This window comes from Oryctolagus cuniculus, chromosome 7, assembly GCF_051225735.1.
Source record: "Oryctolagus cuniculus isolate XC-2025 breed Fujian yellow rabbit chromosome 7, ASM5122573v1, whole genome shotgun sequence".
NCBI classification, from domain to species: domain Eukaryota; kingdom Metazoa; phylum Chordata; class Mammalia; order Lagomorpha; family Leporidae; genus Oryctolagus; species Oryctolagus cuniculus.
In genome coordinates, this window is record NC_142873.1 from 41,571,559 (window position 1) to 41,712,602 (window position 141,044).

Here is a 141,044-nt window from a genome sequence, read left to right on the forward strand (position 1 = left end):
AGAGGATTAGCCTATTGAGCCGCAGAGCCAGCCCTCCCCTGCCTTTTCAAAAGCCAGCCTGGTCCTTTAAATTTCAAGCCCCTAATTTTTTGTTAACGAGTAAAAAAGCCGCGAAAGTGTTTCCCTGCCCTGAGGGTGCTTCAGCACTATTGATATTCAGATACCTGAATCAGATCTGCACAACCAGCCCATGGGCTTAAACTGAAATGCAAGGCTTTTTCTCCTCAATCTACCACAATCCCAAGGGGCCCACATTTGCCTGCAGGTTCTTTTATATCTGTAGAGATCTGAAATGCAAGAAAAGCCGTGTCCAAGGGTAGGGGCCCGGATCCCCCAACAGAAATGGACCGATTGTCGAGAAATGAGGTCAGTTTTCCTTTTCCTGGCCCGCTAAGGAGGCTGCCCCTTGGGGAGTCCAGCTTCTTTCTTTGGCACATAGCCAGGACCAAAGGGATCGACATCAAAAAAATTGTTTTAATAAGTGAAGCGTCTGTTAATAGCCCTTTAGCTTCTCAGAAGGAGCGAGCTGGAGCCTGGGGGCTCTGAGCTGGGAAGCTTCTCGAAGTTTATTTGTTGAGCTTTCCTCCAAGAGGGGCCGCTGGGTGTCAGGAGTGGGAGAACTGGGGAATTCCCTTTAAGGTCCAACTGCAGAGCCCATGATTCCGTTTCCTGTGGCAGACCCATGTGGCAGACCTAGAAGAAGCTCCTGGCTCCTGACTTCAGCCTGGCTGAGCCCCAACCCCAGCCATTGTGGCCGTCTGAGGAGTGAACAAGTGGACAGAATTCTGTGTGTGTGTGTGTCCCTCTCTCTCTGCCTTTCAAATAAATAAATAAATCTTTTAAAAAATAGTTCCAGTAATGTGTCCAAGGTTACATGATTAATAAGTGGACCTTAGACTAGAACTCATATCTCAATTCTAAAGCCAGAGAGAAATCAGACCTAGACTCTGAGAGCAGGAAGGATCTGGGTCAGTGTGATGCTCGCCACACCCTTAAAACATTTCAACTAAGGGCTGGTGTTGTGGCGCAGCAAATTAAGCCACTGCCTACAATGCTGACATCCCACATGGGTGCTGGATCAAGTCCTAGCAGCTCCACTTCAGATCCAGCTCCCTGATAATGTCTCTGGGAAAGCTGCAGAAGGCTGCCCAAGTGCTTGGGCCCCTGACACCCATGTAGTAGACCTGGATTGAGTTCCAGGCTTCTGGTTCAAGGCTGTTGTGGCCACTGGGGGAGTGAACCAGGGGATGGATGATATCTCTCTCTTTCTCTCTCTCTCTCTTATTCTGTGTGTGTGTGTGTGTGTGTGTGTAACTCTACCTTTCAAATAAATAAATAAGTCTTTTAAAAAAATCCCAATTAGGCCCCTCACACAGAGCTTGGGAAACTCTAAGTCTTGGAACATCTCAAAGAACTCAGGTTGTGGTGCCTGTCATGGCCCTTGCTGAGCTGCTAGACCTGGGAACCCCTCTTACTCAGCTCTTTGGGATTTTTGCCTGAGAATTGGGAAGCAGCTTCTACTCCAATGGACTTTTCAGAGGTGAAGAAGCCACACTGCCTCCAAGAAGAGCCAGAAGACGGCGCTCATGTTTACTAAAGGAGGTAAAGGGCTAAGATGAGGAATTCTTCTTGAGACTAATGGGTGCAGAGAGATCCTGAATCTCCCAGTGTGTTCAAACCTCACCCAGAAGGCAAGTTCAGCAGGGTGAGGAAGAGTCAGGACATCCTGTCCTAAGAGAAATGGCCTGATATTCCAGAAATATTTAACCAAGAAGAGACTTCTCAGAAGAGACAGGACAGGGACCAGTATGTGCCAAGATGGGAAAGGTGCCGGCACCGCGGCTCAATAGGCTAATCCTCCACCTTGCGGCGCCAGCACACCGGGTTCTAGTCCCGGTCGGGACGCCGGATTCTGTCCCGGTTGCCCCTCTTCCAGGCCAGCTCTCTGCTGTGGCCAGGGAGTGCAGTGGAGGATGGCCCAGGTGCTTGGGCCCTGCACCCCATGGGAGACCAGGATAAGTACCTGGCTCCCGCCATCGGATCAGTGCGGTACACCGGCCACAGCGCGCCGGCCGCGGCGGCCATTGGAGGGTGAACCAACGGCAAAGGAAGACCTTTCTCTCTGTCCTTCTCTCTCACTGTCCACTCTGCCTGTCAAAAAAAAAAAAAAAAAAAAAAAAAAAAAAAAAAAAAAAAAAAAAAAAAGATGGGAAAGGCCTGCTTGTGGAAGTGGGGGCAGGCGACCCAGACTGCACGGTCCTAAAGGCAGAACCACAGCCCCTGGGTAAAGTGTGGACAGAGATGATTCAGGCTCACTGCAGGAAAGAAGCGCCTTCCCATCAACCCTGCAAAAATAATAGCAAAACCCATTTTTCTTTTTTGACAGGCAGAGTGGACAGTGAGAGAGAGAGACAGAGAAAGGTCTTCCTTTGCCGTTGGTTCACCCTCCAATGGCCGCCGCAGCCGGCGCGCTGTGGCCGGCGTACCGCGCTGATCCGATGGCGGGAGCCAGGTACTTATCCTGGTCTCCCATGGGGTGTAGGGCCCAAGTACTTGGGTCATCCTCCACTGCACTCCCTGGCCACAGCAGAGAGCTGGCCTGGAAGAGGGGCAACCGGGGCAGAATCCGGCGCCCCGACCGGGACTAGAACCTGGTGTGCCGGCGCCGCTAGGCGGAAGATTAGCCTAGTGAGCTGCGGCACCAGCCAGCAAAGCCCGTTTTTCTACAGGTGCTAATAATCAGTCAACAGCACTGCAAGTTTATGGGTATGAGGTCAAACCATGTATGATTCCTGCTGTCCGGCCATTTTTGACCCACAAAAACAGTGCTTTTCTATGACTTGACTTAAAACCTCTTCCCATCCCAGAATACTTTCCAGTGTTCTTTCAGGGGCCTACAGCGTCCTCACAGGATCTGTTGAACTCACTTCTAGCAGGATTTCCTATCACTCTTCTCTGCTCTTTCTGGGCCCACCCCCACATCTCTTTGTTGGTCCTTGGGCACTGGGAACTCACATCTGCCTCAGGGCCTTTGCAGTTGCTATTCCTCTGCTAGAACATTCCTCTCTGTAGACTTGAGCCCAGTTTACTTTTCCTCTTACTCAACATAAAATAGCCTTCCCTCTCTTCCTACTGCCCCTCTCTGGCCCACTTGCTCTGTCCTTTGTGTCTCCTTAGCACTTGCTGCCATCTGACATCCATTTGTCTGCTTATTGTCTATCTCCCACCAGTACAGCATTGGTTCCATGAGAGCAGGGACTTTGTTTTGTTCCCTGCTTTTTCCCCAGGGTTTGGAATTGTGTCAAACACATGGTAAGTGTTCGATAAATATTTATGGCATCAATGAATGATTTTATGGAGAGGAAACCCAGGCTCAGAGGAGTCACATGACTCTCCCAAAGGCACACAGCTGTGGTCTGGGGAAACTGGAGGTGGGAACAAAGCTCCAAAATTCAGATTGCAAAGTCTAGACCCCATACAAAGGCCCCTGCTTCCAGGTCCCCTGAGAGATGGAGTCCATGTGTCTGTGGGGCTAACTCAAGGCTCCTGCCCTGGATGCAAAGCTGCACCAGATGACTCCAGGGATTTCTTAAACTTTTTAGATTCTATTATACACAGTTGATATCTATTTTAGTGAGAGAATCATCGGGGCTCTGAGAAAAGCAAGGTTTGGTCACCCCTCGGGCTATAGCGTGACTCTGGGGAGCCAGCCTCTGCTCAGAGCATTGGCAGGATACTGTTTGAAAAGAAGTCTCAAGCAGTGTCTCTTTTGGAGAGAGGGAACATGAGTCTCAAAATATGAAATATCCCCCGTTTGCAAATGAATGCAGCCTGTGTTTGCATAGCGACCACCAAGAGAGCAGTATTGTGTGGAGAGGAGCACACAGAGCTCCCCAGTTCAATTCTGGGAGCTGATGGCAGTGCTCTCCCCAGGAGGCTGCCTGTGTGCAGCTAATTACAATGAGTAAAGGAAATGGGGAAATGAGGGCCACCACGGATGAACTGATCTTTCTCCTCCCCCAGGTTCCTGCTTGGCAAGGAGCTGGGCTTTGGGTTTCAGAAACCTGGGGGCTGGCAGGAGGGGCTCTCTCAGGCTCAGCTGGGGGAAGGGGACACAATCTCCTAAGATCAGTCACCGCCGCAGCAGTGTTGGTGGCATGGGATGGGTGCTACAGAGTGAAGATGGGGTAGGGTGGGATACCATAGTGTTAACAGACCAAAGTACTCACTTTCGAACAGCGTTTAGCCATTTACAAGAGGCTTTTGTACATCTCACCTCATTGAATGCTCATAACATTTCACAGATGAGGAAATGGGAGCCCAGAAAGGTGTGCGTTGGCCTGGCATGCATTGCAGAGTCAGGGAGGCTTTGCTGGGATTTTAACCTAAATCTTCTCATTCCAGAGTCTAAGCTATACTCATAACCCCTGGGCTGGTGCTGACATCTATCCTGACATCTCTAAGGAAAGAGGCACTGGAGAGAGAGGGACACAGACCCACTGCTCCCCCTCCCTTCTCTAGGTAATAAGAGCTACTGTTCACTGAGTCCCGGTGTTCTGGAACCCTGTTAAGCACATTCAAGGGGGATAGGAACCATTCATGACCAGTCCATTTCACAGGGAAACTGAGAGCTGCAGAGAAGTCACATAACTCACCCCAGGAGGGAATGGTGAGGGTAGGATTTTAACCCTCTGTTAACCAGGATGGGACATGCAGTGTTCCAATAACAAACAGCTATACAATTTCAACATCTTAAGCCAAAAAAAGAGGTTCATTTCTCTCCCAAACAACAAGGATTGGCAAAAGAGCTCTGCTTCAGACCCACTCAGTAACCCAGGCAGAGAATTCACTGTCACCGAGCTGCACCACCTGGGACACCCAGCTCCTGCCCCTACGGCAGGGGATTAAAAAAAAACAAAACAAAACAGAGGGTCTCATACTAGCAATTAAGTGTTTTGGTCTTAAATGACATCTCTCTTCTATAGCACCTTGTCTACAACTAGTCAGGCTGGCCTTTCCCAACAGCCAGGGGACTCAGAGAGAGAGAAAGAGAGAGAGAGAGAGAGAGAACCCAGAATCAGAGGTACTGGTGATGTCTACCTCCATGGCACACTGACTTAAGAGTACATGCTGGGGCCGGCGCTGTGGTGTAGCAGATACAGTCGCCGCCTGCAGTGCTAGCATCCCATATGGACACCGGTTCTAGTCCTGGCTGCTCCACTTCCAATCCAGCTCCCTGCTAATGCACCTGGGAAAGCGGTAGAGGATGGCCCAAGTCCTTGGGCCCCTGCACCCACGTGGGAGACCCGGAAGAAGCACCTGGCTTCAGATGGGTGCAGCTCTAGCCATTGTGGCCAACTGGGGAGTGAACCAGCAGATGGAAGACCTCCCTCTCTCTCTCTCTCTCTCTCTCTCTCTCTGCCTCACCTCTCTCTCTGTGTAACTCGTTCAAATACATAAATAAATCTTTAAAAAAAAGAGAGAGAGAGAGAGTCCATGCTTTTAATTAGCCTGCTGTCTGAGCTCCTGCAGTCTCCTTTCCCTTTTCGCGTTGTCTGTGGGTTTGTCTCACATCCCTCTTGCCTCCGCTCCTCCCTGCTTTCCTCCAGCAGCAACTGAGCAACTGCATGGCCAGAACCCTAGAGGGCAGTGGGGGTCCTAAGGTAAAAGATCCCTGGTCGCCACCTGCAAGCGCCCTCATTCCAAGAGGAGCGTGCTCATGCGTCATACACAAAACGCTGTGATCGAGGCCGGACAACTGCTCAGAGGCAGGAACTTGTAGCAGCACACTGCAAACACGGTGAATCCCATTTGGTTGTGTTGAAACGTAGGAAAGGGAGGGCTGACTCAATCTTTGGGAGAGTGCTTGGAGCCCTGTCACGGAGGACTTCATTCACACTTTGGTGTGCAAGTGCACATCAGAGCCTAGAAATCTGCTTCCTAGGCCAAGAGCTCCTGTTGTGAGCCAGAGGATTTCACAGGAGGGCAGTGGCTTTCAAAACTTCCCCTGGCGCAAAGCAGGTAGAGCCACCTCCTCCAGCATTGGTTTGCATCCTGGCTGCTCCATTTCCTACCCAGCTCCCTGCTGGTGTGCCTGGGAAGGCAGCTGAGGATGGCCTAGGAGCTTGGGCCCCTGCACCCACTTGGGAGACCCAGAAGCTCCTGGTTTCGCACCCACCCAGCTCTGGCCTTTGTGGCCATTTTGGGGAGTGAACCAGTGGATGGAAGATATCTCTCTGTCTCTTCTTTCCCTCTGTAACTCACAAATAAATAAATAAATGTTTTGGGGAAAAAAGAAAACTTCCCCAAAGCTTGGCCACAAAGGGGCTGTGTCCTTATTACTTGTCCTCAGGCTGGAGGGGACTTCAAGGGGCTGAGGTCCCTGCCACAGGAAAAGCCTGGCAGGGAACAGAAAAGCTCCTGTGGCTAACTGGGTGTAGGCATCTGGAGCCTCAGGTGGGGCCCTATCCACCAGTGTGTCCCATAGTGCCTGGCGGGCTGTGGGGACGCAGAGGTGAATAAAATGTATCGCAAGGGAAGGCCCAGCAAAGGGAGTGCCCCAACCACCTCTGCCTAGCGAAACAAAATTGACCTGGGCCTCCAGGTTTGCACAACTTTGTATTCTCCTCTCCACCAACCCCTGCTGTCCTGCCCTTTGGTTGCTTCTGGATCCTGACTATGTATGATAGTTTTTACCTGTTAGTGCAACTCACCTGACTGCAGCCTCTCACTTCACCCTGTACCTGGGCCTCTCATTCCCAGCCAGGCTGTCCCCACCGTAACCCACTGACAAGTCCTTGGTCCTCCAAATGGTGCGCCCTCTGCTCCCTGTCCCCTGCCTCAGCTGGCCCCAGCTTCTGGGTTGCAACCTCCACCCTCTTGGAAATGGATTACGTTCTCTCTCACGTATTTCTTCTTAGCTTTTATATCCTATCTCTGCCTCGCCGTATTCTGTGTCCCTTGTGCACAAACAAGCTGCTGTGAGCCACTTTGAGTCTGCTTGGTTGTTAACTGGATAGCAAAAACAATAAACCCTTGTATTTCTCCTAATGATTGACAGCCTTCCAAAACATTATCTGAAAACAATTTCAGGTGTCCTCAAACACTGCTGGGAAATGAGCTCAGCGGAATCCTTGCCAGTGCCACCCGACGGAGAGCATTTGGGATTCTCGGCAGGATGGTCTCTGTGTGGGCAGGGCTGCAACACCTGCTCTTCCCTGCTGCTTTACAACAGGTTCAAAAGCGTGCAGGTCTGACAACTTCGTTTTTAACCCAAACCAAATGAAACAAACCGGACTGTGTACCCACTCCCAATTCCTTTGGGATCCCAATCCCAAACTCAAGAGTCTCCCCTCTTTTCCTCCCCATAATCAGATTTGGCACACATGCCGATGCTATATTCCAAAAACAGGGAGCTTCTAGCTGTTTGTCCCTGGACTGCTACAACTGGCCTCAGGGTTCTGCAAGGCACAAACTGGTGAATAAAATGGTGTTTATCACACAGCCTGGAGGTGACACAGATTCCAGTTTCTGCAACCTTAACCCAAAATCTTTCCCCCAAACGTGGCCTGGTTTACTCAGAACCAGGCAGGCTTTTTTTAAAGCTGCTTATGCACCAAATAACACAAAACAGAGTAATTTTTAAAACATTTATATTTATATATATATAAAAATTAAATATATATAATATATAGTGTGTTTGAGACTAAAAATATAGTACATAATATTTAAAAAAAAGAAAAAAAAAGGCAGAATAGGAAAAGGTGTGAGGGACACACAGATACACATTGCTAAAAATCTACGATGGTTTGTCCTAACAAAAATAATATTTTTCTTCTCTCCTCTTATCGTCATGGATTCATTTATTATTGGGGTTTGGGTGCAGAAAAATTCAACTGGAGCCAGAAATAGAGGTTGTAATTCCAAAAGTGGCTGGGACAGAGAAGGCGACCACAGGGAGCTCTGGGCCTGCCTGGCGGAGCTGGAGGCAACAGCTAGCTGGCTCACAGCTGCTGACAGGCCTGTGCCGACACAGATTCGATCAGCGACTAGGGAATTCTGGGGGTAGCATCTGAAGAGTTCCAGAAGCTAACAGAAGAGCCTGGGGACCACCAACACTCGCAGAGGCCAGTGGCTGGGGACAGCAGAGAGGAAAAGGAGGGCAGGAAACAGCTGGTAGAAATGAGTGATCGTTCAATGCAGATGAAGTTATTATTATCATGACTCTGGTTTTTCAGGGCAGGCGAGTGCCAGAACTGCCCAGTATGGCCTGTGACTTCTGTGCAGCAATGATTTCTCCAGGGACAGGGCCTGGAGCTCCCTCACAGTGATGCAATAAAATGGGATTCTCCACACCCTCCCCCTCCAATCTCCCAAGTCCTCTCCACCAGCCGGGGTGGTGTCAGGACCAAGCCAATGCCTTTCACAGTCTGGCCTGCAGGAGACAGGGAGAAATACGGAAGTGGGGATTAAGGGAGGCAGAAGGGAATGGGATATTTAAATGCTAATTTTAAAGCCTCTTCACAAAAATAAATGCTTTGCCAGTGACATCCCTTGGTCTGTGCACTTGTGTTCCCATTTTCCTCCTTGCCAGGGCTTGGCAGGGCTCAGGGCTTCCCTGTTCCTTCCAGCGACTATCTCATACGGGGAACACAGAGCAGTGATGCGGCTTGGGTCACCTGCACCAGGACCAGAGAAGCCAGGGTGGCCCTGGAGCCCAGCCATGGGGACAGGAGAATGAGGCAGTGTGTCAGTCAGTTCACTCCACTGGGCTTTAACGTGGGTCTTTGAAACCCAGAGGGCTCAACATTGCCACATATGTGGGTGAAATCTACAGATTCTGAGACTGGGAGCCCAGCCCCCAGCTCCACTTCTAACCTGTCCCTTCATGGAAGGATCGGCTGTGTTCTCTCCCGGTCCTCTGGTTCAGTCACCCTGGACTGCAGGCTTCATGGTGCAATAATGAGGATGGTGGCCCTGGAGACCCGGGTAAGGGACAGCTGCTTCTATTTCCCACACACAGAAGCGGCTGCCTAAAACCTCAGCACTCGGTGAGACTCACCCAGCCCTGCCTGGGCCTGCGCCATGGATCGCTTTGCAAACCTGCCTGACCTGAGCAGGAGCAGCACAGATAACCCGATTGCCAAAGGATGACCCCGCATCAGTTCCATTCTGAGGTCTTGGGTGTGCATTTGTTGCTGTCTGGGATAAAAGGGTTCCTGATGGAAATTCACTCACAACACTTCTGACAGAATAGTGAAGCCCAGATTATTTCAACAGTTACCCAGCTCCCCACCCCAGCCTCAGCAAAATAACACAGCCAAAGCAGGAGAGCTCTGGGTCTGTGAAACCCTTCCCAGGCCACAGATCCGGGGGGCAGTGAGCGTATGGTTAAGTCAAGCCACTCAGCAAATGGCAGCTTCAGAACTGGGTTCCGGGTCTCCTGACCTCCAGGCCCTTGCTCTTCCTACTGAAACAAGAAAAGTCAAGATGACCAGGATCATCAAGGACAGACTGGGGCTCCAGCCTTAAACACAGCTCTGCAGCCAAACCACCTTCTGTGCCCTGGGAAAGAAAGCTGTTCCGTATGGCCTGGCCTCGGGTCCCGATCCAGATTCCAAACATACCAGAGTGCAAGCTGCAGACAGCACAGACTGTCTGGGCTGCAGATGCCTCCCTGTCCCCTGCCTGGCGCTTGTGACACCCAAGAGGTCCCAGCTAATCAGCTAAGGAGCTTCCTTTCTCTGCAAGTCTCCGCATTAGCTGAGTTACCTTGTGACCCTGGGTCCGTCCCCTCCATCCGCTCAACAGAAAGGACCTGATACTTAACCAGAAAGAGAGAAGTAAGAGAATCTGGCCAAACCCAAAATACAAACGAGTGTGTTTTGGAATATTCCTGTTTAAAAAGTTACCACCTTTAGGCTGTACCGGGATTACCCATGGCTTCCGGTTTTTGCGCAAACAATCAAAATTTGTATGAATTTGTCTGCACAGGGACCTGCTCTCTTAGCAGACCTTCCCAGGGCAAGCTCATGAAGGACTCTGCAGGAAGTCTGGGCTTCCAGGGGTGGAAGGCAGCTGGGAACAGCCTGAAATGCCCCCAGTAGGGCCGCTTCCACAGGGCTGCCCCAGAGGCTGGAGGCGGAGCTGCTTGCTCCCTGGGCATTATCCGCGGATCACCCGCAAGAGGATGGCTGAGAATGTCACCCCACAGGCCCATCCGTAAGGATGGTGATGGCCCGTGGCTGATGAGCATGTAACTCATTAAAGTGAACATGACTAATGAATGGTGACCACCGAGAAAGGGCAAGGAGCATTCTGGGAATTGCACCGCAGGCGCCCCCCTCCTCCCACTGGGCTGGCGGGCTGCACAGCCGGGGAGACGAAGAGACTCCAGGCGCTGCTTCCTCGGAAGCGAGGCAGGGGCAGCAGGCCAGGTTCTTTCAGAAGCCCGCGTTCTCTTTGGTCGGGTGGAATGTGTGCGGGCGCGCATGTGCAGAGGGCACGGACTGTGGGGCGCCTGCTTGCCCTTCCGCAGTGCCTTCTCCCCGTCAGCACGAGGTCCCCCCGCAGCAGGGCCATTTCCCGGCCCACTTCCTCTCCAGGCCCCCGCGCCGTGAGTCTCTCCCCTAACCCTATTAACGTCCCTGCTCCCCGCACACCTGCCCACACAGGGCCGGTCAGCCAAAGCTGGACACTCAAGGCACTGACAGTGGAAGAAGGAATCTGATTGGTCCAAGAAGACAACATAAAACACAAAGACATTAAACCAAAACCTGTCTCAAGAGAACATCTCCCATGTCCCCTGGAGGGTGGTCTCTGACCAGCTGGTGGGGTCTCAGGGAGGGCGGCAGAGCCGGAGACCCAGGGCCCCTCCCTCACCCGAGCCTCCACCTGAATGTATAAAAATGCAATCAAAGTGCTTGGAGACGGAAAGAGCAATGGAGGGAATTAGGAGCCTGGTGGAGAACAGGTGCCCCCCTTTCCTTTCCACTGGGACTTGTATTTTGGGTGGGGAAATCCCTACAGGTTTTTTTTTTTTTTTTTTTTTTTTTTTCCCAAATGAGGTTTTCATCGTTCAGTTTTCCAAATGAGGTTGTCTTTGCAAAATACCCTATAGCACAGCACGCCACCCCACACAAGCTCAAGAGTTAAAGCCAGGAAGTGGGGCAGAGAAGAGGGCTCCCCTAGGGTTGGTGCCACAAACCGCCGTGCAAGCCACAGCCGTCCCTGGCTGGCCAATCAGGTCCTGATCCTGACCTTTCTCTCTTCATGAAGATGCAGATGGGTCTGGTTGTCCCCAGCACAGCGCGGGAAGAAAAGGGGGCAGTGTGACTGGGGGCTCCTGGATCCACAGTGGGCAGCCAGGTTATTCTGCACTTTGGCCTCAGCTGCATGAGGGCTAGACTTGAACTCAGTACCAGGGCTGTTCTGCAGACAAGAGCTAAGTAAATCCAAGGTCCCTTCTGCAGTCTCCTAAAGAGGGCAAGATGCACTCTGGGCATGAATGCAAACAGGACTGGCCGGGGCATCGTACGTTCCACCTGTCTGTGCCCAAGCCACCCACTCCCCATACTTCATGTCTTCCCCGCCGAAGCCTGACCCCCCTTTCCCACTCACAGACGACCAGAGGGGTGGGACGGAAAAGGAATGCTAAAAAGTGCCCCCTCTGCTCTCCCCAACCTTCTCCTTCCCTGTCCCCATGCTGGCGTCAGGCAAGAGCACAGTTCAGAAGAGATACGTCCTCCCGAGGAAAAGGGAAGGGCAGGCCCAGGAGGCTGGGGCATGCACGGAGCACCATCCTCGGGACGTGGTGTTTCTGGGAGACCTGCTCCCCACCTGCCACGCGGGAGGAGGAAGGCTGGTCCGAGCAGGGAGCAACGAGCAATGCCCCTGAATATCAGGGAACAGCTGTGAAGCCTCCTCTGCCCCGCAGAGACGCCCCAGCCGGGCTCGGGCCCCTACACGTGAGTCTGCATGCGCTGCTGGAATCGCTGCCCGTAGTCCGAGTGCTGGGAGGTGTAGGAGAACCGAGTGGCCGTGGCGTACTTGCCAATGGGGTCGTACGCCTCATACGGGGTCCGCTCCAAGCCGGAGGTGGGGGCCTGGGGATAGCCCAGCCGGTAGGTGGGGTACCCGGCTGCCCCAGGGAAGGGGTGGGAGTTGAACTTCTCATAGTTCTCAAAGGACAGCTGGCTGGCTGTGTCGGTGCCCGCTGGGGCAGCAGGGCCAGCGGCGGTGGGCTCAGGGCCGTAGTCAGAGGCAGGGGCCCGGCTGTAGGTGTTGAGCTGGGCATAGCCGCTGGAGTGGGAGAGACGGGACGAGGGGCGGCCATCGAAGCGGGCAGGGCCAGGGGCACGGTAGTCAGCATAGAGCACCGCCCTGGAAGATGGGCGGTCCTCGTGGGCACGCACGTTGTAGTAGCCGTTGGTGGGGTCCTGGGGGCACAAGGAGAGAAGAGGATGGAGACAGAAGTTCCCTCTCAGGGGATCAGGTCTCCCTGTGGCTGTCCAACTGCCTCCTCTGGCTCTCCCCATGTTTCCTTCTGGTACCAACCCATGCCCCTGTTCCTTCAGTCACCCTCTGGACCCCTCCTCCCTGCCCTGTCCTCCCCTCCACCCCCAGGCCACGCACACGGCCCCACCTTCATCTCATACTCCTCCCGGGTGTCGATGGTGTCGCAGCGCAGGTCCTGCTTCAGATCCACATCATCCTTAAAGGACTGCACAGCAGCAGGGGTGAGGGGTCAGAAGACAGGGCCTGTTGTTAGCCCCCTCGCCAACCTCCTCCCCGTGCCCAGAGGCCTCCTGCTAACAGCAAGGGTCTGGGGTCAAGGGCACACTTGAGTTCTGCATCCCCCCGGCATAGGCTCTGGGATGTGATGGAAGGGGCCAGGGACTGGGTTCTAGCGCTAAATCTGTTGCTAAAGGGCAGTGTGGCCTTGGGTCTGTCTCTGCCCTCTGTGGGTTGGTTTGTTCATCTCAGCGAAGAGGCGTTTACGTCAGGAACACAAGTCCTATCTCCGACTCTGCGATGGAAAGGATGGATGTAGGGGCTGGCTCTGGGGCAGGGTGGGCTAAGCCTCCACCTGCAGTGCCAGCATCCTGTATGGACACCAGTTCGAGTCCTGGCTGTTCTACTTCCGATCCAGCTCCCTGTTAATGCACCTGGGAAAGCAGCTGAAGACAGCCCAAGTGTTTGGGCTCCTGCACCCATGTGGGAGACCTGGAAGAAGCTCCTGGCTTTGGATCAGCCCAGCTCTGACTGTTGCAGCCATTTGGGGAGTGAACTAGCCGATGGAAGACTTTGTCTCTCCCTGGGGTGCGGGTGTGCATGTGTGCATGTGTGCGTGTGTGTGTGGCAGGACCAGGGAGAAGAGAATAACAGCAGTGGTTAAGAGAGCTGGGGTGCAGCTGGTCCTAACAGCCTGAGGGAGGAGACCCTCACCGAGTAGATGGCCTTCATGACCCGGGTGGCTGTGGAGACGCTGGCCGTGTCGTCCTCCCGATCAGAATGCATCGTGAGTGGCTCTCGGTTCACCGTCTCTACCTTGATGTCCAGCTTCCTCAAGGTCACGTCCTTGCGACCTGGAACAGGTGGGGGCAGCCTGGACTAGTCGCTTTCTGCTGGCCTCGGGGCTGGGGAGCTCAGCTACATTCCTACCCAACCCCATCCTGGGAGGCGCTGCCTGCTGTGTGCCCTGGGATGGGAGGGGAGGGCTGCGGCCGCGTGGGGCCCACACTCACTGCCTTTGCGGCGCCGGTAGAGGAAGAACACCAAGGCGATGAAGAAGAAGATGAGCAGGATGCCCGCGCCGATGGTGGCCCCAGCGATGATGCCTACAGGCAGCACCTCTTCCGGTGGGGGAATGAAAGGAGGAGGGGTCATGCAGAGGCTCATGGGGACACGAGCTTCGGGCTCTGCACGGCGGACGGGGCTAAGGTTTCCTGATTTTGTGAGCCTTGTTAGGTTTAAATCAAGGCTGGATTTGAGAAGAAGGGGACGGATGTGTTTGCATTTGGGTCTGTGCTTCAGCTTGATGAGAGCTGAGCTCACTGTCTCATCCCTGCAGGGGAGGCATCCACGTGACCCTGGCCTCAGACCATTCCTCTTCTTCAGCCCACCTGCCGCGAGGGGCGGTCCCTCCTTCCCGGACGGGGCCTGTTTCAGCTGCAAACCCTCCCATTGGCCATCTGTGCTCTGACCCCCTTGCCCACTTCCCCATCTGCACCTGTTCAGCCAAGGCCCAGCCTTCCTTAATTCCCCGGGCTTCCCAGAGCTGAGCGGGAGCTCAGGAGTCCTGACTTCAGCCTCTGTGGGCCGGGCTCCACAGCCTGTCTTCCTCGCAGTCCTCATGGGGCCCAGAGCCTGCCTACAGTTCTTCCCCTCTGGGACCCCTCCCTGAGGAGCCCCCCATTGCTCTTCCACTGTCCTCCTGGTTCACCCTGCAGATCTCCAGCCGTTTCCCACAAGGCTCCCCAGCTCCTATGTCAGGTGGCTAGCTCTCAAGACATAAATGGACAAACCAAAGCTATCCCTCCCTCATCAGACCCGGGAGCTTCCAAAGGTTAAATAACACCTCCGTTGGGCTTCAAGTGCCCGGGGAGAGGGGGTCACGTCTCTCCCATCAGACTAAGAATTCCTGGAGCTGCAAGGGAATGAAAATGAGCACCTATCCTGCCCTGGGCACTGGGGCACCCTCAGCAACCCGGTGAGACGGGCAGTGGTACTCCCTTGGTTTTCCTCCGTCTGGGTTCATTTGTTGCAAGTTCCTCCTCCACACTGGACGCTTCTTGAGTGCAGGGGCTGGGTCTTGCTCTCAGCTGCCCCCTGCAGCCCCTGGTGTGGAGCCCGGCCCACAGAGACGCTCAAGAAACGTCCGTGGAGTGAGCAACCCTGCAGACCACTAAGAGTTCTTGCCCTTGGAGAACCGCCCCGTCCCCACCCCGACCACCAGGCTGCCCTGCACCCTGGCGGACACCGGCACAGCCAGTCACCTCGCTCCTCTAGCTGGATGATGGCCGTGCCGGGCCCGAAGCTGTTCCAGGCCGTGCAGTTGTAGTGCGTCTGGAAGTCGGCCTCCATGACGTTGTTGATGGTGAGTGTGGACAGCACGCCGCTGCCTGAGTTGGTCCTCTCCACTGTGTAGCGCTCCAGGGTCCCCACCTCCAGGAAGTTCTCCTTCCATGCCCAGGCCTGCAGTGGGGAGCGCACAGAGGAGTTAAGGGGGCAGGTGGCAGAAGCACATGTCTAAGGCGTCACCCTCAAGGCACCCTCACTCTCCAGTGCTGTGTGGGTCTTCAGCTCGACCCAACACTCACCCTGGAAGGAGTCTGTCCTATCTACCGCCTCAAACCCTCGGCACCCAGCCTCACTTGGGGGAGCAGTGGCTCTCACACGTGGCTGACGCCACACCTCCTAGGGAGATTCAAACGGGAACCGCCGGGGAAAGGCCGAGGACCGCTGTCTTTCTAATGACCCCATGTGATGTGGGTGCAGCTGGTCCAACGATCTGATGTCTGGGACCCCCTGGGTCTCCTTCCAAGTCCCTGTGGGGCCTCCCTCCCCTCTCCCTCTCTAGGCCACCATTCCTTTATCTGTGACATGAGAGAACCAGACTAGCACTGGACACTGCTCAAGGTTTCTTCTAGCTCGTCCGCTCTGTGATTGTAACTAAACACAACCCAACTCTTAGCCGCGCCTTAACCAATGCACAGGAACCTACTAGCCAGCTCTGAAGACTCATCCAAGGCTCTCAGGATGGCAGGGCCCAGAGAAGAGCCCCCTGGACCCACCCCCCCTCCCTGACTTCCCACTGCAGGACCCCCCACAGGGGCCCCCCTCAGAGTGTAGCCTAAGGGAGGGGAGCAGCTGAGAGCTGGCTCCTTTCCAGAGATCAATCTTCCCGCTCTGCGAGGAGAGCCCCCGGGGAGCCCAGCCGCCCGCTGCCCGGGCGGCCGTGGTAATGGAGTGTCCCTGGGCAGCCCTGGAGTTAGCCAAATGGTCATTAAATGTGATGAGGGGTTTGACGGTTAATGGTCACGGAAGGAATTAATGGCTCATGGTGTGGGGGAGAGGAGGGAGGAGGGAGGTGGTGGCGAGCGAGCTGGTAGGAAGGAGGAAGGCAGGAGGAAGGAGGGAAGAGCAGGGCAGGGTGGGGAGCGGGAACGGATGGGGGGAGCAGGCCGAGGTTGGGGGGGAGAGGGGAGATCAGGGGAAGGGTCAGGGGTAACCGAGTCAGGGAGGCGGGAGCAGAAGGAGCATTTCCAAGGGCAGCAGGGAGGAGCGGTGACAAGGAACCGAGTGCCAGGTGCCACACGTGTTGCTACAGGGACTTCTTAGCAACCCCGTCGGGCAGGGGTTACAGCCTCGGTTTTGCAGAAGAGGAAAATGAGGCTCATCACGCTAAGTCAAGTGCTCAAGGTCACACAAGGTGTAAGAGAGGAGGCGGGATCCGAGCAGGTAAAGGGACACAGGGGACGAAGGCGGAGGATTAGAAGTACAGACAAGGGATGTGGAAATCGGAGGTGTGAAGCCAGAGGAAGGGAGAGGCGGCTGGACAAGAGTGGAGAGTTGGTGGTGGTGGAGTGGGGTGGGGGTGGGGGGTTGCCAGCACTCACGATGCGGTCCGGGGGTGGGGTGCTCCCGATGAAACACTCCACCTTGCCGCCGTCACCCCTAACAGCGTACTGCACCGCCTCACTGGAGATGATGGGGGGCCCTGCGAGCGAGAAGACCCAGTAGGCCAGTCAGAGCCTGCAGCGCCACCCACCCAGGCCTCAGGGCCGCTCGGGCTACTCACCATTCACGTAAAGTGGCACCTCTCGCTCAGCCACGCCGATCCGAGGCACGATGGCCCGGCAGGTGTAGGTGCCAGCGTCCGCCTGGGTCACGGACTTCAGCAGCAGCTGGTTGCTGTTACTCAGGACCTGGGCAGAGAGAGCAGCCTCGGGTGGGGAGCCAGGAGGCCTGGGCCCCTAGGTCGGTGAGGGCCCCCGCATTGGAGGCATTGGAAAGAAAGCAGGAAGGACCACACGTGAATTTCCAGAAGGGAAATGGGGTTCCCGAGTCTGTTCAGTCCCCGCCCTGCCCCTCAACAGTTTGCAAGAATGGACAGGGGTGGCGTGGAGGCCGCAGTGGGCAGGTGAAGGCTGCAGTGTTTGTACAAGGACACGGCCTCCTCCAACCTGCTCTCCCGTTTCCACTGTCTAACGAGGCAGGGCACTTTCCCCTGAAATTTCTTCGTGTAACCCCGGACCACACTGACTCCGAGGGTCTCTCTCGAGCTACAGAATCCAAGCTCCTCGAGGGGATCGCCCCAGCTGCCTGCCTGTCCTGTGCAGCGTTCTCGTGCGTTTCACCCTGCAGCAGCCTCCCTGCAGCCTGCCCCTCCCACGGCCTCTGAACTGGCCAGCAGTCCTGTGACAAGGGGCGGAGCTGCCTGCAAGCACTGTCCTTGCCCTCAAAATCCCAAGATGTGAAAAAGATCCCAGGTTCTACCTGAAGAGGACGGACCGATCCCCGCCCAGCCCCTTAGCCGCCCCCACCCCATCCCCGACACCCACTCCGCTTCCGCCCAGCACTCGGGAAGAGCAGGACGAGTCTCACCATGTTGGAGTCCTTCTTGGTCCAGGTGAGGGTGAGCGGGGGATTCCCAACCCACACACAGGTGAGGGTCACGTCGGAGCCGATGTCTGTGGTTGTAGGCTTGGGGTCCACTACAATCCGGGGAGCAACTGAGGTGGACAGAGGCAACTCGTCAGGGCCTCAAGCTCACCGGGGGTCTCTGGCAGGCAGGGTCCTCCTCCTGCTCTGTGAGCCCCTCAACTCCACTCCTGTCTCCTCTTGCTACACAGGCCCCCCGCCACGTTCCCCCCAAGGCCCTGCTCCCTGCTCAGCCCTGCCTTCCAGCCACTCACAGTGGACGTTCACCAAGGTGCTGACGTTGGTGCTTCCCACTTTGTTGTGGACCTCACAAGACACGGGCTCCGTGAAGAAGGAATAATCGACATTCGTCTCGTAGCGACTCTCGTGGGCGTCCTCGATCAGGAAGCCCCCCTTGGCCCACCTGGGGAGGACAATGCCCAGAGGTGGGATCAGGGCTCCAAGCCACCCCCACCACCACCATCCTGGCCTCCCTGAAGCACTCCCACCCAGCCCCTTCTTCACCTGTAGCCCAGGATCTCAGGGTTGGCAGTGGCCTGGCACGTGAAGATGACACGCTCGCCCTCCTGCACTGTCTGGGGCTCGATGGACAAGGTCACTGTAGGAGGATCTGCAAAGCAGGCCACAGGAAGTCAGAGTCCTCCGTCCCTCCCTTGCACGCTCAGACCTCATCACTTGGGGTGATCTAGGAATCTGAGTTTGCAGATCAGCTCCAACAACTAAGCTGTCTTCCCTGCCTTTCCACGTGGAGCCTCTAGGGAGCCTCAAGGTAGGGGTGACCACCAAGGATGGTACTGAAGTCATCAACTGATCAACCGATGTAATGACCCGCTGTGGCCACTAGGCGTCAGTGTGGGCTCGCTGCGCTCACGGAAAGCATCTTCAATTGCCCCCCACCCCTACATTTGTTTCCCCGTGTTTTCCGAGAGTGTTGTTGAGCCCCTACACAGTAAGCACACTCCATGCTGAGTGCTCTTAGGCTGTTTAATGCTCACAGCCTCAGGAAGCAGGGACAGGTCCACAATCCCTTACTTTCTTTTTTGATTTTTAAAATTTTTTAAATTTATTTTTTATTTATTTGACAGGCAGAGTTATAGACAATGGAGAGACAGAGAGAAAAGTCTTCCTTCCATTGGTTCACCCCCAAAATGGCCGCTACGGCTGGCGCTGCGCCAATCCGAAGCCAGGAGCCAGGTGCTTCCTCCTGGTCTCCCATGAGGGTGCAGGGCCCAAGCACTTGGGCCATCCTCCACTGTCTTCCTGGGCCACAGCAGAGAGCTGGACTGGAAGAGGAGCAACCAAGACTAGAACCGGCACCCAAATGGGATGCCAGCGCTGCAGGCGGAGGATTAACCTAGTGCGCCATGGCGCCGGCCCCCTCACAATCCCTTACTTTCAACCCTTGGAATTGGACATGTTTCAGAATTTGGAATTTTTCAAATTTTACAAAGAAAATGCTATGCATAAGGCCACAGACACCCCCCCCCCGAGGTGTCTGGGGACACCCCACAGTCACACACAGTAATGCATCTGCAGTGACACATATGGCCACTATGCCAAGACTATGAAGAGCCCCAGCTCAGGTCTGCCCAGCACATCACTTTAACTATTATTATTTTTAAGAGATTTATTTATTAATTTGAAAAGCAGAGTGACAGATCTTCCATCCACTGGTTCACTCCCCAAATGCCCTTAACAGCCCAGGGCCAGGCCAAAGCCAGGAGTCAGCAACTCCATCCCCGCCTCCCACCTGGGTGACAGGAACCCATGTACTTGGGCCATCACCTGCTGCCTCTGAGACACATCAGCAGGAGCTGGACTCGATCCCAAGCACTCTGAGATGGAGATGGGGATGTCGGGGTCCCAGAGGGGGCCCAATCCTCTGTGCCACAACACCCAATTCCCAAATCGCTTTTTCTTTGGAACCATGGATCAGAGATTACAGGTCCACATTATACTTTCTCCAGGTAAGCAGAGTTGGAAACCGAGGCTGAGAGAGATTAAACCATTGCCCCAAATGACACAGTGGCTCAGAACCGGGAACCACCAGACTCCACGGCCGATGCCCCTTCTACCAGCCCTCAGCGTCCAGGGGGACGGCAGCCTTTGTCTTGGGGTCTCTGGCTTCTCACGAGGCCGCCGCGTTCCTTCCTCACCACCCTGTGCCCGCCTGCTCCTGGACCCCACTCACGGTGCACGTCGAGCTCCACAGACGTCTCCCTGCCGCTCGGGATGGCCTCGTTCACGCTGCGGCAGGTGAAGACGCGCCCGATGTCCAGGTCTGTGGGGTTAATGAGCAGCTGGCTGACGGTGGTCTCCCTCTTCCCATCCTTCAGCAGCTCCTGGGGCGGGACGAGGCGGACAGACAAGGTCAAGCTAAAAGCCCCCTCCCCTGCTGCCCAGGTGAGCTGACTCGGAGTCAGCTCCGGCTACAGGAATACCGTAACCTCAAGTTCAGCTGCCTCTGCTCCCCAACCTCTGCCCTGTGTGCACCTATTTTTTTTTTAAAGATTTTATTTATTTATTTATTTGACAGAGTTACAGACAGTGAGAGGGAGTGACAGAGAGAAAGGTCTTCTTTTCTCTGGTTCACTCCCCAAATGGCCGCAATGGCCAGAGCTGTGCCAATCCAAAGCTAGGAGCCAGGTGCTTCTTTCCAGTCTCCCACACGGGTGCAGGGGCCCAAGGACTTGGGCCATCTTCTACTGCTTTCCCAGGCCATAGCAGAGAGCTGGATTGGAAGATGAGCAACTGGGACTAGAACCGGTACCCATATGGGATACCTGCACCACAGGCAGAGGATTAACCTAGCGCATCTTGGCGCCGGCCCCATGCCTGACTATTTTTTAGAGCAGTTTAAAAAGTATACAGAAAAACTGAACAGAAAGTATGGAGAGTTTCCATATTTTCTCCTCTCAGGCTCACCACTCCCAGCAGTACTGGTATCTTGCATTAGATAACTTTGTTACAACTGGCAGACCAAGGCTGGTATACTGTTACTAGCTAAAGCCCAGAGTTGGCCTTAGAGTTCCCTGTTTGTGTTACAGTTTTCCCTCTGGATCTGAGTCTCATTCTTGGAATTCTCTGAGTCCAGTACAAGCCCCTCCTCTTCTGCAAAGACTTTCAGGGCTGAACCAGGCCTCATCACGACTCTCCCAGCCTGAACCTGAACTGGTACCCTTTGCAACCTGTCCTGGGCACAGCTCTCAGCACATCCAGCTGTGTTTGCTGTCCTGTGTGAAGGATTCAGTGTTTATATATAGAGAAAAGATTTACTTGATTATTTGAAAGTCACAGTTACAGAGAGGGAGAGAAAGAGAGAGGTCTTCCATCCACTGGTTCACTTTCCAGATGTTTGCAACAGCCAGGGCTGAGGCAAGCCAAAGCCAGAAGCCAGGAACTTCACCCGGGTCTCCCGGTGGGTGCAGGGGCCTGAACACTTGGGCCATCGTCCACTGCTTTCCCAGGCTATTAGCAGGGAGCTGGATTGGAAGTGGAGCAGCCAGGACTCGAACCAGCACTGTGATGCTGGCATCACAGGCAGTGGCCTCACCAGCTATGCCACAAAGCCAGCTCCAGGGGGTTTCAATGTTGAATCACAATCTCCTTGAGGGCGGGGAAGGGGCTCAGAGGCTCCAACTCTCTCACTCGATGCCGTCCAACCCAAGGTCCCTGAATACAGTCCCAGGAACCTTCCGGTTGTTTCACATATTGCAAACCGCCCAGGAGAACTATGCTGTGAACCAAAGTCAGGTCTGTGGCCTCATCACAGAGACAGGTGCATCTCTTCTGGGCCTGGAACAGGACCTGGCCATGCAGTAGCCCTGTCTCCCCCGTGCCACCCTGAACCTTTACTGTCTCAAATGGGCATGAAAAGGGGGGGGCATGCCTGCAGCAGAATCACGGGGCCTCTGTCCATCCGAGTGTCTGGCAGGACTGTGGGGGACAGCAGGCCCAAGTTTCCTCCTCTCCGTGAGCTGGAAGTAACACCTACTCTATGGGACTCTGGTGAGGATTAAGGGAGTCCCTCCCTAAGGTGCTCGTGCACAGCTAAGTAGGTTACTGTTATTACTTATTATTACTGTTATTCCTTAGTCTCTGCGTAGGGACAGAATGGTGGCGAGCCCAGGAACCAGTTCCTTGCTCTATGCCTCACGATGCCCAATGGTCTATTGGGAGGGTCGCCCCAGGCACCCTCTAAGACCCCTCCTCACGTCTGTGTCCCCCGAGCCGTGGTGGAACCCCTGTGGGAAAGAAAGGCAACTACAGGCTGGGCGGAGAGGAGCAGGGGGAGCGGGCAGAGTCCTCACCGTGCTGGCCACGGCGCCCTCCTGCTGCGTCCCGTCCCGGAACCAGATGATGGTTGCGGCAGGCTTGGCGTTGAAGGCGCGGCACGTGAGGTTGTGGGGGGTGCCTGCCTGCAGCAGAATCACAGGGCCTCCGTCAATCCGGGTGTCCTCTGGCGGGACTGCGGGGGACAGAGTGGCCAAGTCAGCCCAGGGTGTGGGCGGGGCGGTGCCACCCAGGCCTGCCTGCAGCCACTCTACTACTGCTCCCATGGTGGCTTCACCCAAGGTCCTGGGCTCACACAGCTCCCCAGGCCCTCAGGTTTTCCTGTCTTAGCTTGCTCTGTTTCCTGGTACTACACTCCCAACCACTGCTCAAGCCTCCTACTGACAGATGGGGTTCTGTGCTATCTCAGTATTTGGGCTCTAGGTGGCTGCCTCCACAGGTCTCTTAACGCCCATCCCTTCCTGTCTGCCTCTCTGCTCGCGGGCAGCCAGACAGGCGGGCCTGTTACAGCAGCTCCACTGTGCCACTGCCAGCACGTCATTTGCCTACAGCTCTGCTACGACTGGGCCACTCCTTCGCTCAGACACCTTCAGTGGCTACAGCTGCCTCAGGCATGAGTTCTGAGTGTTTGTACAAGGGTCCTGGAGCTCAGTCCTGCAGTTCCTGGCCTCCTCATCCTTGCGGATGCTGGCGTTTGCACATGACGTGCCCTTCCCCATAGCTCCTGCTAAAGAGCCACCCACCTGCCCAAGACCCAGTGATGCACTAAGGCTTTCCGGGCCGTGTCCCCCCTCCCCATCATGCTGGTCCCAGCCAGTCACTCAGCACTCTTTACACTATCCCCTGGGGATCTGATGACTATCTGTCCCTGCCCCAACCAGAACTGTTCCCACTGGACCTGTCTCACTACTGATGGTCTCCAGTGCCTGCAGTGTGGCCAATGTGAGCCCTTGCTAAATGCTGACGCTACAAGCAGGTGGTGGGGGGTGTTTCACCTGCCCCACAGGTGAATCAGATGGGAAGTTTCCGGAGGGCAGGGGCTGCCTACTCTCAACCCCAGTGTTGCCTTGACAGCAAGGGTATCTGTTGAATGAATGAATGGTGATGGGTGGGATAAAGGCAGAAGGATTTTGATCACAATCTTTCTTACCCACTCAGTGTTCATCAGCCAGAAAGGAGAAAGGATTTTGTTTGCTCCTTTCTGGGAAAGACAAAAAAAAAACTCGGAGGGAGTTTTCCAGGAGGAACCCTTGAGAGTGGGTAGTGAGAGGCCCTGGGAGCCCTGGGGGCGGGCAGGGCTGTCCTGCAGTTATTGAATTAAGGGGTTGCATGCTTGGGTTTCCAGTTAAAACAAACCCCCTGCAGCCTGGCCCAGGGATCTGTTCAACCCCCGTGTGCTGAGCCATCTCCTGGATGAGGTGCACAGAGTTTACAGCCCTGGTTTCAAATCCTATTAACTTCGCGTTGGCCTGCCCAGGGATCTTGGGTGAGTCACTAAAGTCACCGAATTGCAGGGGTTGTTAGTTTTGTCTTTGTTTAGACCAGAGAACAGTGCCTCCTCACTGCACCCCCGTGAAGGTCAGGGTGAGGCACTGCCCCTGGGCTGGGAGGTGCAGGCCCTGTGCAGTGGGTGGGGTGTGTTAGCTTCCTTGCCTGGACGCGGCCAGCAGCACAGCCGACCCCTGGCAGGTTAATCATCCTCTGAATCCCTTGTGCCTCCTCCTTACTCCCTGCTGTATCTGGTTCCAATGCCAGATGGGTTTAGCGATGGGGGAGGGAAGTAGCGAAGGAGACAAGGAGCTGCCGCCCCAGGTCCCTGGGTCAGTGGGGGGCGGGACGGACCTCTGTAAGGCCATACCTTGCTGCCGGAGGAGCAGAGTGCTGAGTGTCCTTGCCCAGAGACTCCGCCCACACCCAGGTGCCCAGGTGTGTGGAGTCCCCCGGGAGGGAAGGGAAGGCGTCTCCTGCCTGCCCCTGTCATGTTTCCTTTGCTCTGTTCAGGCAGAACACGTCCATCTGTCTCCTCTGCCACCAGCCCACCTTTCTCTAGAATGTCCCCACCATCATCGCCATCTGCACCTGGGGCGAAGGACGGCAAGGCTGCTGGGGCGTCTGCTCAGCCCGCAGGGAGAACGCCCGGGCAGGCCCACAACAAGTCCACGTGCTGATGGGCAAGCTTTTACCATCTGTGCCTTAATCGTGGATGTCCACATGCCCGTGTCTGTGGCCTCAGTTTCCACGTGTATAAAGTTTCAGCGTTGACACCGGCTCCCCGAGAGGTGTTACTGCGGTGGGGAACAGGATCGCATGGACGAGAAGTCAGCTGCAAACTGTAACGTGAGAGGCAGCCATTTCCACGTCCGCCCAGCTCAGCTGAAGCGCTCGTGTCTATGATTTCATTTAATCCTCACCACCAAGTGCATCTCATTAACCCCTTCACGGTAAATATCATTAACCTCAATTTACAGATAAGGAGCCCAGGCTCGGGGAGGTGACGCCCATCGCTCGGGGACAGCAGAGTGAGTGAAAAGGCAGAGCCGGGCCAGGAACCAGGCCGGCCTGACCCTAAAGCCCAGCTCCTCTATGCTGCACCCCAGGTGTTACTGCAGTGAGTAGTGAGGGCGCTGTGCACTCCACGTCTGCGGGGACCGGAAGTCGTGGTGGGCTGCACTCACAGTTCAGCTGTATTGGAAGCTGTTCAGGCAAGAGCCAACCTGAGGAGCTGGGGGACCAGGACGGCTGGGGGTGAGGGTCGTTTGTGAGGCTGGTGGTGGGCAGGGAGGCTGATCCCAGATCCCAGGACAGCCCACTCCTCTTTCCTGCCCTGCCGGGTCTCCGGGTCCCCAGGCTGTGACCAGCCACAGCTGCAGTAGGCGGGCAGACAGGTAGGCAGGGGAGGGTGTGAGGCTGTCATGCCTTCTCCTGCCTGTGTTTGGTGCAGGCAACAGGGTGTCCCAGGGCTTAATAGAGGGAGAAGAGTGAATGCAGAGACCAGGCAGGCTAACCATCCCTGTCTCCCTTCTTACTTTTGGGGGCCTCTCCCTTTACCTCTCATGCTTTCAGAGCGCCCCGACAGGCTCTATGAAGGCCCACATCCTCAACACCGACCAGGCCCTCCCAACAGCCAGTCGGTATCCAGCCCCCCCCCATTTGTGGAGCTCTGCCTCATTGACCTGCAAACCTTTAAACAAGGCATTCCGCCATCAAGGGTTCCCAGGACATTCTCTCCTCCCCCAAGAAGCCTTTCTTGATTGAGACAGGCCACTGGCCGCCACTCTGAGGCCTCCTCCTGCAGCATCTAGGAGCCTGTTGGATTTTGTTTCTGGGTGTGTCTGTGTGCTGAGGTAGAAGGGAGAAAGGAGAGACATCTATCTGGGCCCCTTGTTAGGATGCGCGCTCTCCTGGGCACACATAAGGAAGAAAAGGGGGGGGGGGTCTCCTGGGCTCCAGTGTGTGGACTCCACACTCCAATGAGGGTGTTGACTAATTCTTGCACTCTAATCCCAATCCTGCTCCTTGCTGATTCCTGCAATTTTAGTCCTACAGAGGAGAAACAAGGCATCCACCAGCCTTGAGTCCTAGTGCTTCAGGGCCTTCACATGCATAGAAATGGGCAGCCCGGTCCCCCAGCCTCCCCTGTCCTGACACTAGACACCAGCCCACACCTCTGCACCTGGCAGTGCCGTCTACAGGGAGCAGCAGGTGGTGCCGTGCCTCCAAGAAAACCTGTGTCCAGGGGCAGGGCCCTCTCAGGGCGGTGGTGCCCACATGGCTGGGGTGCAACAGGTGCCCAGGTCCCCGGGGTCCCTGCAGCTGAAGACTCTTCCTGCTGCACTCAACCTGTCACATGCTCACAGCCTCCTCTCGGACTGCACACTTGCCGGCGTCCATGCTCGCTCAGCTCACCTCCTCCCTCCCTTCTCCCATCCACCCTGAAGGCTTCCCCCACGGCAGTGATTTCGGCCAGAAGGAGGGAAAACAGGGGCAGCAAAACAGATCAAAGGGAGGCGGGAAGACAGGGATGGAGTCGATGACAAAAGAGCAGGCAGAGGATCACGGGTAGAAGAGTTCAGCTGGAGACTTGGAAAGCACAGGAGAGGCAGAGGCACAGCGAGTGACACCGCAGAGCTGGAGGCAGCAGAAAGACCGAGGGAGCCAGGGGGCCGCCGAGCACCAGGCCTGGAGACAGGCAGAGGGGCGAGGGGCAAGGGGCGAGCTGGAGCTGGCCTCATTCCGGTGCTGCATGCTGGAGCTGTCCTCTCATTATGCAAATGGCCCCGGGGGTTACCATAGAGGGACATCTGCTCTGTCCGCCCGCCCGTGGGCTGCTGCCAGGCTCGTGACTTCCAAGAGACAGGCCCTCCCACGGCTGACCAGTCACACAGGACCCCTGCTCCATGCCCGCCCCCCCGCCGCCTGGTCTCAGCCCTCCAGGCCTGCTCCCCCTGTTTTCTGAGGGGGCCCCCAGGTGGAATCTGAGCACTGAGGGAGGCAACCCAGGGAGGAAGGGCTGGAGGCAGTGTGAGCGAGAGACAAGTAGGGAGCTGGTTCTGGAGACTGAGAAAGGGGAGCTCCCTCCCCCGCCACAGCAAGCCTGCCGGCCAGGGAGCTAAGGAAAGGAGAGGCCGGGTCTCCATCACAGCTGTGTGCCTCCCAGTGTGAACGCCCACATCCCCTGCCCACTCTCCTCTACATGCACTTGACTTTGGAAGAAGTTAAAGGAGGAGTTGGGGAGGGGAAACCAGGGAGGTCACGGGGACAGTGGGGGCAGGATGGCGGCCAGAAACAGAGGGAGAAGCTGGGAAGTTAAAGAGGGGATCGGAGAGCCAGAGAGTCAGGGGCTTAGGGCACTGAAGGGCGTTGCGTCATTACTGAGCACGGTGAGTTTGGCCCGCCGGGAGCGCAGGGCGGCCTCCGTGGCCTGGCACTCGTAAGCAGCGTCGTCAGACAGCTCGGCGTCTGTGATCTCCAGGTTGTACTGCCCGGAGTCGGCAGAGCCCACGACCCGGTACCGCGGCCAGGCTGCGGAAACAGAAAGGGCAAAGCCCAGGGTGAGGCCCAGCCTGGGGGCCTCGGCTTGGGGACCACCCTGTGCCCTACCTCTCACCCCCAGGTATAGGCCCACACCCAGCCCGGCCAGCACTCCTCCCTCCGCCCTCTCTGGGGACAGCACGGGCAGGTGAGACCAGGGGGTCCCAGACACAGGCTCTGTGATGTCACAGCCCCCCAACTCTCCCCGCCCCGTGGCGAGCTGGGAGTGATGGAGCAGGAGGGGCGGACCGCAGGGCGAGCAGAAGCAGGGAGATGAGCAGGAGCGGACGAGATCTCCGAAGCTGTTTGCAGACAAATGTCTTTCATAATGATAGGAGAGAAAGGGGAAAAAAAAGGCAGACAGCAGGGAGGAAGGGAGAGGGGGAGAGAGTGTGGGCGCGTGGAAATTAGGGCATCGCAGCGCAGACATGAGCTCACTGGGGGCAGCTCTGTGGGCAGAGGCAGAGAGAAGCGAGGCAGCCTGAGGTCTCGCCCCCACCCACACGGGAGGGACAAGCGAGGCAGGGTCCTGCCAGCTCCCTGCTGCAGCCCCCTTCTGGGCCCCGTGCCTCTGGCCCTCTCCCATTTGGCCTCCCTTGTCCCCCTCCCTCCTCCTCCCCCGTCCCCCGCCATCAGCTCCCTCCCATTGTCTCCCTGTGTCCAGAGACTATCGATTCTTCTCACTCCATATCCATCGATCTCTCCCTCTCCTAGTTCCTCTCTCTATCATCAATACCTCCACCAGGCCCGTCTCCTTCCTTCATACAGAGGGCTCTCTGTTACCTGTGCAAACCTACGGAGCCCGTAGCAAATAGCCTGCATCCCCTCAATAGCAGGAATAAAAATATACAGCCCCCTTCCCGCCACACCTGCACCACTGCAGTGCTTCGCAGCCGTGTGCTTCCCGGTTCATCATGTCTCACTGGGCCCAAGATCCACCAATGAACTCCTATACAGCCAGGCCTGGTTCCCAGGTCAGTAATCCCAGGCTCAGAGAGGCCAAGTGGCTTTCCTCAGGCCGCCCAGCTGGCAGGCGGCAGAGGCGGGGCTAGAACCCAGGTGTCCTGACTTCCTGCCCACTCTGCCGGAGGCTTTCCAAGTACTTGCTTTAGGAGGTCGGTTTGTTTTCTGTTTCTGACTGAATCGCTGGGTTTTCTTCAGTGCCAGCTCCACAGTTGATGCTCAGTAAATGCTTATTAAATGAGTGAATAAGCAAATAAGCGCTCAGGCCGATATCAGACTGAGCTTTTGGCCTCTGAGCAGGTGTCGCCCCGGCAGGGGGAGGACAGAGGCCGGAGCAGAGCCCGTGGGACACAAGCTCTTGCAGAACATAGAAGGTGCCTGTGCCCTGTGCCCTCCCCAACGCCTGCAGGGGGCTGCCGGCTCCCAGGCCCTCCTCCTTGACCCCCGCCTGCCTGTAGGAACCCTCACAGTGTCTATCTCTCGTCTGAAGCTTTCTTCGTAAAGGTCTCTTGGTTTCCCTTCATCTCCTGGGCTCTGAGTTCTCAAGTCAGTCCACGGGGCAGGAAAGCGGTAGAGACAGCTCAGGACAGGGAGGGAAGAAGGAAGGCGGTGGGGAAACCAAGGGATGCTGAGTCCAGGAGTCCGTGCCGGGAGTGGGAGGAAGGGGACGAGCGTCCAACAGCCTGGGTGCTGGGGTGGCCGGGCAGCCCCGACTCACCTTTGAGGCCCTGGCCCATGCCCAGAGCCAGTCCGTCCTTGGTCCATTGCACGATCCCAGAGTAGTTGAGCAGCACGCAGGGCAGCACAGCCCGCTGTCCGGCCACCACGGTCTGGTCGGCTGGCTCCTGGCTGAAGCGGGTCTGGGTCCCTGGCAAAGCCAAAGCCGGCACTGGGTCAGGAGATGAGTGAGAAGAGGGGCTCCACGGAGAGGCCACCCCTCCCAGGCTCTCACCCCCAGCCTGCAAGGGGTGGGAGGGGAGACGGCCCCTGCCCCACTTCAGCCCCAACCCCTGCCCTCTAAACCTTTAGCTCGTTCCTCCCTCCACCACCCAGGGGAATGGGTTCCAGCAGCTGAAGTGCTTAGCAGTCAGGGAAAGTGGTGCAGTGTTACGTAAAGGCTTAGAGATGGGGCCAGTGCAAGCCTCTCATTTCACAAAGGAGGACACGGGGATCCACGGAGAAGACGAGGAACTTCCCAAGGGCAGGGCTCCGCTTAGGGCCTGAGCCATCCTGCCGTCTCACCCCCACACCCAGGCGTTCCTAACAGTGGCTGCTGGTGATGCTGCTCAGGACTGAAACGCACACACATGAAAGTGCCATGGCCCCTAGCTGGACACGCATCATGTGAGCCAACGAGAGGTAGCACCAGTTTGCATCTACACCAGGACGCTCCCCCATGGAGCATCCGGAAGGTGCACAAGGGCAAAGTCCGTGGGACAGGCATGTCCAACGTCCACATGGCTAACAAGCTTCCAAGGTGGGGACAGTATCCATAACAGAAGTGCTCTTAGTCCACGCACGTCCTGGCACGCTGGCCCTGCTCCAAGTGTTACCCCTTGTTCCCAAGTGCATGGGTGTGCATGCACTGACACACCTGCACACACGCGGCCTGCTGCACGGCGGGAGCTGAGGCCGTGTGACTTTGTTCCACTCTCCCCCATGGCTGTGAGCTACACATGGCTGCCCGGCTGGCAGCTCAGCCCGGGAGCATTTGATTAGAGAACTGCAGAGTAATTGCCTTTAATTGTGGAGCCTAAATGGAGCAGGGAATTGGATTGCGGCTTCTTCTCCCCCACCGCTCCCACCCACCCACACCAACCATCACTGGTCGGCTCCAGTGGTGGGGCAGCCTGGGCACTGTGCAGAGCTGGGGAGCTGCAGGTCTCCAGCCTGGGGAAAGGCGAGGAAGGGAGATAGGACGGGGGAGATGGTGGAGACGGGGGGCTTCCTTGCTATGCCTCCAGTGAATCACACCAAGGTAACCAGAGTCAGTTCCCCCCCAGGACTCAGGGGCTGTTCCCCCTTCTTCCCCTCCCAGCTCCTAAGCAGAGGCCACAGTCCCCAAATCTAATCATTTCCAAACCCAGCTTCCCCAAACGTCTCTGACCTGCCATCACCCGTGTGTAGGCCAACATAATTCAACCCTTCCCATCCCAAGACTTCCCTCTAACCACAGCAGAGGCTGGGTCCTGGTTGCATGCCCTCCCTTCTTTTTTTTTTTTTTTTTTCCCTTCAGCCCCACTTTTTCCTTGCTTCCCAAACCTGTCTCCTGCTCCCCTCTTCCAGAAAGTCCTCCTAGACTAATTCCTGGGCCCCTTGGGCCCCATCACTAAGCCGTGCTTTCACAGCTCTATTCACACGGTCTCCAGTCTCGAATCATCAGGGCTTACACCCATATTTTTCTTTGCTAGGAGAGGGCAGCAGGTGGGGCAGAGGGGGCAGGGCCGCTGCTCTGTCGCTTCCCCTGGAATGAGACCCTCTCCTCTGGCTGGATCTCTCTGGACCCTGACATCCATCCACGCTGGCTGCTGCACACAAAGGGGGCTGAGAAAGAGGCAGCAGGGGCCAGGAGTGGACTGATGGCCAGACAGGATACACTGGGAGGCAGGCAGCTTCTCCACCCTGGCCCAGAGTGCCGACTCAGCGCTTTGGGTCTGCAGGGGGTCAGGATTTTAGAAACCAGGACCCACTGTCATCCTCTGTGAATGGTTCCCCAATTCTGCTGACCTGACTTCCCAAGAAGGAAAGGGTAAGGCTCACCCACATTCTGAGGGATTAGGGTGGCAGGTGCTGAGATCCTGGGGGAGGAGAGGGTCAGGTGAGCAGCCGGCATTATTAATTCAGGCATTGCCCTCATTATTATTCAAATTTATTCATATCCTTGGCGCATTTCTCTAGTGCAGCTACATGCTGCAAACCCTCCACACTCACATTTCTCCTTCCCCCGGCCCCCCCGAGCCCAAGTCAAGGGCTTGAGAGTAGGGTGGCCTGCGAGCCCTGGCTCAGAGATGGAATTCCTATCCACAGCGTCCCTGCATGGAGCCTCTTGGTGAAGTCTCGAGAGTACAGTGAGCAGCTGGTTCCCCGTCCACTCGGAGTGCAAGGCCACTGACCCTGCGGCAGGATGGGGGTGGGCAGCATGGGGCGTCACAGTCTGCAGAGTGAAGAGCGCTGTGACCTTGGACTTGCTACTTCCTCCTCAGGGCCTCTGCGCGCACCTGCACCGTGACAAGTCTGGACTAAGGCCTGCAAAGATCCCTGTATGCTTAAATGTTTTTTAAAAAAAGATTTATTTATTTGAAGGACAAAGAGAGCAAGAAGAGGAGGAGAGAGAGAGAGAGAGGAGAGACCGAGATTTCCCATCTCCTGGCTCACACCCCAAAATGCCCACAATGGCCAGGGCTGGGCCAGGCCAAAGCCAGGAGCCAGGAACTCCATCGTGTTCTCCCACCTGGGTGGCAGGAACCCCAGGTGCCTCCCAGGTGCATTAGCAGGGAGCTGGATCAGAGACCCAGAGCAGCCAGGACTCCAACCAGGCACTCCGACAGGGGATGTGGGTGTCCCAGGCAGTGGCTTATCCCACTGCTCCACCATGCTTGCCCCTACACTCAAGTACTAGGGGCATCAGTTTCAGAGACAAAGGTTCACACTGTGCCTCTGCAGCTTCCGGAGTGACCTTGGCCAAGTGACAGGCCCTCTAAGCTTCATTTTTCTTCTTCATACATGGAAGAATGGGACGGGGGGAGCTGCATGCCTGAGATAGCCCCGTGTACATTCCCACTAAATGGAAGCTGGGGTCGTTATTTATACTCAGGGGTGTCTGTCTGGGGACTTTGGGGTAAAACTTTATCTAGGTGTAGGCCTGGTTGAAGTAGCTTAGTTCAGAGACAGGAGGATGGAGGCGATGTCCCTGCCGAGGGGTCTGGAGTAGCGGGGCGATGGAGGGGTCCTGGGGAAGGCAGTCTAGATCCTGGGCCTGCAAAAGCCACAGGCATTGTGTCCTGCTTCCAAATCAGCCCCCTGAAGCCAGGACAACATCCGAGATGGAGTCCGGATGCCCGGGGCTGTGCCAACATGGCTCCCGATTAGGGAAAAGCCCCAAGTCTGCCCTCACCAATGCCCATTCTCTTTCTTTACTCTCTAAGAGCACCTGTCTCTCCTCAGGCCCTTGTGCAGGCCTTTCGCTGGGGCTAGGGGAACCATACTGCTCCCTTACCTCCTTTGGGATTCAAACAGTCACCTCCTCTGGGAAGTCTTCCATGGTTGACCTGCACTTCCTCAAAGCCCTTTGGGACTCATTTCTCACTTCTGATGTGGTAGCAATGACACCACACCGGCCTCACGGCTCCCATGCCCGGCACCAGCAGTGACTCCTTGAGGCTGGACCATGCACTCACAGCCCACAACCCACCACCTGGCACAGGTGTTCCGAATGAGTGTTGAATGACAGACCAGGAGTGAGCAAATGCTGGGGTCAACAGTCCTGCCTTGTGAAAGCCCCCCCGAGAAAGGGAGGTAGAGTTCCACCCCCCACAGACTTCAGCAGTGGGAGAGGCAGGGCAGGAGGCTGAAGGGCTTGGGAGTTCTCGGTCCCAGCAGAGGAGAGCTGTGCTGGGGCAGAACTGGGTGCACTTCTGGGCTCAGGCAGGCGCTGACGCGGTGCTGGGGGGCAGAGGAGAGCTGCAAGGTGAGCAGAGAGGTGCAGGAGCGCAAGAGCTTCGGCAGAAGCAGTGCCCTGACTGCGTGACAAAGGAAAGGAGTGGGGGAGACTCTGGTGTGTCCTTGACAATCAGGAAGCCTAGCAAGTGGCACACACGTGACTGAGCAGGCACGAGCCTCCAGGGCCGGGGAACCTGGCCCCCCCAACCACTCAGCCGCATGGCAGACCTGTCCTGAGCTGGGAGTGAGACTTCAGTCCCATACCTGTGCCTGCACCCACTTCCAGGAAATAAAACCTGCACCAGACAGAAATGCAGAGGACTCGCTCCCTGCAGAGTGAGCAGCTAGGTGGGAGGGGAACCAGGAAGTGGACACAGAGCAGTGTCCCACCGCTGTATCCGCCGAGAGCTTGCCTCTGGGACCAGTCCATTCTGCATGTGTTCCTAAGTGAATTCCCACCTGCTTTGATCTAACCCCTCCTGGGCTTCAGACCCCAACAGAGATGTAGTGAACTCTTAAGCAGCTGATGAGAAGCGGACAGGAAAGAACGGGCTGTCTACACACCTGCAAGGGCGTGCACGCACGTACACACACACAGAGGGCGCTGAGAAATACAAACAAGACTGATGCTCCCAGAGAGGCAGCGGCAGAGTGAAGGAGACCAGCCAGGGGAGCAGGAAGCCCAGGGGAGATCTGGGTTAGGAAGAGCCCAGGATGGAAGAGACACAGACTGGGGCCAGCAGGGGTCCAGGAAGAGAAGCACCAGGGCAGACCAAGAGAGACAGTGCCCATGCACTAGCAGAGACCCAGGCCGAGAGACTGAGAGAGACTGAGAGGGGGGGTCGCTCCAGGGTTGGCGCCCCATCCCACCAGAACAGGTTCCTAGGAGGCTGAGGCTGGTGGATGGCTGATAAGGTGAACAAAGCATGGGTGCGGGGAGCAGAGAGGCCCTGGTGGGGAGCAAGGGTGCAGCCGGGCACAGCACGGGCTCGGGCTGTGCTTCCCGCCGAAGTGCTTCGAGATGGCAGCTGGGGGAAACCCAGCACCCCGCCAGGAATCCCGCCCTCCCGTCTCCCACCGCAGTGTGTGGGCTGCAGGCTACAGCGCTCCTCACACCTCTGCTGGATTAAAAGTTACTCCCTTGTGTGTCTGTCTCCCCCACTCTCCAGGGAGCCCTTGAGAACAGAGAGATGCTTCGGTTTACTTTTCTTGTCCCTGCAACCCCAGCGACGTTCATTAGTAATAAATACCTCCAGTCACAAGATGCGACCTGGAGCCAGGAGCGAGGCCGACCCTTGGCGGGCTCTGTTTGCAACATTCTGGTCCCTCCGCGGTGGCACTCCACAGGGGAAAGAAGGCTCTGGGTGCTTAAGGCCTGGCCACCGAATGGTAGAGACACGGCCTGGACTAGGGTGGCTCAGGCACCACCACCCTGCTCCTGCCGGCACAGGTGCAGGAGTGTCCAGGGAGAGCCACTCTCTGCCCTGTGGGGAATTCTTGGTCTCTAAGTCCTGCCCTTGTGATCTCCAGTGGACAGCACAGATACACATCTTCATCCCGTTTACCCCTTGGGAGGGCAGTGCTCCCAACACCTGGGACTGGCCCTGCACGAGGGGCAGAGTGGCACTCAAAGCCTCCAGAGATGTTTCACTGACTCCCAAAACGCCAGCCGTTAAGTCACCAATGGCCACCAGTAGGGGTGGCAGAACTGTAGACGGCCCCTGGTAACAAAGTGCCAGTGACTCTGCTGAACATCCCGCTGACGGGACATCACTGTGGGCACACTGCCCGCAGTGAGGCAGGCAGGATTAGCATCCTCAGTGGGGAAGCTACAGCTCAGAGACACCAAGCATCGGCCCTTGGGTCACACAGCTGCTAAGTTAATCTGACCCAGTAAGTGCAGCCAGGGTCCAGAACACCTGGCACCCCCTAGAATACCATCTCATCAGCCTGGCTATGCTGCCTTCTCGTGGGCTCTTGCAGCTCAAACTCTGGCCATCGCTCAGGCCTGTCCTCTTGATACTATCCTTCACCTGGGGCGTGCTCTCCTCTGTCCTAGCATCCCACCTGACTTTCTCATCACCGATGTTCCTGGGGCTGCCAGCCTCTAGTTCCTCTCTGCTTTACGCACTGGGGTCGGGACGCATCTCCCACTCCCGCTGGGTCTGGGGAGCCACCACGAAGTGACCTCTGCCCCCACCGCAGGGGCCCTTGCATATGCTCACACACCCCCAGCACTCACGCACTGCACTGTCACACACAAGCACGCGCATTCTCAGAGACGCGCGCACACACACTCCTGGCACCTCTGCATTCTATCTGCATTTGCACCCGTGGGTGCCTGTCTGCTCCTGTGTCCCGGTGCAGGGACCCTGGAGGTCCTATTCCCACAGATGGCCTGGCAGGCCTGCCCGGAGCCAGAGAGGGAGTGGGGCCAAGCACAGGAGAAGCCAGGGAGCGGGTGCAGGGGAGGGGATGTGGAGGCTGGGCCCTGTCTCCCCGGATTCATCAAACGAGCAGTAATGAACCCCCTGGGCCGGAGCAGTCCCCGCGCTCTGCACTCCAGATCTCGGCTGGTTCAAAGGGAAGCCTTTGATTCGCACCGACAGCTTTCAGATGGAACTGAATCTCTCCACACTCCACGCTCCCTCCCTCTCTGCTCTCAGGACTTGGCTCTCCCACCCCCACTGGACTCTCTCCCCCCACCTCAGCCATTCCCTTCCTGATGTATGAAAAATACAACAGCCAGACAGGCGTCCTCACGTTGGATTTCAATTCTCTGGGCTGGGCCAGCAAAGAGGGAAAGAGAGAAGAGAGGGAGAGATTGGTACTTTTGATAGTGGAAGAGAGAAAGCAGAGGAGGGGGAGGAGGGCAAAGAGAGGCAGAGACTGGCAAGGGGGGAGAGAAAGAGAGAGAGAGAAAGAGAGAGAGTGCTGGGCTGGGGCTGTGCGGTGAGGCATGGAAGATGGAATTCCTAGCCTGGCCAAGGCCAGAGCAGACAGGGGCTGACCCCCACTCCAGATGTGCCTGGGAGACAAGCTTTGTGCTCACCCATCTGCTTGGGTCCAAGGAAACTACTGACTTTGCCTTTTTAAAAGCTTATTAAAATATTCTTACAATTTTGTTTATCTTTGTTTATTTGAAACGTAGACAGTCAGAAACAGAGAGAGGGATATCTTCCATCTGCTATTTCACCCCCGAAATGACCACAATGGCAGGGCCCTAGCCAGAAACTCAGTTCAGGTGGCCCATGCAGGTGGCAGGGCCCCATGTACCTCAGCCACCACCTGCTGCCTCCCAGGGTGTGCATCTGCAGGAAGCTAGGATGGGGAGAGCAGTCTGGACTTGAACCCAGGCACTCTGACATGGGATGACGGTGTCCAAAGCAGGGTCTCAAGCTCTGTGGCAAACGCCCCCGCTCCCGTTGATTGTGCCTTGTACAGAGTCCAGCCCAGACTGCTAAAATGTCACCGTGACTGTGTGCTAACTGACTTGGGCAACTGCAGACCCCTCCTCTGACCGATGAGTCCTCAGGGGGTCAGAAGCCTCCTCTGACTTAGGGGAGTGACCGTGGGTGGATGTCCAGTGATAGGAAATGACAAGCTGCACCCCCCAAAATACCATCCCTCCCCCTGCCCCCTGAAGCCCACCAAAGCCTCTGTCTCCATTTCACAGGCGATGTGAAGGAGACACACTGAATGGCTGGAGCCTCAGCGCCTCATTCAACCACCTTCTCCTCCTGCCCACTTTCCGTCCTTTGCCATCCCAGGAAGCCAGGCCACAGGCAGAGCAACCAGTCTCTCCTCCTCCACCCCTTCCTGCCTGGCCACAACCACCCCAACGCCCATCTCAAAGGCTGGGGTATGGCAGCGACAGCCAAAGGGAACTCTTTCCAAGGACCAGATGGCATTTTACAAGTGGCCACAGCCTGGCCTGCTTTCCTTACATGTGAGCAGGCCCCAGGGCCTGGCTGATGCTCACAGCAACAGGGCAAGTGGGCTCACTGGTGTGGGCTGGCGATACGAAATGACCCAAAGAGGCAGGAGCAGAGCCCTGAGAGAGGCCAGGGACGGGCCCAGCATGGCCGTGCCAAGAAGAGGCTGAAGCCCTCTGGGCCGTAAACCTGGAGCTGTGCGTGCGCCTGTTCCTGGCTCTGCCCCCAACCAGCTGTGTGACTTTGGGGAAATCATGTCCCTTCTCTGGGTTTCAGGAGGCAGTTCCGATGTTCTAAGACTCTTCCCATGCCTCCTGCTATCCCGGGGCCTCAGCCAAACCTTGACGACTCAGTCCCGTGCCAGTACCTCCTAAACTGGCAAGGGAAGCTGTGCATGTGGGGCCCGACGTGGCATTTCCTCTCCAGCAGGGGTGTAGATGGAGGGCTGTGGGTTGAGGCAGTGGCAGAGAGGACCCAGACAGGCATCCAGCACAGAAGAGAGGCTGTCCTTTCTTCTCCCCCATACAGAATTTCCTAACAGCGTTCTGTCCACTCTTTCCAGTGGGCTCAGAGTGGGCGGTCAGAGCAGAAAAGGGCTGGCCAGCCAGGGACCAGGACCAGGAAGGGACCTGCCAGCCCAGGCTGATTCACAAGGACTCTGAGCTCCAACTGAAAGAGCCTGGCAGGTGTGGCTGGAAACTCTCCCATCTGCCCCATTTGGGCCTCTAGCCCTGAGGCACCTGGGCCAGACCAGCTCTGACAACTTTATGCAAATGTGCGCTGGCAGGGGGCTCTGGAAGGTCTTCCTGGGAAGGACAATGACGTGGGGAGCCCAAGTGGGGTTGGCTGTGGCAGGTATGACAGGCGGGAGCAGGGCTAGCGGATGGTTCTGCGCAACAATCGAATTCCATCTGGCTTTGGTGGGAAGGGCAGGGGGGTGGGGGAGAAAGAAGGCAGGTGGCAGGCAAGGACTTAGCTCAGATGGGAGACAGACGCGAAGAGGAAAGAGCAAAAGACAGATACAGAGGCAAGGAGGAGAGCGACCAGAAACTAGGGCAGAGCCAGAGGAGGCTGCAAGAGATGAGGGGAGGCACCGGGAGCTGGCAAGGGAAGGCAGGGGACGGAAGGCGGAGCCTCTGCCCTCCACCCGACCCAGGCTCCACCTCCACCTTCCTCCGAGCCCCAGCAGCAAATGCCAGGGTCCCAAACACCAGGGTCCCCCGCAGCCCTAGAGTCCACAGGCAGGGGTGGTGCGGGGGGAGGGGATAAATGGGGACAGGACACTGAGAGAGCAGCAGCATTATGCAAAGATGAAACACAAACACAGAGAAGGATGGGAAGGAAGAGTGGCAGACAGAGAATAGCAAAGCAGATAAAGAGAGGTGGGTGGCCGAAGTGGGAGAGGAAAGCTCCAACCTGGTTTCGTGGCCAGGTAAGGAAGGAGCTGAGGTGACACTGTGCAATGAAAGAGACAGGAACGGGAGGAGAGGAAACTGAATTGGGAAGAGAATCTGCGGCTCACCCTTTACTTTGGAGAATCAGAGGGCCTGCAGGGGAGGGAGTGTGGGGTGTGCATGCCTCCAAATTCCTGGTGGCTTCTGGGCCTGCTCTTCCTGCGTGGACAGTGGGGACAAGCTGGGGTGAGGCGCCTCCCCCCAGACACCCTCCTTCAATAAAAGAAGGAGCAGTGAGAGGAGTTTTGGAGGAGGAGGGGAAGGTGGATAAAAAATGAGATGTGAGGGCTGGAGTTGTGGCCCAGAGGGTAAGCCTCTGCTGGTAACACCAGGCACCCACATTCAAGCACTGGTTCAAGTCCCAGCTGCTCCGCTTCTGATCCAGCTTCCTACTAATGCCCCTGGGATGGCAGAAGATGGTCCAAGTGCTTGCACTCCTGTCACCCACATGGGTGGAGCTCCTGGCTCCTGTCTTCAGCCTGGCCCAGCCCCAGCTATTGCAGGGGAGTGAACCAGCAGACAGAAGATGGATTCTCTCTCTCTCTTGTTCTGTTTTTTTTTTTTTTTTTGACAGGCAGAGTGGACAGTGAGAGAGAGAAACAGAGAGAAAGGTCTTCCTTTGCCATTGGTCACCCTCCAATGGCTGCCGCGGCCAGTGCGCTGCGGCCGGCGTACCGCGCTGATCCGATGGCAGGAGCCAGGTGCTTTTCCTGGTCTCCCATGGGGTGCAGGGCCCAAGCACTTGGGCCATCCTCCACTGCACTCCCGGGCCACAGCAGAGAGCTGGCCTGGAAGAGGCGCAACCGGGACAGAATCCGGCGCCCCGACCGGGACTAGAACCTGGTGTGCCGGCGGCGCAAGGCGGAGGATTAGCCTAGTGAGCCATTGTTCTGGTTTTCAAATAAATAAATAAACCTTTAAACGAGAGACAGAGGGAAAAGTAAGGAGACCATCTGGGAGGGGAACATGGGAAGGAACTCAAGGACAGAGGGGCAAGAGGGAAGACACTGGATAAGGCCAAGGGGGTGGGGCAGGGAGGATTACCAGACGAAGGTCCTGAGCTTTTAGGTCAAAGCAGAGGAGTGCAATTCTTGAGAAATGGAACGGATTTTTGAAAGGATTAGCCAAAGAAAGGGTGGAGGAGAGGAAGGAGTGGGCTGTTCCTGAGGCAGTGCAGAAGGTCCTCATCCCTTCCATGGACTAAGCTCCAGCTCCCCTCCCTGTCACAGGCATCCCTGGGGGCTCTGAGCCTCACCCTCTGAGGAGGGGCTCCACCAGTTCCCCTTATCCTATCTCCCCCCAGGGTCTAACCCCGTACCCTCTTCTCACATGAGAGCCACCCCTCTGGCCGGCCCGTGAGCTGGGACAGACCCCGCCTTCCGGGCTCCAGCACTGGGAAGTGCATGTTCCGCTCTGATGCCTCCTTCTGCCCGCTTCAGCAGTCTTAGTTACTGCTGTGAGGGAGTCAGGATGGTGCCTGGGGTGGGCGGCCAGGCTCGAGGCCCGGAGAGAGACGCAGGCGGGTCCCCAGACCCTGCCTACAAAGGCCCCCTGGCGAAACAGTCTCGATTCTGAGAAACCCAGAAGGAGCAACAGTGAGGAGGAGAGCATTCTCTCCTTTACCCTGAAGCCAGAGCCATCAGACAGAAATTCAGGTCTTCTGATACCAGAGAGAGGCTCTTGAGTTTATGTATAAATTTAATAAATTTATTCTATTTGCATATCCCTGCCCCCACCTCCTTTGAAAAGAGAGGACCAGCAGGTCCAGGTGTGGGACAATCTTCTCTTCCCAGCACCGGGGAAGCCACATCACGAGTGATGCAGGCTTTTCCAGCACTTCCGGATGGACCGGAGTCCAGCAGTCAGGTGAGCAGCGTGCACAAGGTGTTCTCTCCATCAGCACCTGGCTCTCCAGGAACGCCCTGAAGAGGGCTGACTCGGCAGACTCACAGTGACCCCCATTACAACAGGGGTGTCCACGGACCCCACTGCAGCACTTTCCGTACAAATTCCAGGCCAGACATTAATGACAGTGGATCCCAGGGGGCACAGCTTTTGCATTCATGTAAGAACTTTCCGATCGCACACAGGGATTCAAGATGAGGCTGGAAGACCCCTGGCAGCAAAGCCTCAGAGGGCTCTGGGTAGCATTTGGGATCCCTTCTGATTCCAGCGCTTTATGATTCTATCTACACACCTATGTATTTCTTGTGTTTAAGAAATGCATATTCTTTTTTGTATTTTCATCTATTTGAAAGGCACTGAGATCTTCCACCCACTGGGTTACTCCTAAGTGCCTACAATAGCCAGTGCTAGGCCAGGTCAAATCCAGGAGCTCAGAACCCTATCCTGGTGTCCCTCGTGGGTAGCCGTCACCTGCTGCCTCCCAGGATACATTAGTGGGAAGCTGGAGGAGAGCAGAGCTCCCAATCGGTGGCTTAACCCACTGTGCCTCAGAGCCCCTGTTTTCCTTTTCCTTTGTACATACACCTATCAATCCATTCTAACAAATGGATCACAGCGGACTAGAAACGTGACGGAAGGAATTCTAAACAGAGCCACCTAAAGGGGAAAGAACGGGTCAAAAACCAATCTGGGAGGGCAGTCACAGGAGAAGTCGTAAGTCAACCTTCATCCCACACAGTCACCCAGTGATGGGACTCGAACGTAGTCACACTGACCCAGACCTGCAGTTGGGTCTGTAGCTGAGCTGTGTTTTATCCTGGCTCCCTTTTCAGATGACTGGATAGTAAACTCCTGGAGGCACTATAAGGATGCTTCCCAAAGTTCAGGGAGCATGCACATGACACTTGCATGTGATTTTCCCGCAAACTTTGTCAAGTACCATCGTAGACATGCTTTTGGTTGCATCTTCCAAAATGAGTAGCTCAGCATTACCACAGCTGCTTAACAAATGCTCGCTGTCCAGGTATGTGAATGAATGATTATTGATTAAAACACCCTCTGGCCCCTTCCTGAAAAAGCCCAGGAGGAGCAACATACATTCATCCATATTTACTGAGAAGCTGGCGTGGAGGTGTAGCAGGTTAAGCTGGTTTGCCTTTTGGTTGCTCCACTTCCAATCCAGCTCCCTGCTAATGCACCTGGGAAGGCAGTGGATGATGGCCCAAGTGCTTGGGCCCCTGCCACTCATGTGGGTGATGTGGACAGAGCTCCAGGCTTCAGCCTGGCCTAGCCTTGGTTGTTGGAGCCATTTGGGGAGTGGAACATCACTCTTTCTCCCACTCTGTCACTTTTGTCTTTCAAATAAATAAATAAATCTTTAAAAAAATATTTACTGAGTGCCTACAACCCACCAAGCCCTGTCTGGACTCTGGGATGACAGCCCTGGCCCTGCCACCACTGAGCCTAAAGCCTGGTAAGATACATCCATGCATCCAGGAAAGGCTGGGTGGTGAGTGCCGTGTTGGAGTGATAAGGCCAAAGCTACCTGCAACAAAAAGAAGCACTTCTAGAGGAAGTGATGTCCACGCTGGGCTCTGGGGGGTGAGTCGGAGTTGTCCCCAGGAAGCAGAGAGAAAAGGGAGAACAGGAAAACAGAAGACCTGGACACTGGTGTACAGCTAGGAAAGTGTGGTCTTTCAGGATTCTAGAAACAGTTCAGCCCAGCTGTGTGTCTCCTGGAAGCAAGATTCTGAGCAAATCTGAGCAGTTGTCTCTCACATTCTACCAGGGAAGACAAATTAATTAACAACCAAGTAAGTACTGAATCATTCTCTCAGTGCTATGCTATGGAGGAGTGACCACACTGGTGAGATCGGGGTCTCCCGTGTGGGTGGCAGGGACATAGGTACTTGGGCTATCCTCCGCTGCTTTCTCAGCTGCATTAGCAGGAAGCTGGATAATAAGTAGAGCAGCTGGGACTGATAGAGGGGTGGAACTGACACTCCAGTATGGGATGTTGGTGTTGCAAGTGGCAGCCTAAATCACAGTGACACAACGCTGGCCTCTGTGGGCCCTTGCTGTAAGCCACACAGGTTGGATATCGGTGGCCTTGCTTGCCTACGGTAAAAAGTCAATAAATACGCATTCACGGAAGAGAATTACACTGAGCCTTGAAGACGAGAAGGATTTCAACAGCTAGAGCTGGGGGAAGGGTATTTCAGACAAAGGGAACAGCAGGAACAAGACATGGGGACATAAAAGTCCAGTGAGCAGTTGGAAGTGGCTGGGATTCAGGCACATAAAGAAGCTGGAACCAAGATCAGACATCTTTAAACACTGAACATATCCTCCCCTTTGGGGCATTCCTCAGTCTCTGCCCTCCAGAAACTTCTGGGCAGTTAAGGGAAAATGTACATAAGCCAAAAAAGAAAGAGGTACGGAGTCAGAAGCAGAGAATCTGATCCACTGCCAGGCCCGACCCAAGTTGCACGGAGCCAGGTGCTGTCAGCAGGGTAAGGCTTGGGGACAGGCTTGAGCAGAATCAGAAAGAACGTGGCCGCATGGGAGTGTATGCTCTGCAGGTGTCGGGGGGCGCACGTGTGTCCCTGTTTGTGTCCACCTGTCTGGCCAGACTTGTGTGTTACTGCACATCCACAGATAAGCATGGCCGCCAAAAGGGAGAACCGGTCAGGCTTTTCCAATTAATCTCCATTAAAAAGATTTCCCGCAAAGGCGCTTCCAGGAGCCCCAAGTTGGGGTCATCTGGATCAATCCTGCGTAAAGTAAAAGCAGCTCCGACCGGCTGCAGAATCGATCCATCTAACTTGGTTCATTCTACACGTGCAAGGGGCATGGAATGTTAATTTGCTGCAGGGAGCTGAGGGGGCCTGGAAGTAGAGGCTTCGTCATCAACAGCTGTAGGCGCAGGGGCTGAATATGGCGGCACCAGAGAGGCAGCCAGAGGGAGAACGCTGCGGCTGGGGGCCAGGGCTGGGAATTCTGGTCTTATTGGGTCTGATGCTGATCTTGCCTGTTGGCTCTGACTCTGCTTCCTTATGAGAAACAGGAATGTCCCAGGAGCAGAGGAGGCCCACAATCATCCTACTGCGCTCAGAAGCTTCCAGGAGTCGGGCAGGGGCCTTGATGATGGTGGCCACTTGGGAATCCACGTCACGGGTGCCTGGGGAGGCTTTCCCTTCAAGGCTATGCATCCTGATGACGTTTCCTGGAACCCCGAAGCCTGGGAAAGCCGGGGATGCTGCCATGTCCGGGAGGGAGGGAGAGCAACCTGCTGTTCCCTTGCCGGCCACCTTGCCATCTCCCAGAAAACCTACCGCCGTCCTGTCAGGTCCTCCGCTTCTGGGCAGCCTTGCAGGAGGAGCTGTCAAGGAGATGCTGATTTTCCTTTACCAGTCCATCCAAACCGCACACTCTATCAGGGGCCCTCAGCAGCCCCACTCCCGGACCGTTCACCAAAAGCTCTGCACCAAAAGCTGCGTGGAGAAGGGGCTGGTGGGAGCCCTGGCAAGGAGGAGGCAGACACCCAGGCAGCAGAAACCTTGAGAAAGCAGCAGCCTCTTCCTTCATACTCCTCACTGCATGTTGGGTTCGGGTTCCTCCCTTCCCTTTTGATCTCCCCATGCTGCCCGCCCCACCCCACTCCCCGCAGCAGAGGGGAATGGGGAGGAGGGTCTCTCCTTCCTCTCCCTCTGTTGTCCCTGGTCTTTGCAATAACCTAATGATTTCTCATTTAGCTGCCCATCCCTCCACGCGGACGGGCTCCCTCTGATTGCTTGTGACACCAATCTCACAACAAATTTAGCACCTCGTTTCCTGGACGAGCCGATATTCCCCCTCGATTATCTCCCGGCAAGGGGGACGGGGCGCCGTGCATTCCAACGAGCAGCCTATGCCTTCCCTGATATCAGAGTCAATCAAGCTCACAGTCCTCCCACTGATGGGTGGGGTGGTGGAGGGTGCGTCCATGGGAGCACAAGAGGGCTCCAAGAGCAAGGAAAAGGTGGAAGAGGGAGCAGGACACAGAGGAGCCTCCGGAAACCCAGCCCTCGGAATTCTCTGAAATGGGAGATGAGGATGGGAGCAGCTTGACCTTCGCTCGGACAGCTCTGGAACTTCCTTCCCAAAGCACTCCTGGAATCCTGGTATCTCATCCAGCCATCCCCTACAGTCCAGGCCTGGGGACAACCCTGGAGCCATGCCCCTTCACCTGGAATGAGATGAGGGGGGACACATGCTCCATGCCCTCCTCCCCCATTTTCCTGGACACCCTGGATCCCACTAGCTCCCAGTCTGCCCGGCTGCCAACAAGCTCAGGGATTCACGAGGGGTCTGACGAGGGAAGATGAAAAGAAACCCGCAGCCTAAGAGGCAGCGGAGGAGGCCATGGAGAGATGCGGGGGGCGGGGGAACATTCTCAGTGGAGGAGGAAGGGGCAGGCGGGAAGGAGACACAGGGGACTTCTGCGACCCGGGAAAGCGATCAAAGGAAAGAGAGCCAGGGAGGGATAAGAAGGTGTTGCTTAAAGGCAAGGGGGAATGCAGGGGGGAAGCCAGCTCCCTAGAGACTGTGAAGACAGAGGTGTGAGAGGCAGGGCCAGGTGGGGTGGAGGGGGGTGGAGGTTGGGAATGGTGCCTGTGGTCCGTCCTAGGGACCAGAGGCCTGAGAAGGAGGAGGAGGAGGGGCCGCTGGGATCAGAGGCTCCCACACCGGAGCCAAGAGAGGTGTGAGGTGAGAGAAGACCTCCCCCCACCAGGAACGCAGGCTGCAGGCTCCCCGCTGGGAGAGGAGAGGGGAAGGGGCCATCGCTAGCAGGGGTGGCAGATGGTCGCTGTCATTAAACGGATTCCAGTAAGTCCAGGAAGCCTTAGACAGCACTGACAAGCCTCGGTGAGTGGTGGGAGGGGGGAATTAAGGAGCAGAGGCTGGGAGGAAGGAACTTAACACAGAAGCCTCACCGGTTCTGGATGGCCACACGGCCCTACTTCAACCCTAGTCCGAGAGGCAACCCCTAGACCCGCCTCAACCCCAGCGCTAGTTCCAACCAAGCCTATGCTCGTAACCACTCCAACCCCAAATCCGAGGCAGAGTGGGAGCTTCTCGAGGGCAAGGCCTCTTTCCCAGAGCCTGGGTTAGCACAGGTGAGCAGCAGAGGGTCCGTGACCGAGTGAGAAGCTGAGCCAAGCCTGAAGCGCTCTCCGACAGCAAGCCCCGGTTCCAGCCGGGCCCCTCCTGCCCACCCCGACCCCTGTGCGCAGCAGCCCTCAGAGGTCCAAACCCCAGCTCAGGCTAAAGGCCACTGTCCCAGGCTTCAATTTCATCCCCCTGCCTCCAATTCCAGTTCTTCTGCCCCCACACCTCTGCCTAGACAGGGTCCTCAGAATCATCTGGGCAACAAAGGCAGGAACAAAGGACGTCAATCAACCTGAAGGCCGAGTCAAGATGCACACGCAGGCCCCCGGATTCTCGGGCTGCCCGAGTGTCTCCAGGGCAGCCACCCAGAGCTCACCGCCCCCTGTGTCCCGCCTCCTGTCCCAGCAGCTGGATCCCAGGACCTCGGACTGAACAAGGCTTTGGGGACTGGAAGGTCAGGACAAAGGAACAAGATGCTTGGGGCAGCCATCAGGGTGAGTGAGACCTGAAGTTACACCCTGAGCAGAGAGAATTCGGACAGTGAGCAGGTGCACGACCCCGGTTCAGGAGACAGAGCCCAGACGCCATCCCACCCACAGCACAGACAGCGCAGGGTGCCGCAGGATGGGGGTGCTGTGAGGGGTGCACACCGCTCTGGAGACTTCCCCAGGTTGCTCCCTGACTGCTGCCTCTGGTCCCTGCCCCTCCCTCTTTGCATCTCCAAGGAGCAAGGCTCTCCCCTCTGTGTCTCAGGACCCTCGCTGCAGCGGCGCCTGGAGAGGAGCTGAGTATTATGTTCTTCTCTAGCTGCAGCCAAATCTGATTATCGGGACGCGTGATGGATGAGCCGGGCTTGGACCCCCAGCTCGGGGAGTGGGATGATGGAGTTCGCCTGTCACTCTTTCCCCAGGGGACGAAGCGTCGGGTCCCAGATGTCCTGCGGAATGTGCAGACCTGAGAGATGTCACCCTAACCAAGGTCCCTGGGAGACTGAAAATCCCCCCGCCGCCGGCCTCTAACCATTTTTTTCTTAGAAAGACCTTGGCGCCCAGGAGCACCTGTACTTGGTCCCCGAGGCCTGCAGAAAGCAGCCCACGAACCCAGGTGTCAGAGTTCCCAGCGCTGGGTGGGACCCACGGCCTCCGGGCAGCCGCCAGCATCTGTGGGGGCCGCTTGGCTGCCGGGGGTGGGAAACCTGCCTCTGCTCCTGGCTAGAGGCCTCCAGGCGCTTCTCAGTGACAGCCATGGGCCTTGGAAGCCTGGGGCAGGGCAGGGAGGGAGGAGGGGGAGAGACAGTACAGAATAATAATGAAGGATTTTTAATAACTCGTCAGCTACGGTGTCAGCTGAACAGCAGCAGCAGCGCAACCCGTGGGGAAAACTTGGTGAGGAATTGTCTTCCTAGGAAGTGAGGGGAATCAGAGGGGCTGAGGGCAGGCAGGAAGCGGCCGCCTCCTTCTCAGCACCAGAAAGCCCCAGGTAGCAGCCTGCGAGCAGCACCGGACAAAGGGCACACAGAGTGACACAGCCCCCGGCCTGCCCCTCCGCAAGCTTCCACTCTGGGCCAGACCCCCAGGCCACAGCGGCACTGAGGCCCAGGACGGAACGCGGCCAAGAGACCCCCCTCCAGAAAGACGCATCCCCCAGCTTGCCCCGTGAAATCAGTCAACGGCAAGGCAATTACACGCTTATCAAAGGGCTTCTTCTCTTTACCTAATAATTCACCAAGGAATTGTGCGAGGCAGCAGCGTCATCAAAGAAGGTTGGAGAAAGCCCCCTATCAACTGCTTCCACTGCCTCATTTTTCACCCAAGGACACGGAGGTCCAAAGACACTGCAGAGAACAGGTGGCGGGTTTCTAGAAACTAGAAATCCAGGGACTCACAGACCAGAACTTCCATGTGCCTTTCAGGGGTTGACCATTGTAAACAGGGTGGCCACCAGATAGTCCAGCAGCTGTCTTCTGGGGGTGGGGAGCTCACAGGAAACCCAGGGCAGGCCATCCCAGTCACTACCCAGCTTCTTTTTTCCTCAGATCATCCCAGGAGGGCTTCCTAGAAGCAGTGGCAGTGGATGTGGGAAATGGAGAGATTTCCCAAGCCTCTGAAGCGATAGTGGGAAAGGGCTCCGTGGTATGGAGAGAGAACACTAGAGGCCTGTGAAAAGCCCTGGAGAGTAATGCAAGGATGGGGTGCTTATCCTCCACATGAGAAACCACAGGGGCTATCGTGGGAGTGCTAAGAAGGAGCCCAGGTCTTAGGAGGCTCAGGGCCCTGAAGACTTAGAGCACTGCGTCCAGAGTCCTCAGCTGCATGGGTTCCCCCGGAAGCCCAGGCAGGCCGCAGAGAGCATCCCACCCCCACACACACCCCCACCCCAGTAAAGCAGAGTGGAGGTGCCAGCCCTCCGCTGCCTTTGCATTAGGCCACACAGCTGGGTGCAGGACTCACACCTCTATCTCCTCCTCTCCCAGGAGCCCCAGAGGCAGAGGCATCGCTGCATCCCAGGCCCTGGCACTTAATTAGGGTTTGATGAATGAATGAAGGCAAGCTGGGGGCTCTCTAGGAGAAGATAAAGGAAGGAGAATGCCGCTCGCTCGGAAGACGGGGATGGGGGCGGCCTGGGGAAGACCAAATGACCCCATCCCTGCTCCACAGACACTGAGGTGCCCAGGAGGAGGTGCACGTTCCAGATGACAAGTCCAGGAACGAAGCCCAGGAGTCGGCCCCACGGCCCCCAGCCCGGCTGCCGCCCCCACCCCGTGCCCAGCCAGCTGCTCGGGAAGATGTAAAGTGCTATCTAAACGTGATGCATTATTAACACTTTAGAAATCATATTTCACAGCTGCCTGGTTGGAGCTGGAAAATGAATTCTTCCTCCTGCTCTCCGGCAGGGGAATTATTGTTGGAGCCGAATGTGACAGCAGTGACGTGTGACTCAGGGGAAGAGATGGTGTTGGGGGTGGAGGCCATGGACATCCACTGTGGCCACGTCCTGGGTGCTCCTCTTCTGCCTGTGGCCTTGAATTACATGCCTGGGCCCTAACCAGGCAAGGCAGCCATCCCGACCCCTGCCTCGCCCTTTTGTGGTGATCAACACGCAGGGGCCCCTGACAATGGGCAGACAGAGCCCCCAGGCCATGGCTGAGCACCTCCCTCAGGTGCAGGACCTTGTCCTGCCCTGTGAGGAGCAACTGCAGAGGGTGGAGGACGCCCCAGTCTGATGGGAGAGGCATGGAAGATCTGTCATCACCATCACCGTGCAAGGGCTTCTTGGAAGAGGAGGGGGCAGAACCGGATGAGGAAGGAGCCCCCTGCATGGGGGCAAGGGGCCTCCAGGCAGGCCCAGAGCAGGGAAAGGGAAGAGTGTTGACAGACAGGGACTGGTTTTGCCCATGTGGGCTGGAAGGAAAGGAGTGGGCAGGATGGGGTGGGAGGAGTATGTCCCCAGCAGGACAGAGGGAGGAAGCAGGCGGTAAGCTGCATCCTGTCCCCACTGGAGAAGCACCAGCCATGGAGGGGGAGGCAGGGGGAGGGGAGGCGAGGGGAGTCCTGCCTGCGAACACCAGTGCCTGCTCGGCGGCGAGGAACCAGAAGGCCTCAGGTGGTGGATGCAGAAGAGGGAAAGCTGCCAAAGTCACGGCCGTGCCCACCCGGGACCCCAACCTCAGGTCTTCCTTGAGGGCGTCAGGCTCCTGTCCCTGTGCTCCACTGGCGGTGCAGGCGGCTTGTAATTAGGCATGGGGAACAGACGAACCAATTTTCAATTAAAACCTTATCTACAGGGTGCATAGATATAAAGGCGGGTAGGTCTGACTCTTTTCTAAGCCAGCCTTCAATATTTGCAGTGCCTATAAGGAGACACGGGGTGGGGAGGAGGGGCGAGGCGCCCAGGCAGCCCAGGCGACATATAAATTCTGCTCATAATTACACGACTTTCAACACCACAAGATGCCAATAAAGCGTTTGCAAGGCACACAAATTAACGGCACGCTGGCGTTCCCGAGACGGTGCTTGGACGGCCAGGGCACAGGGAGGGAGAGTGCTGCCCTGGCCTCAGAGGTTGAGTGAGCTGGGACTGCTGCGGCAGGGCTCTGCTCGGTTTTTCAGCAGAGATGCCCCGTGTTCAAGTCCCCCAGACCTGCCAGCACGGCTCTCTTGGATCCCCAGTTCTGCGAGAGCTGCAAAAGCAAAGGCCTTAAGCTGCACGTCTTCCAGAAGAGAGCATAGGGGGCCTGAGGGACCAAGGAGAGTGGAGCGGCTGAGCTGCGAACAGCTGTTGGTGATGACAGTGAATGTCGGGCTCTTGGGGCTCGGGAGAGCCCTCCCCCTGCTTGGATGGTCTCTTCCCGGGCTCCCATCTTCTTTAGGTGGGCCAATGATAGCCTAGGCCATCCCAGGCTTCTTTGTTCTCATCACTGAGAGGGGAAGGCAGGTGGCAGAGTGGCAAGTGCTCAGGGCTGCAGCTCAATCAGATGCCAGCGCAGGCTCTCGGGGCCCCATGGTCATCAACAGTCAAACAGCGCAAGCCGATGGCCCGAGAAAGGGGCAGCAAGAAAGTCAGAGAACCGGGTCTGAAGACGCTCAGCGAAGTGCCCCCTGCCCCAGACACCCCCACCCCCGCTGCCTACACCCACGGTTTAGGCAGGAAACTTGTGAAGATCAGGAACTTCCGCTTCCTCATCACTCTGCTGTTTCAAAATCCCCCAGCACGGGTCTCCGCAGGAGCAGATACTTATAAAATAAATACTTGTTGAATTGAGCAGAATTGAGGAAGATAGAATGGGAGGAATTCTAACAGCACCCTGGTAGGGGCCGGTTTTAGTAGACAGAGTAGCAAAAAACACATCAGCTGGAAACGGGGAGAACCAGGTTTGAACTCCAGCTCTGCCACTTACTACTAGGGAGACGGCAGGTGAGCCAGCAGCCTTCTCTGGGCCGAATGGGCTGGACAGAAGTTCTGGATGATGCCTGCCAAGGCCCAAGATGGTGTGAGTCCTTGGAGGACCGGGAGAGTCTCTAAGAAAATGTCATGTTGAGTTCCTGGCATGGGCTTGAGCTGGCCATCGGCACATTACTCAGAGCTCAGCATGCCGTTTGAGATAATGAAAAATTAAATAATAGTAATAATGATGCTTCCAGAAATATCCACAGGCAACTTGTTGGCAAGAAGTCTTGTTTATAACTTCAATGAAAGAGTTTCTGTCTTAAGCAGTTTTCCCCCAGCCCCACTCCCCGCCATGCTCTGTTCCAACGCATTCCCACCACCGTCTGCATTCCCTCTGGTCTGTGGCTCCAGCAAAAACTGGAAGAACTCTGAAACCTAAACAAGTGATTCACTTGAATATTTTTCTCTTCTAATCAGCAGACACGTACTAGGGACCTACTATGTGCCAGAGTCTATGCTGAGCACCACAGAGATAAGGGGATTAATAGGGCATAGCCTTGCCCTTGAGGTATTTATAATAAGCATCTTGAGTTCAATAGAAGGCTCGTGTCAATCATCAGCTTTGGTATTTAGGAGAAAAATGATTAATTCCAATGGTGGGGAAAGGGTGATTCTGAGCAAGGTCTGTTGTGCAAGGGGAAAACTTGAGCCTTGCGCCAGCAGATGAGAGAGTGAAGGGATTCTGGGCCCCAGGAAGGGGAAGGACAATGGCAGGAGTGTGTGTGGTGTTTCTGGGGGATAGTCTGGCATGGCTGGGATACGGCATGTGTGGAAGGGCAGGGTTGCGGGATTAAAAGTGATAATCCCCTTAAATACACTTGCAAGCTACTAGTGCACTGCAATTATAAAGAGCTGCATTTTTATTGTTCATGGGAGATAAGAAAAGACAGGGAGACTGGGATGAGATTGTGGCAGGTCTTGAATGTGATTCACTCGATATTTAATCACAGTTACCCTGCTATGTGTCAGGCATTGTCAGAGGGGAGGTTGACAGGCAGTAGAATCCCACGTGTCCTGCTCTCAAGGAGTTTACAAGTGAGTACAGACTTCTAAGCCTAACTGCAACATGGGTGTGACGACAAACGAATGGAAGGGTGGTGAAAAGGCTTCAGGGGTCGGTGTTGTGGTGCATCAGGTTAAGCCAACGCCTAACTCTGTATCGGAATGCAAGTTTGATTCCCGGCTGTTCTGCTTCCGATCCAGTTCCCTACTAATGGGGCTGGGAAGGTAGTGGGTGATGGCCCTGTAGGAGACCCAGATGGAGTTCCAGGCTCCTGACTTTGGCCTGAATCAGCCCTGGCTGTTGCAGCCATCTGGGGAGAGAACCAGTGGATGGAAGACCTCTTTCTGTCTCTTCCTCTCTCTGCTGCTATTCTGCCTTTCAAATAAATCTTTTTTTAAAGTCTTCTAAGAGGGGTATCACTTAGACTAAGCTATGACAGATGGGAGGAGTTCACCATGCAGATAAGGGGGGTGCTGGGGTGGGGTTCACCCAGGTAGAAGATAAATGTGAGCTCAGTTTCAGAGGCAAGGATGTCTGATGGACTGTGGCATCAGCAAAGGGTTCTGATTAGCTAGTTCAAGAGCAAGGGACAAGAGAGGGGGCGAGGGAGGTAGGGGGCCAGATTATGCCAGAGCGCTACACACACTGGACCAGGAGTTTGAATTTTATCCCAGTGGTTAAGAGAAGTGATGAGATGGAACGCTCTGCCAGCAGTGGGAGGGAGGGCACTGCAGGGAGCTGCTGCATTGCTCCTGGAGAGAAATTATAAGGATGTAAAACTAAGACGGAGGATAAAGAGAAATTGAATGGATATGAACTATATGAAGGGGGTAGAATCAATAGGATTAGACCGTTGAGAGGATGTGGAAGCTGAGGAGAAGAGGGATCGTTTTCAGTCTGGGAACCTGAAGGAGGAGGCCGTGGTGGTGGGGAGGCCGGGATCACTAATGGGTGCTCTGGGGGCCATCCACGGTCACCATTAGGAGTAGGGAGTTTCGCCTGAGGATGAAGGGCAGCCTTCAGGACATCACACTTGCATTCGTCCCAGGAATATGGGAGATGGGATAGAGAAGAGAGTCCCATTCACTGTGCCCCTCCAAAGCGGGGATCACCAGGACACGAGGGTGGTGATGGTTACCCTGGTACTGGTTAGTTGCGGCTGAGAGTTGGCTGTTGGTAGCACTGACTGTGAGGATTCAATAAGATATACACATAGTAAATACTTTATAATATTTTATTGATGGTATTCCTTCATTGATGCCAACTCTGTCATCTATAGGTATTTATGTATGACCATGGGCCATTAAAAATGATAGCCCATCATCTATTATTGCAGATGGTTAGGAGTTGAAAGTAGGAGCTGGGAAGTCGTCTTCCTCTTGCAGCAACAAGGACCAAGAAAGGAGAGGAAGCCCCTCTAGGCAGAGGGGACCACAGGAGTACAGGCAGAAGCAGGGCAGTGAAGGCACCAACTATGTGTGGAATGGGAGCAAACCTTGCAGCTATGTGCTGGGCTGTGCGGGTGCTCCTGGCCCTCCGATCAGAACAGCGGATTCAGTAGAGCAAAGAGGGGGCCTCCATCTGAGCAGCGGTGAGAGATGTCCTTACTCCCCAGTGAGCTCCATGCTGAAGCAGGAGAAAGGGTGGGAAGACATGAAGGAGGACTTCCTGCTTTCAAGTTTCCAAGAACCCAGGAGAGGTAAGATTTTGCAAAAGTGTAGATAGTGGGACTAAGGGAGGATCAGACGCGAGAGCAGATACCTGACTGCATTCTTCAGAATCGTGACACTGGAGAGCTGGAAAACCTCACATGAGATGATCTAATCCACTTCTCCCGTTTCAAGATGAAAACCCCAAGGCCCAGAGAGGTGATGTGAAGCTCCTGAAGCCACAGAGTCGGGACACAGCAAAGTCAGACAAAACTCTGGTCTACCTGCTTCCCTCATCAGGTGCCGTCTCCACTCCCTGTCCCCACAGAGGTCCCTTGCACACCGGGCACAGTGCAGTGCAGTGCCCAGTGGCCTCTCTCGCAGGCGACTTTTCACTTGAATGGGCAATATCCTGCTGCATTCCTGTTAGCCTCTAAGGCCCCTATCTGATTTCCCTGACCCCTTGCAGAACTCTGGGATGGACAGAATTGGATCGATCCTCCAGGTTCACCAGGAGGCTGCCGGTTGGGGGCAGCACTGCTGCCTGGGACTTCAAAGGGAAAGGAGTCCCTGCAGCCCAGCACGCAGCTCCTGGTCCAGTGCAGATCCTTCCCCGCTTGCCACATCTCACACGTGTGTGTGCACATGCACAACACGCATCACACACGCACCCATCTCCTGCAAGCCCCACCCCCAAACATCAGTTTTTGGCTTCAAACATGAAAAACTGCCGAGGTCTTGATCCTCACGTGGGCTTTTCCAGGAACTGCTCGCCATCGCTGGGGAGCAGCTCAGCCGGTGAACACCGTGGAGGCTGGCTCTTGTCGACCTCCCCAGTTCACTGGGGACCGTGGCTGCTGTGACACGGCTATTTTCAGTGTCATTTCCTTGTCTTTTCTGCCCATGGACCCTGCAAGACCCTCACTGAGACAGGAGACTCACCCGGCTCTACCTCGTAGCAGGTACCACTGAACGTCCCTCCTACACAGCCCTCTTCTCCTCCCCTGCTACCTCGGTCTTCTTTATCACTCCCTTGGACTGTTGCAATAACCCCCTAATTGGTTCCCCTGCCTCCAGCTTGCTCCCCTTAAATCCATTCTCCACGCATTTGCCAGAAGGAGCTTTCTAAAACACAAATCTAATGATACCACTGCCTTGCGTAAAACCCTTCGATGGCTCCCCATTGACTTCAGATGAAGCACAAATTAGGTTAGGTCCTGCCCAATCTAGCTGCCGTGTACTTCTTTGGCAACCTCCTCTGCTCTCTCCCAGGTGCACCTGGCCTCCTAGAAATCCCAGCCTGTCTGAGGTTCCCGCCCACACCAAGCCACATCCTACCCCAGCGCTCTGCTTCAAGTTGCTCCCCTCGGCCAGTCCTTGGCCCACCCTCATTATCCTCCAAGACATAATTCAGATTTGTCCTCTAGGAGCCCCCCAATAAAAGCTCCCTGCTGGGTCAAGGGCTCCACCTGAGCTCCCGCGATCCTTGTGTATCCTGTAGCACTGAACAATAAACTCTCTTGTGGACAGGCACCATGTATTTAACTCATCTTGTCTGGCTCAAGTAGGCCCTCAACTATCATTTACAGAATTGAACTGAACCCCAAAGTGAGTTTCCTCCTCCTTTCCCCTCTTCTCCTGCAACTACCTTACTCATTCTGCCTCCTCGCTTGTTAATCCAAGTTTTTCTTCTTCCTAAATATGACCCACATGCCCCTTCTTCCAGGAAGCCTTTCCTGATAAGCCCCTCTTCCCAATACTCTGGGTTGTTTGTGCTACATCCCTTATCATCTCCACCTCACTCTTCTCTCAGGAGTCAGCTCAAAACTCCTTCTAAATTGGGCTGCTCATCATTACTCAAACGTGTTCAGCGCTTCACACTCTGGTCAACGCCACACCACTTCCCACCTTTTCCCCTCCAGCTGTACAGGTCCCTCCTGTCCTCTGGCGGCAGCACCCTGCACGCCAGCATGTTATTTACTTTAACTGGTGCCCGACCGCAGCTGTTCAGGGCCCGCCTTGTCGGCCGCCTTGTATGTTTTATGCTATTTTTGTATGTGTGCAAAGGTGCGTGCGTCCCCTTTTCCTTCGTGGTGTTTCACTTCGCCTCCCCGTGTGTCCCAATTTGGACGCCACCTCCGAGGTCTCGTCCCACTTTGATGTTCTGTGATTCTATAGCTGTGAGTGCACGGAGGGCAGGGACCAGATCTATTTCTTCTCCCACAGCTTCAGCACACGGAAGGCTCAAAAAATCATGGGAATAAAAGCCCTTCCTGGTCTTGTTTCTCCCTGCTGTTCCCTCTTAAGGACGGCGGCCGAGCACAGTGGCTGCACACGTCCACTCAGGGGCAGCCTGGCTGACTTGCTGTGCCCGGGTTTCCTTGCTTGTAAAATGGAGGTAATATCAGTGTTGCCTCATAGCTAGTAAGCCCCAGGTAAGTTTTACTTCTATTATCATTTTTTCTCCTTCTCCCTTCCATCCTTCTTCTTCACAGTTTTATTTTATTTTATTTCCTTGAAAGGCAGAGAGGCAGACAGACAGGTAGAGCTCATCCATCTAGCGGTTCACTCCCCAAACACCTGCCACAGCTGGGGCTCGGCCAGGCAGAAGCCAGGAGCCAGGAACTCCGTCTATGTCTGCCCTCTAGGTGGTAGAGACCCGAGTAATTCAGACACCATCTGCTGCCTCCCAGGGCAGAAAGCTGGAATCAGGAGCGGACCCTGGACTCAAGCCGGGCACTCTGATATGAGCTCCGGCCACGTGGAGCTTTCCTTAATCTTTTGCTCTCAGTAGGTCTCACCAGGACCCCAGGACCCCAGGGACTGTCAGCCCAGGAAGTGCAGGGAGTACGCAGACTTGACTTCTAGAGATCTTCCTGAAGTAACAAAAAAAAAAAAAAAAAAGATGGGAGGGTCCGGGCCGGGGGTAAGGTCCCAGGCAAAGAATAAGAAGCTGTCCGGCTCAACCACAGCGGGGCTTTTGCTGGGAACTAGTTTGCAGACGGCTCCAAGACCTCCGGGGAAGGGGCACACGGTAGGTAATCCTCACCTGGGACCCAAACCCCGGCTGCAGGGCACGAGTTCAGGGCATGAGTCAGAGCAGGGAGAGGGCAAATCCCAGCGAGGATGTCGCAGCTCTGGCAAGGGGGTGGCCCCTGGACCGGGCGCTCGTGAGCCTGGTTTAGGTGCTGGCTTTGTCACAGTCACGTGAGCACGGGTAAGGCTCACCACTCTGAGGCTCAGCTAACCAACTACAAAACAGTGACAACAGGACGACTCTGGCAGGGCCGTTGTGAGGATTAAAAGTGCCCTGTAAATGATGAAGCACCATCCATCTATCAGACATCATTTTTATGAAGGCTGTATCTACAGGGCCTAGTCATCCAGAAAATGTACCTGATAACTGAGGTTCAAGTGCCTTTTAAGCCTCATTTATTTAGGCCAAATAGGCTCTCCGTTATCAGCAGGTGGAATGTCCTCAGTCAATAATCATGCCCCCACCCCAGCCTGACCTTTTCCTGAACCCCATTCCCCACCCAAGTCTGACGTAGGGGCGACCGTCAGTGCTTTCCACAGCGCACTGCAAGCTGCTGTGTGTTGCTGCCTCCCACCACCACAAAGGGTCCCTGGCGCCTAGGCCGCTGCCACTCACACAGTAGGCATTTAACGCTGGTTTCCTGAGTGCGTAAATCCGTGCATAATAAGATGCATAATTCTTACTTAGGTTGCGCTACGATCCTCCTCTTTATAGCTTCTAACCGTTGGTCCTAGTTCTTCTCTCTGGAGTCACATAAAATGAATCTAATTCTCTTCCGAACGACAGTTCTTTAAGCGTGTAAGGAGAGTTACGGCATACCCCCAGCGCCTCCTCTTCTCAGCACCAAACATCCTTAGTTTCCCTAACCACTGTTTCCACAGGCGTCAGCACACCGATGGACTGCACTTCCTCCCCTCCTAGAAACCCCATGGCCCTCATATCCAGCCGTGCCCTCTCCCCCTCCCACTTCACAGCTGAAGGACTGAGACACAGTCCTTTTTTTCTTTTTTATTATTTTTTGACAGGCAGAGTGGACAGTGAGAGAGAGAGACAGAGAGAAAGGTCTTCCTTTGCCGTTGGTTCACCCTCCAATGGCCGCCGCAGCCGGCGCACTGTGCTGATCCGATGGCAGGAGCCAGGTGCTTCTCCTGGTCTCCCATGGGGTGTAGGGCCCAAGCACTTGGGCCATCCTCCACTGCACTCCCTGGCCACAGCAGAGAGCTGGCCTGGAAGAGGGGCAACCGGGACAGAATCCGGCGCCCCGACCGGGACTAGAACCCGGTGTGCCGGCGCCGCAAGGCAGAGGATTAGCCTAGTGAGCTGCGGTGCCGGCCTGAGACACAGTCCTACACACCCTCCTCCTCCCATTCTCTCACGAACTCACCCCAGAACCTTCTTTGCCAAGGTCTCCAGTGACCTCCAAGGCACTAAACCCACCACAGGTCCCGTGTTGCTTGCTGGGTCAGCAGTACTTGTTGCGGGAGGTCGCTGCCTCTGGAAAGACTTTACTGGCCAGTCCTGCAGGGCCCCACGCTCTCGTGCCACTCTTCCACTCCTCTGCCCGGTCCAGAGGCTCCACGGACTGTTCCCCCTCACCTTCCTGTTCCGGGGGAGGCAGCGGGGGTTTTGGGGGGAATCCCATGCTCCCAGGGCCCTGCCTTAGCCGTGTGCCCCTCCCCCACTCACTCCTCTGGTGGACTCCACCCAGGTGACTCCACACCTGCTCTCCTGCCCCAGCTGCATCCGTCAAGCTGCTTACTTAGCATCGCCACATGGGTACCTAATTGGCATCTCACACTTAACACGTCCCAAACCGAGCTGTTGACCCTCCACCCCCAAACTGGGTCTTCTTGGGGAACCAAAGCTTCATTCCTCCAGGTCTGCGAGACAGACCCTCAGCGCCATCATCGTCTCTGCTTCCCCTCTCTCCCTAGCATATCCGGCTAGCTCTAATTCCAGAGAGGGGTCACAGTGCCTGGGCTCTCTGGGTGCCACTGGTGCCCGTCTACCAGCCTGTGCTTTGGTCTACAGTATTCATGGCCTACTGGGTCTCCCTGTTCCCACCCTCTCCTCACACAGTCTTGTTCTCAACACAGCAGCCAGGGTGATTTTGTACAAATAGAAATTATACCACGTCACTCTGTTCAAAACCTACCAATGCCTCCCTAGTTCATCCAAAGCAAAAACCCAGGCCCTCAGGATTCCTCCAAGGCCCTGGGCCTGCAAGGAAAGATTTGCCTGCTCTTGGTCCCGGTTCCTGGGACAGATTCTAATCCCTGGGAATGTGTCAAGTGATAGGAATGCCTTTGTTATTCATCATAGACCCTTGAACCACACCTGGGGACGCACTACTGGGGCCACTCTGGAAGGGGCTGGCTGCTCTAATGTGATTAGAGGCCTGGGGTTTTGTGCTACCAGCCTGACCTGCTGACCTCCAGAAAGGCAGGGAGGCCAGAGACTGAATACAATCTCATGGCCCATGATTCAGGAAAAACTCTGGACACCGAGGGTCATGGGAAGCCCCGAGTGTGTAGCCAGGTGGTCAGAAGGGTGAGTGGCATCCTACACAGGGACAGTTCTTAAGGGACCGTGACCTTCACCTGTGCAGCCTGCATTAACTCTGGGTGGCTGGCAGCAGAACTGTATTGCACTATTGTAGCCCTGCATGGATTGTGCACACCTGGGGCAGCACGCATACACACACACACACACACACACACACCCTCCCTCTAACACCAGTTCCCTTGCTCACTTCCTTACATCCAACTGGCTTTTCCTCAAACACCCAGCCCATTCTCACCTCTGCATCTGCTGTCCCCTCTGCCCAGGGTGCTTTCTCCCCTTACTATGCCCACTTTCTTATCTCCTTTAGATCTTGTCTTAATTATCACCTTCTGAGCTAGCTCCTCCCTAAGCTCACCACCTGCCCCACACCCCAGAGCTGCCTCCCCCTGCTTTACCCTTCTCCCAGCACTAATGCTTACCCCATTCACCAAACGTTTCCCTACTACTGTGTGTATGGGCTCCTTCCCTTTCATGAACCTTGTAAGGTCCAGGAGATTGGGCTTGTCTTTTCCCATTCTGTCCACTGCTATACCCTCTGCACTAAGAGTGCCTGGTATTTTTAAAACATTGATTGGATAAGTGACTCTGTTATAATTTCTCGTAGTTTTACCACTGGGGGCCAGCGCTGTGGCATAGCGGGTAAAACTGCCGTCTGCAGTGCCGGCATCCCATATGGGCGCTGGTTCAAGTCCTGGCTGCTCTACTTCTGATCCAGCTCTCTGCTATGGCCTGGGAAAGCAGTGGTGGATGGCCTAAGTCCTTGGGCCCCTGCACCTGCGTGGGAGACCTGGAAGAAGCTCCAGGCTCCTGGCTTTGGATCGGCCCAGCTCCACCCGTTGTGGCCAATTGGGGAGTGAACCATCGGATGGAAGACCTCTCTCTCTCTCTCTCTCTCTATGCCTCTCCTTCTCCCTCTCTCTGTGTAACTCTGACTTCCAAATAAATAAATAAATCTTTAAAAAATAAAAAAGAAGTTTTACCACTGTCCTCTTCAGGACACTGTGTCCACTTTCCATTAAAGTGGGGGTCCAGGAAGGACAGCCGCTGTCTCTGGGCACAGCCCTCCCAGAGAGATGCACAGGACCCTCCCCTCCCCCATGGAGGGCTTCACATTAAGCCCAGCCAGGCCGTGGAGGCAGCAGGGGCTCACAGCCTGCTCCTCCATGTCTGCACTGTATGCTCCCTAGGTATTGCACTCTACAAAGATGGCTGCTCTTCTCCAAGGCAGAGGTCATACCCACCTTGCTCACTTTAAAAAAAAGTTTACTCATTTATTTGAAAGGTAGAATAACAGAGAGAGTGGGAGAGACAGAGACAGAGAGAGACAAAGAGAGATCATCCATCCACTGGTTCACTCCACAAATGCCTGCAACAGCCAGGAGCTAGGAATTCCACCCGGGTCTCCCCGTAGGTGGCATGAACCCAAGCACTTGGGCCACCATTTGCAGCTTCCAAGTGCATTAGCAGAAAGCTGGATTGGAAGCCCTGAGTAGCAGGACTTAAACCAGACACTCTGATAAGGGATCCAGGTGTCCCAAGCAGTTGCTTAACCCTCGGTACAATGCCCACCCACCTTGTTCACTTAAAAGTATTATTATAAAAAAAAATCTTGTGTGTTGGGGGACAGCATCTCAGCTTCACAAGTTTATTTATTTATTTCTTATTCACTTGAGAGATAAGAGAGTTTATCCATCTACGGGTTACTCTCCAAATGCCTGTATAGGATGGAAGGTTAAACCCACAAATTGAAAACTCAAACCAAACTCACGTTTATGGTGGAAATTCAATTATTTGAGCCATCACCACTGCCTCTAAGGGTCTGCATTAGCAGGAATACTGCCGGAGCTGGGAATCGAACCCAGGTACTCTGATCTGTACACCGATGTCTTAACCAGCAACTCCATCACTAAGCGAGAGGTCTGCCCCTGCTCTGTGTATCTAGCAAGCAGCACAGTCCCTGCATAAAGCTGGCATCCAGTTCACACCTGCTGAATGAATGAATGAAAGCTCAAGACACCAAGCCCGTCACTCTACCTGAGTAGACATTCTACTGAGTCCTCCATATTCACCATTAAGATGCATGTTATTAATCCCATTTTACAGATGGAAATGTGGAGGCTCAGAGAGATTAAGTGGCTTGCCTGGTAATGTACGGAGCCAGGCTACACCAACAGGCTTAAACACAAGGTCTTTCGGCATCGAAGACCATGCTCACAACCTCACTGATGCATGGCCTCAAAGGCGGTAGCGTCACCATGGGAAGGCACTCCTCAGAGCCTGGGTTTCTTCCCCTGTAAAACATGACTGCAGAGATTAGATGGACTAGAGCACTTATTCGTGGTAAGTGTTTTATTTACATGCTACGTACATGGTAGCTATTAGTAATAATTATGATTATACAGCAACCTAAAACTGCATTGGCCACCCTGGCATCCACATCACGGTTCTCAGCTCACCGGAAGCTGGTTAACAGTGCCCTCCCTGCCCATAGCGTCCTCACAGGGAAAGCACTGCCCAGCGTGGCACGGGCTGCCAGGAGCCCCGGCCGTAGCTGGTCCCAGTGAGAACCTGCAGGGAGGGCCCCAGGGCTGCGCTCCCAGCTCCCTGCCGTGACCTGGAGCCCCACAGAAGGCACATTTTCTGCTCTGTTTCTCCCTTTCCTTCTACTCAGGGACCCAGGCAGGCCTTGGCCTCGTCCACAATCCCTGGAGGGCACCGTATTGGGTGCCCAGGCTAGGAGAAGGTGGCGGGGAGAAGTGGTCACCGACCAGATGGCTTTAAGAAGGCGTTTCTCTGGGGAGCCCCATCTGACTCCCAAAGCTGCCCCCTGCCCTGGGCTCCCCTGAACATCAGAGCTTCCAGACACAGAGGGCTTTATCCCCTGAAAGGGAGCAGCCAGGCAGAAAGACAAAGCCCATAGCTGATCCCGGCTGGGGTAGAGGCCATAGGTTGGGGGAAGGGAGACCTGCAGAGGGGCCAAGTAGGGGCTGAGGTGAATCCGAGCAGGAATGAGGCCTGCAGTCCACGCTCTCATTCCCTTCCCTCTGCTCGAAGAGCAGTGAGGAGACGCAGATGCCGGGCGGGTGGGGACAGTGTCTCACGCTTGTGTCATCTTTTTTGTTTTTATTTATTTTTATTCTATTTGAAAGGCAGAGAGACACAGAGAGAGAAAGACATAAGAGATCTTTCATCTGCTGGTACACTCCCTAAGTGTTCACAGCAGCCAGGGCCAAGCCAGGCCAAAGCCAGGAAACTCCATCTGGGTCTCCCACATGGGTGGCAGGGATCCAAGTACTTGAGTCATGATCTGCTGCGTCCTAGGATGCGCACCAGCAGGAAGCTGGATCAGAAGCAGAGGAGCTGGGACTCGAACCAGGTTCCCCCACACGGGATGCAGGTCTCCTTTGCAGCATCTTAACTGCTGCACCAGACATATTTTTAAGGAGGTTTCAGCCCTCTCTTTCCCCATCTTCAGCCTCTTCCAGCGTGGTCATCGTGGTCCACTCTCTCTGCTGTCTGCCTCTGGACAGTACGTGCTGGGGGCCACACAGGATACCTAACGAGGCTTTGTGTGGCCTCGGAGAATCCACCACGGGAAGAGTACAGCCGCTGGATGGCCTGGCAACTTGCACAACCTGTCCGTGCATCCGAGTCCTCACCTACAGAGCTGGGGGGTGACTGAGCTACCCCCAGTGGTTGTGAAGATTTATGACAACGTGTGTGTGTGTGTGTGTGTGTGTGTGTGCAGAGCACGCGGGCGAGCGCCTGGCACGCAGTAACTTCAGCAATGGTCACATCCGCTGTCCTCACAGCAGACGGGATTTGCAGATTATCGAGTGCTTTCATTCCCATCTTCCCAGCTCCTCTCTCAACAGGCCCCTCACACCCGCAGAAACGGAGGCTCAGGTGAGAGAGACTGGGGTTATAGGGTACAGCCACAGATACAAACGCTGTGGGCCCACGCTGAAGACTCCTTCCAAATAGCCCAGCTGCCTCCCCACGAACAGGAAGCAGCAGGAGGGGAGAGGTCACCCTCCCTGCACCCCGAACCTGCACTCCAGGCAGGGCCTCCCCTTACCCGCATGTTAACCGGAAGCCTTGTTCAGTTATCAACTCACACACACACACACTCATCCCCCAGGGAGGGTCAGCACCACAGCTCGCAGCCGGGGCCTGGCGCTGCTCTCAGGTTTCTGAGGGGCTCTCTTCCTCTCCCTGGCCCTCCCTGACCTGAGCCCGGGGAGCACTGGTCAGAGCAGCAAGTTCTCTGAGCCCCTGCGAAGGCCCTCTGAGCTTCTGAGTTCCACTTTGTTCTTCCCCTATCCTTGCTCAGAAAGAACTTCTGAAACTGACCCACTACCCAACCTCCTCCTCTTCCCTGGCTCACAAACCCATTCCCCTCCAATCATCCAAGCCAGCCCACTGCCCACAGCTACGACCCAACACCAGCCTAGTGTTCCGCACCTCCCTCATCACCCCCTGCATAAGCCAGGGGAAGCTCACTCAGCAGCACACGCACACCAGCAGGGACGGGAGCTGAGATTCCAGCCTGTTCCAGGAGAAGACAGCCATAAGGGATCCGAGGAGAGGGGCGGGCGGAACCAAGTGATCCGTCCGGGTCAAGTTCCCAGGTAAGGAGGAGTGCGGCTCATCCAGCCTTCAAATCACTGCCACCAGTGGCTCTGCCAGCCTCCCTTCCCCTCCCCTTACAGACCCGAACTCAGGATCTTCAGAGGGACTGCTTCCTCCCTTCCTGGGCCCCTTCCTCCCTCCCTCCTGCCCCAGGGGATTGTCTCTGGGTTAAATGCTTTCTTTCCTACCACAAATACCTTCCGTAGTTGTCTGTGTGATGGACAACCCGGCAACCGTGTGATGGACGCGCGCCTGTGCAGATGAATGAGTGGCCTCGTCCACGGCCTCTTTCACTAGCTGACCCTCCCTCAGGCCTCTGGTGTAGCTCTTACCGCAGATCACTGTGTTTTCTATTCAGGCGTCTCCCCCAGGGATCCTATTGAATTCATCCTCATATCCACAATACCTGGCGCATAATAGCTGTTCAATAAACGCCTGTTGCCTGCAGTCTCTCCCCGATGCACACCCACCCTGCTGTCTCTCCCTTGTTCTACTCTTACTTCCCCATGGCCCCCCAGAGTTTTTATCCTAAAACAGAAAATCGATGCATTCACTTATGGCTTAAAAACCTCCATTACGCCCCTGCTGTGGACAACAACGTTGCGAATCCTTCGCTGGTCACCCACGGCCCTTCACAAGCAGGTTCCACCTGATCATCTCCCACTCATCCCCAGCACACACGCCAGCCCTCCTTCTCTGAATAGGCAGGGGCTTTTCCTTTCTAGGGTTGGTGTTAAGGTTTTGCCTGTTCCTACTTCCTGGAAAATTTTCCCCTAGAAAATTACTCTTTGTGTTGGCGATCAAGGCCAAAACCTCCTCCACTGTGAAGCCCCCCCTAAGTTGCCTGGGCAAAGCAAGTCATTTGCTTTATACTATCCCAGACAAATGAGAAGACCCATACTTGGAGTGCTGGCACCTAGGATCAGATTTAATTCTCCCTCACAACAATCACAGCAGACAATCGACTGTTCCACTACACCTTGGCTCAAGGAGGTCACAGAACTGGTGAAAGCTGGCGCCAGGATTTCAGCCATCGTCTGCAAGACTCTACACTTCCGGCTCTTCTCCGTGTCACTGTCTCTCACCTCTGCTTTGGGATTTGCTTGTGCTGCTTTATGGCATTTTTTTAGTCCACCTCTGTTTCTCCCACCAGATGTACAATTTGAGGTTGGTTCTTACCAAGCCCGGGAACAGGCTTATTAGAGGGGCCTTTAAAAATGTGGTTCATCAGGGCCGGCACTGTGATGCAGTGGGTTAATCCCCTGCCTGTGGCGCCAGCATCTCAAATGGGCACCGGTTTGAGTCCCAGCTGCTCCTCTTCCGATCCAACTCTCTGCTGCGGCCTGGGAAAGCAGAAGAAAATGGCCCAAGTGCTTGGGCCCCTGCACCTGCGTGGAAGACCTGGAAGAAGCTCCTGGCTCCTGGCTTCGGATCAGCCCAGCTCTGGTCATTGCAGCCATTTGGGGAGTGAACCAGTGGATGGAAGACCTTTCTCTCTGTCTCTCCCTCTCACTGTCTGTAACTCTCAAATAAATAAAGTCTTTTTAAAAAATGTGGTTCATCACACACACGAGTGAATAAACGAAGAAATGAATGAGTGTGCTGAGGGTTACATCACTCCCCAAAGACATGAGCAGTAATGAAAGCATTGTCCAGAGGGAGAACACACAAGGGAGATGCAGCCTCCCGCTCTCATTGAAAGAACCCCTTGTGCATCAACTGTCTCCTCTCTTTGGAGCTCTGCTTTATAAGCAGATCAACAGCCTGCAAGGAGATGGCCTGGTTGCCAAAAAACAGAAGGCCAAACACATCCAAACAAACCAAAAACATAACAACAACACCCAGAGGTGACAAGTGCAGCTCCCTGTAAAGAGCAAGACAGACAGGTTCTCGGCCTTCTGGGATCTCCCTCTGGGACCAACACACCAACACAGGTAGCAACACACAGGCCATGTGGAGCCAAGACCAAGAAGGAGACCATCAGCGTGGTGCACGACCAGATGCTTGCTACACCCCTGGCCCAACAGGTGATGGGAAGGCAACAACCGGGCTCAGGCAGTGAGGTCCCCTCACGACAGCAGGTGCAGGGACACCTGCAGCGACAGAGGAAGAGCCGGCTCTGCCAACTGGCGGAGGTGCAACTGAGAGGTTCTAGGCATATGCGGACGTGAGAGCACGCCAGTCCTGGCCCTGCTCAGACTCCCACAGCCCCGCTCAGCCCTCCTGCGCTCGTGTCCTCCAGCCCCTGTCTCGAGCCAATGCCGCTAATTGTTTTCTCCACCGGCCAACTGGTGGGAACGAGGGGCCGTAAAGGAAGCAAACAGCACAGGCTGTGCATCCAGCAATTTTACTGTTGGCAATTGATACAGAAAAAATAAAATGAGGACAGAGCTGCAGGGTCAGGAAGGGGAAGGATATTTCCAAATGATTTTCCCTGTTAATGCTGAGCAGTCAGGGCTCCTCTTTGTGGACGATTCCATGGCAAGCAAGACACAGGCACTGTTTGCAAAGTGCAGGCATTTATGATGCCAGACCAGGTGGGCCGGGCCTGGGCGGGGGTGGAGACAGAATGGCAGAGCTTCAGTGTGGAAGGGACAGTGGAGGTCGCCTTGTCCAACCTCCCTCTCGATCACAAGTCCCTGTCCAGCGTGCCCAGCAGGTGGCTGCGCAGGCTCTTCCTGAGCCCTCCGGGGCTGCTGGGCTGGCTGCCTCTCGAAGCAGCCCCTTCTATTTGCCGACAGCCCTGGCCGTTAGAAATCGGTTCTTTACAGTCTGTGCAATCTGCCTCTCTGTAATGTCCACAGCCATCCGCCCCACCTCAGTCCTCCGGAGCCCATCAGTGCTTGCTGACGACCTACTAGGAACCACTGGATTGTGAATTTACACAGGAGAACAGAACTAGGTCCCTTGTGGTCCTTACAGCTGGTGGGCAAGTCTACTATTTCTTTCTTGCACATGATAAAGAACTTTTCCCTGCCTCCCCAGACCCTTTGGGACCTTATTTGTGTTCAGTCTTTAGCTGTTGAGATCTCTGAGGGCCAACAACAGTTTCTCCTATTATACAACAAAAGCACCCCTTTAAAGGGAGAGAAAGTTTTAAAGCGACTAGAAGATCCCAGTCTTGTTCATGTTCCCCTCGTTTCTTAAAATGTTTGCTTACTTATTTATCTATTTTTCATCTACTTGAAAGAGAAGAGAGAGATATCTTCCACCTGCTTAGTTCACTCTCCAAATGGCCATAACAGCAAGCACTGAGCCAGGTCAAGGCCAGGGGACTGGAACTCAATTCAGATCTCCCACATGGGCGACAGGAACCCAAGCACTCAAGCCATCATCTGCTGTCTCCAAGAATGCACTAGCAGGAAGCTGGATGGGAAGTGGAGCAGCGGAGACTCCAACCAGCACTCCAATCTGGGATAGGGTGTTGGAAGTTGTGGCTTAGCCTGCTGCACCACGACACCTGTGCCCACCCAGTTTTATCTGTAACATTACAACACTTATTCCTAGCTGGTGTGTTCTTGTTTACTAACTGACCTCTACCCACTCCCACCCACTCCCACTGCCAGTAATTAAGCCCCTCTGCTCCGCGACGGCAGAGTCTCCTCAGGCCCAGCACGCTGCTGGAGACGAGAACAGTGCAAGGACATTGTATGCATTTCTCAGCACATTTTTCAAGACCTTTGATGCACGGATTTCATTTTTCTTTCTTTGCCCCAAATTAAACTCATTATTTAATTCCATATTCCAAGAACTTACTGAAGCTGCTCATAGCAGGACACTCGGTCAGCATCTGTTGAGTTGAGGACAAAACGGATGGATGCACAGGACTCTGACCACACACACAAGGAGAACTCCATTCCTCGGACAGGAAGAAAGAGCTGGCTTCCCCACCCTCATCAGCCAGGCAGATGGGGGGCAGGCCCGAGGAGAGCCTCCTTAGAAGGTTTGTGGACACACAGCCAGGCCCCTACTCAACTAGAGCCACCGGCAGCTGGCACGCTGGTCCTGCCCCTTGTCCAGCTGACAGAGCCGGGGACTGTTCCCCGGTGAGGAAATAGGTGTGAGTCTCTGGGAGTTGCTCAGCCAGGCACTTCGAGCTCAGCCCAGCCTCCTGCAGAAAAGAATCTGCTCTGTGCCTTGAGATCTGGGGAGATGAGGAGACAGGACCATTCCTAGGACACTCGGGACCACAAGACCCCAGCTACCCAAGAGCCCAGGTTAACTATGTGGGTGCCTGAGGATGCTTCCTGGAGGAGGGTGGTTGCAAAATGGCCCTGGGAAGAGACAGGACTTGGTAGCTAATGATAACTAAAACAGAGGGCATTTATTGAATACATTTGTAGGCCAGGCACTCTGCTAACCACTTGTCAGACATTGATTCATTAAATGCTCACAAGCCCCTGCAAAGTCAGTACAATTAACCCCTTTCACAGACGGAGAAACAGAAGTCTAGTGGGATGAAGCCATTTGGTCCAAGTCCAATATTAGTTAGTGGCCGGAAGAAGATCTGAACCCAGGTAGCCAGGAGTCCATATCCCAGTGTGTCACTGCACAGCACTGGGGCCCCAGGGCATCCCCTAAGCTCTACCATAGGAGAGCCACAGGAGACACATGGGGTGGGGCAGAGGGGTCTCAAAGGCATAGCCAGGACTGACCCTAGCAGAAGCCCCACTGAGGATCAAGGCAGACCCGCCAGGCTCCTTGGACAGATCAAAGACACACAGCCCACCTGCACGCCTGCTTGCCTGCCCTCATCGGTCTGCTCTCCCACGGGGTCTTTATTCTCCAGAGAGCCCGTTCTCCATCCCATGTCCCCTTCTTTTGCCCCCTTCAAGCCAGAGAACAGGAAAGCTGACGGCTGTCAGGCAGCTTCAGGCCTCATCCAGGCTGACCCCTCCCACTGCAGGGTATAAGACACCAACCGCCCCAGTGGGCTGACCGAGGTTGCTATGGGCTCCAGGTTCAGCGGGGGTCTATCCCCTCCACCAAACCACCTCCCTCTCGAGGGCCCTGCCTGCTCCGACAGAACTCATGCCCCCTCCGGGAACTAGTCTCTTCTTCTTGCACATCCTGCCTACATCGGGATGGGTCCAGAAGCCCTCTCCATGTGCCTTCACCATTTCTAACAGGTGCCCCATGGACAGCCTTCCACTGCCTGAGCCTGAAACATGTCCCATCATAGCCCCATCTGTAAAAAGAGTCTGTGCATTCTCTACCCCACCACGAAAATGTCCACCAGTGCTCCTGACCGGTATACTTAGTGCTACAAGTCCAGAGCAGCATTCGCTGAATGAGTTCCCATCAGAAAATCAGTCTGGAACAATAATAAACAGGTGAGTGAATATACGGGAAAAAAATTGAAATTCCGGACTCTGATTATGTGCTCCAGGGGGCGCTGTCTGCACGAGGCTTTGCGACTCAAGCCCCTTGACTTGCAAAGTCAAGGCCCATGGTCCCTTCTTCATCAAAAAAACAAACAAGCCACAATACTTCTGGATTTTCTCCAGTATCTGTTGGTGGTGTCTGTTGGTTTAGGAGAGTCTCTTTGTGTACCCTGGATCTCTGCATTTGTTTAGAATCGAGGGCTGGCAGTAAACTCTGTGAACACCCACCCCAGGAAACCCCACTTCTCCTTGGTTCTGCATAGTTCTGCAGGGTTCTGTAGGATGCTAAAATGTCTTCTTTAGGGGACAAAGGTACTTTTCTCTCAAACTATTAGCACTACTTTAATTAAAACACAGTTTGTGGCTAAAAACACCCAGCTATACAATTATTGTTATTAGCCACAGTCTCCATGCATCTAACAGGGACACTGCCCCTCTGTTTTCAAAGACTGCTTCTTTAAAGCCCTCACAGATCATGGACTGATAAAAAGAGAGCTACAACTTCAGATCAGACGTACCTGTATTTGAATTCCAGTTCTACCTTCATTTTTTCTGGGCTTTAACAAGTCATCCCCAGAAAGTAGGGTTAGTAATTCTTATTTAACGGGGCTCCAGGAGAATTAAATTAAATGGGTCAACAGTAAGTAGAATATCTAGCAGTGTCTAGTGCACAGTAAGTACTCATTATATCTTAATTCGCTCCCCCTTGGTTTCTCTCCCTTCTCTGTATCTACCCTCCTGGTGTGTGGGACAGGATCTTGTCTCCCTGTCGATACCCCAGCCCCTCCACGGGTGGCAGAAGGAGGCCAGAAATGAGGGCAGAACTCTGCAGTTCTTGCTGTTGGGCTCCGTGAGTGCAGCTGCAACTGTACATCAGCACACGACATCTGGACCTCCCCTTTCTGTGATACTCACTGCCCGGGGCCCTGGTCCCCAGGGGACTATTCTGAACAGGTTTCTTTCTAAAAGGAAAAAGAAACTGACTGATGGTAAGTAACTGATCCCTTACAGAGGTGGGGGGGGGCACCTGAATAGCCACCTAGCCAGGAGGTAGTGGGGGATGGCCCCTACCAGTTCTTGCTTCCATTTGCAGACTACACAATACGGTATAGACCCAGAGTGGTAGAAGGAGGAAGAAAAACACAACAATGGCAAAAAAAAAAACCACAGAAGCAAACCAATACATGCATGCATGCACACACACACACACACACACACAATCAGTTTGAGATAGATGCTTTGTTAGATGGAAAATACAGAATACAGAGAATTTAAATGTTGGCTTTCTGTAGTGTAGCACGCCTCAACTTTTTTAATAAAACAATACTCATTTCTATCTGGTGAGATGAGAAACAAATGTGCAATTTTCAGTAGTAACTGGATAGCCCCACATTACCCAAAAATATTTCTACCCTGGCTCCCCAAAGCGTGGACCATCTACCAGGGATGAACGTAGCATCAGCAACAAAGAATCATCACTTACAGCTGATCAGCAGCTTACAACGCACAAACCACCTTCAAGTTCATTTTAGTTCTGAGCCATTAAAACTCAGCCCTCGGAAGTTGAACCTCAGAGGAGTTCAGTAACTCGCCTACCATCTCACAGCAGTGAGAGGAGATTAAGAATTTGAACCCACATCTGAGTCCTACTACGCATTCTCTTCTCGCTCAATCAGGCCAAAAGTAAAAGGCCCAGGTCACTGGCTACCGGTGGGCAGCAGCTGCCCTCAGTCTGAGGCCCTGCTGAGGGCTTGAGCATCAACCTGGATATAACACAGAATGGAAACTGGGAAAGGGGAGTGGGGGAAACTGAGGCACCTAAAGGCAAAGAGAAGGAGGGGGAAAAACCTCATCTTCTGTCTCTGAAGTGTTCGCGCCACGCTGTGTGGTCACAGGCTGAAGAAGAGCAAGGGTTCTTTGTGCAGAAGGTTCCGGGACAAGGATCAAGCACCTTCCCGATGGGGGTGGGGGACGACGAGCTACAGTGGGCTGCAAAGCGAGGCAGAGAAGGCGCTGCGGAAGGGCACCAAAAGGCCCACCATCGGGCCCAGCACTGAGAAGCGTTCCTTCAAAGCACGGCCACCACTCGTGGAAAGCCGCAGATTCCAATGGGGGGAGGCACAGTAGTGGGCAGTGGGGGTACTCACTAAAGGGAGAGGGATCCCTCATCCCAGTGCAGCGGTGAGTTATAAATAAAGTGGGGGTGGGAAGGGTGGGGCGGGTGTCGTGGTGCAGTGGGTTAAGTGCTGCTTGAGATACCCGCATCCCTCACGGAGTGCCCGGGCGGCAGCAGGCGATGGCTCAAGCACTCGGGTTCCTGCTGCCCCTGTGGATGAAGTTCTGGGCCCCTGGCTTCAGCCTGGCCCAGCCCTGGCTGTTGCAGGCATTTGGGGAATGAACCAGCTGATGGAAGATCTCTCGTTCAATCTTTCTCCCTTTGGAAGTCTGCCTCTCAAATAAATAAGTCTTTAAAACGTAAACAAGAAAGTGGGGACAACCCGTGACAGGTGTCTGGTCTTGGGTGGATTCTTACTCCTGAGAACTCCTGATCTGCAGTTACAGGAAGGGACACCCAGAGCTCACCTCTTCTCAGGGCTGCTGGAGGGTCTTCAATGGACTTCCTTTTCCACCTTGCACCCTCTGTGTCCTGTTGCTCAGGGAAATAATTCCTCAATTCTGCCTTCAGTTCCTTTCTGACTGCTACTAGACCCAGAGACAAAGGTCCAGGGCACCAGCTCCCACTTCATGCATTCCTCAGGGCACCTGCTCCATGCCATGCACGAGATGCTAAGGGATGGCGTGCCCCCCTCCCCTGCCCCGAAGTCATCTCCCTGCCCCCAGGCCTGCACATCCTGCTTTGGGCAGACAAATCACCCTTCTCCTTTCCAGTCTCCCAGACTCCCAGCCCCCATGGAGGCCACTTCCTACCCTGCTCCAGGTCTCCCTAGCAGCCCCCAGTTCCCAGCTCCTGTCAGACACCAAATGCTTAACACCTCATTTAGCTCTCTCACCCTTGTTTGCCCATTTTCAAAAGTCTTTTCAATCTTCTGTAATCTCTCCCCCAATCAACTGGAAGCCCTACAAAAGAGGAGCTCCACAGTTTTCCCTGGGTTCTTCCCTGCTCTGCCCACAGAGGATGCCTTGCAAGTACTGCCAGGCAGGGCAGGCCAGGGGCAGTCACAAGAATGGAGTCCTAGCTCTCCAGGCCTCCGCCTGGGCGTGTGTGTGTGTGTGTGTGTGTGTGTGTGTGAGTGTGCATGAGCATGCTGAAGAGAAAGAAAGGAATCAGAGGAGGCAGGAGGACAAAGGTATCTGGCATCGATGAAGCAGTGCTAGAACGGAAAGAACCTTCCCCCTTATTACTCTATATTAGAGAAGACATCCTACCATTTGTTTCCCATTACAGCCTTCAATTCCCTCCTCGTTCAGGGGACCTGAAGCACAGAGCTGGCTTGTTGATTGGTTTGAGTTTAATTCATTTGTGTAATATCCCTGTTCAGAACGATGTCTAATTAACACTTTTGTTGGGGGGAATAAAACCTCCCATAATCATTAATGAGAGGGGGAGGGGAAGGGAGGCTGTCTCAGGCAGCAGCCTGGATTCCAACGGGTTGTGTGCTGGCTGCATCTTAGAGATGTCTTAATGAGATATATCTGAATAATGGGATTGTCGCTCTCTGCACCGGGTCAAACAGATGGGGCTTAGATGTGATGATGGGGTAATCAGTGCCACATGAGTCCACACTCACACCTAATGCTGGGGTTCCTTGATTCTGGTGCCAGGTCTAGAGATGGGGTGCACGGCAGAACAAACTCACCAAACAGAACGAGCACTCTCTCACCTCCTTCAGTCAGGACTTACAAGGAAAAATAACATCATAGATGTGTTAATAATCCCCCATTGCAAAATGAATTCACAAACATCAGCTCAGGCCGGCGCCGTGGCTCACTAGGCTAATCCTCTGCCTGCGGCGCTGGCACACCGGGTTCTAGTCCCGGTTGGGGCACTGGATTCTGTCCCGGTTGCTCCTCTTCCAGTCCAGCTCTCTGCTGTGGCCCAGGAGGGCAGTGGAGGATAGCCCAAGTGCCTGGGGTCCCTGCACCTGCATGGGAGACCAGGAGGAAGCACCTGGCTCCTGGCTTCAGATCAGCGCAGTGCGCCGGCCGTGGCGGCCACTTTGGGGGTGAACCAACGGCAAAAGGAAGGCCTTTCTCTCTGTCTCTCTCTCTCACTGTCTAACTCTGCCTGTCAAAAAAAAAAAAATCAGCTCGCCACTATTCATGGGGAGAGAGCACCAACTCCACTTAACAGACAGAGGGAAGTTTGGAGGAATTGAGAGACTCATCTAAGGTCACAACACTAAGCCACACCAGGGCCAAGAACAGAACCTGGATCTTCAGACTCCAGAATTCTTCGCTTCTTGGGGAGCAGGTGCTACTGTTGAGGAGACACGGAAGGCAGGGGGGTGCTTTGGGTTTGGGGGCTTCTAGTGGGAGAGGAGTCACGTAAAATTACACCAACAGTCTGATCTGAATGGCACGTGCACATTGACCAGGTAAGGAAGCAGAAATCCCTCACTTTCCCAAGATTCTCAGAGGCGCCCACGGCCCCTTGGGTCCATCTCTGACCATGCCTTCCAGTATGAAATTAGTAGGGTTGCTAGGAGGAGGACCGGGCTCTGGTGCTATTGTTCCCATCTAGGTGACTTTCATAGCTTGTTTAACCTCACAGGGCTTCAATTTCTATCCCTGAAGAAGCAGGATCATAAACCTCGCCCTGCCTAGTACACAGGGATTCTGTGACAACCGAAATACACACAGGGAAGGAAAACAGTGGCTAGAAGACAAAGACGGGAGAGAAACTCATTTCACTGCTTGCTCTCTCTCAGTTTCTGAATTTTGTATCACGTGCATTATCACCTAAAATACGAAATTAAACATTTAACAGAAATATGTCGAGCCATCAGGTTACGGAGTGCTGGCTCTCTGCACAGCCCCTCCAGGGAGACGTAACTTTCCCAGAGGCCTATGAGGCTCAGCAGGCTCAGGTCAGCCACCCTATGGTCATGAATGAGCCTATTAGCAGGTCTAGGATGAACACTGGTGTCTGACTTCACAGCTGCTATTTGCTCCTCTCTCTCCCTCCCTCCTGCATTACAGGTACTCATGCTATCTCCTAAAAGCTCAACGTTCGGAGATAAACTTGATGCACACTAGAGAATAAATGTCACTTTCTTGTTACAGGAGGACTCAATGTTGCCCTATCATTATCTAAATATAGGACTCTCATAACTACACGCCTTATAACCAACCCAATTGTGCACTAGCAGCCCGTAGGAAAGTTATTTTTAAAAAAGTATATATATGCACACACACACACACACACACGCACACGCACACACACCCCACAGGCTTCTGGTACAAGAGGGAGAGAAAATGAGAATGGCAACTGCAAAGGCACTTCCGCGGTCTGCCACTGTGGAGACCCGCCCAGGCAGCCTGGCAAGTGCTCATTCTGCCCTTCCCCGAAAACGCACGTACCCTCGCCTTGCACAGTCTTGTAAACACTTCGCTGTCGATTCACGTTAGCTTATTGTTTTCCTTCTGCTGCCAACATGCTCTGTACAGGTTTCTCCATGTCAATGCCTCTGGCTCAGACAACAGCCCACAGAGGGCAGGGACCGGGCCACAAGAATCTCTTTATACCACATCCACACTGAGCCAGACACAATTAAGTGCTTAATCAAGGTCTGAGCAGATGACCACGAAGATAAAGGTCATTTATTCCAACTTAAAGAGAATGAGGCCTCTGGGTAGGGTAATTCTCACCAGAAGTGCTGTGCAGTGGAACAAACACTACTACCTGGAGAAAGGTCAGGATCTGCATCCTGGCTCTAGCGGGTTCTACCCAGATCCAGAGCGAAAGAATCAGCCTCTCTCAGTTATCAGTTCATCCACCTATAAAATGGAGATAACGATGCTTATCTGATGGGTCACAGTGAAAATTAAACGAAGAGACTATGAAATCCTTAAAGAGGAAAGTGCCATGTATCACCTAATGATTCAAACAGGAGAAAAGCAAACAAAAACAAACCAGCAACCGAGCAAACGCCTAAGATGCCATTGCACTGGAGGCGTATCACCAGGAAAATGCCTCCCGGGTTTTCCATCCCCAGTGGCGGGAGCCACCTTGCACCAGTCCTGGCACAACATCAACAAATGGGGTGACCAGCCGGCAGATCCTTGCCAGAGCTGGCTGCTACAACAAAAACTCCAATTTTGCACCCAGCTTTGGGAACAACTTAAGAGGAAGCAAATAGCTCAGATTCTGCCTAAATTTCATTTAAGTTGAATTAATCCATCTCTGGCCATTGGGGATGGGACACATCACACCATGACACGCTCCCCAACATGACAGCAGGTTTGTTCAAGTTAACTGAGCAACGAAGGCAAATGACCTTGAGTCAGTACCCCCAACCCCCGCCAGGCACGGGGAGGGGACTGCAGCAGGCAGACAAGAGTGCTGGGGCTGCTTCTGCAGACAGCAAAGGTCCCAGGTTGGTGGTGGGGCCAGACACGGCGTTCCCAGTGGAGACAGCGGCGTGTCCAAAGCCTGGAGGCAACAGTGAGGAGGCCCTGTATTAGGAATCTGGCAGCAGGTGAGTGAGAGGGGGTGTGGCAAAGGGGTGTGTAGAGGAGCAAGGAGAAACAGCATCCATAAAACCTGCAAGGGGTGTACTGGGAGGCAGGAGCGCTGGTCCTTCTTGAAGCGGTCTCTAAATTATCATTCCTTCCCAGGGGCTGCCCCTGCCCTATCCCTAAGCTGAAATCCTATTAATTCTCCCTGAAGGTCAAATCTTCTCCAGGCACCCTAATAAGAAGTGATTTGTCCTTGCTCTAAGCTTCCTGGCTACGCTACTCACATGGCAATTCAGCATCTACTGCTTTGCTTTGAGGTGACACAAACATACTGTGGACCTACTGTGCGCCATGTGCTTTCTCTTCACACCCTGTGTTCAGTTACATCATCGCCATCTCCAGACAGGCTCTGGAGAGTGGGGACTCCCTAAGGATGCTGTCCCCCATTTCTCACCAGCTCCTATTAGGCTAAAAAACCCTCACAAGGGGCCGGCATGGTGGTGTAGTGGGTAAAGCCGCAGCCTGCAGCGCCGGCATCACAAACGGGCACCGGTTCAAGTCCCAGCTGCTCCACTTCTGAAACAGCTCTCTGCTATGGCCTGGGAAAAAGGCAAAAGATGGCCCAAGTCCTTGGGCCCCTGCACCCACATGGGAGACCTGGAGGAGGCTCTTGGCTCCTGGCTTCAGATCAGCACAGCTCCGGCCGTTGTGACCAACTTGGGAATGAACCAGTGGATGGAAGACCTCTCTCTCTCTCTGCCTCTTCTACTCTCTCTGTGTAACTCTTGACTTTCAAGTAAATAAATAAATCTTTAAAAAAAAACCCTCACAGGACCCCGGTTGTCTTCTGCTCCCCTCTGTGCCTTTCTGGAGCCCTGACAAGCAAGTCCAAAGTGAAGGTGCATTAAGCCCAGCTCCTCCTGATGACCTAGCACGATACAAGCAAAGAGGCAGCTGGACCCAGCCAGGGGCTGGAGCTTCCCCTGCCCCTCCCTTGCCTCTGAGATTTGTGGTCAGACATCAGGAAGGGCAGAAATGATGGGCACAGGGAAAGGCCCCAAGGAAGTGCCAATGAGGAGACTGAAGTCCAGTACAGCTCCTTCCCTGTCTTCTGGCTTCCTTCTGACTTACCCAGGAGGACAGCAGTGCCACTGTGCCAAGCAAAATGGGTGTGCCCCCTCCACCCCTCCTCCCAGCTGGCAGTGTACCTCCACACCCCCACCCCAGCCGGAGTGAGGCTGGCCTCCCAGGGCAGGGGCTCGTGCGCCTCCCTGCCAGCTCAGCGCTCCAGCCTGCCCCTGCTCTGCCCCTGCCCCGCCCTCACTCCCAGCTCACTCCCCCTGCCGTTCTGCTTGGCCAGGGCATTTCTGCAGCCCTCCCGACCTCCTCCGACCCAGGAGGATGGAGGCCTAATTAGCGGAGGCTCCTCCTGGGGAGTGGGAGAGGAGAGTGGCTCATTAAAGCGGCCACGCGAGCCCCTCCTGCTCGTTGCTGGCCCTCTCTGTCTCCTCTGCTCCATTTCTCCCTCTCCATTGCTAACGCTCCGCGCCTTCCTTTTGCTTTTGGCTGGCACCCTCTCCTACCCATCTCTCCTGCCTCCCCAAGTCCCTCTGTTTGCTTCTGCAGCCCCTTTCTCTCTGGGTCCTCCCCGCTGCTGCATCCTCCTCCTCCGTCCCTGGCCTCGTAATCCCCGCTCCTTCGCCTCCGGTCTTATGCTCCATTTGCTTCCACCCCCTTTCTCCCTGCCCTCCCTCTGCTCCTACCCTCCTGCTGTCCTTGCCTCTCTCCACCACAGTGGGTCCATGGCTTCCCTTTCCTGGTGGGAGGAGAGGATGAGGGGACCCTCGGGAGAATGCTCCTGGCCTCGCTTGGCCTAAGTAAGCCGACGACGCCACTGGGAATGGTGGCAGCTGTGGACACATGCAGGGGTCTGTCTCCCACCCAGGAGGCAGGGACCAGGGCTTCCTGTAGGAGGGTGTGGCTCACACCTAAGTCACCCCAGCTGCCCTGCAGGAAGTCCCAAGGGAGGCGCCTGTGTTCTGGGTCTGGTTTCCGCACAGTTCCAGTCTTGGAGCTGCCACACCGTCCCTGTTCTAAAAATGCCGCTGGTGATGAGCGGCCTTCGATTGTGAGGTCAGGGTGGACCCTGGGGTGAGAGGGACACTGGCCACAGGGAGAACACCCACCTCCGCTTCAGGCTCTCCTCTAGCAGCTGGGTCCAGAGGCCTCCCTCCTCACCTTCCTAATCCTACCCGCCCCCAGTGCCTGCTCAAAACCCTTGTTTCCATTCCCTGCCTCCCTACAATCTTCATTTTTCAGAGATGATATGAGACACCAGAGAGGCCTTTCCCTGAACGGTCACTTAATGTTTCCTTCTCATTTTCCCCAAACTTCCTAAAATCGCATTTCTTCCAGGAAGCCTTCCTGGACTGACTCTACTTCACAGCTAGGAGAGATATAAGAGATTATTTAACTGCATCTCGAGTTAGAGTTGAGACACTGAGCGCCAGAGCAGTTGGATGATTTGCCTAGTGCACACAGAGTATTAACAGGACATCTGGGAGAAAACACCCAATTCTCTCAATTCCTTACGCTTTCCATCCCAACATCATCAGAGTGGAGGAGCTGACGGTCCTGTCTGGTGGTTGGGGATTTTTCCAGAATTATGCCTCACGTTCTCCACCCCCTAGTACCTTTCACTGTAGCCAGTGTCTTTGCTGTACTTGAGATAGGTGTTGCGGGTCGGAACTGAAAACATACTTAACTGTGAGCTCGAGGAAGGCGGAATCCGCAGCGCATCACCTCTGTTCCCTCAGCACCTAACAGTGCTTGGCTCTGAAGAAACCCTTGCGGAAGTGAAAGCCCCACCGACTGAAGGGGGCGGCCCCACCACCCACAGGAAGGCGGGGCAGGTTTTTGTGGACACAGGACAAGAGGCCAGGACGGTGCCATGAGCTCCCAGGGGCAGCACGTGCACTTTTTGCCCTTTTCCAAGGCTGAAAGGGAAAGCAAAAAACCTGCCAGGTCGGAAGCTGCATCAGTGTGGCCCAGCGTGGCTGCCATCCCACCCGTGAGTGCAGATAGCAGGAGCCACACAGGATTCCCGAAAGGACTTCCGAAGACACTTGTGGGCCTCACAGCATCCAGGGGTGGTTGCTCCTGGAGCCTCCCTGCTCCTCCTGGTAACTTAACCCAAGGTCTCTCCCTACCTGCACCCACACTCAGCATATGCACACCAGAGACTGCAGGAGGAAAATGCAGGCTGCGCACGGGCTGGGCCCACGGCCCATGAGCAGAAAGCCTACAAATGATGCTCGTCATGGGCCAAAGGAACAGCGATGCACCTGGGTGACACACGAGCCGAGCAGGGCAGGACTTGTCTGAACACTTGGACCCTCTCTATCCCTCTTCCGCTTAAGCGATTGTGCAGGCTACTCCAGAGGCTGTGGGGAGTTTAAACCTCAAGGCCTGGGATGTTGGCAAAGGACCTGGGGCAAGTTCTGGCTTCTCCGGCACTAAATGCAGTAGGGAAACTGAGGTCAAGGAATACAGGTGGTACCTAGCTGCAGCAGGAACAGCACCAGAATGGGAGTCGGGACTCAGGGCTTCTGGCCCCGGCTCAGTCAGAATCAGCTGTGGGGCACTGGGCAGGTCAACTCCCTTCAATCTCCCAGAACACAGCAGGTTTTTAACACAAGGTCCATGCCTGAATGGATGCGATTCTGAGATTCCCTTCTTCTGGGTGTTCCGAGTGCTCCCTGCAGCCTTCGGGTCCCACTGGTCTCATCTGGATAACAAAGGCTCTGTCTTCCTCCTCCTTGCTTCTTGCCTTCTCTGACAGATGTGCCTAGAAACCAGCAGGCAGCCGCTCTGACTTCACTGAGGTGACCCACTTCTGAGAGTCCACGAGCACAAGGTTTTCATAACGACCACTCAGGCCCACCCTACCCCCAACACCTGGACAGGATTCCCCCTGTGCCCTGCAATCCAGACCACACCCTGTGTGCGGCTCCAGACACAGCTCTTGCAGGAAGCCTGGCCAGACTTGCCTTGTCCACTCCACACCCGGGATTATTTCCTATCCCTGCACTGTATTTATCCACACTTGCCTAAACAGACCCTGGTAAGAATAGGCATAGTTCACCATTGAAACCTTGCCAATGAACAGCGGGAGCTAAGGGGCTACAGGCCACCACAGCTGCCATACCCACAGGAACTCCGGGGGCCTCCCAGGCCTCCCCAGGTAAGGCAGGAAGGCTGAAAACATAACTGTATACACACAGGTGTGTGCAGGCAGGAGAGGTCTTTGAAAAGGTCAGGGAAAATGTGTATGAAAAAATTCTGCAGGGATTTCAAAACTTTTTGGATCAAAAGAAGCATATCTTTTAATTCTACTTTTCCATGAACTTTTTGAAGTGTCCTCATATGTATCTTTTAAAAAGATTTATGGATTTGAAAGGCAGAGAGAGACAGAGAGATTCTCCATCATCTCGTTCATTGCCCAAATGGCCACAACGGCCAGGCACAGGCCAGGCTGAAGCCAGGAGCCTGACACTCCAACCAGGTCTCCCACTTGGGTGCAGGGGCCCAAGCTGCTGCTCTCCCGGGCACACTGGCAGGAAGCTGGATGGGAAACAGAGCAGCCAAGACTCATACCAGTGTTCACGTGGGCTGTTGGCATCCCAGGCAGTGGCTTAGCCTGTTGTCCAACAACGCAGATCCCTACAAGTATCTTTTTAAATTGTTATAGAACACAAATAATATTGAGTCAAAAATCATGTGTATGCGTGTTTCGTTTTAACCTCTATTACAGACTTACATAAAACATGACAGCTAAAGGGAGTCTCTGCTTCTCTCTAGCCCCAGTTCTCCAGGGTAGGGGTTACTGGATCCCAGAGAGGCTCAACAACCTGCCCGAAGTCACACAGCTCAGAAGCAGCAGTGTGAGGAAAGGAACTAAGAGGAGGCACAGTCTGGAACCAGAGTCTTCCCCTGACCCCAGGATACCTTCCCAGATGACCGAATGGGGCAAACCAAGCAGTCACTTTGGCCTCCTGTGGCCAGCCAGACTCTGCTCTTTCAGTGGAGAATTTGCTTTGGAGTGTGGTTCCAGACCTGTCCTTGTCACAAAAAAAGAAAGAGAGAAAAGAGAGAAAAAGGGAGAAAGGGAGAAAAGGAGAAAGGGAGAAAGGGGAGAGAGAGAGAGAGAGAAAGAGAGAGAGAAAGAGAGACAGAGAGAGAGAGAGAGAAAGAAAGAAAGAAAGAAAGAAAGAAAGAAAGAAAGAAAGAAAGAAAGAAAGAAAGAAAAGAGTCCTGATACCAAAATGGAACACACAGATCTGAAGAAGAATGGAAAGAATTTCATAATCCCATCCCCAAAAAAGAAGTTAACAACCCCAGGACACAGCATTTTTGACGGTGGATATTTGAGGTTGTGGTTGAGATACTTTCTTGAGGGCAGCCTGCTCTGGCCATTTCTCGGTTGCTGGTGAGGACACAGCCACCAGCTCCAAGTGCTCCGTGCAAATCCCAGGGGCCGAGCAACCAAGAAGATGAATTACAGAGGACGTGGCCCACTGCTTCTCCCTCCCTAGACCCAATAAATCTAACTGCCCTTTAAACCGGCCCCATCATCCATTCTGATGAAAACCCTCACATCTCAGTTACCCACACCACTGAGGAAGAGCACTGGTGTGGATAATGCAAAAGTCGTTTCTTCTGGGCGTTGGAAAGCACGATAATGAACTTTTAGCAGTACCTAATTACATTCTACCAAAGATATTATTTAAAAAGTGTTTGCATTCTCTGAGTTCATATTAAGTGATAGTGCGAGGAGCTGAGCTGGAAGAGGAACCAGACTTCAAATTAAACCTTCATCGTGGAGCCCTACCAAGTGGGTAGTCCGCATTCACGGAACTGGGATGGTCACTCAACAAGCTTTGTGTGTGTGTGTGTGTGTGTGTGTGAACACGTGCATGAACTCACTGTGTGGCAGTCACTGCTGTGTGCAGGGAGCAGAGGAGTCACAAACATGAACAAGCCCTGTTCCCCGTTCTCCAGGAGCACCTGTCTAGCACAGGAGGGACAGGTAAACAACTCAAAATGAGTAAGACAGAAGAGAATCGACGGACACACAGCCAGTTTGCTTTGGAAGCCCAAGATAAAGAACAGTTAGTTCTAGGGGGTGCAGAGGAGACGGCCTTCCCAGAGCGGCACACAAGGTGCATCTTGAAGGCAGGTCCAAATTTCAGAGGGGTGGTTGAGGGAGCAGGGAGTGGAACAGCCTGCCAACCCAGAGCTCTGGGAGGAAGGTGGGGGGTGGGCGGGGACTGGAAGCCCCTCCTCACAGCAAAAGGAAATGCGGACAACCCCAAGCCCCTTTGCAAGCCGCTCCCTGCTCGGCCATCATTTACGTCACCAAGGCAGTTTTTGCTTAGTTCTCCTCAGGCAAGTTCTTTTCCTCTGGCTATTTCTGAGAGCTGAAAAAAATTCACCCTGGGAAAAACTCCCCTCTGCATCCACAGCCATCTGTTTTTGATCTCAAACCTACTCAAACCAGGGTCGGTTTCCCTGGGATTCCCAGACCGGGGACTTTCTTGACAGGGGCGTCGTTACATTCGGGGCCTCTCTCTCAGCCAGCAGCCCCTCTAACCCCTTCGAATTTGCTTCTGTTTCAAAATTGCAAGGGAGGGGGGAAAACCGATGGAGAGGAGGCAGCTCCCTCTGCCTCCCTGCCTCTTTCCCTCGCTCTGCGGTTAGGCTCTGCAATGATCCTACAGGCCTGGAATTTGAGGAATTTCCTGCCCCGTGCTCCCTGGAAGAGCTGAGAGAGACCCAGCAATTAGGCCTGGCCTTTCCACTCCTGCCTCCCTCCACCCCAGTTAAGAGCCCTGGGTGGAAGAGCTGGGTCTGAGGGGGCCCGCCCCGGGCTCCTTGGCCAGCCGGGATGCGCCTGTGGCCGTCACGTTCAGCACAGATGCCACCCCAAACAAAGTCACCCGCACTGCCACCCCTCCCGATCACCCAGAGCCTCTGCCAAAAGGCTGCACATCCTTCCCTCTGCCTGTCCTGGAGTGTGGAAATAACAATAACACAGGACACGCACGCACGGAGCCCGTTCCTTCCTGAGTCTGTCCCTCTCAGGACAACGCCATGTGTCTGCCTTCCCTTTCTCCAACACCTAGCTGGGCCTCAGCTCCATTCCCTCCCGCTCCAGGATGGCCCTCTCTCTCTTGCTCCCTTTCTCTCTGCCCCCCACCCCCCACCCCACGTGTTGACTTTGATTTGAGCCCAGGCGGAGCCTCTGCTGCAGGCCCAGGGTTGTAGTCCTGCTCCCTGGCAGCCTGTCTGCCCCTAGGACTTCTAGAAGGCAGGGGGGAGGCTCTGGCCTTCACTTCTTTGGTTCCAGCCAGAGGCACTGGGACAGGCACGGGGAAGATGCTCCCAAGTCATCCGAAGGAACCTTGTGGAAGTTCTTAGCCGTAGCAGCTGCAACCGCAGAAGTGAATTAAGCCTGCTAATGATGTTCTGTTTGGGCTAATATTAAAAGTGGTTAGTTTTCTCTCCCAGGACATCAGTGGATGGCTGGTGCCAGGGCACAAGCAGCCTGGGCTTTGCACAGCAGCCACAGACAGTTCCGAGGCTGACCTGTCCTCCCGCGGCCAGCACAGCCCACTGGGTGCCCGTGTTCCCTCTACCCAGGTGTCCAGCTTCATGGCTGCTAGCTGTCCTACTCCTGACACCCTTCAGGGATGGCCCAGGTGACCCTTTGCTTTCCCTCTCCCTCCGGCCCAGGGTATGTCTGGATCGTGTCTGGAGAAGTTCACAGGTTGGACTTGGCTCCAGGAACCTCCAATGCGCGCCCACCTCACGCTCCAGCCTCCCTGGCCAGCACCCACCTCACTCCATCCGGCCCATGGCCCTGCTGCCAGGTGACCTCCGCCTGTCCACAGGCCTCACTGGGCTCAGCTCCCACAGGCCACCCACCCCACCTGGGGTCTCGCTCTCTCCTGGGACAGAAGGGGCCCAGGCCCAAGCCACCTTCTTTGCCGCCCGCAGTGACCCAGGGTGGGATTCAAAGAGCAGCCCCTAACCCATCCTCCCAGCACAGTCCCCCAGCCTCAGAAGCAGATCAAAGCCGTGCCACTGCCTCAGTGGGCAGGCTCACTATCTCCAGACCTCCCTAGGCTCTCCTTCTGAGGCTGAGAGTTGCCAGTCGCCAGGCCCCTCCTCCTCCCTCTTCACATTCCCTTCAAACAAAGCGTTTCTGTCAGGTTTCTGACCCTGATGAAGATTTCTGACTGGAATCTTTTTTTTTTTTTTTTTTTCTCTTCCCCCCCTCCCCCAATTCTGAAGGATCTTTTGTCTTCTAAGCGAAAGAACTGAGAGATCGCATGGGCTGCTCCCCCTCTTTTTTTTCCTTGTAAGTAACTGAGGAAGAGTTTTTTTTAAAGAGTAGAAAGAAAAAAAAAACAATATGGAGCTATGTTCTCGCTCAAACATTTCTTTTAATAGCAAAAAGGAGACAGGCCTTGAAAATGTGAAAGGCATGAAGGGCTTTGGGAGGGAAAGGGGGTAAGAGAGAAAATGAGGAAGGGCTGGGAGGACCCCAGGGACGCCAGAGAAGAGCAAGAGGAGAGACCTTGAGCAGGGGAGGCCAGTGGGGGGGTGGGGGGGGGAGAGGGAGAGGGAGGAGGGACGGAGACGCCCTTTCCTGGGCGGGGTATCCACCCAGCAGCTAGAGGTAAGAAAAGAAAAAGAGCAGGAACCCTGCCCCAGGCAGTGCAGAGAGCTGCAGGGACTTGGCACAGCCACAGGGCCTAACAGTGCCTAGCACATAGTAAATGCTCAAGAAAGCACCACCGAAGAAAACAGTGCTGTCCATGGTTTCCCGTCTTTTGCTGTTCCCTCCCCCAAGGCAATCAGGTGAACGGTTGGTCAGAAATGGACAGATGAGAAGGAAAGAAAGAGCTCGGGGCCAACCTCACCTGAGCCAGAGCAGGCGGTGTGCAGCTGAGCCGCAGAGGCCCCAGCTGCAGAGGCTGCCCTCTGGGGGGAGGGGCGGGGAGGGGGCAGCACTGTCCGCTCTCCATTACTCACACATAGGTTCTCCCTTTGGAGATTATCCGTGGAAAAATCTTAATCCCGGGCAGGCTGATTCCCTTTGCCACCCAGAACGTTTTGGTTGTCAGTCTTGGTGTGAGCAGGGAATTAGAAACTCATTTAAATAGCAGACCAAGTCAACTCTAATAAGCAAGGCAAATCTGATTATTATCATCATTATTATCATCATCATGCATTCCAAGGTTTTTTTAAAAAAAAGATTAAAAAGCTCAGGGGCTGGGTGCTATCCACAGCGAGGCTCCCGTTCTGCTGGGTCAGCTGGGTGTTAAATATGTCTTACAGACGCCTTTCATCTGGGCAGCTCTCAGAAGCCTCTGGTCCATCCGTACAGCACCTCTCCAAGGAAGATTAGAGGCAATTTGTATTATTCATTTATTTAAATAACAGCTTATGCTTTATGGCTTCCTCACCACTTGCCAGGCACTGTGCTATACGTTTTATAAATCTTAACTTCTTTAATTAGTTTACTTGCTCCACAAAAGATCTGAGGCGACATATATGGTACATTTGGTTACTGACACAAAGAATAAATTAAGAAAAGAAACCAGACACTAGGGTAGATGGTGCTGATCAGGGAAAGCAGGGAAAGAACAAGGAGAGGAGAAATCAGCCAAGGTCGGGGTAAAGCTAGAATGCTGAATGTATGCTCTAGGATCCAGAACACACCTCATCAGAGATGAACAGCAAGACACAGCTCTGAGCTTCCCAGCAGCCAGTGCAAAGAGAAAAAAAAATATTAATTTGGGACACAATGTACAGTACCCAGAGAATGAAAACTCGCTGGCGGCTCAGGAAAAGTACTGCTGGAGAATTTTCTCCCGGGGATCCTCCTAAAAGGACACTGATGCACTGAACCATGTCCTGGACAACCTCCCCACCAGGAAGACAATAAGGAGTTTCATAGGGCTGTTCCTTAGGACATTCCTCAGCGCAGGCTGCTGCTGGCACAGCGCCCGATGCCCGGCTCAGTAAAAGCAATTCTTCAAGGGGCCAAAACCATTCGGTCTCGGTTCACAACTCTCTGATGGCCTGGCTTAGTCCGAGGGCAAAACTGAGAGTATCCGCAAAAGCACCACCGGAGGTGGCGATAACAGCAGGAGGGAGAGCTGCAGATATCACATCACAGCCCTCTCTGATAGTCCCATTTCCTGGGATGCAACTGGAGGTGGGGAGGGGAAGGGAACTGTAAAGATCACTTCCCTGAGGAGCTGCGGGGTGAGGGGCCAGCCAGCTGTTGTGTCTGGGGTGGGAGGGAGGTGCCTGAGTGAGATGCATTTTGGAAAAAAAAAAAAAAAACAACACAACGACTTTGGCACTCACAAAAAATTTCTGTGGAGTATACCTAACCCTCAAAATCTCGGCTTAAGCGTTTGGCTACCTTGAGGCCTGGGAAGATTAAGTCTGCTGGAAGAGTCCTAAGGAGTATTCAAAGGAGAATTAGAGGCTGCATTAAACACAGTGAAGCAGCCCCAGCAAAGCTCCCGGACCAGAATACACCCCTCTCCCAGGAGCCCAGAGTACCCCTCGCAATGCAGACACACAGAGGCGGGCCTGGCCGGGGGCGTCCACACCCCGTCCCAGGAAGCAGATCCGCAGCCTCATTTCCCATCCTGTGGCTCAGTGACCAGAACGCTTTCTATTTATCTGACCAAAGCCCTGTTTGTCTCCCCCCACAAAGACTGTCTTCTTCTTCACAGTGAGGGGAGAGAAAACTTGTCCAGCCCTGTTCTGGGGAGCTGGGCCCAGAGCGCACAGGGCAGTCCCCCACTCCGGGAGGGCTGGGGTCCCCAGGAGCCAGGGGCTGGGAGTGGGGGAGAGGCAGAAGCAGGCTGGAATCTCAGGCCGCGTCCCCTGACAATGGGCAGGAGTGTGGAACCTGCAGCCTGTTACTTAATTATCTCTGAATGGTTTTTGTTCCTGGCTTTAAACATTTACCCCTATTGGGTTTTCACGGCTTCACAAGCTCTCTATCTCCTTTTCTTTGCCGTTGCCATGGCAACAACTCCAGGCGTACAACTGCTCTCTGATTTTAAATAAAAGTTGAGGTTTCTCTCTCCCTCCCTCCCCTGCTCCTCCTCCCTCCTTTTCCTCCCTTACTGGGGAAGAGGTTTCTCTCTCATCTCCCCTTCTCTTTTCCTTCCTCCCTGCCCTCCGCCTTACCCCACCCCCACCCCCACCCCCCCGCCTGCTCTGTTCTTTATCTTGCCTCTTTCTCTCCTTTCCACCTTCCACCTGCCTCCTCTCCAAACCCTCTCCCGTATCTTTGGGCTTCCAAGCTGGTCCTAATCCCTCGGTTGCCATGACAGCAAGAGCAGGCCCCCTAGGAAGGATGGGGCAGAGGTCGAGATAAGGGAGTTATGTGGAGAAGGTGGGGAGCTGCTCACAGTCCCCCGGGGCAGGGTCACCCTGTATTCTTCGGGGGTCGCCCCTTTCCTCTCTGGGCCTCCATGCCTCCAGCGATCATAGGGTTCCTGAGGTCATCACCTCCGACCCCCAGAAAAAGCTTCCTGATCTGTGTCATGGAAACAGGCGGAGGGGGCAGGGCAGGGAGGCCTTGGAGAGGCCCCAGACTGAAGTTTTCCAAACAGGCGGGAGGTGAGGGTGTTAGCTGGCTGGGGCGTGGGGGAAGCTAACGGGGAACCTCCAGTTGCAGTCACTGCTCTGGGGCAGTGTCTTCCTTTTTGTTTGTGACATTCAGGAACTGGACCAAAGCTGCAATTCCCAAACTGTGCTCTAGGGGGCCCTGCCCTCGAGATGTCTCAGCAGCTGCCGGGGACACCTGGGACCCAAGCCTGTGAGGGCACAGATGTGGGGGGGCCTCCCAGCAACCCTCATCCCAAACTTCAGACATTCCCTGAGGAAGTCGGCCTCCGCGCCCACCCCGCCCCCACCCGGCAGCTCCGCTGTCTGCCTCCTTCCCCATCCCCAACCTTGGGGAGACAGGTAAGTCGCGGCTCATGGGAACCCTGAATCAGTTCTGAAATGGGCTAGTGGAGGAAATACTCTCTCTTCAGCAACACAAACCTCTCTCAATTTCATGCAGCATGAGTCAAAATTAAGTATCTGGAGAAGGGGAGACATGGACAGCAATGTGGTGTTTGGGGAGAAGACCTGATTTCTGTTCTCACGTCTCCTCTGACTGGCTCAGTGGTTCTCAGCTGGGGCAGCTTTACTTTCTGGGATACACTGGGGAGGTCTGAAGACTGTTTTAGGGTCACACCTGGACAGCGGTGCCACTGGCTTCCAATGGGTGGGCACAGGGCAACCCCACAGCAAGCGGTCGGCTGTACTCACACAAGTCTCCTGCCGCTCTCAGTCTCAAGTTCTTGGTTCACAGATGAGCATCTTACACTCCATCGTTTGTCCAGCATTATCTCCTGAGCGCCTGTGTCAGGCACCGGGGTGCAGAGAAAGGCCGCACAACAAAGACTTGACAGCCACTTACATTCACATCTCCAAGCACAACGAGGGAGTGAGGGGAGAGCAGGATTTAGGAATTCCATGTTTAGTTAGGACAGCCAACTTGACCAAGGTCACATAAACTTAGGGAGATGGAACTGAACCCAGGTCTTCTGACTGCAAGTCCAAGGCTCTTCTCTTACTCCACACCATAAAATGTCAGGATTCAACGTAACGCCAAGAATTCACATACACCACATGCCTAAAGCTTCCCAGATGCCGATGCCATGCATTCTACACAGGTGATGTAACGCACCTCACCACCGGTCCGCATGGCAGATGCACCATTCTTACAAGGAGGCAAAGTGACTTGCCCAGGTCACACAGGCAGGAGGTGGCAGACCCTAGATTTGAACCTGTGCAGCTGGAACTCCAGAACTTACTCTTGCTTTGTTTGTTTTTAAAGCTTTATTTATTTATTTGAAAGGCAGAGTGACAAAGAGGGAGGGAGACACAGAGAGAAACAGACAGAAAAAGAGGTCTTCCATCTGCTGGTTCACTCCCCAGATGGCCACAACGGCCAGTGCTGGGGCCAGGCTGAAACCAGAAGCCAGGAGCTTCACTCTGGTCTACCATGTGGGTGGCAGGGGCCCAAACACTTGGGTCATCTTCTGCTGCTTTTCCTGGCCCATTTGCAAGGAGCTGGATAGGAAGTGGAGCAGCTAGGACTCGAACCCGGGCCCATACAGGATGCCAGTGTCGCAGCAGCTGCTTTACTAGCTGTGCCATAGTGCCAGCCCCCATGTCTTACTCTTTTACCAAAAGCTGAAGAGCACTTTCAGGGCCTTGGGTATCATCTAGTGATGGTGCAAGCTTCTCATTTTACAGCTGAACAAACTGAGGCCACTGGACAGCACAGGACTTGCACAAGAAGAGACAATCTAAGAGTCAAGGTCGAGATCCAGGTCCCCTTGGGGCCGGCACTGTGTCAGCGGGTAAAGCCGCAGCCTGCAATGCCGGCATCCCATATGGACGCTGGTTCGAGTCCCAGCTGCTCCACTTCTGATCCAGCTCTCTGCTATGGCCTGGGAAAGCAGTAGAAGATGGCCCAAGTGCTTGGGCCCCTGCATCCACGTGGGAGACCTGGAAGAAGCTCCTGGCTCTCGGCTTCAGATTGGCGCAGCTTGGGCCATTGTGGCCAATTGGGGAGTGAACCAGCGGTTGGAAGACCTCTCTCTCTCTCTCTCTCTCTCTCTCTCTCTCTCTCTCTCTGCAATTCTTTCAAATAAATAAATAAATCTAAAAAAAAAAAAAAAAAAGATTCAGGTCCGGGACTCCCACTCTACCCTAGAGGCTGAGGGAGGAAGGGAACAGGAGGTGGGAGATAACACTGTAAGGCCAGACCAAAGCGTGAATCAAATCTAGAGGGAAGGAGGGGGGGGGAAAGCGGGTGACCAGCTGGTGGTCAGGAGAAGGAAGAGCTGCCTCCAATTGGAGACAGGGACACAGGGGACTCCGGGGTGAGGGGGAAGGGCTCGCGAAGCAGCTCAGACAGAAGATCACTGGTGAAGTTGACGCTGGGACGCCTGCATCCCAGTATTAGAGTGGAGGCTTGAAACCTGGCTACTCTGCTTCCAATCCAGCTCCCTGCTACTGCACACGGGAGGCAGCAGATAAGTGCTTGGGGTCCTGCCGCCGGTGCAGGAGACCCGGATGGAGTTCTGGGCTCCTGGTTTCAACCCGCCCCAGCTCTGGCTGTTGCAGGCATTTGAGGAGTGAATCAGTGAATAGAAGATCACATGCATTCTCTCCCACTTCCAAGTTGATGAAAATAAATAAATGCACATTTTGAAAAAGAAGAAGGAAGAGGCTGAGCACAAGAGAGGGGACCCAGACTCAGAACCAGAGAGGCTTCTGCACATGGCTATCAGGGACCGCACATCTGGCCTGCCTGGCTGCCTCCTGCTCCTGGGCCAGGCTTTCTCAGGCTCTGCCTCCCCGTTTATCTCCTCACCCTGGCAGACAAGACTTCCTAATTTATTCCCTTACCTGAAAAATCCGCCCTTCCCGGGAAAGGGGAGAGGCTGCAATCCCCAATCCCATCTCCCCGCCTGGAGCCACCCCAGCATCCACAGGCTTTGCCCACTGCCAACCAGCCCCACCCTTGAGGAAGGGGGCAAAAGACCCCTGCCCACATCCCCCAGGCTCTCCCCCAGGGCAGTCCTGGAGGGAACCCGAAGTGCCCCCATAGAGCCCAGCACAGAGCGGCAGCCCAGGCTCAGCCCCGCTCTCGGACCCTTTAAAGGCCCCCCATCCTGCGGACCAGCAAAAGCGGCCCAGGAGGTTCTCCAAAGGCCCCAGGCCACAAGGACACAGGGAAGAGGCTGGAGTTTGTTTTTTGCTGGTTTTGTTTTGTTTTCAACAAAACATAATCCAGGGCCTTGGAGGACTTGCAGCATGGCTGGAAAAGGCCAGTGTTTTAAAGCTCTGGTAAACTGAGCTGCACATGGAGATAAAGGGGAGGGTCCGTCAGGAATGCTCCCCAGGGTCGGGGTCGGGGGTGAGAAGGGTGGGCTGTGTGGCCAAGGTGTTAGGCTGCACAGACAGTCTGAAATTCCTGGGAGCTCGGAGGACAGGGCCCTGGTTTCCATTTGTCCCTTCCCCCACAGCTCGGCTCTGGTCTGCCTCTGAGATGATTAAAACCAAAAGAATTTTAAATGTCTGGAATTCACCACTGATGCCATTTGCTTATTTTTTCTCCCTCTCCTCGCTCCCTTCTTATAATTTCTCCTCTTGGGAGAGCTGTCTGTTTGCTTCCCTCCTTTCTTCTGGCCCAGTTCGCTCAGAGATGATTCCCAGTACACACCAGTTAACTTTGCTTTCATTTTGGAAAGGAGTAGAGATGGGGGGAGTGGGGGGTTGGGTGTCTCAGGCAAAGGGGAGGGAGGAGGGAAGGGTGGAGGGGCCTTGATCTTGCTGGCTAAAGTTCCCAGAAAAAGAAAAAAGAAATAGCTTTCAGGGAGAGAAGTCTGCCAAATGTTTATGTTCCCACAAGACTCTGCGATCCCTGTTCATAGACCAAAGCTCAAGTTCAGGGCAAAGCCAGAGCATGTTTCTTCAGGGAGAAACTCTTATCAACGTGCAGACACAAGCACCCAACACCCCTGGTCGAGGCTGGACCCTTCCCAGGACGTGTGTGTGTGTGTGTGTGTGTGTGTGTGTGTGTAAATGGGGACAGACTCCCGCTCTCTTTCCCCAAGTCCACACCACATCTGAAAGTGCACAAACCTTTTGCGTTTACCCTAGCTCCTGAGCAAACACTGCTTCTCCTGGGGTACCCCTGCCCTGGCCCTCTGAAATCCCTACCTCCACCGTGGCCCACAGACCGAGTCAGAGAGAGCCAGGGCCTCATTTCCGAAGGGCCGAGTGCGGGGAAGCTGTGCAGGCAAAAACAATCTGGGAGATTCACTCTCTCGGTTCATGATAAGAAAAGAGGCTCACGTCCTTGAGTTAAGGCCCCTCCGTGAGAGGCACAGCAAGCCAGGGGTCTTTCCGAGCTGCTCCTGAACATAGATTTTCCTACCGCAATGCCCAGGAAGCCAGAGGCTGAGTCAGAAGCCGCAAGTCTCAGGAGACTTAAATGTTTAACCCTTGGGCATGCAGGCTGGCAGGGGCGGGGGTGGGGTGGGGGATCCCAGGCCTTCCTTCAGCAAAGGGAAGATCCACCCGGCTTGCAGCTCTGACCTGGAGGCAACCTGGGGCCGACGGCCAACTTATTTGTGGAAAGAAAACTTGCACTGGGACAGAGTGGCCGAGGCCACATGGCTTTGCTCAACAGCACACGGGGAAGCTGCACAGCGTAGGATTTCCGATCCTCCCACACTGGGCAAACAGAACAAAAGAGCCCTCCAGAGGCCAGCGTTATGGTGTAAAGGGTTAAGCCTGTGACTCCAGCATCCCATTTTGGAGCAGTGGTTCAAGTCCCAGCTGCTCTGCTTTTGATCCAGCTCCCTGATAATATGTCTGGGGAAGCAGCAGAAGATGGCCCAATTGATTGGGCCCCTGCCACCCTCATGGGGGACCTGGATGGAGTTCCTGGTTCTTGGCTTCCATCTGGCTCAGCCCTGCCTGTTAGGGTAATTTGGGGAGTAAACCAGCAGATGGAAGACCTCTTTCTCTCTCCATGTCTCCCGCTCTTTCTCTCTCACTCCACCTTTCAGATAAATAAATTTTTTTAGATGCCCTTCCCCCAGCTCCAGCACTGTAGGACTAGCTTGTTTTATGTGTTTTCTACCAGGCATAGGAGTAGCCTTCACGTACACTAGTAGTATCGGTAGTAGTCACAACAGGTATCATTTGTTAAGACCGTATCTTAACAAACAGGGTCTCTGTGCCAGGGGCTCGGCTTTACACACTTTGTCAATCTTGTCTAGATTCCCACTGACCAATGAAAGAAAACACTGAGACTCAGAGAAGCTACATGCCACGGCCTCAAGCTAGTTAGTGGCATAGAAAGTAGTAGAAAACAGGCTGGCGCTGTGGCGCAGCAGGTTAAAGCCCTGGCCTGAAGCACCAGCATCCCATATGGGCGCCGTGTTCATGACGCAGCTGCTCCACTTCCAATCCAACTCTCTGCTATGGCCTGGGAAAGCAGTGGAAGATGGTGCAAGTCCTTGGGCCCCTGCACCGGCCTGGGAGACCTGGAAAAAGCTCCTGGCTCCTGGCTTCAGATCGGTGCAGCTCCAGCCATTGCGGCCAACTGGGGAGTGAACCAGTGGATGGAAGACCTCTCTCTCTCTCTCTCTCTCTCTCTGACTCTCCTCTTTCTTTCTAACTTTGACTTTCAAATAAATAAATAAATCTTTTTAAAAAAAGTAGTAGGAAACCAATTTACTTCATCTTGAAGGCCAAGCACGTTGGACTAGGTTATGAAAGAAAATGCAACACGCACAGGGAGAAATGACTCTCTGATCCCCCAACCCCACCCACGCCCTCCTTGGGGGCCGTAGGAGCCCAGACACGAAGACCTGCTGAGGAACAGACACTGGAGCACACGCTAGAGATGTCAGTGCCAGTCCAGCTCTGTGTCTAACTCATCAGGGAAATGCTTCTATCTCTGGAGCCTCTCAAACTCATCATTTGGACAAACGTTCTTTCTGCTTCTCTCTGGGCTGGGAGGCCAAGGAAAGCCTCGAGACCCATGGTGATGGCAGAGCCCACTGGCCATCGGACCCAGCATGAACGGTCTTTATGAATGGTCTTTGGCCTTCCCTCTGCTCTTTCTTCCTGTCCTGTGCTCCGACCCCATGCAGACAGTCCATTCATGGCTAAGAACTCGGCCTTGGCAACCAACCAGATTGACAGACTGAATCTGGTACAGCGTGGGCCAATTATTGGCTCTGCCCAAGCCACAGTTGTTCTCACCTCTAAAATGGGCTTGTGGTGGGCCACCTGGCACAGCGCCCACATGGTGCAGTGCTCAGTAAATGTTAGGCCTCGCCTTGCCATTACTGAGTGATCATTCTCTGGACACCTCCACACATTCACAGTCGACAGCGTTTGTCTTGCTCTCCTGAAAACGGAACTGGCTGGTGGTTCTCCCTCACAGATGCTCGGCTCTGGCTTGCTCCACTTCCAAGCACACGGTGATCAACTGAACTTGAGGCATCTCCTGGTCCTCAGCCTTCTGGCCACTGACCTATGAACACCTCCTGCTGTATCCCAGGTAGGCCAAGGGAGCCAGAGATACACAGCTCAGGGGATAAAAGACTTGGTGCAACCAGGTAGAGCCTTCCCCAGGAATCCCTGCGCAGCCTCCTGCCCACTGGTCCTGGGTCCCATGCTCCGCTCACCTCTGCGCAAGTTCCCCACTGCTGCCGCCCCCACATCCCTGCCTGCTGCCCTGGGGTCTCACTCACGGGCTCCTCGGGCTCCTCGATGCTCCCCTACCTTCCTCCAGCATGGTTCTGCCACTCCCCCCTTCTCTCCCTCTTCCGCCCCACCCCCCTCGCTGCCGGCTGGCTTGGAGCAGGAGGTTATGAAAATGAGCTGCGTGCCCAGGAGACTGTAATTATCTGCTAAGTGTGAAAGCCAGAGTGATTAATTAAGAGATAATAAAAAGAAAAGGAGGGCGAGAGGGGGGCCTCACGGCTTTGCTTTGATGATAGAACCTGAGGTGAGCCAAGCAATTAGGGGAATCTGTATCGAGAGTTAGCTATAATCCACAAATTATCAAGCACCAAGTGCTTCAGGAGCAGGATGCGTTTGCTCCTGCCGAGCGACAGACAGACCGACAGACAGGGAAAGATGGCTGGGGGAAGAGGAGCCAGGAGCCCTGGGCTGCGGCTCTGCTGGCGGCTGACAGCCACAGAGCGGCTGTGCACGCTGTCCCGTGCCAGGCCACGGGCAGTGCTTCCAGGGCTCGGGGCCATGGCTGTCCTCTTCTCCTCCCCTTCACAAAGGGCACATTATCCGCAAACAAATGCAGGCTGCCCCACAGGCAGGCAGGCACAACACCGTCCGTCTGTCTGTCCATCCGTCCGTCTGCTCCAGGACAGGCAGTCCCCATCCCCTGCACCCCAGTCCTCCCAGGGAGCAGGAGCGGCTGCTTTCACACCAGCCCTCTCCGGAGGTGCGTGGCTGCCTGTGACTGTGAGGACTGTGTCATGCGGCCGGTGTGGATGCTGCCGGAGCCACACTTGACAAGGCGACACCACACTCTTAGCTCCCAGAGCCTCCAGCCCACACAGCCCGAGCTGTGCAGAGCTCCTGCCAGCCCCCGCCCTTCTCCTATAGGGTGGCCTCTTCCACCGTTCTCACTGGATGCCACAAGCTCACCCCTTCCCACCCGGTCCCATGGTTCCTTCTTGCCTCTTCCCCTCACCCCTTCCAGGGAGCCTTCCCTAACTGATCCTGCAGCTCCTCTCCCATGCAGCGCCCAGCAGGGTTCTGCAGATGATCCCTGTACGAGTTTATGCACTGGGGAGGCGGGCAACGCAACTCCTCTACTGTAATCTCCCACCTGATAGCAGAAACTCGGCTTCCTTCCTGAACTCAAGTTCAGAGCTAAGAGTGTGTACTAATCTAATTGGCCCAGCATCCCAGAGAAATGCCCCCACTCCTCCAGCAGATTAGGAGAGCCCCAAGACAGGCACCCCATCCTCTCCTTTCTCCACCCACACAGATATCACCTGAGACCCATCCACACAGAGCTGGGCTGAGCACATCCCTGGGTGATTCAAAGAAGAAAATATTTAAAGTGAAAACAGGTCCTGACCGTGGGGTAGACCCTCCCCTGCCACAACTCCTCCATGCCCACTTTCCTGCATATCTGGCTTCTGCAGCAGACCCCTGTGCCCTGCTCAGCCAGCCCCCTCTGGAGGGAGGAGGAGGGGCCTCAGAGATGATCTGAAGGGCACCACAGTCCCCCAGTCCTCACCCGAGCTGCTGAGAAGGGCGAACTGGACAGGTAAGGGCATAGTGACGCAGCCAGGTTTCGGTCATTTCCGTCCTCCTGGCCCTGGTTGGGGACACTGTGGGGGACAGTCTCGGTGGCTTGCTGGGAAGCAGATCTGACCCTTAAGGAAACAGCATTTTCTTTTCTTTTTTTTTTTTTTTTTTTTTTTTTTTTTGACAGGCAGAGTGTACAGTGAGAGAGAGAGACAGAGAGAAAGGTCTTCCTTTGCCGTTGGTTCACCCTCCAATGGCCGCCGCAGCCGGCGCACCTCGCTGATCCAATGGCAGGAGCCAGGTACTTATCCTGGTCTCCCATGGGGTGCAGGGCCCAAGGACTTGGGCCATCCTCCACTGCACTCCCTGGCCACAGCAGAGAGCTGGCCTGGAAGAGGGGCAACCGGGACAGAATCCAGCGCCCTGACCGGGACTAGAACCCGGTGTGCTGGTGCCGCAAGGTGGAGGATTAGCCTAGTGAGCCGCGGCACCGGCCAAGGAAACAGCATTCTTTGGCTCACGTGGGGTCTACAAGACAGTCTCACCCATGACATCACTGAGCTTGCTTCTTACTATGAGGAGCTTTGCTTCAGAGTGCACGAAAACCTATTGGGGGAAACGTTATTTATCCAGACACAGGGAGTACCAGAGACAACCTCAGTTACGGTCCCTGATTACACAGTTCCCATGTCGCAGCTGGAAGGGTTCAGGTTAGACACAAGGAAGAGCTTCCAGCTTGCCAGGGAGTATTAGATATAAAAGTGAGTGAGCAGAGAGCTCACAAAATTCCTCTCTGCCTAGAAAAAAGGACAAACACTGATGTTTCTCAGTTAGCCCAGCCTCAAACAGGAGTCTTAGGAGCCTAAAGATGCTGGGGTTCACGGGGTCAGCGCTGTGGCGCAGTGGGTTAACGCCCTGGCCTGAAGCGCTGGCATCCCATATGGGCACCGGTTTGAGACCCGGTTACTCCACTTCTGATCCAGCTCTCTGCTGTGGCCTAGGAAAGCAGCAGAAGATGGCCCAAGTCCTTGGACCCCTGCTCCCACATGGCAGACCGGGAAGAAACTCCTGGCTCCTGGCTTCGGATCAGCACAGATCTGGCCATTGCGGCCATCTGGGGAGTGAACCACTGGATGGAAGACCTCTCTCTCTCTCTCTCTCTCTTTCTCTCTCTCTCTGCCTCTCTCCTCTCTGTGTAACTCTTTCAAATAAATATTTAAAAAAGATGCTGGGGTTCTTAAAGAATCATCAACCTGTTTTCACTTCTGACTCCAAGTTCCACCTTCCAGGAAGCCCCTTCTAACTGATCCCAGCCCTTTCCCTACTGACTCTGAAGCCCCTTGGGACTGGAGCTTCTGGTTCACCCATGTTCCCATTTGCACTTGCAGATGGTTGTGTGCATATCAGTTTTCTGGGGGATGGAGGAGACCTCCTGGGATTCCCCACATAGGAGGACCAGGCTTCCCTTCCCAGAACCAGGACAGCCTGAAGGCCAGGCCCTCTCTTCTCAGGCGTGCTGGTCTTCCTCTACAGCCTGCAGCTCTTCACACAGCAGAGAAAGGAGAAGGGAGGCAGCAGGTGTTCAGCCACCTCATGCTGGCTAAATAGCCACTAGGTCTATGCGAGTGAGTGCAGAAAGCTGACCTGCCCATGGACGTCCCCCCTGACAACAATGACCTTCCCAAATCACACAATTTGCTCAGAACCCAATTTTCAAGTTGAAGCGAAGAGACTCAAGACCCTGGCTAGAAGCTTGGTCAAAATGTTGTTCCCCGAATCTCCCACTGAGATGGATTACGGTGACACTTTTCATAAAAACCTAGGAGGAGAGGACTGACTCAGGCAACACACTGGTGGGTCACTTCTCAGCTCTGCAGCTGGTAGCATGAGTGAAGCCTTGGCTGGGAGCTTCTGGGGTGGCAGGGGCTGGGGAGGCTGGATAGGTCGGGCTTGGACCTGAAGCTGGGCACAGTGGCAAGCTCTGCACCCTCTTCCCCACAGCCTGCTTCCCTAGAACAAACATATCGGTGCTCTGGAATCAGTGATCCATCAGGGCTGTTATACAACTAAGCTGGCTGAAAAGCGAATTCAGTTAAGTGAATTCTATTCTGTCTTGATTCCCAATAGAACGTTCAAGATCGACTTCCCTGGAGGAAAGAGAGTATCCTCTAACAACGCCTCGAAGTACGGTCCTGGGACAGGCAGCACCATCATCACTGGGGAGCCTGGTACAAGCGCAGGACCCCCACCTGACCCTGGATGTTCTCACACAGAATCTGCATTTCAACAAGACCCTCAGCTGTTCTGCAGGCACGTGAGTGGAAACTTGCTGCAGAGAAGGGGTTAAAATAATGGTCTGGTGTAGAGACCTGAGAGTGCCAAGGCTCCCATTTAAATTAGGGGACCAAGGTTCAGAAAAGATAAAAGGTCACTCAATCCCCAGATCCAGGACACAAACTTAACTTTAAAATTTTTTTAAAATATTTATTTATTTTATTTGAAAGGCAGACTTAGAGAGAGAGAGAGAGAGAGAGATTGTCCATTCACTGATTCACTCCCAGGATGGCTGCAACGGTTAGAGCTGGGCCATTCGAAAGCAAGGAGCCAAGAGCTTCTTCCAGATCTTCCGCTTGGGAGGGGCCCAAGCACTTGGGTCATCCTCCACTGCTTTCCCAGGCTCCTTAGCAGGGAGCTGGATCAGAAGTGGAGTTGGGACTCAAACCCAGGCCTATACAGGATGTCAGCATCCCAGTTGGAGGCTTTACCGCCTCTGCCACAATGCTGAACCACTCCCCCTCTCATAAACCTGATTTTAAATCAAGATGCTTTCCATTGTACTGTGCTGCCTCTCCAAAGCTCCAGCTGCACAGAAGTCTGGAGAACAGAATTTAGGGATTACCCACATCACTGGCCACCTCTCGGTGCAATGAACAGAGACCGATCTCTATGCGACCCCTTAGTTTGCTTCTCTCTCCTCCTATCATCTGCCTTCCTCTGATCTGCCTTCAACCGACCATGAAGTGTGGAATGCAAGCACTGTGCAAGATTAACAATAACTATGATTTACTGAGTACCTATTGTGTTCCAGATACTGTTCCTTAATAGAGATTCTTTCATCCAATCCTTCCCACCTTAGGAGGTAGGTGTAGTCATCTGCATTTCATAGATGAGAAAACTGAGACTACAAAAGAGTGACTTGCTCACAACCACACAGGGGAAGGAGCCAACTCTCCCAGGGTCCCCCTCGTGAGAATCCCAGGGCACACCTGAGGGTCTGCAGTTGCAGAAGGCTGCACTCAGAGCGGCCACTCTCTGACATGACCTTGGTAGGAAACGCAGGGCAATGCGCACAAACTAAAGCCCTTGGACAGAGGCGTCACAGACCCCTCTCTCAATTTTCTGCATAAATGGAAAGCAGCAGTGGTGCAGATAATCCGGAAGTCATTTCAACTTGGCTTTGCAATGCATTAGGTTTTTTTTTTTTTTTTTTTTTTTTTTGCAAAGTCAGATTTTCCTTTCTAATTATATTTGGCTCAAACTGACATTGAAATGAGTTTGTATTCTCACTTCACCCGCTGCTTGGTGAGGGGAGACTTCCCAGATGTGTGCTAGGATGTCAGCCTAGCATCCAGCAACACTCACAGAGCAGCAGACCTGGGGGTGAGTGCTGGAGGTTACAGCACTAGCAACACAGCCAGCTCCAGTGTGTGTGTGTGTGTGTGTGTGTAAGGGATGGGCAAAGGGGGAAGTATGAGGCCTCTGGGAGCCCCCCCACCCCAGCCCTCAGTGACATCAGCTGGTGAATTTCCAGGGAGAGGAAGTGGGAGGAGGCTGAGACATAGAGCTGCCAGGCAACTGCTCAGGGTTTGGAATTAAAACAGAGGAGTCAGGGTGGGCACGGGGGTATAGCGGGTTAAGGCACTGCTTGCTACGCCCACATCCCATATTGAAGTCCCAGCCGCTCTGCTTACAATCCAGCTTCCTACTGATGCATCCTGGGAGACAGCAGATGATGGTTCAAGTGTTTGGGCTCTTGCCACCCACGTGGGAGACCCAAATGGAGTTGCCAGCTCCTAGATTTGGTCTGGTCCAGCCCTGGTTGTTGTGGGCATTTGGAGAGTGAACCACTTGGTGAAGATTTGTCTGTGTGTGTGTGTGTGTCACTCTGTGTTTCAAATACATAAATAAATCTTAAAATATACCCACACACTCCCCAGGAGTCCTCTGGATAATTAGGGAATAAAGATAACCAAAACTGCTCCCAGAAGCCTCCCCCTAGCAAGCCAGCCTAGCGCTGAGTTTCTGCTCCTTTGAACATGCCCTCTTCCTCTCCCGTCTCCTCTCCTCTCTCTCTGCCCCCTCCTGCCTATCTCTGCTCCTTTCCTTTTAATAACCTCCCAGTTAAGCGCATCGAATGGGAAGGAGCAGTTTAAAAGCACCTCATGCCTTGACAATGCTGGGTAATGGAGCGAGCAGGGCCCCAGGTCATTCCTGGGAGAATTCAGGAAGGAAGGGGAAAATAATAATAATGATTTAAAAAAGAAAAAAACCCTCAGCTAAGCTGATTATAAGGATAAAGTTAATTTAGAAATCAGCTCTGCTGGGTGAGAATGGGGTACGAGAGGTTGAGGATTGGGGGAAAGTGCACTTTATATAAACTGCCTTTGTTCCTGGAAATCATAATCCTTGGGAGGGAGCAGGGCTGACTCCTTTGGATTCCTCGGCTCCTTCCATCCGGAGCAGGGGGTACAATCAGGGATTGTCCAGAGCCTGGGTATCTTAAGCAGTGCTGCATTCCAGAGGCAGTGCAGGCAGCCTGAGCCTCACATCTGTGGACGTCCCCTTCCCCCCAACCCCCACCTCCCCGTCCCCTCCCGCAGCTCCCTCCTCCCTCCCTTCCCCCTCCCCCCCAGCCTGGGGACGGTTAGACTTCAGCATTTTTCACATACCTCTCTTACAACCTTCACCATATAGGACCCTGGATATGTGTTTATAGATCCTTCTCCTACTCCAGACTGGGCACCTCAAGGACAGGGCATAACGCTGCACGCTTATCTCTTTAACCGCAGGGCCATTGAAACAAAACCAAGCCCACCCCCACCCCCACTGCCTTGCTTAGGGGAACAGGGGCTCTCACCCCCCTGGTGGGACCCTCCTCAAAGGCTTCCATTTGAAAATCCAGAGCTCACTTCCTCCCAGAAGATCTAAGAATTTCTAGGCCCAGCCCCTAAACGCACTCCTGTCTGAGCCACTGAGTGGTGGAAGCCGACCAGGATTGATCCTGAAGGACCAAACCTGGGCCTGGTCCTCCGATGCAGCCAGATGTTTGCCCTGACTCTGGCAGGGTCGACACAGGTCAGGCTTTCGGGGACAGACAGCAAGGCCTGGACGCAGGCTCAGGTATCAGCCAGCTGCAGGGTGCCCTCTTCCTCATCTCCAGTGAACGCTGGCTGCCTGCAGGCACCCTCCTCTGATACCCAAGGATTCTCAGAGAAAAACTTGTCCTCATCATCCCAGTCTCCCCGACTCAAGGCACAGATCTGCGAATCCCCAAGGTGGAACTCGTATTTCTTTAAGGTTTTCTGCTCACTACTGCCTAGCCAAACCCTGATTCTCTATTTCTTTCTCTTTTTTTTAATGAAGAGGTTGCTAATTTCTACAGTGGCTCCAGCAGAGGAGGATTTTAAGAGAAGGGGAAGGTTTGGTGAAGAATGAGATGGGCACACACCTGTTGTGAACACACCTTCTGTCTGTGCCTGGCTCCCCACTTCATACAGGCAGCCGCTGGCTTGGCCTTCGGGGCCTTTGTGTGTCTGCTCCCAGTCCACAGTCCTCACCACCTCATCTCCTCCTCCCTATTCCAGATCCTCACTCCCAGCCAGCCTGCCCAAGCTGGGAAGCGTGGTGATGCTCTCCCTCTTCTTCTTTTTTTTAAGATTTATTTTATTTATTTGAAAGACAGAGTTACAGGAAGAGGTAGAGATAGAGAGATATAGGTCTTCCATCTGCTGGTTCACTCCCCAGATGGCCACAATGGCTGGAGCTGCGCCGATCCTAAGCCAGGAGCCTCTTCCGCATCTCCCACGTGGGTGCAGGGGCCCAAGGACTTGGGCCATCTTCTACTGCTTTCCCAGGCCACAGCAGAGAGCTGGATCAGAAGAGGAGCAGCTGGGACTAGAGCCGGCGCCCATACAGGATGCTGGCACTTCAGGCCAGGGCTTTAACCCGCTATGCCACAGCGCCAACCCCTCTCCCTCTTCTAGCCACATCCACATCCTGTCCATCCCTAGGCCACTTCCTCCATGGGGCCTTCCCTGGCCACTACAGCCCTGAAGCAAACGGCCCTCTCCTGAACTCTCCGGCACACTGCCAATAGGCACCAATGATCCCTACGCTGCATTACCAAGAATCTCCGCGCACGTACATCTTAGTGTCTAAAAGGGGAGGAACCACAGGCGGTCACTTCTTTTACGGCACAAACTGTCCACCAGAATGTTTTACATATCGTAATGTATATTTGCTGGCTTGAAAAAAGTATTCCTCCTCTCCATGTTTGTAGAAGAAGAAACTGAGGCTGGTCAAGATTCAATAATGTGCACCTAAACCACAAAGTGAGATCCTTAAGGACCCACACTGGCACCTGGGCACTGTGCCTGCCGGGCACAGTACAAGCATACATACAAAACATTGCTGCTGAGTCGGGGCACCAGATTCTGTCCCGGTTGCCCCTCTTCCAGTCCAGCTCTCTGCTGTGGCCCGGGAGTGCAGTGGAGGATGGTCCAAGTGCTTGGGCCCTGCACCCCATGGGAGACCAGGATAAGCACCTGGCTCCTGCCATCAGATCAGCGCGGTACACCGGCCGCGGCGGCCATTGGAGGGTGAACCAACGGCAAAGGAAGACATTTCTCTGTCTCTCTCTCTCACTGTCCACTCTGCCTGTTCAAAAAAAAAAAAAAAATTGCTGCTGAATGAAGGAACACACTCCTCACTCTTCCCACAACCTTCCAGTGAGGATCCCCTCCTCATGTCACCTCCGAAGCAAATAAGAGGCAGAGAGGAACCGCAAACGGCCCGGTCCAGGAGAATCTGACTCTTAACCCAACCAGAGGTATGAGGGCTTCCCGGGATGGTCCTGCCGGGCACTGAGACCCGCCTCCAAAGACTCAGGTTCCTGCGTCCGTTCCCTGCATCCAAGCCAGGCCTCACAGCCTTCTGGGGTCCTCTTGCATCACCATCCCAGAACCAGGCTCCCAGGGGAATGAAGCAGCAGCTTTACCTCCTGGGGAAGCAGATGGAATTTGCTAGAAAGTGCTAGAGATTTCCTCTGGATTTCAGACCCCCTGTCCTGAGGAGGTTGGCTGCTACAAGGCCCATTTGTTTCCATTCGATCCCGATTTTGTTCAATGGGCTAAAGGAGGGCAGAGAAGGATGACACCGCAGTCCCTGGAGATAACAAAGGTTAATCAAAGTTGCTGAAGAAATTAAATGTGAGGGAGGGGAAATCAGGAGCTCCCTCCATGCAGGAGAAGACTGATGGAGGGAGACAGACTGGGATGAAGAAAAGAACAATGTGCTCTTCAGTGGTGCCTGGGAGCTGGAGATGTTTTGGTTCTGGGTGCTCCAAGAACTCAGCCAATCGGGGTGGCATCATTGGAGAACTGGGGGCAGGAAGGTCTGAGAGCTGAGACTGCGGGTTGGAGAGGGGCTGGAGTCTCAGAATGAGGACCAGAGGGTTCTGACTTTCTCCACCTTGTCATGTGTGTGTGTGTGTGTATCGCATGGGAGGCAGAACATGAAAGGCACGGCGGCAAGAAGCAGCACTTTCAAAGACTGGGGAGCATGATACTCAGAAACACTGCCCTGGCCACGCCAGCTCCCTGGGGAATGGAGGCACTGTGGGGAAGGCAGGTAGCTGCCCACCAGCGTCCATGGGGTGAGCAATGCACGCGTGTACAAGAGGAAGGGCATGCGTGAACGTAAGGACAGGCTCACATTGAGGGTGCACCCCCAGGTCTGCACCCAGCAGTATGTGGCAGAGGTGGATGTGGTGGCTTTAGAAGCTTCCTTCTGGGAATGATCCCCCCGACCCCCTACCCCACCTTCTCTGTATCATCTCCACTGCTCTGTGTCCCTGTTTGTCCATCTGTGAAATGGGGATAATATCACCAATCTTCAATGGATCACTTGTTGGTATTAAATTAGTCACTAATAAACACAAAACACCGAGCACCGAGTAGGCCCCTCCCCAAAGGTAGTGGCCTTCTCCCTCACTCTGGGACAGCCTGTTCTTCCTCCGACTCCTGGGACCATCTCCCCATGCCTACGCATTTCAGGATCAAGGACGTGGCAGGCTCCTCCTCCTCCATGGCTGACCACCCACTCACACATCCCAGCCTCTTCCAGGTCGGAGCCCCCTCCAGGAGACTGCCAAATAATCAGGCCCAGAGGCCCTGGGAAGAAACCAGACAGGAACTAGCAGGTTGGGAAGGGGCACGGCTTTCGGCTTTCTCATCTCTGGACACACGGAGAGGAATTTCCCTACCCTCTGTCTGAAGCAGCTTCCAGAAATTGGGGCGATTAAGGAATGTGCCCCTCTCCCCTTCCTCCAGTCCAACTCCCACCCCTTAGCAAGATGCTCAGCGTCTCCAAGTCTGTTCCCTTATGTGTTAAACTGAGAAGTATGGACTCCCCTGCCTGGTCACAGGAAGATCTTATCTCTCTATCTGCATGTGACAGAGCAGCTGCTCTGCACCAGCTCGGGAAAGATACAAAGTTAAAAGACCCTAAAGGTAGAGAAAAGGGACTACCACCTGCTTCTTCTGGCAATATTCAGAATTGCCAGCCCAGGGGACCAAAGTGTGTATCCCACACCTAAGTTTCGCCTCACGGATGAAAGATCATCAAAGGCAGGGCGGGGAGATGGCTGTGGCCTTGGCATTCCTGGGTGGACATGCGGCTGAGCAGGGCACCAGGGGCGGAAGAGGGCCCTGGCTCCCTTCCCATCTGTTCCCAGCTGCCTCGTCTCCAAGGGAGGCGGGAGAGTCTCTGTTGCGAAGGTGCTGGCATGTGCCAGCTCTGGAGTGAGATACAAAAGGGTCTGAATCTGCAATCTAACACTCCAGGGACGGCCCTCAGCAGGTTCCTTAAACTCTCAACTTTGGTTTTCTATTTACCAAATTGACAGTAACATTAGCTTGAAAACCACAGAGCAGGAACTCAATAAATGGTCATTTTGATACTTTGGTTTGGAGCTGACCTATCATTACTTTTCATCACCCTAGGTCAGGCAACACCCCAGCACCCAAGCTAAGAAGGAGGATCTAGGGCTTAGCCCCTGGCAGGTTCAAGCAAGCTGTCCAAGACCCCCACCTCTGAGCCTGCCAGGGCCCCGGGCTGGTTTGGGAGCTGACTTGTGAGAGCCCTGTCTTAGCATTTTCCCAGACCCCCAGCCAGTCCTTCACCCCTTCCTCTGTACGACTCTGTGTCTCCCAGGAGTCAGCGCTGCATGGTACAGGGGTTGTAGCTTTCAAATCTGCAGTCCACACACCTGTAAGGCTGTGTTTAATGTCACAAACAAACACAGGTTTTGCCAAGTCCCTTTTTAAAAAGTCACTTACTAGCACCATATCATCAAAGAAAAATGACTTAACACCAAAGAATGTAGGACAGGATCTCAGAATAAAGGATTGTTTTTAAAACATGAATGACTTTAGCCTTTTGCTCCCAGCTCTCATTCTGCTATAAACCAGGAAAAATCATACACTACCTGGCCCTGCTGGCAGGTGGGATCTCTGGCCAAGAGGAAACAGGCAGGCTCTGGGATCAGCCAGTGCCTACAACTATCAAGATACCTCACGTGTCTAAACCTCACTTTCTCATCCGTGAAATGGGGATAATGATAGAGGTGATCCCAGGGCGTTGTTGCATAGATTAAATTAGCTGCTGCATATAAAGCAGTTAGCATAAGGGCTCAATAAATGATCCGTATTATCTCTAAGCTCTGAAATGCTGCCACCTCAGGCTGGTGTCTCTGCTCATTTCACACAGAGCTCTGGCTCCTTCTCATCTGAGGGCCAACCTTTTCGGCTCTGCCTTCTGAAGTCCTTTCTTCAGACTTTTGCTGGAGTCTCTGACCAGGGGAGAAACCCCGTTCTCCTCCAGGGCCTGCCCCAACAGTCTCTCCATGAGCAACGCAAACAGGATGCCTCCTAAAGCTCAGGACCAAGAATCTGAGCAGTTGGGGCTAGAAAACACAAGAGAATCTCGAAGAGGAGAGGAAAAGGCACAGACACCCGGGCTGCCTGCCCTCTAACGTCCACCATGAGTGCTCACAGCAGGTATCTGATCTGACACTTTTGTCGGTGACAGATGCTGCTCCCTGCATTTCACATGGCTATTTAATGGCCAGCCTAACCCTCTGGGTCCTTATTACTACCCCCGACTTTACCCATGAGCCAACGGAGGCACCAAGAGGGCACATCACTCGTTCAAGTTTGCACAGCTACCAAGTGGCAGAGGTGGGAGCCGCACATAAGACTGTTCCACACTGCATCCTTCCAACAGTGCACCACCCTATCAAATCAATCAATTGATCAGAGATTTAAGGGGCGCTTACCATATGCACAGCACGGTGCCAGAAACTGTAGGTTAAGAGAAATTCACATTTGGCGGCCAAGGATATAAAGAGGTCCCGGGGGACTTTCATCAGAGCATGCAGTTCTCAAGTCAACAGGGTGAAGGGGAAGGGAGAGACCGCAGGCAGGCCCTCCTCACCCCTACCCCACTGCAGAACCAGGACAACCAACACCCAGTTATGCTTGGAGCAGCAGCACAGCCCTATGTGCCCCCCCGACCAGGTACACTGGGCTCTAAGGCTGTGGCATTGAGCACTTGGTTGTGCCCCCCTTCGGGTCTAAGTGAGCAGAGGTAGAAGGTGGAGTTCCATCAAGGTCAAGACGAGGGACCCAGGAGGCTGATTTCTGCCCTGTCTCCCTGTTCGGGACAGATGTGGTTCATCTGGGGTACTGGTGAGTGAGTGTGTGTGCCCTGTGCACACTGCAACAGGAGGGGGCGCCATTCCCATCTACTCACTCAGGCAGGGCTCTCAGTGCACAGGAGGACCCTGGGCCTCTCTCCTTTACCTCTCACTCCCCTCCAAAGTGGTGGCAGGAATGTCAGGCGGAGTTCTGGGGGCGACAGGACAGCCCCTTTCCCTGCCTCCGGAGCCACCCCTCTGCAGGCAGCTCCCACCCCGAGCCGGCCTGTCATCCCACATTGCTCTGATTAGCTATAATCTTTCTTTTTCAATTTCTCCTCCCCGAGACTAGGGAGCGAGAAAATCTCCCAGAAAATGAATAAATATTTCAATTTTCGGCGCAATCAGTCTGAGGAGCCGGCGCATGATGGAAACGGGGGGAAGGATAATGGTTTTCATTTAGATAAGATACAGAAAATTATTTAGTGAAAAATGAAGATTGATGAAGCCCATTGAAATTCTTTAAAACGCGATTTTTATTTCTCCGCCTGAGCTGCAATCTCCCCTCTCCCCTCTGCTCTCTGCTCCCCTCCATTCTCTGGCCTTCCTTCACCTTCCCCCTTCTGCACCACCAGCCCTCAATCCCCTGGCAACACCTTCCCGCTCTGTTTCCTCTCTCCCTGCCCCAGTTCCTGGCCCTGAGGGGGGAAGGCTAAGGAGAAGGGGTCCCGCCAGGCACCCCTAGTGCATGCCCCAGGCTCCCCGACCCCCACGCCCTCCCTCCCTTCTCCTCCCCAGCCCCTGGCCAGCTTCCCCTGAATACCCAGTAGTAATTTCCTTTCCCTCCTGACTTCCCTCCCTTTCTGCCCTTTAGTATCCTCTCCCCCACCACAAACACTTTTGCATAGCGTCCTCAGGTCTTGCTCTCAGCCCACTGGGGAGGACAGGGAGGGGGAGGTTCAGGATTCCCTGTCCTCTTCCTCCTTCCCAAGGGGTGAGAGAGACACACACAATATACACATTTCTTTCTGACCATTCCTGTCTCCGATTCAATGCACATGTCTCTCCTGTTTGCTAACTGCAGCTTTTGTTCCTTAAAGCTCCTTCCTATCCATGTTGCTGACATGCCAGGGCTCCAGGAAAGGGGCAGACAGGAGCTGCCCCCCCTCCACATACCAATATTGACCCAGGGTCCCTCCCCCTCCCACCCGCCCCTTCCCCCACCACAGCAGCCTGACTGAACAGAGTCAAAACTTAAGTCATCTTCCCAACTTTCTGCCAAGTGCCCGGCCTGGCCTGCCAACCCCAGGGCCAGGCCTCCTTCCCCAGCACCCCCTCCCACTCTCAGCTCACACCAGACATGTGTGCCCTTCCCGTGTGTTCAGCGTGTGCAGGAGGGAAAGGCGGAAGAAGACAGGGCCCCAACAACTCAGCCCCGGGGAGGGTTCTGGCTGGGAAACGGGGTGTCCGGCACAGCAGCCCACACCACACACACACACACACACCCACAAACCTAAGAAGGAAAGTGAGCATTGAGCCATGCCTGAGGCTGCCCTCCCCAAGCCCACTGCCCTCTTCCCAGATCCACACCCCCACTCCCCAAAAAGAGACCACCTCCTCCATTTTGTAGTCTATACAGCTCCATAGGTGTCTGGCTGTACCAATGTCTGTTCAAGTTTCTTTGTTTGCTCCAGGGCTGGTATCTGTAGAAGGGCTCCTGCACGCCTCTGTGTGTGTGTGTGTGTGTGTGTGTGTGTGTGTGTGCCTGCGCGCGTGTCCTTGTAAAGGCTGCCTGCACACATGTTCCCTGTCTGAGTTTTGGCGCTCTGGGGCAGGATGTGTGTGCCAATCTGGGGAGGAATCCGTGACCCTCGGAGATGTCAGCGCCTTTGTGTCCATGTGTCTGTCTCAGTGTGGGGGATGTCTGCTGGTATGTCTGCGTCTCAGTAGGTGAGCAGTCTGTCTCCCTGTCTGTGACTGTTTTATGGTGTTTCTGTGTCAATTTCTCTGTGTCAGCTTCATGGAGGGAGGGGGTTGAAGGGGGGGGGAGTGAACCCGACAGGATTAAATCTTGCTTAGAGGCAGACCCCAGAGGTAAGAACACACTCCCACAGACCCCATTCCTGCCTGGAGTCTAGACCCTCGGTTTCCTCCCCCTCTTCCCTCCCCCAGCTCAGCCCTGCCCGGGATCCACCAATATCCTCACCTCTCTTAACCATAGCCGTGGCCTCCCAGCCTCTCCCCTGCCACTTCCAAATAAGCCCCCAGACTTCGGCACTTCCCCGACCCCAAGCGGGGTGTCCCCCCCAGTAAGTGCCCCTAACACATCCACTGGGCCTGCCGCTGTATTGGGAACTCCACTCCCCGCCCACAGCCGGCGCGGCCCACGGCTCCCACTCCCCCTCGCCCCAGGCTCGGAGGCCCCCTCCGCTCCCTGCCACCGTAGCTTTCTCTAGAGGGGGCGGCCCCGGCAGCTTGGAGCCGCGGTTCAAAAGCAGGCACCCCGACAGGCTGAACGGGAGGGAGCTAGGGAGACCGATCCTCTGAGCAGCATCTCGGGGGTAGCCCGGGGCCCCGGCTGCCCGCGCACCCCACCCCAAAATCTGAAATCCCACCCTGGCCGGGCGAAACCCTGGCGTCCGGACCCCGGCCACAGGGACTGGGGCTAAGTCGGGCTGCCGGGGGGCTCCGGGAAAGACTTTTCCGTTTTTCGCTCGGACCCCCAGCCCCGGCGGCCCCCAATTCTCCGTTCTCCCGCTCAACCAGAGCAAACAACTTGGATGAATCAACGGAAAACTCCTCCTCGCCGGCCCCGGCGACTCCGCGCCCGGACCCCGTTCCCCCCGCCTCGTGGCGTCTGGAGCCCGGCGGCTGCCCGCGGGCCGCTCCCCGGGCGGCGCCGGGGCGTCCGGGCGCCGGGGGTCGCGGAGAGAGGGGGGCGAGGTGGTGGCGTCTGGGGGCCCTTACCTTGGGAGAAAGTATCGGAGAGAGTGAGGATCCAGACGAGGAGGCTCAGCATGCTGCCCGCCCGCCGCGCGCCCGCCAGCGGCTGGGGCCCGGAGTTGGCGAGCGAGAGAGGAGCGGGCTGGGGAGGAGGGGAGCCCGCGAGCCCGCCCCCCGCCGCCGCGCCCGCCCCTGCACACGCGCCGCGCGCACACGCACACTCCCGCTCGCACAAACTCACTTCCCTTCCCGCGGTTTCCCCCTGGCAGCCTCCTCCCCCCAGCCCCTCGGACGAGTCCTCCTCTCGATCGCGCCCGCTCCCCCGAGCTCCGGCCGCCCGCGCCGCGCGCCCGCCCTCCTCCTGACGTCTGCTCTCTCCCCCCCGACGGCGCCTCCCTCCGCCGCCTCCCCTGCCCCCCAGCGCGCGCGCACACTCGCACCCCTCGCTGGCACCGAGACGCAAGGGCGGCCGAGAGAACGGAATTGAGGGCAAGGCGACGCGGATCAGGAGCGTGACATCGCGGGCTCCGGCGCAGGGGCGGCTGGACCCCTGCCCGCCCGCGCTGCCGCCCGTTTACAGACGCGGTCTCGGTCCCGGGCTGTGGGTTTGTAGCGGAGGGTCGGGGTTGGGGGGACAGGGTCTGAGGATAAGCCTCGTACGCAGAGGATGGCTGTGATGAGGAAGAGTGTGTGTGTGTGTGTGTGTGTGTGTGTGTGTCTGGTAGGCTGCCAGGGAGTTAAAGAGCATACAGATCTCAAAAAAAGAAAAAAAGAAAGAAAGACCAGAAGCTAATTCCTAGATCCCCTCAATGAAGAATTCTCCACTGGCTAGTGAATGTTGGAGGGGGGAGGGGCAGACATTCCTCTCCCGGCCTAAAAACCCCAGAACTAGAGAATCTACTTGGCCTGCCTTGAGCCCCTGCCAGAGACCAGGCTAAATGTTGGAGCCCTCAGCAGCCTGGAGAGGCACAGCTGCCTCCTTCCTTTGTTCCCCCTGGGCCTCTACCCACCCAGAAGGAGAAGCTAGCCAGCACCACGGCCCAGCTTGGAAGGCCAAGGACTGGCACGGCCTCCCTTCCAAGCCCGTGGGAAGAGCTGGCTGCCCAAAGAAGGTCTCCAAGCAGGAGTCTGAGATACCTTGGGGTGGAGACGGAGGAGCGGCTGAGGGAGGGACTTCCTGGTGGGAGTGATGAGGGGCTGCAGGAAGGGTCCGCTTTCTCTAGGGCCCAGTCTAGCAACCAGCTCCTCTCCCAAGCCCTAAGCAGAAGCCTCTGGTCCCAGCGTTGCTGGCAGTGCTTGGAGGTCTGGACCCTAGGGGATGAACTGAGGGGAAACAACACAAGAGTCACAGCAGTTGCACAACTTTACCGTAATGCCTGCTGGTCTAGAGAGGTCTCCACCTCTTTTCTCCCACATTCTGCATCTCCTGGGTCCCTAACTGCTGCCAGCGAGCATTTCTTCTTCCTTTCAGGCCCTGAGCTCAAAGCGCACGGCTCTCTGGTGCCCTCTGCTGACGTCAGGCGGCCAGGACTCGCCTTTCCTCCCCCGGATCCTGAAACATCCGCGCCAAGTAGAGGGCACAGAAACACAGGCAGGAAAACGCACAAGCTCTTACTCTGAAAGCTGATGCTCACAGTCCGGAGAAGACTTACATAGTTCAAAGCCGCATGTGCACAGGCAAGCACAGTGTAGAAACAAAGAACCGTACTTAGGCCAGAGACCCAGGAATGTAACCAGCACACGCACACACTAGCGCAGAGACATGCAAGGGCTCTTCATGTATTCCTTCATTAAACATGCAAGCCACAGATACTTCCTTAGTGTCTTCTATACTCCAGTCTCAATTCTAAGCTTTGGGGCTACAAGAACGGGTGGTGGGGGAGAAGTCCCTTCTTTTTAGTGTTCCATTCTGGAGGGGAGGGAAAGGCAGAAAAATAAAAGGGGACAGACTTTTGGCTGAGTTATTACGATGCCGCATCCCGTATCTGAGTGCCTGGGTTTGAGTGCCCTTTCTACTTGAGATCCAGCTTCCTGCTAATGCATGCCCTGGGAGGAAGCAGGTGAGGGCTCAATTATGTGGGGTCACTGCCACTCAGGTGGCAGACTCACAGTGAGTTCTGGGTCCCGACATCTGCTTAGCCCAGTTTTGTCTTTTGTGGGCATTTGGGAAGTGAACCAGTGGATTGAAGAGCTCTCTTTGTCTTTGTCTCTCTTCGCCTTTCAAATAAATATTAAAATGATGCATTTTCAAGATTTAGTGTTTATTTGAGAAGCAGAGTTACAGAGCCAGGGGGGAGAGAGAGGGAGAGAAAAAGAGAGAGAGAGATGTCTAGCATCTGTTTCATTCTGAAAATGGCCACAACAGCTAGGGCTGGTCCAGGTTGAAGCCAAGAGCCAGGAAGTCCATCTGGGTTTCCCTTGTGGATGACAGGGGTCCAAGCACTTGGGCTAGCATCCACTGTTTTCCCAGGCACATTAGCAGGAAGCAGGATCAGAAGCAGAGTAGCCAAGACTCAAACTGGCACTTTGACGTGGGATGCAGGCATCACAAGTGAGCTCCTAACCCACTGTACAACAACACCAGTCTCTGATAAGTAACTTTTTTAAATATATTTATTTATTTATTTATTTGAAAAGCAGAGGCAGAGAGAGAGAGAGAGAGATCTTCCATCTGCTGGTTCACTCCCTAAATGATCACAATGGCTGCAGCTGAAGCCAATCTGAAGCCAGGAGCCATGAGCTTGCTCTGGGTCCCCCATGCAGGTGCAGGGGGCAGGGGCCCAAGGACTTGGGCCATCTTCTTTTTTTTTTTTTTTTTTTTTGATAGGCAGAGTGGACAGTGAGAGAGACCGAGAGAAAGGTCTTCCTTTGCCATTGGTTCACCCTCCAATGGCCACTGCGGCCGGCACACCGCACTGATCCGATGGCAGGAGCCAGGTACTTATCCTGGTCTCCCATGGGGTGCAGGGCCCAAGCACTTGGGCCATCCTCCACTGCACTCCCGGGCCACAGCAGAGAGCTGGCCTGGAAGAGGGGCAACCGGGACAGAATCTGGCGCCCCGACCGGGACTAGAACCTGGTGTGCCGGCGCCGCAGGCAGAGGATTAGCCTAGTGAGTCGCGGCGCTGGTGGGCCCCATCTTCTAATGCTTTCCCAGGCCATAGCAGAGAGCTGGATCAGAAGTGGAGCAGCCAGTACTCGAACTGGTGCCCATATGGGATACCGGCACTGCAGGCAGTGGCTTTATCCACTATGCCACAGCACCAGACCATACATTTTTTTTTTTTTTTTAAAGAAAAATAGGGCCGGTGCCGCGGCTCAATAGGCTAATCCTCCACCTTGCGGTGCCGGCACACCAGGTTCTATTCCCGGTCGGGGCGCCAGATTCTGTCCCGGTTGCCCCTCTTCCAGGCCAGCTCTCTGCTGTGGCCCGGGAGTGCAGTGGAGGATGGCCCAAGTGCTTGGGCCCTGCACCCCATGGGAGACCAGGAGAAGCACCTGGCTCCTGCCTTCAGATCAGCGCGGTGCGCCGGCCGCAGCGCACTGGCCGCGGTGGCCATTGGAGGGTGAACCAACGGCAAAGGAAGACCTTTCTCTCTGTCTCTCTCTCTCACTGTCCACTCTGCCTGTCAAAAAAATAAATAAATAAAATAAATAAAAAAAGAAAAATAGACAATGCACACGATGTGGTAAATGCTACAAGACACAAATAAAGAAGAGTGGAAGGGAGAGAGCAGAACTTACTCTTAAAAGTAATCAAGGTTAGCTGCCCTACTAAAGTAACGTTTGAGCACAGACCTGAAGGAGGCTAGGGATTTGCTCAGGCATCGAGGGGAAGACTAGCAGGTACCCGGTATAGCAAAGGGAGAGGTCCTGGGATGGGGGAGATCTGTGAGACGGCCTTATCCCATTTCCCTCTGTGTGTAGGTGCATGGACGGGAGGGCCAGAGGATAGTGATTTAGGAAAATGTTAGGAAGAAAAGTCCCTAAGCAAAGAAAGAATATTCTTATCTTATTCTTACATAAGCATATTCTTAGCTTAGTGCTCCTTGCCTGTCTTTCAATTTCTGCTATGCAGGCTTCATAGCTATTCTCAGAGTGAGGAGGAATTGGGTTATCAAAGCTTTTGACTTCCCTTGGGCCTCCTATCTCACCTCCATATCCCAGCAACAGAGGAGCTGAGTGTGCCAGCTCCCTGACAGCCCACGCAGCAATCTCTCTCCTGGTCCCTTAACTTTCCTTCCCCCTCTCCCTGTAATTCCAGATCCTCACCTGCTCAGCCCATGGCAAACTCCTTCTCCAGAATGCGCTCCATGTAACTGCTCGGCATGCCAGATCCCAGATCTCAAGACCCAGCCTCTACCTGGTGTCCTCAACGCCAGCTGTGCATTAGAATCTCCTGACAGGAGGGCTATGGCCTCACCCCCAATGATGAAATGTTTCTGGGTGAAACCCAAGCGGTGTTTTTAAACATACCCCCAGGCAACTCGAATGGGCTCCGAGCTAAGCAAAGCCCAGCTGTCCAGGCATTGCCTGAACACCCCCCGGGGGTGCCCTGGCCTCTTCTCTCAATAAGCACTTCTGCTTCCTGACAATCCTGTGTGGCCTCATTTCCCTGGAGGCAACCCCAAAGGTGCTCCCCCACTTTTCTCCATTCTCATGGCTGCAGGGCTTACTCTCACTGGGTTAACAGAGTCTCCTGGAAAACAGTCACCTAACTCTCATCAAGTGGGGACTGGGAGATCTGCCTCCCCTATCAGACTTGGGGCTCCTTTGGGGCAAAGGCTGTGTATGCCACTCAGGTTGGGGCTCCCTGAGGGCAGAGAAGTAGCTGGGCAAGCTCCTCCCCTTGGAGAGGTGGCAGAATGCTCCAGAGTTAGGCAAGTTGGCACTGGATGAAGACCGAGGGGATCAAGTCCAAGTTCTGCCGCTCGCTTTCTCAGACAGCTTATGTCTTTAATCTCTGATTTTTGGTTTCTTCATCTCCAAGTGTGGATAATAACAGCACTTACCTTATGGGGTGCTTGTGAGGAGCCGGGGAGTGCTTATCTGTACTGCTGCTAGAGCAGGGCTGCACACACACTGGATACTCAGTAAATGCTACCTGTGATTATTTTCAGTTTTGCAGCTCCCCAAAGCAGGGACCTTTGGTATCTTCCTGCTGTGAATCTGTCTTCAGGAAAAGAAGAGCAAGAGAAAATGGAAGGTGGAGCGGAGAGAGCCTTGGCCAGACAGGAGCATGCAGGCGTGGAGGGGCAGGCAGTCATCCCTGAGGACGCTACTTCACCGAGAAAAAAAATGAGAGGCCCAGCCAAAGGTTATATACGGAGTTAAGAGAAATATTAATAATTTTTGGAGCACAAAAGCAAAAAGATCAAGAGGTCAGGGAGTGAGCAGGAAGGCAATTTATGACCACCAGCAGGAAAAGCCACCTTGAGAGACAGAAACAAATTCTGTGTCTCGATGAGGGCTAAGAGCAGCAGAACAGTTCTATAAATTGTCCCCTTTCTCCCCAGAGGCGGGTGGAGGATTGTCCCTGCTGCTTACCAGACATGGAGGAGAGAGAGGCCAAGATGCCGGTTCTCAGCCTGGAAAGCCGTCTCGGCCCTAGAGGAAACCCTGAGTCCCTGAGACAAGGAAGCACCTGCTGCAGTGACTGCAGCCCAGAGCGGTGAGACGCACACGGCTTCTCCAGAGTCCGCCCGGCAAAGGCAGCTCTTGGTTCCTTCACTTTTGTGTCTTGCAGCCCAGGTGGCTGCCTAAGTCCTTCCAGATGTTAGGCTTTGAACTTCCTGCTACTATCCTAGTCCCTTTTCTCTTGCTCTTCGGTGGCCAGCTTTTGAGATGTACATGAGTAAGATCAGAGGAAATGGGGGAAGAGATTCCAGTCTGTACTGTGAGGGGAAAGGGAGGGGTGGGAAGAAGAATTTAGCATCACCCAAAACATTCCAGACCACTCTGCAGTGGCCAGGGGCCACTGAACCTGGTCCAGCTACACCTAGCCTCTCTGTGAAGAGTACCTGGTCCTACAAAAGAACTGAGAAGAGAAATAGAGAAATTATCGGGCTGCAAACTGTGAGTTCTCATCTCACGTTTTCCAACTGTGCTCAATGCTTTGCGAGGGACCAGTGGTCTCAGCAGTCGAAACCCTACAGAGACCCTCCCACCTCCATGCTGAGTAATGAAGATGCCTTGTGCAGGCCTAGCTCCCTGGGGCCTGAAGATGTGAGGATGCATACCGCAGGGCATGATGGGTTCCAGTGAAGTTATTAAGTGGCCATCCTCTGCCACTACAGAAGGAGAAAGTGGGGGCTGGTACTGTGGCACAGTTACGCCACTGCCTGTAGCACCGGCATCTCATATGGGCACCGGTTCAAGTGCCAGTTGCTCCATTTATGATCCAGCTCCCTGCTAATGTGCCTGGGAAAGCAGCAGAAGATGGCCCAAGTGCTTGGGCCCCTGCATCCATGTGGGAGACCCGGGTGAAGCTCCTGGCTCCTGGCTTAGGCCAACCCAGCCCTAGCTATTATGGCCATTTGGGGAGTGAAACAGCAGATGGACGATACCTCCTCCCCCACCCCTTTCTTTTTCAACTAAATAAATAAATCTTAAGGAGGAAGAGGAGAAGGAGGAGAGGAAAGTGGACCGAGGTAGGTTTCCATGGATGGGGCTCGGATGACAGAGGATATGTGAGGGAGCGGATGCTGCTATTGAAGAAGATTGAAAGTTGAACCCCACAAGGAGCAGTCTACTGAGGAGCAGGGTCCAGAATGTCTAGGAAGAGATGGTTTCAGTTGGGTTGGTGATGCCTAGAGGCAGGTGCTTAGGAAGGCCGGGTTCAGCACAGATAGGGTCTCAGCATGTATGGACCAGGTACACCACTGCCTGTGAACAACTCCAATCCACACCGACTACCGATTTCCAGCCCTCTTCAGTGCTCCATATTCCAGCTCCAATATGGGGAGACAATTTGTGCTAAATGGACCAGTTATCTCTCATTAGGTTTAATGAGGATTTCATTGTCTGAGCTCACAGGGATTGGAAGAGGCCTGCTCCAGTGAGCATTCCAATTGAAGGGACCTGCTCAGAGAGAGATAGAAGAGGATGAGGGTTCGGACACCCTGAGCAGAGACACTAAGATGGGGAGTCAGTGTGTGGGAGGGGATGGAAGAGTGGCGGATAGACTTAATTAGGATAAAACAGAGAACAGAACATGAACTAATGACTCTAATGCCAAGCTTCGGAACTGGGTAAGGATTCAGAAAACATGAAGTCAATTCCCCTTCAAGATGGTAAAATGATCTGTCACAGGTCACAAAGCAAATTACAGTAAAGCGGGGACCAGGACGCCAGCCTCTTGCCTCTCAGGCCATCTATCTCCCTAATTCCGACTTTCTCACGTTATTACCCCAGAGTCATTCCGAATGCTTTCATCAGCAAAGGCACTCCTTACATCTAAACAGCCCTGACTATTCTGTAACTTGAAACAGCAGGAAGTCTCTTCTTCCTTTAACCTTTGGTTTTAGTTTCCTTGGAAATTAAAGTCTCTTTACTGTTAGCATTCCCCAGAGCTTCCTTGAAAACCCAAAACCATCCAGCGTTAGGTCCATTTACTGTCAGGCCTGGGTTACAAGCTGTGGTTTATGTTAACATCTAAGCTAGAAACAAGATTGAGTTGACAGCTGGGATTGTGGGCTGATGTTGTTTTGAGGACACTGAACATCCTGGTAGGTTTAAGTATGAAGCTGAATGAAATTCATATGAATGGAAACATAAGGGATTAGCTTAATTAACCATAATTATAAGGAAGGTCACTAACTTAAAACACAACTTCTAATAATGTCACTCTGACCTTTAAACTCCCCCCCAGCACTGGTGGACATTTTCCAAGGGCTTTGATTGAGATTGATTAATTAATTAATTAATGTGTTCATCCATGCAATTCATCCCCCAAACATGTATTAAACACTTGCTGTATGTCAGGCATTAGGCTAAGCACTTGGGATACAAAGAAAAATGACACATATACCCTGGTTCTCCAGAAGTTCACGGTCTAGTGGGAAAGACGGACAGATAATTACGCCAGGGTTGGGAAGTGCAGAGAGAGAAACATGCTCATATTTCTTAAGAGTGCAGAACAGGGGTTACTGAACTCAGCTTGAAAGCAGCAAGAAAAGATTCCTAGAGTTGAGTGTGGACAGTTAGGAGCTGCAGGCAAATTCTGAAAGGTGGCCTTTGATAAAGCAATTCCCCTCTCTGGGAATAGCTCCCTGCTAGCCCTAATACCCCTGTAGTGCTGTGGCACTCTTGGCCTTTAATAACGAGTCAAGGACCATTCCTGCAGAGGGCTGTTGGAGGGGTTCCACAAGGGCTTATTGGGGTGCTCAGTAAATATTCTGAGTCAAACAACTGCTTCTTGAAATTCTTGGGGCCTTTCTCCTAAGAGGAATCAGAGCCACACTCCCTCCTGAGGCCCAAGGTCAAGAGCCCATTTCCTGATTCCTACCTCCTGCATGTGATCTGGTGGGCTTTCCTGCATGTGACAGCCACACGCCAGGCCGATGCCATCCTCCCTGCTTCCACTGGCTGTTCAGCTTCTGTGCCAGAGAACGGGCCTCGCAGTGCCCGCCAGGCAGGGTCTGGCTGCTGGCTTGGGTGGCATTTCCTAAACGGACAGATGGAGAATGTTGGTTTAATGTCTCTCCACGGCTTCTAGCCTAGCCTGCAAGGCTGAGCCAGCAGCATGGGCCTGGTACCAAGATCCCTGCTTGCAGGCAATGGCAGCTCCCCTCTTTCACGAGCCCTTAGCCCTGACCATCAAATCTTCCTCTAGCTGCAGCCCCATCCCTAGTCCTCCCCACGCAGAATCGTAGTCTGGGTTTTAGAAATAGATCCAGAGAAAGCAAATCCGGAGAGGAAATGACCCCCCCCACACACACACACCAAAAACAAACCAATAAAAACAAATCCTGACTATTCTTTCAATGGCCCTCCCTCAAAAATGACACCCCAAAATATTTTTTCCAAAGATACCTCAAAAGTAACATTTTCCAAAGACAATACATACAAAAATGTTTCTCTCCCAGATGTGAGGGTTGTGGTATAGTGGGTTAATCCACTGCTCAGAATGCCTGCAACCCATATCAGAGAGCCAGTTTGAGTCCTGGTGACTCCACTTCTTTTTTTTTTAAAGATTTATTTATTTATTTATTTGAAAGTCAGAGTTAGAGAGAGAGAGAGAGAGAGAGAGAGAGAGAGGTCTTTCACCCGCTGGTTCACTCCCTAGATGACTATAATAGCTGGAACTGCACCGATCTGAAGCCAGGAGCCAGGAAGTTCTTCCAGGTCTCCCATGTGTGTGCAGGGGCCCAAGCACTTGGGCCATCTTCTATTGCTTTCCCAGGCCACAGCAGAGAGCTGGATCGGAAGTGGAGCAGCTGGAACTCGAACCGGAGTCTATATGGGATGCCGGTACTGCAGGTGGCAGCTTTACCTTCTACGCCACAGCGCCGGCTCTGTGACTCCACTTCTGAGTCAGCTCCCTGCTAATGGGAAGCAGCAGATGATGGCTCAAGTTCTTGGGTCCCTGCTACCCACATGGGAGACTTGGATGGAGTTCCTGGCTCTTGGCTTTGGTCTGATCCAGCCCTGGCTGTTGTGGCCGTTTGGGGCGTGAACCAGCAGATCAGCAGATTGAAGACACTCTCTCTCTTTCTCATTTTCAAGTAAATAAATAATTGTAAAAAATTTTTTTCAAGGATATCTGAAAAAAAAAAAAATCAGCCCTTCTCCATCCTGTTTTCAAACCAGACACCTGTGCATCTGTCCTTGATTGCCTAGTCTTCCTCCTCATTCACGACCAGTCAGTCAGTCTCCAGATCCTGCTGTTTGCTTTTTCCAAGATAGTGGTCCATTTCCTCCTATCTGCGCTGCTGCCACCCGGTGCACGCAGTGCCGTCTCCTGCTGTGGTCAGGCCCCTGCCTCCTCAGTCCCACTCTCCAAAGCTCCTTCTCAAGCTCGCATGTGACAACGTCACTCTCCTCTTAAAACTCACTGGTGACTGCCCTCCCCCTGGGGTCAGGCAGAGCATCTTTGCCTGGGATCCCAGGGCCTGCCGAGCCGCTTTGCCTCGCCTCCCAGGCTCAGAGTGCCCCCACTCCCCTTCTTCTCCCTCATACTCCAGATTCACCGGGCGTCTCCGAGTTCTTGGGACTTGTATCATCGAATTTCTCTCCTGACTGGGGCCTCTACAAACACTATTCCTTTGCCTGCAATGTTCTTTTCTTTTGCAAAGCTATAGAGAGGCAGAGGCAGAAGGAGGGAGAGAGAGAGAGAGAGAAAGTCTTCCATCCACTGGATCACTCCCCAGATGGCTGCAACTGCCGGAGCTGCGCTGATCTGTAGCCAGGAGCTTCTTCCAGGTCTCCCACACGAGTGCATGGGCCCAAGCGTCTGGGCCATCTTCCACTGCTTTCCCAGGCCATAGCAGAGAGCTGGATCAGAAGTGGAACAGCTGGGACTCAAACCCGTGTCCATATGGGATGCCGGCACTGTAGGTGGCGGCTTTACTCGCTACTCCACAGTGCCGGCCCCAATGTTCTTTTCCACTCAGGGCCTTCACCTCTCCCATTGTCCCCCTGGATTAGGTCCTCCTCATCGTTCCTCAGACCCCACCCTACAGGTCACTTCTCCACGGAAGCCTCGCTAATTCCCAAACAGCTTAGCTCACCTTGTCATTGCCCCCAAGCACCCCCTGCTTCCTCCTGTCACATTCATCACACTTGTCCTTAAGTATTCAGTACCTGCGTCCCCTGCTGGAGTGCAAGCCCTTCTCGGGTGCAGACTGGGCCAGTCCTGGTCACTGCTGTCCCCAGAGCACCTGACACGCAGTGGGCTTTAGGACCTAGACAAGAGAGGGAGATGTTCCGCATTCTGAGTTCTGCAGACGATTTCCTGGAGGAGACAGGGGGCTGGGCTCTGTTTCACAGAGTACAAAGCCAGAGGACTGGCAATTAGGTTGCAGGAGGAACTTCCCCACTAAGTAGGCATTTGATAAGCTCCAGGAAATCGCCCTTCCCAGGAGCTGGGAGATGAGCAGTAATGCTATAAAAGTTTATCTCCTGTTGTTCAGGGTGAGTGTGTGTGTGGGAGACACATACTACCTCAAATGTGCAAAAAAGAAAGGAAAAAAAAAAATCCCAGGGAACAGTGAACAAAGCTATAAATACCGCCGAGCGTCGGGTGACATCACCTGAACACAGTGAGGGGATTTATGTCCAAGCCACACGGCCCTAAAGTGTATTTATAACGGTGTAACTCACTACTACCTCTCCCTGCCCGCCTGCCCTCGCTTGTCTGCCTGTTCGGTGGTGGCCACAGTCCTTGTTATCTGATGAAGCAGGATGCTGGGCCAGGCCCCTGTTCTGGAGGATGTGGACACCCTGACAAGGGGGAGCAGTTGCTTCAAAAACCTGCAATCAAAAACCTGCCATGGTTCCCTGTTTCCCAGCGAATTCTGAACACGTAAGCTGGGCACTCCAGGCATGAAAGCCTCTGGCCTTATTTTACCTCCTAGCTCTATGGACAGCTTTGCTGCCTTCCAGTTTTGTTCACATAGGGCACACATACTGTAATATCCAGCCCACCAGTGTTCCCCAGATAGTCGCAGGTGTTTACCCCATTAATCCTCGGTTCTTGTTATACCCCCACGTAGTGGATTTTTCTACTAAAACTCCCCTTTGAAGGCCCAACTCATATACAACATTTTCTCGGGGCCAACGCTGTTGTTGCCTGCAATGCCAGCATCCCATAAGAGCACTTGTTTGAGCCCTGACTTCTCCACTTCTGATCCAGCTCCCTGCTAATGCACCTGGAAAAACAGTGGAAGATGGCCCAAGTGCTTGGGCCCCTACCATTGCTGCAAAAGACCCGGATGGAGTTCTTGGCTCTTGACTTCAGCCAGCCATGTGGGGATGAACCAGCACTGGAAGATCTCTATATGTCTTATTTTTTCTCTAATTCAGCCTTTCAAATAAACAAGTAAATCTTTCATTTTTTATCCTCTGAGCTGCTGGATGGGAAGATGTGTGCTTTGCTCTCTCTTTGCAATGCTATTGGTTCTCCATTCCCTGAGGCCACCTATTTCCTGTTATGGTCATGCACACTCATATCTTGTCTCCTTCTCAAACTTGGAAAGCCTTCTCCAAACATCTTAGTTCCTCCATCAGGGTCTTTCAGAGTCTTCCAAGTGAAAGAAGCTCAGAGAATTTTGTTAGTCCCATACCCACCCTTTCTGGGAACCCAGTCCCCTCTGACCTGTGTTAGGTACTGACTGTGCAGATATTATTCTCAATCCTCACAATGACAAGGTAGGTTGACCAGGCTTACTTCTTGTAGGGGAACTGAGGCATAGAAAGATTCAGTGCCTTGCCCACAGGGCACAGCAAGAGAATACGGCCATAGCATTGTCACCCAGTATGTCAAACTCTGCCAGGCTTCTCCCAGCCCTGCAGACGTTGGGCTGCACAGTCTGCAGCCTGATTTCTAGGGACTCTCCCAGGTTCTCATTCTCTTCTCCATGGCACTGCACACAGTCCACTGAGGGCCTTCCTTTTCCCACTGGTTTGGCTGTGGTTTGCTGAGGCTGCTCCAGCAGTGGGGCTATCAAAGTGGAGGAAGCTTCTGCAGAAGCTGCTATCAGAGAACCCCCCAGCCCTGCCAGTGTTCTGGGGACCTGCCCTCCCCTGCCTCATTTCCACAGAGAGAAGAAAGCTCAGACCCAGCCCAAGGGACTGAGAGAAACGGTCACCTGCTAGCTCCCCACTCCTCACAACCCTGGCTCCCCTCTCCTCTCCCCTCCTCCCCTCCTCACTCCTGGTGCTTCCTGAGTGATTTGTTCACCATCTTGGTTTAGAGTCTAAGAGGAGAGCAAAGCCAGGATGAGCCAAGATCCCCCTTCTTGCATACACATCAGCAAATGCCCAACTTAGGGAGCAGGTGGACCAACAGTTACCCAGGGTGGATGGGAGAAGGGTGTTTGTTCAGGGAGCCTGGCACCTGCGTCAGGGCCTCCTGCAACCTGAAGTTGGGAAGTGGGGACAGGTGGCAGGGAAACAAGCCAAAATATATAGAAAAGTTATATGTCTTTCCAATTCCTTCTGACCTAATTCACCTGCATGCAGTTTATTTTACTTTTTTTTTAATTTTATGTATCTCATAAATACAACATTAGGAACATAGTAATTCTTCCCACAGTACCACCCCACTCTCCCACCCCTCTTCCTCCTCCCTCTCCTGTTTAGTCCGAGAAAGAAAAAGAAAAAAAAAGAATGATATAAAAAAAAAAAAACTAAGAAAACTGTTCTTCAACAGTCTAGACAAGGGCTGTTCTACTGCATGTGGTTTAAAGAACTCAATGAAAAAAAATTATCAAGCTAAGTGATTTTGCTGAAATTGCCATTAAGTGACTAGCACTCTGGCATAATAGGTAAAGCTGCCACCTGCGACGCTGGCTTCCCAGATGGGTTCCTGTGCCTGTCCCAGCTGCTGCACTTCTGATCCAGCTCCCTGCTAATGGCCTGAGAAAAGCAACAGAGGATGGCCCAAGTGCTTGGGCTCCTGCACCCACGTGGCTTCAGCCTGGCACAGCCCCGGCTGTTGCAGCCATCTGGGGAGTGAACCAGCAGATGGAAGATCTCTCTCTCGCCCTTTCTCTCTGTTTCTCTCTCTCTCTCATGTAACTCTGAAATTCAAAATAAAGAAATAAATCCTTAAAAAAGTTGCCATTAAAATTATTAATTGTTCTTCTGTACTGTCGCTCATAATTGCATGCAAGTAAAAATGCTGCTGGGCATTCTGTGGGTGCTCCCCCACTTTACGGCCCTGCACAGTCCACTTGCAACCACTGGTTTGGCTGCAGAACCCAGACATACTTTCCGCATGAAGAGTGTGAACTGAAGGAAGTTGGCCCTTGGTGATAGCCTTTAACCTGCAACCCTGAGAATTCTCCTGTGGGCCTAAACTTGCCTTGGGGAATGTACCCTTCCTCCCTGCTTACCAAGGTAAGTTTTACAAGACACACAGTGGGCCTCCCAAGATGATGGTATTCATTAGCATGACCTCCATGGAGAATTCTGCTGTTTGTATGCATGGGACCCCCATGGAGAATGAGTAAGATGAATTTCTACCACATGGTGCATACTGGCCTGGACATGGTAGACAGGAAGATCTCCACCAAGGGGAAGGCTTTGGTGGACCAGAGGGAGCTTCTGCATGGGCCTGCTCTGCCCCATGGAGGACTGTGGTATATATATGGCTATGTGACCAACTCCAAGGTGAAGTTTGTCATGGTGGGGAATTCCTCCAACACAGCCCTTTGAGACAATGAAAGTCGATGTGTTCTGGAAGCTGCACAACTCCTACATGGTTGTGACACAGAATCCCTAGGGTGCTCGATAACATGGTGACGTCAGTGATGATACAGATCTGTTGAGCAAGAACTCTGCCTCCAGTTTTCTCTGAGAAGTGCTGCTTTCATAATTATGCTGTGAGGACACGTGCTTTTTTCTGTAGGGAAGAGGGTCCTTGAGGCAGGGTTGAAGAAGAGTGGACTTTGGGAAAATTCTGCCCCTCCATCAAAAAGCAAAATGTAAGAAAATACAACTTAGAATAGACCAGAGCTGAAGATGAGAGGCGATATATGGCATTGAGTTGTAAGAGTATGGGAAATATTAACTGACTGCCGACCCCTCCCTGCACTTGTGAGCAGAGGTGAGGATCCAGTTACTGACCCCTTTTGCACTTGAGGATAGAGGTGGGGGAGCCAATGCAAACATGGCGCCTACTGCATGCAATGGGTGAAGGGCCAGTGTGTCACAAATAAGGGAAAAGGGAGAAAAAAGTAAGATGAAAGAGACCAGCCCCATGGGGTAACGGATTACAACTTTGGGGCCCTTCCCCCACATGGGGCCACTTCCATTGCTTATGGCAAATAAACTCGCTTTCACTGTTGTACTCAGTTTTGGATTTTCTCTTTATTTCTATACTGAGCAACAAGTTCATGGGCCACGGGAAGCAGCTTCCTGAGACCAGGACACAATATTTGCATAGCATCCTCCAAAACGCACCGATGCAAAGATATACTTTAGGGTATAGGCCTTGTGCATGGAGCCTCTCAACTTAAGTTCCTAAGAGATGAGACAGAGAGGTATGGTGGTCATTGGAACAATGCTTTGACTAAAGGAATACATTTCTGGGCCAGCTCTGTGGCATCACTGACATCCCCTATGGGCACAGGTTTGAATTCCAGCTGTTCCACTTCCCATTTAGCTCCCTGCTAATATGACTGGAAAACAGCAGAAGATGGCCCAGGTGCTTGGGCCCCTGCACTTATGTGGGAGACCAGGAAGACGCTCGTGGCTCCTGGCTTCGAACTTGCCCAGCTCTGGCTGTTGCGGCCATTTGGAAAGTGAACCAGAGGATTGAGGAGTCTCTCTCTCTCTCTCTCTCTCTCTCTAACTATGCTTTTCAAGTAAATAATTAAGCCCTTAAAAAATACATTTCTGCTGGCGCCGCGGCTCACTAGGCTAATCCTCCGCCTTACGGCGCCAGCACACCAGGGTCTAGTCCCGGTCGGGGTGCCAGATTCTGTCCCGGTTGCCCCTCTTCCAGGCCAGCTCTCTGCTGTGGCCAGGGAGTGCAGTGGAGGATGGCCCAAGTCCTTGGGCCCTGCACCCCATGGGAGACCAGGATAAGTACCTGGCTCCTGCCATAGGATCAGTGCGGTACGCCGGCCACAGCGCGCCGGCCGCGGCGGCCATTGGAGGGTGAACCAATGGCAAAGGAAGACCTTTCTGTCTGTCTCTCTCTCTCACTGTCCACTCTGCCTGTCAAAAATAAAAATAAAAATAAATAAAAAAATACATTTCTGACAGTGTAATTACAGACATCTTTATACTGGAAAAGGAGGCATTTGAGGGGGTGTACTAGAGACCGTCTAGAGCCCCTGAAACTGCCACCAGAGGCAGATTTAGCACAAATTAACCAAGTGTACTTGCTCAGGGCCCTTTGAAAGCCCTGGGAGGCAGCCTGCCAGTAGCGCATGTGACTCTGCCTCAACGACGCAAGAGTAAGATATTGTGACCACAATTAAGTGTGTTTTCTCTTTCCATGACAATTTCTCCCTCATCACACCTCCCAGAGATGTCTGATAGTGAAAGAGCCATGGGCACTTTGAGGCTGTGGCCGAGGAGAAACTGAGTTGCAAACCTGTTTTGGTTGGACTGAAAGGGTGTGTGATGGGACCCGCAGTCACTTGCATGTGCTGGTGTTGCCAACTCTTCTGTGTGGGAATGGCTTCCAGAAACACTCCTATAAGCCACTGAGCTCACTTAAGTGGTATCATGACATGTAGCATCATGGTGATGAACATGTCTTCCAGTGCCTGGATCTGGAAGCTGCATTTGAAATGTACGGGGGCTCAAAGCCAGATCATAGAAAATTCTAATCGCCGGATGCCTAGCTTTGTGAGCAGTAGGTTTGGTTCTCACTGATGCTTTGTCAAAATGGAAATTCTTTCTTGCCAGGAATATGCGTAACAATGTCATGTGTACAATTATAAGCATAAGATACAAACATGTGCCCCATGTGCTTGTTTATGAAAGTATTAGATAGAAATGATTCTGACATTAAGAAGTAATTGTAGCATAAAACTCAGGTTGTCCCTAAAGAGGTATTGCATTAAAAGGAAGAGGCGGGGTCCAGCATTGTAGTATAGCAAGTTAAGCAACCACTTGTGACATGGGCATCCCATATGAGCACCATTTGAGTCCCACTTTTTCCACTTCCAATCCAGCACCTTGCTAATGCACCTGAGAAAGCAAGGAAAGATGGCCCAAGTGCTCTGCCAGCCACACGGGAGACCAGGATGGAGCTCTAGGTCTCCAGCCATGGCTGCCATGGCCGTTACAGCCATTTGGGGAATGAACCAGTGGGCAGAACTCTCTCTCTTTCTCTCTCTCTCTAGCTCTGGCTCTGTAACTCTCTCTTTCAAATAAATAAATACATAAATCATTTTTTAAAAAAAGAGAAGAGATGCTCATAGGCTCTTGGGTTGTTGAATAATCCAATTAATGAGGAAAATAACTCATATGACTACATGGAAAAATTTTTAAATTTCTTAGTGAGATGATAAAGAAAATACCCATAAAACTCATAATAAGTTGCTACAACTAGGACGAATGGGTTAGTGACTATTGTCCTTTATAACAAGCATTTAAGATAAGTTAGCACTACATAAGAAAACTTGAACTGTCCTTAAATCTGACAGTTCAATTATTAAAAAAAAAACCTTGTATAAGTGTTATAAATATGAATGTTTTTTCCAAGTTTGACAATTCTAAATTGTGTATGGTATTATGGATGGCAATTTGAAAGTTGAAAGATATTTTAAAAACCACTGATAATTTTAAAAAAATTTTAATCAACCATGCTAGAGGAAAACTGAATTATCTTTCTGTTGTCTCCACAAAAACATTGCAAAGTCATTATGGGGAATCAATGAGTATGCAGCCAAAAAGAGTAGAAAAAATATTATGTGTGTCAATTAATAGTTTTTTTCTAGATTTTTTACTTGCCAACATCTTAAAATTTGTAACTTACTGTGATTCCTTTTCTCATGTTTAAAATAACATCTTGGGCCGGCACTGTGGTGCAGTGGGTTAAAGCCCTGGCCTGAAGTGCCGGCATCCCATATGGGCGCTGGTTCTAGTCCCGGCTGCTCCTCTTCCTATCCAGCTCTCTGCTATGGCCCGGGAAAGCAGTAGAAGATGGCCCAAGTCCTTGGGTCCCTGCACCTGTGTGGGAGACCCAGAAGAAGCTCCTGGCTCCTGGCTTTGGATTGGCACAGCTCCGGCCATTGCGGCCATCTGGGGAGTGAACCAGCAGATGGAAGGCCTCTCTCTCTGTCTCTGCCTCTCTCTGTAACTCTTTCAAATAAATACAATAAATCTTAAAAAAAAAATATTACACCTCTACCTAATTTGGCATTTATAGCTTTGTATTCCTTTCCTTTATGCAAGACTCCCACCCCACCCTCAACTTGAGTAGGAGCAGGTGCCATAAACCCTTCTGTCCAGAGCACCAGCATTTTTTAAAACAAAGATTTATTTATTTATTTGAAGGAGCTACAAAGAGAGAGGGAGCAACAGATATGCATGGAGATCTTTCCTCTGGCTGGTTCACAAGCCAGGAGCTTCTTCTGGATCTCTCACGTGGGTATAGGGCCCCAGGGACTTGGGTCCTCCTCTGCTGCTTCCCCAGGCGCATCAGCAGGAAGCTGGATCGGAAGTGGAGCAGCCGGGATCGGACTGGAGCCCATAGGGGATGCTAGTGTCACAGGTGGAGGCTTCACTGGCTAGGCCTCAGCATGGACCCCCTAGTACTCATGGACCCCCTAGTACTGCTGTTTTTTTTTTTTTTTTCTTTTTTTCTTTTGACAGGCAGAGTGGACAGTGAGAGAGAGAGACAGAGAGAAAAGTCTTCCTTTTGCCATTGGTTCACCCTCCAATGGCCGCCGCGGCGCAGGAGCCAGGTACTTCTCCTGGTCTCCCATGGGGTGCAGGGCCCAGGTACTTGGGCCATCCTCCACTGCACTCCCGGGCCACAGCAGAGAGCTGGCCTGGAAGAGGGGCAACCGGGACAGAATCCGGCGCCCCGACTGGGACTAGAACCCAGTGTGCCGGCGCCGCAAGGCGGAGAATTAGCCTAGTGAGCCGCGGCGCCGGCCCAGTACTGCTGTTTTACTAAGGCGAGGCTGCCCAGCACAGAGCCAGCTCTCTCGCAGCCTCTGCTGTGGGCCCGCACTCCTCCAAAGGCCAGAGCCAACTCCTCCATAAGGCCTTGCACAGCCTCCAGCGTTCCCACCAGAGAGCCTAAGCGCTGGAGGGGAGGTGAGCAGCCCCAGTTACTCCCAGCAAGGCGCGTTTCTGCTCCCTTCCCCTTGTCCTGCGGAGCAGGGCTCAGAGGGCTTGGGTAACTCGCAGGAAGACACATGGCAGGTGCGGGGCGGAAGCCGGAGGAGCCCTCCAGGGCTCAGGGTTTTGCCTCCCACACCCCAGACGACGCAGGGCAGGTGTGACCCAACGACAGCCAGCAGCGGGGACGAGATGCCTTGGGAACGCCAGCGTCTCCAAGGGCAGCGGTGGTGCCTCGGCCTCCCCCACTTCATTAACTGAAAAATAAACTGGAGCCACAAAGGGCTGGGGGAAGGGGCGGGCGCGGGCCCAGCTGCCGCGGGGCCGTGGGGCCAGGGGCGGGCGGGGGGCGAAGCCGAGCAAATCCTTGGCGCCCGCCCGGTGTCTAGACTGCTGCTCCCTCCCCAGCCTCGGGGAATCCCCCCCCCGCCCCCCCTTCCCTCTCCCCTTGACTTGTCGCAGGGGAGCCCGGGAGCCAGAGACCCTTCCCGTAGGGATGGAAGGAATTCCTCCCCTCAGCTGCCGGGGGCACCATGGGCTGTCAGATGGCGGGGAGGGGCGGGCGGCGCTCTGCGCAGTGCCCTCCCCAGAGCCAAACCTTCTGATCCCCCGCGGGGAACAGAGGGACATTGAGAACATGCCTTTCCCTCTGTCCTCCAAGCTCACGTCTTTCCTGGCCAATAGTCTCCACTGCTTCTGGTCTCTTTCAGTCTGCCAGGCCTGCCGTATGAAATACCACGGACTGCACATCTTAGTAGAAATGCTATTTTCTCTTGGTACTGGAGACTGGGAATTGGGCATCAAGGTGTGGACAGCGATGGCTCCCTCTCTCCTTGACTCATAGACGATGCCTTCTTGCTGTGTGCCCACACAATCTTCCCTCTGTGTGTGTCACTTTTTTTTTTTTTAAGATTAATTGACTTATTTGGAAGTCAGAGTTATAGGGAGAGAGGGTGAGACACACGGAGAGCTTCCACTTGCTGGTTCAATCCCCAAGTGGCCACAATGTTCTGGGCTGGGTTAAATAGAAGCCAGGAGCCTGGAACTCCATCTGGGGGTCCCATGTGGGAGGCAAGGGGCCAAGCACTTAAACCATCTTCCACTGCTTTCCCAGGTGCCTTAGCAGGGAGCTGGATTGAAGGGGGGGGGGGGTGGGGCAGCTGGGACTCGAACTGGTGTTCACATGAGATGTTTGTGTTGTGAGCAGTGTTTCAATCCGCTGTGCACAAACGCTGGCTCCTGTGCTTGTCTCTTCTGACAAGGACACCGGTCTCTGATGAGGCCCTGCCTGATGACCTCATTTAACTTAATTGCCTCTTTCCAGGCCCTATCCACAAACACAGCCTGTTCTGAGGTCTTCAGCATGAATGTTGCAGGACCCAGTTCAGTCCCTAACACTTTGCATGTCTGCCTCCAGTCACAGGATTTACCCTAGACTAGACACTGTGCCACCTGCAAACACAGCCTACCATGTCCCTCACCCTTCCCCCACATGCTCAAGCTTTCTCAGAAGTACCTGGCCACACAGGCCCAAACAGCCTAGCAATTAGAACCCCCACACAGGGCTGTCAACCTCTGGGTCTCACTTTATTCCTACAGGAGCGGGCTCGGTTTCTTTCTGTTCTGTCTTCCTGGGATGTCTTCATGCAAACACAAGTCCATACATGTGTGTATCTCCTTCCTTCCTTCCTTCCTTCCTTCCTTCCTTCCTTCCTTCCTTCCTTCCTTCCTTCCTTCCCTCCCCCCCCCCCGATTTGTTTATTTGATAGGCAGAGAGAGAAGAAGAGAGAGACAGAGAGTGAGAGAGAGATATCTTCCATCTGCTAATTCATTCCTGAGTGGCTGCAATGACTGGAGCTGGGCCAGGCCAAAGCCAAGAGCCTGAAACTCCATCCAGATCTCCCATGTAGGTGGCAGGGGCCCAAGTACTTGGGCCATCTTCTGCTGCTTTCCCAGGCGCATTAGCAGGGAGCTGCTCTTTTCACCTATTAATATATCCAGGGGCTTTGCCTGTAGTAATACAGATGGCTTCACCTTGTTCCTTAACAATTGCATAGTATTTCCTTACCTGGAGGTAACACGACTTATTTAACCAATTCCTAAAAGATCAACACTTGGGATGTTCCCAATGACTATCCTCTTGAGAGGAGAGCCTTGAAAACCTTCTTCAGCCAAGGTTTCCTAACACCTGGGAATAGCAGGTACTGGAAGGCAGGAGGGATCCAGAGGTGGCAGGCTTTGGGGGGTGTTGGGGGAGATAGGGCTATTCAGGTCTGTGGAGTCTTCTATGTGAAAAATATCCTACAGAAGCTGAGACCAGACACATCTCTTTGATCCTGCTTTGTTGGTTCAAGTTCCCTGGATTGGCAATAGGTTGAGGAAAGTGGCTAAGATTAGAGGTAAACCTGATAGGCCACCCTCCCCCCACCATTGATCTATTGCTGCATAACAAAATATCACAAGTAGCAGCTTAAAACAACATGCGTTTATTTGCTCTCAAATTTCTAGGCCAGAAATCTGGGCAGAATAAAAGACAAGGAAGCTGGAATACAGTATTGGAGTAGGGGGAAGTAGGCAATAAGTAGCTCAGTGAGTCCACAGGCTGTGGTGTAGGGGACAAGGGGGAAGTGGGGCCGGGGAGTGAGAAAGGCTGTGGTGTGGACTCTGTACATGGGTTTTCTGTCCAGAGTGTCACCAGTGTGTCATCTGGGCACATGCTTATCTGGAGCTCAGAGTTGTCCTCCCAGCTTATCAGGGTCATTGGCAGAATTCAGTTCCTCGTGGTAGTAGGACTGAGGCTTTAGGCTCCTAGAAGCCAACCCATCCCATATGCGGGTCTGAGCACAGGTAGTTCTTTCTTCAAGGCCAGTGGGAGAGTATTTCAGCTGCTGTGCATCTGTTCCTTCAGAGTGAGGATCTGTGTCCTTCTCTTAAGGGCTCTTATCCAATTGAGCAAGCCCACTCAGGACAATCTCCATTTTGATGAACTCAAAATCAACTGGACCAAAATCAATTGGGCCCTAATTATATCTGCAAAATCCCTTCCCCAAGTTTGTGTCTGATCTGCCCCCATCACCGTTGAATAGACCCCACCCATGACCAGCCAAACCTCTCCTCTGGAACCCCTTCCCCAAACAGACCAGATACTCAGACCCCATCCTTTTCCTCCCTGGACTTAATGTCTGAGACTACCACTGCCTGGTCAGGACCCACAGTACATCACCTCCTACAGGAGGGTGTGGGTAGGGCATTCTCAGCCTCCAGGCCACCCAGAGACTCCAACCCAAGTGGTCAGAATCCCTTCAGCAAATGTCTCTGGACTTGCTTCACATCTGAAGTGTGTGTGTATGTATGTGTGTGTGTGTGTGTGTGTACCTGTACAGTTTTGTCTGCTCACTTGCACACAGTGCCAGGCTCGGTGTTTGTACTCAGTGAATATACTTAAATGAAGACAATGGCCCTTGAAAAACCCTATCTATATGTGTTCTCCAGGTCTAATGAACGAAATGATATAACCTTTATTCTGCCTTCATGTCCTACCCCAGGACCTAGAACATTGCAAGGCAAAAAATCATATATTCAATACATACTTGTGGAGTTTAAATGGCCAATGAGGAGCAAAAGGGCAGGCATGGCCACACATAGATTCAGGAAGGGAGGAGGAGCTGTGCCAGTGAGGATGGGCCGGGAGACCTGGAGCCCCCCACCATCAGTACCCCAGCCTGAGCAAACTTGGCAGCGAGCTGAGTCTAAGTAGCACTTTCCAGCTAAGGGCTCTGTGGGGAGGTGTAATGTGTCTCTATTTAAAATTAATTTTTCAGAATTGGAAGCCCCACTCTGAAAGGCACTGCTCCCTCGGTGGCTCCTGGCAGGATTGGAAAGCCATAACTTTGGAGAGAAACACAATAAACCAGAAATTTCCTCCCAGGTGATCAAGAAACTGCCTCGTCCCTTCAGAAGAGAGCATTTTCCAGAACTTTACTCATCAAATTGCTGGTTTTGAAGTCATTTCTTCTGTTTGTAAGTGAACCACATTCCAGGCAACTGTCAGTATTCCTCTCTGACAGATAGGCAGAGGCGATGTGCATGTACAAGAGAACACAAAAGTAATTTCTCTTTGGCTTGAGGCTGTGTTTCTGTATTTACATGTGAATGGAGTAGCATCTGATGCTTTGAAAATATGCAGGGCTTGCTGCCAGTGAGGAAACACCACTGTGGAGTGGACTTCCGAGGGCTCGCTCAGCCCAACACATGCTTATGAGATGTGTATTGAGTGCCTACTATGTGCTGAGTATTGCTTTAGGCTTGGGAGAAACAATAGTGATAACAAGCAGGCCAAAAAAAAAAAAATCCCTGCCTCCGTGGAGAGGAAATAGACAATATGATAAATAAGAAAGGTATGTAGTATCTTAAAAAATCATGAATCCTAAGGAGATGAAATAGGAAGGGAGAGGCCGGCGCTGAGGTTCACTAGGCTAATCCTCTGCCTGTGGCACCAACACACTGGGTTCTAGTCCCGGTCGGGGTGCCAGATTCTGTCCCAGTTGCTTCTCTTCCAGTCCAGCTCTCTGCTATGGCCCGGGAGTGCAGTGGAGGATGGCCCAAGTCCTTGGGCCCTGCACCTGCATGAGAGACCAGGAGAAGCACCTGGCTCTTGGCTTTGGATCAGCACAGTGTGCTGGCCGCAGTGCGCCAGCCACAGCGGCCATTGGGGGATGAACCAACGGCAAAAAGGAAGACCTTTCTCTCTCTATCTTTCTCTCTCACTGTCTACTCTGCCTGTCAAAAAAAAAAAAAAAAAATAGGAAGGGAGAATAGGAAATGTTGGGAGGAGGAGGGGTTTACCAGGGAAGCAGTCACTGAAAAGGCGACATTGGGTAAAGACCTGTAGGAGGGGAGGGAGTTGGAGAGGCAGAAATCTGGGGGGGTGGGGGAGGCGTTCCAGAGAGGACAGGCAGGTGCCAGGCTGAGGGCTGTGAATGGGACAGAGGGAAGACAAGGGAGAGCAGAGTGTGACTTGCACCAGAAGGGGAGGAGAATTACAAAAGTTCAGAAAAGTAGGGGTCAGAAGGGCCCCTTGGGCCTTAGAGATCACCGACAAGACCCTGGCCTTTTAATATCAATAAAATAAGCCCCCAGCAGAGAATGACAGGGATTTGGTGAGATGTTTCAACAGGGACTTTTTTTTTTTTTTTTTTTTTGGACAGGTGGAGTTAGACAGTGAGAGAGAGAGAGAGAAAGATCTTCCTTCTGTTGGTTCACCCTCCAAATGGCCGCTACGGCCGTAGCTGTGCCGATCTGAAGCCAGGAGCTAGGTGCTTCCTCCTGGTCTCCCATGCGGGTGCAGGGCCCAAGGACCTGGGCCATCCTCCACTGCCTTCCTGAGCCACAGCAGAGAGCTGGACTGGAAGAGGGCAACATGGACAGAATCTGGCGCCCCAACCGGGACTAGAACCTGGTGTGCCGGCGCCGCAGGAGGAGGATTAGCCTAGTGAGCCACGGTGTTGGCCCAACAGGGACATTTTGATTGCCGTGTTAAGAAGACACTGCATTTGGTACAGTGGTTGAGACGCTCACATCCTGTACGGCAGTGCCTGGTTTCAGTCCTGGATACGCTGCTTTCAACACAGCTTCTTGCTCAAGAGTGCTGTGGGAGGCAGCAGATGATGGTTCAAGTACCCGGGGCCCTATCATTCATGAGGGACGCCTGGATGGAGTCTTGGCCTCCTGACCTTGGTCCTGTCCAGCCCTGGCTATTGTGGACATTTGGGGAGGGATCCGGTGTATGGAAGATCTCTGTCTCTCTCTGCCTCCCAAATAAAATGAAAATGAACTAATAAAAATTGAGAAGAAGGTACTTCAGAGGGAAACAGGTAGAAGCAGAGAAGTGAGATGCTGAGAGAGCTGTGAGGATGGTGAGGAGGGGCTGGATTCTGGGTTTATTCTGAAGATAGCATGGACCAGGTTTATGGCCCGAGATGCTGGCAGGATGAAGGCACGGTGTATGATTCCGAAGGAGCCTGTCTTGGGAGGTGGGAGTGGAGGGCGTGAGGGACCATCGGGGGCTTGGATGTGGATGTGTTAAGTCTGAGGTGTCTGTTAGACAGCCAAGTGGAGATAGGCAGTGAATAGTTGGATAACAGAATCTGGAATTCAGGAAAGAATATTCTGGGCAGGAGATATAAATTTGGGAGTCATTAGCATATAGATGGTATTTAAAGCCACGAGACTGGATGAGATCACTTAAGATGTGAGTGAATGTAAGAGAAGAGGTCCAAGGATTGAAATTGGGGGCGTTCAATGTTTAGAGGTCAGGGAGAGGACAACGGCCCAGCAAAGGAGACTTTGAAGGAGAGCAGAGACTGAACCAGGGGACTGTGGTGTCCTGGAAACCAAGGGTCAAGAGGATGGCAGGGGGACAGAGTGGTCAGAGCTGTGGGCAGTCAGGGGGAGAACAGAAATGAGGGGTCACCTGTGACCTTGACATAAGCCTTGGTGGAGGGGTGGAGAATAAGACCTGGCTTTCCTGAGCTCAGGAAAGAATGTGGGGTGGACATTCAGAGCAGTGAGTATAGACCACTGTCTGAAAAGTTCTGGTGTAACCGGTAACGCCACTGCCTGTGATGCCAGCATCCCATTAGGCACTGGTTCAAGTTCTTGCCACTCCACTTCATACCCAGCATCAGGCTGATGGCCTGGGAAAAGCAACCGAAGGTGGTCTAGGTGCTTGGGCCCCTGCACCCATATGAGAGACCTCGATGAAGCTCCTGGCTCCTGGCTTCAGCCTGGACCAACCCCGGCTGTTGCAGCCATCTGGGGGAGTGAACCAGCAGATGGAAGATCTCTCTCTCTGTCTCTCCCTCTCTCTGTAACTCTGACTTTCAAATAAATAAATCTTTTTTTTTTTTAAAGAGTTATGCTGTCAAGAGAGGAGAGAAATAGGAGGTGGCTGCAGGGAAGAGTAGGATCAAGTCTTTTTTTTTTTTTCCTTTATGATTAGAGAAACAAGGATGAATAAGAAATCTGCCCTTAAGCTGACTTAGGTGTGGGAGTCAGACAGACACACAGACATTAGTGATAGGTCCATTCTAGAAAAAAAAAAATGAAAAAGTCCTCATTTAATTTAGAGGGGGAAAACAAAAACTTCGAAGAGATAAGTCGTAAACTAGGTATTGAAAGAGAAGTGATTTTTATCCAGGGGAACAAGAAGACAAAGGAATTTCAGACAGAAAGAAGGCGGCAAATCAAATCATGGGAGCCTGAAGCAGCTTGCTGTGTGCAAACATCAGAAGCCTCTCCCTTCTGGGACTGATCTTCAGACTCTGCAAGATCTGTGACCCTGGGCGAATGACTAACCCACTCTGAATCCGTTTCCTCAGCTGGAAGTGAGGCTATAGCAGTGTCCGCTTCATACGGTTGTCATGCAGCTGAAACAGATCAATACATGTGAAGTGCTTGTGGCTGTGCCTGGCACATAGTAGATGCTTAACCAATGCCAGCTCTTCTAATCACTGGGAACAGACAGTGAAGTAGGAATTGATGGGATGACTGAAGACATAATTAGCCAGACATAGGGGGGACTTGGATGCCTTACTGAGGATTTTGACTTCATTCTGGGTACAAGGGAAGCCACTGCAAGATTTTAGACTGGGGAGCCTGATAGAGTTGGTGTTTGAAGAGGCTCTCTGTGGCCACCTAGTGGACGATAGTTGTAGGGGACAGGACTGGAGGCGGGATTCAGAAGACCCGGTTGTGTGTTATGGCTCAACACTTATCACAGGGAGAGTGGATTCCTTCTTTGAACTTCATTTTGCTTATCTGCGAAGCAGGGATTGTAAAATACACCCAAAGGGCTGCTGTGAGGTATCGATTAAATATTATAATGAAATTTACCAACTCAGTGCAGTGCATGACACTTAGTAAATGTAAACAAACCTTTGTGTGGAGGCTGCGTTGCGACATAATGGGTTAAGCCATTGCCTGCGACTCTGGCATCCCTCCTGGGTGCTGGTTCAAGGTCCAGCTGCCCCACTTCTGATCCAGCTCCCTGCTGCTGTGCCTGGGAAAGCAGCAGAGGATGGCCCAAGTACTTGAGGCCATGCCAAACACAGGGGAGACCCAGATGAAGCTCCTGGCTCCTGGCTTCAGGCTGGCCCAACTGTAGCCATTGCAGCCATCTGGGGAGTGAACCAGTGGATGGGAGATCTCTCTCTCTCTCTTTCTTTCTCTTTCCCTCTCTATCTCTGTCTGTAACTCTGCCTTTCAAATAAAATAAATAAATCCTTTTTATAAAAACATTTATTTTGAAATCAATATATGAAATATTGCAAAAAAAAAACCTCTCAGTTTCCCCACTTTTATGTCCTGTCCCACCAGGCCAGCTCTCCCTCGCTCTTGGCAGCAGCCTGGTCCTGGCACCCATGCCAGTTCACTGTTGCTCTCTCTTGTGCTGTTCTCACACCGCAGCTGTCCAGTGCAGTCAGAACCCCAGCCTCCCCCTAACACGGGGTAGGGAAGCTTTTTTGTTTCTGCCAGGGGCCATCTGGATATTCATAACATCATTCATGGGGCAAACAAAATCATCAACTTAAAAACTAGCCTGTTGTAGATTTATCGAATTTCGAGTCTCGCCTGCTGTTGCCTTGGCAGAGCCAGACCACAGGATGCCCGTGGGCTGGGTGTTCCCCACCCCTGCCCCAGAGCACATCTCCAAGGCCAGGCCCGTATTCATGAGGCTGCAGAGTGGCTAAGGGAGGCGTCTGATGTCATCAACCTTCCCCTTCATCCGGTTGTCATCAGAGCGCTGTTGTTTTTCTGCCAACCCTCACCACATCCAACACTTTTTGCTTCACATTATCACTTTGCAGTGCCTCTGTCTTATCTCCCCTGATGTTCTGTGTGTTTCCAGAAGGCACAAAATGCCCCGTGAGGATGTCTGCCCAGCACAGCCACTCACTCACGGTAGGGACTTGCTGTGGAATGAACAGAATGAGGAGTTGACTAATGCTCATGCCGTGCTGAAAGCCTGCCAAGCTGTGAAGAAGTGTGAGTTGCTACGATTAGGAAAGATGGGAAATCATGTCTTCTTTATCCGAGTGGAGCGTGAAGCCTCCCAGCCGCCTCGGGCGTGCTCGGGCAAAGCAGGCGCGGCTGTAACCTGCGGGCCCATGGTCCTACCCTTGCTTGTCTAAGCAACAGTCAGCTCATTAAGCCTCACAGTCCCCTGTGCCAGCGGATGAGGGAGACAGGGAGCTGCAGTGGTCAGCCACAGTTCAGGGCCCTCCTCCCAGCGGTGCACGCTTGCCCCCAGGAGTCAGCCCGAACACAGACAACAAGCCGGCTGACACGATCGCCTTCCTCCTGCTCCTTGGCCCACGCTTCGTGCAGACGTGACAGCCCAGGAGCAGATGTCTCTCTCTCTCTCTCTCTGGCATCTGGAAGCACAGAGGAAGCCCAGGCTACAGCTGAAGGACTGTCCCCCACCCTTCCTCCCCAGCTTGGAAACCCAGGCTGTGAGTCATGTAGGACCAGCTAGGGCCATGGGCCAGGCTGGCTGCAGGGCGTCCGTTCAGAAGGGGAAGTCAAGGGATTCTCTAGCCCAGCTCTTGGGCCTTCATATGAGATCATCACTAGGGCTTCGCTGTGAGATCAGTAATAAGGCCTGCAGTGGGTGAGTACAAGGCCAGCACTTTGTGTGCACAGAGGAGGGAGCATATTCCAGCTCAGGCCTGCGGCACGGCCCGCCACCGACGCCTGTTTCTGGCTGCAGTGCTGGTGGTGGTGATGGTGAGAGGAAGTTGGGAAGGAAGTTCACTTCCTAGCGAGTAACTGGTAAAGGTGAGCATGCCCGTGCATGTGTGTTTGACACATTCGTTAATATTCTGCCCCAGTGTCCACTTCTACAAGGACACTACAACTCCCAGCATCCACTTCTACAAGGACATTACAACTCCAGTGATCATGACGCACGTAAGAACAACAACCAAGTGCCAGGCATGACACCCTGTGCATTACATGGATTGTCTCATTGCATCCTCTAAAAATCAGAAGTTACTTTTGTTACGCCTGCTTCATAGCTGATGAAATGGGAGATAAAGACTTTTAGGAACCTGACCACAGATGCACAGCTACTGTCTTAGCTTGGGCTGCTGAGCGTGAAAACCAAGCTCCACGGACTTGTTGGTGTGAATAGCAGACACTGCGTCCTCAGAGTTCTGGCGCCTGGATGTTCAGAATCAGGATGTTGGGCTCTGGTGAGGGCTGTTTTCCTGGCTGGCCGGTGACCGCCCTCGGGCTGCGTCCTCACACAGTGGAGACAGAGACATCAACTCTTTCACGTGTGTTCCTGGGGCCGGTGTTGTGGTACAGCAGACTGAGCCCATAGCAGAGAGCCAGTTCAAGTCCCAGCTGCTCTGCTTCCAATCCAGCTTCCTGCTAATGTGCCAGGGAAGGCAGCCTAAGGTGGCCTAAGGACCTGGGCCCTTGCCACCCAAGTGAGAGACCAAGATGGGGAGCTAAGGCTCTAGTCTCACTTAAGAAAGTCCCATCTTTCTGGCCTAATCATCTTCCCAAGCCCCCAGTTCGCAGCCACCATGGTGGGGATGATGGCGCCAACATCTGAGTTTCAGGGGACAGAGATATGCAGTCCATAGGAGCTAGTCAGATCACAGAGCCAAAACTAACGCGCATGTGGGGAGCCCTTGGGACTGTTCACATAAACCTGTCCTCTTTCCTCTCCCTCTCTTTCCAGATTAACATTGTGTTTCAGCTGAACTCAAGCACAACTACGAGACTTGCTCAGGCCAATGAAGTGGAAGTGGAGGAGTTCTTTCTCAGAAGTTCCAGGAGCCAGGGTGTGTGCTGCTGCCTCTCCCATTTCTCCAGCTCATGTAGATGTTCTCCCAGTGGCTCACGTGGCACTCTGGTGTGGCCCTGGCTACGCTGCAGGTGCGCTGTTGTCTCCTTTACCAGTCAGAGCCCAATGGGGCCACATTCTGTGTCGCTGGCTTCTGAGCTTCCAACACAGAGTTGGGGACACTAGGGGTGCAACGAGCATGCTCACTTGAATGAATTGTCTGTAGCAAAGGTCCCCAAAGTGCTACTCTGCAGGACCAACTCCAAGTGACCAAGAAGGTCGGCTCACATCAGACCCTGCATTCTTGTGGGGTGAACACAGGCGAATACCGTGTTTCCAGTAACCTTATCCCTGGGCCTCTGCCAGGTGGTCTGGCACCTGAGGCGTCTGCTCAGCTGGCTAGCAGGGTTTGTCTCACCCTGCACAGACCTCAGCAGTAAATCAGCAGGTCCGAGGAATTTACCCCAGAGAACCATCCAGCAGTGGCATGAATGAGTAATTTACAAAGCCCATTAAGGCAGTGCAGAATTACTTATTTATGGGAACTTTTTGACAGATCTGCGGCTTAATCATTTATCCCTGTGAACATTTAGCCAGGGTCATTGGTAAATAATTCACTTATTACACACTCTGGAGTGGTTTATGGTACTGTGACTTATGATCTCACATGAGTACGCAGCCAGGGGATTGGAATGTGAAGGCCAGGGAAGGGAGGGGAGGCTGAGGCCTCCGGATGCCCGAGGCGGGTGTCCAGCTCCAGCAAGAAGGGCCTCCACTTTCGGGAGGATTGATGGCATCGTATAAGAGGACTTTTGTACCTGGTCTAACCTGTGACAGTGAGGGGAGGAAGCAGATGTTCAAAGACTGATCTGAAAATGGTAGGTCTTGAAGTGGGCGTTTGATGCTGCTTGAGAGGCTCCCATCCCATTCTGCAGTGTCTGGGTTTGCTCATCCCATAGTGCAGTGCCTGGCTCCCCTCCTGATTCCAGTTTCCTGCTAATGTGAACCTTGGGAGACAGCGGGTGATGGCTCAAGTACTTGGGGCCCTGCAACCCACCCAGTAGATGGCTCCTAGCTCCTGGCTTGGCAATTGCAGCATTTTTGGAGTGAACTAGTAGATGAGACCTCTCTGTCTCTCTCTTTCCACCTTTAAAATGAATATAATAACTTAGAAAATAATGCTAGGTCTGAGTTCAGGCGGAGTGAAGACAAACTCCAGGTTTGCTGGCTCTGCAGGCTGGTGGAGAGTCTGACATTTAAGACCCTCTAAGAACAGTTCCCAGTTTCTTCCCGGCCTTACCATTCCTTACTTATCTAGCACCAGTCACTGAGACCCCCGACTTGGCATGTCCAGCCCTCTCCCCAAGCATCTGCTGCCTGCATTCCTCCTGCCTTCTTCACCCTTCTCTTCTCTTGTCTGTCTGCTCCTTAATAGTGAACTTTCAGCACAAAGCCCACCTCCTGTACAAAGCCCTCCTGCACTGCCCTCGCTTCCATGCTGGTCCCTCTGTTCAGCTCTCAAGAGCTTCCAGAGTTCCAGGCACACATTCACCATGTGGCACACGCCAACAATTAAGCATGAGGCACACATCAATACTTAGTCTCCCCAGCAAGGCGAGGTGTTCCCCCCGGCGAGGGCAAGGGCTTCCCTGAACACAGCCCCACTCTTGACAGCCCAGAGCCTGTCCCACAGTGAGGCAAGTAAATGCAGGCTGCTGTTGAAATGATGGTGACAACGATGCTAATGGTAATGAAGACAGCTGTCAGGCCGACTCCTCTCTCCCATGTCTTCCCAGATCTCAAAGACAGTGAATGCCTGGGTCATGTCTTGAAGGTTCTTTGAGGTTCTAATGGATACTCTAAGCAGATAGAAGAACTTACGTGGGGCTGGAGGAGGAGTGATTTGGGGCAGGTTCACTACAGAGGACTAGGGCATTCACGAGCGAGAGCCAAGCTGGGCTCTCTCATTGCAGATTCTCTCCAAGCCACGGCTATCCCACCCATAACCTTCCAGGAAGACCCTGTGGATTCCAAATGTGCTTCCCAGAGTCCAGGCCTTAGGGGGATTAGCTTGGCTTTCTGAGGTTGAGACCAGCTAAATAAGGTCTTCTTAGTGTCAACACCGGCTGTTGCCCATTGACTTAAGCCAGATGTTTTTGCCTGTTTTCAGCTCTCCAGTGGGAAAAGATGAGATAGCGTGCCATCTCCTATCTTTGGCCTAATGCTTCTTGCTTATCAGGAAGTTCTTTCCCAAATCTAGCTTCAGGTGGTCAAGCTGAGGGCCTAGGATATTCAGCAGTTTGTTCCCTATGGAGGGAAAGTATGGGTCTGCCTGAGATGAGTTGGGAGATGAGAAAGGATGAAGGCAGCATTGGCCCAAACACAGGGCTCTCTTTCCTCTAAGAAACTCCTCTAGG

At 53.8% G+C, this 141,044-nt stretch overlaps 1 protein-coding gene and 1 long non-coding RNA gene across 6 annotated transcripts; one reads left to right on the forward strand and one right to left on the reverse strand.

Moving 5' to 3' along the window:
- Positions 1–7,842: 7,842 nt before the first annotated feature.
- On the reverse strand, positions 7,843–110,082 carry KIRREL1 (kirre like nephrin family adhesion molecule 1). 5 transcript variants are annotated; one of them, XM_070076876.2, is made up of 15 exons: positions 109,938–110,082; positions 28,670–28,819; positions 26,830–26,979; positions 21,975–22,132; positions 19,856–20,006; positions 18,169–18,274; positions 17,919–18,067; positions 17,608–17,735; positions 16,802–16,976; positions 16,620–16,720; positions 14,997–15,195; positions 13,746–13,853; positions 13,447–13,586; positions 12,644–12,721; positions 7,843–12,437 (listed from the first exon to the last, which is right to left on the reverse strand). In XM_070076876.2, the coding sequence occupies exons 2-15, from the start codon at positions 28,686–28,688 to the stop codon at positions 11,961–11,963; spliced, it is 2,139 nt and encodes a 712-aa protein (XP_069932977.2). In that variant the 5' UTR covers positions 28,689–28,819; positions 109,938–110,082; the 3' UTR covers positions 7,843–11,960. The 5 variants fall into 5 exon arrangements, with proteins under 5 accessions (XP_069932977.2, XP_008262479.3, XP_008262478.3 ...); XM_008264257.5 differs by lacking the exon at positions 109,938–110,082 and adding an exon at positions 108,825–109,083 and having other exon boundaries at positions 16,802–16,928; XM_008264256.5 differs by lacking the exon at positions 109,938–110,082 and adding an exon at positions 108,825–109,035.
- LOC138850394 (uncharacterized) lies at positions 109,272–110,609 on the forward strand. Its single transcript, XR_011390109.2, has 2 exons — positions 109,272–109,405; positions 110,272–110,609. It is a non-coding gene; the product is annotated as an uncharacterized LOC138850394 (long non-coding RNA).
- Positions 110,610–141,044: the final 30,435 nt, after the last annotated feature.

Bases quoted from the DNA above. Each gene is read 5' to 3' on its own strand.
- KIRREL1 (XM_008264256.5), bottom strand. From the start codon at position 108,876: ATGCTGAGCCTCCTCGTCTGGATCCTCACTCTCTCCGATACTTTCTCC. The intron at 28,820-108,824 runs GTAAGGGCCCCC...TGGCTTTGCCAG, and splicing joins CTCCGATACTTTCTCCCAAG to GGACCCAGACCCGCTTCAGC. The intron at 13,587-13,745 runs GTGAGTGTGGGC...CACCTGTTCCAG, and splicing joins CTACCGGCGCCGCAAAGGCA to GTCGCAAGGACGTGACCTTG.